At 38.7% G+C, this 144179-nt stretch overlaps 1 protein-coding gene across 1 annotated transcript; it reads right to left on the reverse strand.

Moving 5' to 3' along the window:
* Positions 1–37742: 37742 nt before the first annotated feature.
* SLC7A11 (solute carrier family 7 member 11) lies at positions 37743–110228 on the reverse strand. The gene is made up of 12 exons (XM_060778934.2): positions 109459–110228; positions 105330–105456; positions 100178–100293; positions 87209–87334; positions 82617–82716; positions 80915–80959; positions 50779–50902; positions 49927–50030; positions 48574–48670; positions 45929–46078; positions 44480–44657; positions 37743–40218 (listed from the first exon to the last, which is right to left on the reverse strand). The coding sequence occupies exons 1-12, from the start codon at positions 109733–109735 to the stop codon at positions 40151–40153; spliced, it is 1512 nt and encodes a 503-aa protein (XP_060634917.2). The 5' UTR covers positions 109736–110228; the 3' UTR covers positions 37743–40150.
* Between the last annotated feature and the right edge of the window lie 33951 nt (positions 110229–144179).

A 144179-nucleotide genomic window follows, 5' to 3' on the forward strand; every position in this document is an offset into this window, starting at 1 on the left:
CAGTCCGACACGGCAGCCAAGCACCGATTTAAGGTCTGGACAGCCTCCTTAGTACAGGTGGAAAGGAGTGACAGATCTGGACATCATCTGCATACAGATAACCCCGACTCCGAAACTCCAGATGATCTCCCCCAGTGGCTTCATGTAGATGTTAAATAACATCGGGGACAATCTGAACCCTGAGGAACTCCACAAGACAATGGTTGTGGAGCTGAACCCAGAAACACCCTCTGAGACCGACCCTCCAGGAAGGATTGTAGCCACTGTAGAGCAGTACCACCAAGTCCCATTTCTGCGAGGCATCTCAGAAGGATACCATGGTTGACGGTATCGAAGGCCGCTGAGAGGTCCAGCAGAACCAATAGGGACACACTCCCCCTGTCCAGCTCCCAGCGTAGATCATCTACTGTGGCTACCAAGGCTGTTTCAGTGCCATGTCCCTGCCTAAAGCCAGACTGTGCCGGATCTAGGAAATCAGTGTCTACCAAGAACCCCTGGAGTTGCGAAGCCACCACATGTTTCATGACTTTGCCCAAGTAGGGAAGATTGGAAACTGGCTGAAAGTTGACTAATTGAGTGGGGTCCAGTGAAGGTTTTCTCAACAGCGGTTTTATAACAGCCTGTTTTAAGCTGGCTGGAATCTTGCCCTCCTGTAAGGAGGCATTAACCACCACCTTAACCCACTCTGCCAAACCCCCCTCTGGCTTTTTTGATCATCCAGGATGGGCAGGGGTCTAGGATGCACGTGGTAGGCCTTGCCTCTCCAAGGATCTTGTCCACATCCTCGAGCTGAACCAATTGAAAAGAATCCATTAAAACCGGACAAACAGGTGCTCGTGTTACATCCTCAGAGACTGCTGTAAATGTGGCATCAAAGTCAGAACGGATCAGGGCAACTTTGTCTGCAAAGAACTGAGCAAATGCTTCACAGCGATCTGCCGAGTTGTCAGGGATGTCGCTCTGAGGCGGATTTAACAGTCCTCTGACAACTCGGAACAGCTCAGCCAGACGGTTCTTAGCGGATGCAATATTGGCCGCGTTATAGAGCCTTAGAAGGGGAACTAGACATGTTGCATTGATCCGTTGCGCTTCCGCCACCACAGGTGCTCCAGCCACCTCTTCTTTCGCTTTATTGCTGCCAGCTCCTCAGTAAACCAAGGGACTGGTTTAGCTCGGTTACTTGAGAGGGGGCATTCTGGAGTGATCATGTCTATAGCCTTAGTCATCTCCCTGTCCCAGAGAGAGCCCAGGGTCACTTACCGAGGAGGCGGGAAAATCCCAAAGAGCCACCAGGAAACCATCTGGATCCATAAGTCTCCTGGGGTGGACCATTTTAATCGGTCCACCACCCCTGCAGAGGTAGGAAGGCTTAATAAGTCTAAACCTGATCAGGTGATGGTTGGTCCATGACAAGGGAGCTATGGTCAGTTCGTCCACCCTGCCACATTCTTCCCATCTCTAACAGAAAACCAAATCCAGCATGTGTCTAGCACTGTGGGTGGGACCTGATACTAATTGGGACAGGCCCATGGCAGACATGAAGTCCTGAGCCGCTCCTGACAGAGTGGTCTCAGCATGGACACTGAAGTCCCCCAGCACAATGAGCCATTGAGACTCCAATGCCAAGTGCTGGAACTATCAAAGCCTATGCAGTTGAGACACCTACCTCTCAGCCAGGCTGCAAGGGAGAGAGGGACGGCGGAGGCAGATGGAGCCAAGCCCCCGCCAAGTCTCCAAGGATCGCGAAAGAACTGCAACCCACCGCCTGGAATCAAGGGAAGGCAAAGCGGCAGCAAGTCAGCTCGGGGGGGGGGGGCAAGATCAAAGGGAGAACACACACATGTCCACCTCTCAGCTCAATCGCCACAAACCCCGACAGCCGGGAAACATTTGACTCAGCTACTGATCGCAGCACAAATGACTCAGCTGCCGATCACAGCGGTCGACACAGCTGCCAGACTCCGCAGCCGTCCGGCGCTCATGGAGAGCTGCTAATGGAGAGGCTGTTGATAGAGAGTGCTGATCTAAGACTCTCTGATGGCGCCAGTTCTGCCAATCAGTGCTAAACGCCGAGATGGCAATGGCTATGGCTGTCAACGGTAATTTCTTGGTGGCAAATGTAAAATTGCAACAGTCTGAAACAGTAGAAACCCCTGTGAGACTTCTCACCAGGATACAGGTAGGATCTTAAAGTTGAGGGAGCCGCCCGCGATGCAATGGCAGCGCTCTACCTCACCTTCCCCTCCTCCTCTTCCCCTTCTTTCAAGCTAATCTGGACCACCAGGGCCTTCTTTGAGATCCCTGGTTATTCTGGATCCCCGCTTGAGTCGAGGGAAGAGTCTGGGAAGGAGGATCACCTTAGATTTCCTCTGATTGAAAATCTCAACAAGTGCAGCTCAGAGTCTTGTTGCTTTCCACCATACCGGAACTGGAAATCTGCTCCCTATAGTTTGCTCCAGTAAGGAGCCTGACTGCCGCCCATTGTATCAGTTGTGATTTCCAGGCTATCAAGAAAAAAACTGCTCGAAAAGTGTAACTTGCAACATATTCAAAAATAGATCCCACATAGAGCACATTGCAATTGTCCAATCTGGATGTAACCAAAGTGTGGACCACACTGGCCAAATCAAATTTAGCAAGGTATGGTCATAGCTGGCACACAAACTTGTGTTCCAACTATGACCATACCTTGTGAAGTTTGATTGTGCAAAGTTGTGCAAAGCCCTCCCAGCCACCGCTGACACCTGAGCATGAAGTGACAGTGTTGAATCCAAGAGGACCCCGAAGCTACGGACCTGCACCCTCAGGGGGAGTGTAACCCCATCGAGCACAGATTGCCACTCAATATCCCGATCGGCCCCATGTCTGACCAGGAGGACCTCTGTCTTGTCTGGATTAAGTTTCAACCTGTTAGCCCTCATCCAGTCCATCACATGTTACATATTATATATAAATATATATTAATATATATTAATATATTAATATATATAGAATGCCATGAAGCCATTGCCTTTGTTCATATGTCTTCTAATTCAATTTAGCAGTTTTTGTTTTTAGTCTCCCTTGCAATTTTCTTGTTCAGGGTCTGCAATCTGTAGGTCCCCTACTCTTTGATATATTCTGAAACTGATTTGGGGGTATTGACATTTCTAATGTCAGATCTGTGTCCATTAATCCTCTTGAGTATAGACGGTCCTATTTGTCCAATGTAGAATGTACAGAGGCACTGTTGGCATCGGATGACATGTTTGACATTGGAGGAAAAGCAAATAAATAAACCTCTGGTGTTGTGAGTGATGTTATTGACTCCTGTAATATTGCTTCCAGAGTAGATGTGAGGATAGAGTTTGCATTTAGGTTTGTATCCGGGTCCTTGCCCCTGCATTACCATCCCTATTGTGCATCCTGTTGAAAGTGGCAGAGTTTAGTGGCTAGGTCTGCTGTAGCCTCATTCAGGATTGTATTCTTATGGCTTCTAATCCATCTGGTATAGGATGGATAAGGATTCTATTTCTTTCCTCCTTTTTATGCTATAAGATAGTAACATAGTTACTTCTTTGAAAACTACTTCAATAAAAGGTGATTAAGTTGAAGCCTTTAATACTGGAATGACCTATCTATGTTGTTCAAAATCATAAATGGTTTTCTAGTTTCTGTTGAAGAGTTTCTGTTGCTGATGCATTTACATCACTTTTCATTTCTGAGAAGGGGGGAGCATATTCTGTTATAAGGTTTGTTAGTCTAGCCCCCTGAACATACCATATTAAGTAAATGAAATGTTGTTGTATATTCATTCATTCGCTTCCAACTCTTTGTGACCAGCCCACACCAGAACTCCCTGTCAGTTGCGGCCACCCCCAACTCCTTCAAAGTCAAGCCATTACTTCAAGGATACCATCCATTCATCTTGCCCTTGGTTAGCCCCTCTTCCTTTTTCCTTCCATTTTCCCCAGCATCATTGTCTTCTCCAAGTTTTCTTGTCTTCTCATTATGTGGAGAAAGTACTTCATCTTCCTCTAACATCCAGTGATATTAGAGGCAAAGAGCAGTGAGCAGTTGGGCTTTATTTCCTGAAGTATGGACTGGTTGGATCTTCTTGTGGTCCAAGGCACTCTCAAAATTTTCCTCCATCACCACAGTTCAAAAGGGTCTATCATCCTTCGCTCAGCCTTCCTTATGGTCCAGCAGTCACATCCATAGGTTACTACAGGGAATACCATTGCTTTAACAATGCAGATCTTTGTTGCCAGTGTGATGTCTCTACTCTTCACTATTTTATCAAGATTGGTCATTGTTTTCCTCCCAAGAAGTAAACATCTTCTGATTTCCTGGATACAGTCTGTATCTGCAGTAATCTGTGCACCTGGGAATACAAAGTCTGTCACTGTCTCCACGTTTTCTCTATTTGCCAGTTATCAATCAGTCTGGTTGCCATAATCTTGTTTTTTTATGTTTAACTGCAACCCAGCTTTTGCAATTTTTCTTTCACCTTGGTTAGAAGGCTCCTCAGCGACTCCTCTCTTTCAAAGTGGTATCATCTGCATGTCTAAGGTTGTTAATGCTTCTTCCAGGAATTTTAACTCCAGTCTTGGATTTGTCAAGTCCTGCACATCACATGATGTGTTCTGCATACAAGTTGAATAGGTTGGGTGAGAGTATACAGCCTTGCTGTACTCCTTTCCTAATCTTGTAAGGGAAATAATGTGCAGAAAAGGACTGCATATTTGTGCTTCTGACTAAATGTAAGTTGGTTTAGCTTCCCTTAATTTAATGTTAGGGATGTGAGTGATCTATCAAACAGTGGTGAGTGATAGCTTCCATGTCAATGAGAGCAACAGATTCATTTTAAATACACTTTCCAATGCACTGGATCTATTTGGGAGATAGGATTCTGCACAGTGGACTAAATCTTCCACACATACAATCATAGTAGCGACCAACCATCTGAGATATCCAGTAGGGAAGGAAATACAATTCAAATGTTTTTTAAAAGAAATTGAACAATCATCTTCTTGACTGCTGAAAAGCTTTGTTGAGGGTGTCTGGACCAAAGTCCATGCCACAAGTCTTCAGTTCAGAAGAAGCCATAACTAAAAGGAGGAGCCAATATGGATAAAGGCAAGGTGGAAAATTCCATAAGGTAAGAGAGGAGACAAGGGGGGGGGGGGGGATACAGAGAGAGAAAAGCAAGGAAACAAAGTAACAGAAGGGCAAGAAACTAAGCAAAGTAATGGTTGAGGGAAATAGGGGAAAGATAATGTGAGAAAAATCAGAAGGAAAGTATAAACAGAAAGGAGAATAACAAGAAGGGAAAAGAGCAAATATAAGAAAGGCAGAGGCAGGCCCGTAGCCAGGATTTCGTTTCGGGGGGGCTAAAAAATTGTCAGGGGGGGTTTCGGGGGGGGGCTGAGTTTCGGGGGGGGCTGAGTCTGAGTGAAAGAGGGTCTAGCCTAGCAAACCTTTTATATCATTACCCCAATACCCCCATGCATATGGGATATATTGAGAATGGTGATCAAATCATGATATTAATAAACATAACAGTTTAAATAATGCACCAGTAAGGCCTTTTCGCGAACCACCATGAGAATTTCGGGGGGGGCTGAAGCCCCCCGAGCCCCCCCCCCCCCTGGCTACATGCCTGGGCAGAGGGGTCAGGAAGATGACAGGGAGGCCAACAGTCAGAACTGAAACAAGAAACAGGGAATTGAAGTTAGGATTTTAACAAGGTTAATTGTTGTTTTTTATTGATAAAGTGTAGTTTATTTGATTGATAAAAGTGGAAAGAATGTGAAATTATTGCATTAGACTGGCAAACAGATTTAGATTTTCAACACTGACATCCATGTCATAATCAATAGATATGTCCACCAACTCATTCTGATATTCAGCTTAATCATTTGAGAAATATCCATTAAGACAAAGGCCCCAATCCCACGTCACTTAGAGTACCAGTGGCATGTTGGCTTCTTTCTAAGGAAATTCTGAGAGTAATAGGTTGGCTACAGAGATGAGGAGGATTGCCCCACGTCCATTTCCTTTCAGAGAAGCTGTTTCTCTAATCACAACAACAGCATAATCCAAGAGCTATGGTAACCTTTACACAGGAGCCAAATTGCCAGCTAGTGAATAAACTCAATGATTTAATAGCAGCTATGAGTATAACATCAAATTAAGGGTTTTTATTAATCCTGTTGTGATGTCAAAATTGCATCCATCCATTCCATGGCATAGGAAATGTTTCATTTAACTAATAGAATACATTATATTAATTGCTTACACCCATGAATGATTTACTAAGCAGATGACATATTGTTCGAGGTTCTCTTAATGGAAGATCAAATTCTCTATCAACTGCAGGCATAACAACTATTTCAGAAACCAAGGTACGGGGAGAACAGAAGAGTATGTCAATTTACAATACATTTAAGTAACATACGCATATCAGAAATGAGGAGGAGGAGGAAAAGTTGTAAGAAAACAATAATTTGTCAGTAAAGTAGAACTGTGTAGGTATTGTTAAAGAAGAGTTGTTTCTGCAAAAGTTATATTTGGAAAAAAGAGCTACAAAAAGAGCATTCCTTCAAAGTTCTGTTTCTTTTTATTTTGTGTACCAAATATGAGGGATATCTGGAAAGGAAGGTTACAAGATTGTTTTTAAATACAAAGAATGAATATATTTTAATAAAACTTACATGGATTATAGCATAGGTATTGCATTAGTCTTCCACATAATCACCATTCAGTCCAATACATTTTGTCATCCGTGCAATGAGTTTTTTAATGCTTGTGTCATAGAAGTTACCCTCCACCTTTTTCAGCCAGTTTGTCACTTTGATTTTCACATAATCATCGGAAAAGTGTTTTCCACCCAGGTGTTACTTCAATTTAGTGAACAGATGATAGTCACTGGATGCAAGATCAGGACTGTGAGAGGAGTTGCTTAAAAAATCCCAACCAAATGAAGTCAACAACTCTTGTGTTGCATGAGTGGTGTGTGGATGCACATTGTCATGAAGGAGACAGACAGAAGGGAAATGGAATGAAGATGCTCATCTCTAACCTTCACCAAAATGCCAGTCAATGAGCTACAGATGATTGGCACTGCTCATTTGCTTCCGCTGGCTTCCCACTACACGACAGTGATACCAACTTCCCCCATGAAAATTCCCTGTGAGATATACGTGACTTGAAACCTTACTTTATGGATAACCCTCATATAAATTTGGAAAACAGTAATTTAAAAAGAAGTGTCAGCGGGGGGGGGGGGGGAGATGAAATAGTCTAAGAAATCACATTTGGGCATCCTTCTGCCAATCTGTCTCTGATTTCATCAGTGGTTTTCTCATTCTTAACTATTAATAGGTAAAACCCATCAACAGCTCCCAATCCAGCAAGGTTTCTAATCCATACAACCTGTGCTTCTGCTTCTGTGTGGGCATGTCAGCAGTAAAGTGACATCAGGGGGCGATTCTCTTCTTCTTGCCTCTCCTCTGCTCCTCACTATTCACAAGCTAACTGTTTTCCTTTTATTTTATGCTTTACATTTATATTGGCTTTCTTTGCTTTAAAATGTTGGAATTATGCAATTGTTCTGGAAAGCAATATTACAAGGGTATGTAGAAGTATAAATCCTGAGGCCATGATGAATTGGTGAATTGGTCCAACTATGCTAATGAAAAGAGGTGTGATATCAAGGGTGCTGAACTATGGATCCATTTTTAGTGATAATGAGAGCGTAGCAGAATAGTAAGTTTATATTAAAGTCCTAAATAAATGTGTCTATATGGTATTGCTAAAATAGATGAATAGGCCACACTGGTCATTCCTTGAATGTCTTAGGCCTGAATTTTATCGATATCATCAACAGGAGATTCCTTGGATCATTGGAATTTGCTTATTTGTTGACTCACCATTTGATTCAATGGGTCTAGCTAAGATCAGACTAGCCAATAGAATCCAGACATTAATTTCCTTATTGTTGTATTAGTAAACACCTGCTGTTCACTATTAGGGATGGATGATAATTTCATCCCTATTAGTTCTTATTGCTCTTATTAGATCTTTGTTCTTCTTTTTAAATAATTTATTAACCTTAACAATTTTTTTCACCTTTAGGATGGAATAGATCAGGTCATTGAAATGGTGCAAGATTTTCCATAACCTGCCTCAATCATTAATCAGAATAGAGACTGCAATCAAGAAATCAAAAGACTAGGACTTAGAAGACTATGAAGCAACAATATAAGACTCTGAAATGTAAAGATATGCCACTGGACATTAAAGTTAGGATGGTCAAAGCCATGGTATTTCATTTTTCTATGTATGGTTGTGACCGTTTAATTGTTTTAACTGTTTAATTGCTGCTATACTGTTTTTATTTATTTTTTTAAATGTTATTGAATTTTAGTATTACAATGATAGAAAAAGACAACAATAAACATCCACAAACAATGTAGAAATGACAAGAGCATAAACAGTAATTTACAACAATACATAATAAAAACATTTTAACAACAACAAGACCTACCAAAACACACTTAAAAAGCCTCTGCCCATAAGGGAAGTGGACCTCCTACTCTCTCGTCTACGGTGTTTCTTTATATATATCTCTACTTTAATTCTCCTTTGATCTTAGGACTGTTTCTTGTTTCCTATTATGACCTATCCAGCCATCTACTGTTTCTTCCTTATTATGTTTAACCCGTAATTCTTTACTATGAGAATACCATGCCTTCTTAATTTTTCTAAGCATTTTCTTATCCTGTTCTCTGGGGATTTCCCATCTCTCTCTTGTTTTCTCTTAACAGTCCTTACAGGGAGCCTAGACTGATCTGCTATTCTCGTTCATTCCCCACAGGTATTGGGCTGTTTTTATTGTTGTATTGTATTTTATTGTTGTATTGATGCCGGCATCGAATTGTGCCTTTGTAAGCCCCTCTGAGTCCCCCCCCCCCCGGGATGAGAAGGGCGGGGTAGAAGTGTCTGAAATAAATAATAAATAAAGCTGGAAAGTTAAAAAAAATGATAGGGAGAAAATCAACTCATTTGAGGCAAAGGGTGTGGTGTTGTGTAGAAAAAGCTACTGCAGGGAATATGTCTGCTGGTATTGCTCGTGGTGAGTATGTGTGATACACATCCTGTTGTCATGAAAAAAATTCCCCATGCCTTGGCTGCTACCTTGCTTATCCTCAGCAAGGATTCCCAAGACTTTTGTACAAACACTAACACATATAGAAGGTGTTATACATCAGGAAAGCATTCCTACCCTTTCACTGATCCATGATCCTCTTGCAGCCAGTGATAGAACTGGGTCCCTTCATAACTAATTCAACTCAACCTATCTCTGGCCAGCAATCTAATTCCCAATGGTTGGCTGTAGGAAGACCTGGGCTGGGATTCACCTCACCCCGAGCAAGGGTGGTAGAAGATGGGCTCCCAAGATCTAAATAATACAGAATCTAACAAAGATAAGTGAAGCACATTTGTGTTCACTCTCCCCCTTAACTGTGAGAACTGAACAATAAGCTTGCTAACAAAAAATACATTTCCCAGCCCCAGAAGGGGAAGGGGAAGGGGGGAAGCAAGGAATAGGTAGGTACCTCTTTTTCATAATAGTCCAGATAGCTACCTCTACTTCAAAAATTCTTACTATAGGCCACAGCAACACGTGGCAGGGCACAGCTAGTACAATATAAAACTATAACAATATCAATAAAACATAAATCATTTGCGTCTCCTAGTTAAAACGTTGCCCAATCTCATCATTTAGGGGACACACACACACACCTCATACACACACTATTTTCAGTAAATGCTAGATGATCCAAAAGAAATAAAAACAGATGCATCTAAAAAAAAAATTAACAGGAAGGTTCCATGCACTCTTTCAATTGTCTCTGTTAAAGCAAAAGAATAACTCCACTCTGGTTCTACTTCAGTATGTTTTAGAGAGGTTACTGCTGTAGCAATGATGCCACCTTGTGGTTTATGGGGATCATAAAAATAGTCGTTGAGAAAGACAGCAAAATGCCCATGTTTTTAATAGGGAGGTAATAATTAATTAAGATTTTAACGCAGTATTCTACAACAGAAAACTATAAAGATGTGAAAAACCTTAATATAATTCATTTCCTCGTATTTACTAATAGGAGATACTGTTCTTCAGAGAATGTGCTTAAATGGCAGCTTAAATAACCTAAAGGCACCAGTTCCCATTTGATTTTGAAAGCTCTGGTTGAATGGGAATCTGTCAACAAATAGCAGATGCTGTGGGGTAGATTTCAGAAGCAGAAATTAGAAAAACCAGTATTCTACAAAGTATTGGTCTATGAAAATCCAACAAAATTCACTGGATCATCCTAAACTGACAGCCAACTTGAAGGCAAATGCACACACATATTGGCTAAAATGTGTCTATCATTAATATATCATCAAGAAGGCATTTTTAAATACTGATGATTGAAACAAGATTCCAATTAATCCCATTACTATAGTACTTTATTGACGCTTATTTAAAGGTATATCTTAATTGCTTGGATGATTTAATATGCTGATATAACTAAAAAATCAAATGAAATACCTCCCAATTTTTTTTATTAAGGAAGCTTCCAGACAAGGAATAATACGCTTTGAGTGGAAATTGCTCAGTTTCAGTGGGGGGAGAAAGTCTTCAAGAAAAATCAGCACATTTATATTTTCATGCTTCTCTGGGATTCTAGGAAGTAGGCTTGTGAATGGATTTGGAATGGTTGGTTCCCTTCAGCCAATCTGGCTTGTTCAGCTTGGTCAGGTGGCTGTAACAGCAAGAGCCCAAGTATCATGTTGTTCTGTCTGTAATGGAATGGAAAGGGGGGGGGCTCATAAGTTCCCCATTGCCATCAATAGGATGGATCTAGCCACATTTTTTGGCTGCAGACTAAAAATGGCTATTTGGCTACCTGCCTGGTTTTGGGAGGCACACAAAAACAGATACAGGGGTCTACTAGAATCCAGCCAGCAGAAACGGATCAAGGTTCCACTGAAATGCGCAAGCCTAGTAGTAATCTGTGCAGCCTTACTAGAGAGCAAACACTTTAGAAAACAGTGGGACATACTTCTAAGGAGGAATATATAGAATTGTACAGTTACATGAACTAAATAAAAATGCACCAAATGGAAATGCAACACAAATACATGATGCTAAGTCAAACTGAAGTGTTTCAGTTTGCTTTCTGTCAGATTCTCATTGCTCGTATTGGCTATATACCATGTTTTAGCTATACATTGCCTCAGTTCAGAGACCACTGTCTGATGTTCATAGAAAATAATATTGCAGGCCACATCATCAAAGTTAGAGTTAAGGGCCCATAACTGATTCACACACAAAGCCAACATGTTAATGATCATGGCACTATTTCTATGTTACTATTGTTATGATTGTCATAAAAGTCCCACAATCCTGCCTTACTACACATCAGCCACTATGAGTGACAAAAGTCTGTTCTCCTGTCAATCAGGGCACAGCATATTACCATTTACATGTCATCTGCTCAATTATCTCTAGTGCAGTAGGAATTATAACAGAAATCTTGTTTCTGATTGTCTCACTAGTGTTCACTGGAAGGAGGAGAGAAATGGCAGTATGCTACATATTGATCTACAGAGGAACGAATTTCCATTGCTTGCAGGAGCTACTGACTGATAAATCTGGATTAGGGCAATCAGGGCACAGACCTTACTTAGTTAACTAGCTAATCTATGATCACAACAGGATTTGGTTTTGGTTTTTTGTTCCAGCTGGCACGATATCTAAATGTGAAATCAATTCAACATTAAAAGTTCACCAACCCACAAAATATAATTTAAGATAAATCTGCCAAATATTGGGGGGGGGGGGGGTAGCTTTGACTTGTGAGTGCACATCCTCAACATGCCTCATATTTATTCTTAATCATTTCATTTAATTTTACAGGTCGACATACCAAAGAAAAAAGTACCATATAGCTACTTTGTTCCCTATTTAGAAAATGATATAAGAGTATGAATGGGATCTCTGTAGTACAGTAGTTGGGGTGTTGGGTCCAGCCACTTGAGACACCAGGTTTTGAATCCATGTTTAGCCATGGAAATCCACTGGGTGATCTTGTGCAACTTACATGCTCTCAGTCTCAGGGAAAGCAATTGAAAATCCCCAATAAACAGATCTTGCCAAGAAAATCCTATGATAAGTTTGCTTTAGGGTTGCCAGGGGCTGAAAAATGAAGGTAAACTGCTTAAAGGAGGCCTGAAGTATCTTTGAGTCTAACTTGAAACCAGTTCAATCTCAAAGTGCTAAAAGGTTCCTTTATATCTTTTTATGATGTAACAGATTCATGGCTATGTCTTTGAAAACTATTCCCCAATTTATAAAATGTGAGATTTTGCAAATATATTGTACAAGATATTTTGTAGCTCAGCTGGCACATTTATACAACTCATTCACTTACTTTATACATATATGTACATATTACCCACTTTCATTAGACTGAGGTACTATAATGGCTAGGCTACATCTAACCTAAATGTTCAGATCTGATATATATCCCATTTCAATACAATTTATTTCAGAGTACTCTTACTTGACCTGGGGCAGTGAAATAATAATAATAATGATGATGATGATGATGATGATGATGATGCACGTTATTTATATTCTGCCCTTCTCCCTTAGGGGACTCAGAACAGATTACAGCATTTTGCATACATAGGCAAACATTCAATGCCTTTAGAATTAAAATCAATGGGATACACAAACACAAATCAAGGCAGAGGCTTCTCCTTTTTCATTTCCGGCTTCTGGAGGCAGTGCTCATCTCTGGCTCTGGGAGGTGCTTTTCTCCATTATTAAGCTGAGGAACCTGCTTTGTTATCTCCTGATTCTGTGATCAGCAAGATTACTTGGAGCAGCTCTTTGCCTTTTCCTACCAATGTGGTAGCTATTTATCTATTTGCACATTGCATGTTTTCAAACTGCTTGTTGGCAGGAACCGGAACTGACCAACGGGAGCTCACCCTGTCTTGTGGATTGACCTGCTGACCTTCAGGTCAGCAGTTCAGCATCACAAGGGTTTAATTCATCACACCACCACAGCTCCTTCCATATGTACATTTTTCATAAATGTTTAACTGAACACATAATCTTTAAAACGCCAGTCCTTGGAAGTCTAATACACACTTGCAGGAATTCATGTAGAGACTTCTGTATACAGAAATGTCCTGTATCTTGCATGCCAGAAAGGATTAAACCTGTGCCATACATTGAGTCAAGGAGAAGGCATGGCTGTCATTTCTACTAAAACAAAGTTTCACTTTTCATCACATAAGTGAATGGGTGCTGTTATGCTTATGGAGAAAAGTGACCTGTGACATTTGTGGGCACCATGACACACCAACCACAGAGTGAGATAAATTACAGGGGTCCTTGCAATGTACCAGCCTTTCATAAGGACAAGTATTTTGCTACCCACATAATAAATCTCAGCCTCCACTTTGTGCTGAAGCCAGCTCTCGGGCCTTCCAGATGCATAGTTATTACCCATTCTAAAACTTTAGCACCAATCTTAGTGAAAACTGTGCATCTCTGATTGGAGGCACCATTTATCTTGTCGTTCACCTATCCCTTTTCTGATCTTGTGTGGTTCTCTAAACATAATGCAGTGCAAGTAGATTGGACTATATTTCATGCACATAGATGGCTGGCACTAAGGAACGCTCCATCTGTTTTTTTCTCCTGCCTCGGTTTACTGATAAAAGAGGAAGGACAGCTTGTTGATGAGCTCTTTGAAGCAAACACTTTTCTCCTACAATTAAAGTCTATAAATTATTTCTTTGGGAATATGCATCTCTTACATCAATTCACAAACTCATTTGTGTGAGCTAGAATTAGTTATGCACATTTAAAAATCAAATAATTATAAGAGTGCTATAGCTGGATATGTTATTTTAAAAAATAAAAGGAAGGACAGTAAATATACTGAACTGGAACTTTTCTGTTACAGTAAGTCTTTCTATTACTGGGGTTTAAATCTGTGTATATATCATTCAGATATATTTACCATATAAACAGTGTATGAAGAATGTTAAAGGTTAAATTGTTGCTGTCAGAGCCATGAAGAAATAATGAAAAGTGATCGATGTGCACAAGCTATGATGGCATACTGGAGGCCAGGGGCACTGATACATCCACAGATACATAAATCACAAAGATACCATCATTTCCTACAGTGTTTAATACCAGTGGCATTCTGCTAGTATTAGGCTAACTTCACAAAACATGACATATTTCTGGAGCATCGCTGTTATGAAACCTGAAAATGTGACATGTAGACAAAACCGACAGAACACTCATAGCCAGCATTGTCTATTTCTAGTTCCCGGCCATATGTTTTAAAGTGGGGGGGGGGGGGGGGTTATACATTTCAGGACCTCTGATATAGACCCAAGATTATATCAATTGCAAAGTTGTGACCATGTCATTATTAAGCCAACAAATAAGCTCTTAAAAGAATTGTGTGAGCTTTCAAAGGACACAGGCTTCTTCAACAGTCAAGGATGGTTTTCAAAGCATGCAGGAAAGGGGGAAAGAAAAAAAATATGATATTAGAGTCACATAGGCCCTCTCTATGTTGCCATATAATGCAGTTTAAAGCTTCTTTTTTTCATGTCAGAAGCGACTTGAGAAGCTGCTAGTCGCTCCTGGTGTGCAAGAATTGGCCGTCTGCAAGGACATTGCCCAGGGAATGCCTGGATATTTCACCATCCTGTGGGAGGCTTCTCTCATGTTCCCACATGAGAAGCTGGAGCTGACAGGCGAGAGCTCACCCCGCTCCCCGGATTTGAACCACCGACTTTCCAATCAGCAGTCCTGCCGGCACAAGGTTTTAGCCCATTGTGCCACCAGAGACGCCAGTTTAAAACCGCATTAAGTAGTCAGTGTAGACTCATATAATGCAGTTTAACTGTACTGAACTGTGTCCATGGCAATGTAGATGGTGCCTGAGACAGTAAGGAGACATGCTGGATTATCAGACCTGGGAAAAGGTACTTGTTGAACTACAACTTCCAGAATCCCTTAACAATTAGGTCAGTGGCCCTATTGTCCAGGAGAATTATGGTTGGCATCTGTTGGTGTCTTACATATACAAACATTCCTTTATACACATAGATACTGGTCAAAGGACATTTAATCAACTACCAAACCCACAAATTTTGTATTTTTTTCTGTTTGTTTGCTTTGTTCTGTTAGAAATGTAATATAATTTGACTGGTCGTCCTGACACGACAAATAAATAAATAAATAAATAAATAGGTATAATTTTGCTAACATCCATTGAAAGTTAAGGAAAACATTTACAGATATGATGCAATTTCATATCGCTGTATATTGCATATTGTTTGTTGCACAACAGCATCATTCCACATTGCATAACTAAAGACAGCACAGTGCAACCAAGGAATAACTCAGGGAGTGTAACATTACACTATATTTTATTGATACAAGAGCTATATTTTCCATGTTCTGGACATCATAGACTTTTCAACCAGTTTACCCAGGCTCTCCTTATCTTAATGTAGTTCCGAAGATCATTTTTCTGATTTTTGCTCTTCGTGGTGCTTTTGTTTTATCTTTTGTATTCTGTGGCCAACCTCCTTGTTACCTTTAGGAGACATGGTGCAGTGTTAAAATCAGTAGGGACTACTTAGCAAGTAACAGAACTGAAAGGCAGCTGTTGTGCTGTACCTGTGCCATGTTCCATCTTTCTCCTCACTTATGCTGCTACAGAACAAACAGCACATCTCTCCCATCAACCTACCACTGGGGAGTTATGAGACAGTCTGATCAGCCTCCTGTTATTTCCCTTTTACCGAATGATATTTTATGTTGTTATTGTTTTTCTTTCAAAGAAGCCACATTCGAGGTGGGGGGACAACAGCATAATGGTCTGTGGAAACATGCATGGGAAACATAAAAGCATGTCTGTGAAACAATAGTGGGGAATGTATAGCCCATTGGAGTAGAGAATGTGTGGCATTCAGCAACATCTAAAAGGATACATGTCCTCTGTGTCTGATATAAGTCATCATTTTCACAGATCTTCAGTCAGTGGATGACATGGCATTAAAAAAGACATGATGTTATACTTTAGGATCATATGAAATGCAGGACATTTACACTATAAATGCATCTCTACTCAGAAGTAAGTTCTACTCTGTCCAATGGGACGAAATCCAATACCTATTGCAACATTTATCACTTCAACTTTGGGTTCAGTGGTGAGATCTTCAGAGCAAACTATGTAGTTATCCTCAGACGTGTGTACCTTGAGATCATTGAAATGTACTCACTGTTCAATCTCCACAGACTTGCAGCCTGAAAGAAGGAAGGTCTTGATAAGGCTTAGCAATCTGAACAGTGCAAGAAAACTTTTTAAAATGTTGAATGGACTTTCCCTTTGACACTTATACTGCTTGTGTCTCCACATTTCATGGAACCAATTATAATTCAGCCATCTTACTTTCAAATCAAGAAAATTAGAAAATGTATTTTTTTTTCCAAATGGTTTGAAGCATTTGATATTTATATATTTAAAGGCACATTTCTGATTTTCAGTACACAACCTACTAGTTGAAATCCTCAAATTGAATCATCCTCATGTGACATTCATATAACAGTGAGATTTAAACCTTAGGGGAAATGGTCGATTCTAAAAGTACAGGTCTGAAGAACACATCAGAGAGAACATGTCATTAGAAAATGAGACAGAGAGATAAGCCATTTGGCAGAACTGTAAGAGAGGTGATCTCTTACCAGAACGTCTAATAAAAAAGGGAAAAATCAATTGAAACAGGTATACTCGCCACATATTCCCAATATAGGAAGAAATTATAGATTTAAAGCTACTATCTCTGTCAACTTGCACTCTGTGAGAAAGGTACAATTTTCAGACACGGTGGCCTTCATGCTTCACTCTTCTCATTATTCCTTGAAGCAATGTACTTGGTACAGCAAGGCAATATGCCTTCATCACAGTGTTTAACCCTGAGAGCTCATCCTCTGCCTGTAACAAACTGACATACGAGTTCACACCATGACAAGTTTCATTGGAAATTTAGCACATGCAATCAATTCTTAGGCAAGGGGTGAGGGGTGAGAAATAGCTTCTGGTAAAGGATAATGTGGCAACAGAAAACTACATTTGATGCAAAAGATTATATGTGGTTAGAATCCCGTGTGTGTGTTTAAACTTCAAAGAAATGTTAAGGCTCTGTTAACATTCACAAAAATCTCCTGGGGTTGTGAGACACAGAATACAGAAATCTACAGTTGTTTTATAAATACTTTGTTGAGATCCTGAATTAGGACACATCTCTGGGGCAGAGCTACAAACTTATCTGGGTGTAACCCTCCAATCCACCTTTTCCATACACCCATGTACATGTCAATAAAGAGATACATCTAGTTAATGTAATCATTGCAACCTCCTTGAGGGTGATGTTAGTATTATGTGTCCAGCTTAATAAAAATAACTGGATATCTCATATGGTCATAGAGTCATAGAATCATACAACTGGAAGGGGTCTCATAGGTCATTAGTCCATCTTCTGCTTAATCCAGGATCTCCCATTAAGGTATCCTCAGCAGGTAGCTGTCCAATCTCTTTTTAAAGATGTCCAGAAACCATATCTATTGGGCAGTGGTTCCTAACCTTTGCTCTTTCAAGTGTTTGGGACTTCAACTCCCAGAACTTACCAGCTGTTAAGGATTGTAGGAGCTAAAGCTCAAAACACCTGGAGGACCAAAGGTTGGGAACCACTGCTCTAGGGAATGTGCCAAATAAGTTCCTTCTAATGTTCAGTCAAGAACTAATGTCAGATCATTAGGTGTGGTCCTACCCACTGGGGCAGCAGAACACAGGCCTGTCCCCTACTCTCTGTGGCAGCTGTTGGGATGCTTAAAGAATGGAATCATGTTGCCCCTCAATCTTTTCATCGCCAAGATGAACATACCCAATTCATTCATCCTTTCCTCATCTGTCTTGTTCATCATACCTTGTCATCCTTATTGCCCTTCTGTGAACCTTCTCTAACTTTTTATATCCATAAAAATCACCCAAATAAAAATACACAATACAATACATAACAAATTAATTATTCATCTAACAAGATAGGGAAGGAAATAAAATAAATGCCATTTGTACATTAACAATGAAGAAGATTCAGGAGCAGCAAGATCAGAGTGAATACTTTCAAATTTAGTATTAAAGAAAGTTGCAAAATTATTAGCAGAGAATGATGGAGGGGGAGGGGAGGGCTTTAAAAGAGAACATAAAGAGTACTGTGCGTGATGAATGGATTTAATGACTTGTATGTTTGGGATCTGGCTAGGGCCTATTAAGGCCAATGCTCATGCTAACAGGGGCTGGTGGAGTGTGAGTTTCACAATGCTGGAAGAAATGCCAACACTTTATGTGCAGTTTAGGAATGAAAGGGAAAAAAAGTGCTGACCTACCTTCAGGACTGCTTCCTCAATTAAGTAACCCAAGACAGAGTAGTTAGGGAGAATCTCTCCACTGTCTTTCTACATCATGGTTGATTGGGAGCCTGAGCCAAATCTTACCACAGCCATGAATTTTCAAGGAGGACATGGTTAAAGACAAACCATTATTATTAACATCAGGGTCAAAATAAATGGTTAGGAATAATAAAAGTTGGAGCCCACTGCACTGTAAAACAAACTATTGAGTGAAGTCATTTCCAGGATAATAGCTGACCCAACATTCATTATATGTAATGGGATCCATGCTTTCCTCTACAGATCACGTAAATTCACTCTGAGATGTGGGACCTTTCCATACCCCATTCCATAAGCCCTCTTTCTCAAAAATTATTCTCATTGGGTTTACTTGGACTTGCTACCAGATGAATAGATGAAGGATGACTACCTTACACACTATTTTTTGTCAATGATTTAAAGTCGGTTTCTCAAAATCTTATAATCAATAAACACATATAAACATGTCACAAAATGTTTTAAACACACAATGGAATGCCATAGACTAAAATAAAATGTGAGAATATTGTAAAAACCCTTTCCACACTTGCTGAGAAATCTTTCCTCAGCCTGTAAATTATTCACAGTTTACTGGAGAACTTGTATTAATTTAAATAGTATGATGCATAAGCAATTAATGTTCTGAACTCCCACTAACAATCAAAAGGACAATGCAACATGACAATACAACCCCTGTTTTTAAAACCGGCATTAACCTTGACCCATGGGTATTACCACCTGCTACTTAAAATTTATGGCGACAAAATGAAAAGTAACCCTTATGCTGAATCAGCAAGAGCTCTTGCAGTGTGGGCAGAAGAGTGCTTTGCTATTTCTGAAGGAAGAGCATGTCATCTAAATTAATATAGTCGAATTGCCTCATAAGTCATCTCTACAGCTTCACTGTGCTGTACTAGGGAGAAGACCAGAGTTCAATGCAGTGCTCATTTTGCAGATGTAGTACCTATTCATCTAGCTTGGATCTTCGTATCATTTCAAGCAGTCGAACTATAATGAGAGTCAGATTAAGAACCCTGCTTGAAGAACACCCTAGCCAGGCCATTAAACCAGCTATGAAACTGGAGCAAAGCCATTGATGAAACCTACTTAATTCAGGTAGCACCTCAGGCCACAGAGAACCATGACAAACAAGGCATAACCAGCTTTGCTAGGGAGACTCTACTGAATTCTGTGCTTTTTATTAAAAGAAACATGTGAGACATTTTCTTTGTAAACCTCAAGTGGCAACCTTATTTGCAATAAGAAGATATGTATGTCCTGATCTTTACAGTCAGTTTTACAGGAAAAAAGAGCATTTCCTTTAAAACTCCTTTTTATGTAGAATCAAAAACACATTAGTCAAGCAGATGTGTTTTAGCATTAAGGGTCCAGGTTTCTGTATAAAAGATTATTATGGAAGCGTTGTCTTTCCTGGGAAGTCTATGGCAATGACCCAATTAGAGAGAAGGGAGCAATGGAATCAATCTGTTAAATGAGTGCTTTCTCTCCTCCATTATATTCTTTTAGAAGAGCATCATGGAATGGATGACTATTGACTAACTATGGACCCTTCCATATAACTTCCATGCAGCCATATAACCCTGAATATCAAGGCAGAAAATCCCACAATATCTGCTTTGAACTGGGCTATCTGAGTCCACACTGCCATACATTCCAGTTGAAAGCAATAATAGGATCTAGAAAGGTGCAAATCAGTTTTCTTGACCTAAATTTTCAAAGGACTGGGTGAAGGGATACGGATGCTTCAGATATTTACAGTGTCCAATTAGAGTTGATGTTTGAAATAAATCTTGCCAAGAAACCCTGTGATAGATTCGCCTAATGGTCACCATAAGTTGGAAATGACTTGAAGGCACACAACAACTAATAAGCTGATATAATCATACTAGGAGCTGACAGAAAATTTTCTGGGATAAACAAAATGTATGTGGAGCCAGAAGGAGGAGGAGGGCACACAGGAACAAAATATGTCTTTCTGGTCTTTTTTTTTTTTTTATCAGACTGGATATGCCTTCAGGATGCTAAACTAGCCCAGAACTACTTTGCTTTTGGTAGAAGTGAATAAGAAGGTTGAAATAAAAGTTGTTGAAAGATTTGTAAGAGTACATCTAAGACAGGTTAGAATAGGAGAATAAATGATACAGAGACTTTGTGTCATGGAAATGCTAATTCCTCATTTGCAAAATGGGGAAAAGACAAATTAAAATAGCAATAAATGTCTTGGAATGTCTTTGCCATGAGTGGGGGAGAGGCTTTGTATGTGTGTTGAAAGATGTAGTCAAAGTGCAGAGAATATTTTGTTGAGAATTGCAAGGAATATTTTATAAACAAAGGTCCATTTTCCTACAATTTTCCATTCTCCCCATATAGGGCGACTTTTGGAAACCTGTAGTTACATGCAAAAAGTTTCTTTGCGTGAATGTAGGAAGGTGTGTTACACATTGACATTTCAAAAGTACTGCCGTTTCTACTACCTGTCAGTATGAAGCCAGCCCTCCAAAGTTTGAAACCTGCCGTTCCAGACTATATCATCATTGCAGTGCTGTGATTCTACTTTCACTGCTATAATGGCATCCTATGGGATTCTGCTGTTTGTAATTTGGGAATGCACCAAAATTTACTGACCAGATGTTCAAAATACCCATCTCTAACTGCAAATCCCAGGGTGCTGCAATCCTATAGTGTGGAAGAGCTGCAAGTATTTTGCAGAGTTTCAGGCACAATGAAGACCCTTGCAAAATGAACAAACAACCAAAGTGAAAGGCAGCTTTTCTCCCCAACACATCCACTGTAATTGCTAAAATGGGGAAAAGACAAATAAAAATACTATTTATCTTAGAGAACGCATCTCTAAGAATCTCTGGATCCTCCCGTGCAACTCTACAGTCTACTTTTGTTATTTTTGTTAGACGTTGACCATAGAATCATGTTGGTGGTCCAACAGAAGTTTAATTTGTTTGTGGTGTAACGATATATAAAGTTGGGTAGGTATAGGTACAAATATTTGGAAGAAATATTTCTACCACTGCAAACTAGAAGCCTGTGTTTTAAAAACAAAGGAAACAAGCAACATGAAAATATGTGTGTTTAACATCCAAATTAAAATGATATTATGACAGTAAACCCTCAGAACCATTCTTAAGATTTCAGACATTATTAGCTTGCAAACATGGATATACTGAAGAGCAGGGGAGAAAAATGAAGAAATATCACTAGGTTTCCTGACCCATATCAGGTGAACATGAATTGTTGTTTAGAAAACCTATTAAGTGTGGCACATAGTTATTTATAGCAAAACCAGCTCAAGCAGAGTTGCAGTAATCAATTCCTACAATAACAGACTCATAAATCAAAACAACAGCAATGTCGTGATACCAATCAAGGGTGTGTTTGGTTAACGAAGAGAATGATGCTTTTACAAAACAGGATATTAATGTAAAATCCATAACCTAGCTTACCTCTCAGAACACTGTTACTGGATATATTTTGCTGATCTCCTTATAATTCACCCTCCTATCCAAAAAAGAAAAAAGAAAAGAAAGAGGTTTTATGGGCTGTAGGCCATGTTCTAGAAGCATTCTCTCCTGACATTTCACCTGCATCTATGGCAGGCATCCTCAGAGGTTGAGAGGTTGAGACCATGAAAGCCTTTGACAATACAAACGTGAAAGAATTAAACTTAGCTATATCTGGATACCAAGCCATGTGAAAAACAATTAGAGTAATTGAGCATGTTCAGCCTAGAAAATAACAGGTGATATGACAGCAATCTTCAAGTATCTGAATGGCTATTGCATTATTTATAAAGAAAGCTTATTTTTTTGCTGCTCCACAGGGAAGTACAAGGAAGGTGATTCTGAAGAAACGTTATGAAGGACTCCCTAATAGTAAGAACTTTGGCAGTTGAAAGGTCTACCTCAAAAAAGTGATGGATTCACCTTCATTAGAAAAGAAGTTTGATGTAATATGTTGGCAACTTCTTCTTGTATCATCTAGGTTTAGATTAGATGACCTTTGGAGTCCATCAAATTCTTCCGTTCTAAGATTTTATTATTTTCACACTGATTCTCATTTCTGAAAACATTAATTTAGTAATTTTGTCTCTTGCTTTCTGAAAGGAATGATTTGCAGACACAGTTTTGACAGCAATCATGCAATATCAATTGCCATCCTGATGTTTTACAGTTCAGTTCTCACAATTCGTAGCCAGCATGATAATTGGGAGTTTGTGGGAATAATTGATTATGGGAGTTGGAATCCAAAATATATTGAAAATCAAATATGACCCCTTCCTGCTCTATATCATGGAATCCAGCCAGTAGTGTGAATCAGAAACATGTCATTACTGTTTGCCACAACCATGAAAATTGTTTGATTATCTGGTTCACTTTTGCTTTAGCATTAGGATATAAAAGATATTATTTTGAAACTGGAAATATTTTTTATTATAATATAGCAAAATTGATGCAATATACATGTAAATAAGTGATGTTACAACGGACAAATCTGATTGAAATGAGCACAGTTGAAAAATGAGATTGAACTGTATTAAGAGGCAAATTTAACTATATATAACTACCAGACCATAAATTAGTTGATGTTCCTATGTATAATATTCCTATGTATAATGTATTATATATATATATAATGTTCCTATATATGTATGTATAATGTTGATGTATAAGGTCCAAAACCCTGCTTTAATGTGGCCATCAAATAACGGAACAGATACTGTGATTGTGATCAAGGATATGGACTTGTATGTGAATGTGGAATTGTTTGGTTTTAATTGTAATTGTGTATTGATACATGTATGTTCGGCATCAAATTACTGCCTGTTGTAAGGCCGCCTTGAATCCCTTTGGGCTTTGAAAGGTGGGATGCAAATATAGTAATGTATTTATTTATTTATTTACAGTACTTACATTCTGCCCTTCTGACCCCCAAGGGGACTAGGTGGATCACAGAATCCATATATGACAAACATTCAATGCCAATTATACAATGACAAGACAGACAACAGATAGAGGTATATATAGGCTTTTTCTCTTTGTTCGCCATCTTTGGAGGCTGTGCACAGTTCTGTCCACAGGGAGGTGCTGTCACTCCTTCTCCTTGCCGAAGAGCTTTCTTTTTTGTAAACTTACCTCCAAAACACCGTGCCTAAAATACCCCCCTGCTTAATATGGGTCCTATTCATCTACTCACATTGCTGTTTTCGATCCACTAGGTGGGCAGAGAGCTGGGCTGAAGGTCAGGAACTCACCCTGACCCGGCTTCGAATATAAATGATAATATAAGCATGCAGGTTAAGCATAGGTGAATATTCATGTCTTAAACCAGACCTACACAACATATGTCCTGCAGGCCACATATGCCCCCCTATAGAATTCCATGCAGCCCACGACAGCTGCCAAGCCACTGCCCCACAAGGCTATGAAAGGTCACTCAATGGACTGGGGAGGAGCTCTTCCTGTACTCTCCCTTTTTCCCCAAGACTCCTGAGAGGGCGACAAGGTGCCCCCATTCACCACCTATCTTCTTCCCCAGCCTCACTCTCTATTTCTCGGTCTCCAAGAGATGGGAGCTGAGAAAAGGAACTGCCCTTGAAATAAAAGTGCGGGAGAAAATGTGCCTCCAAGGGAGTGAAAAGAAGAGGAGGAGAGACATTTTACTCTCCAAAAAGGTTGAAAGGAACCAACTACTTGGTGCCAGACACATCAATGGAGAGGGAGAAAGTGCAGGGCTTGAGGGGTTATGTGAGGAGATCATAATAGGATCTGGTTGGGCAGTGCTCCCTATTAAGGTAAGTCTCTGCCTTTCACACAGTTTTAGTCCTATCCATTTTCCTTCTCCGGTTGTGATGTTTGAGAAGCTGGGAGCTCACATACACCAATTCATATCACATCAAATCTGGCTAGTGCTTAAGTGACAAAGACAGGGAGCCTTTTGTTATTGGGAGATGATGGGCACTGCGAATTCCTTCTTTTCAAAATCTCCCTAGCATTCTAAAGCAGCATTTGCAAATGTGTGCACCCACACACATGTACACACATTCCTTCTATGAGCCTGCACAATCTCTTTGATTATCCGGGGAGGCCCTCCTCTCACTCCCACCTCCTTCACAGGCGTAGCTTCTCCGTGGTGGCCCCCTGACTTTGGAACTTGCTACCCAGTGGGATTAGGCAAGCTCCTACCCTGACAGGCTTTAAGAAAGGCCTAAAAACCTGGCTCTTCCAGCATGCCTTTGACAAATGACCACAAATTCCCATACCATATCTGTTCTGGTATAGATCAGCCCTTTTCTTCTCCCTTAGTGAAGGTTTAACCCCATTGGTTGCCCCTCTAAGTCTTCCCTTAGACACATTGTTCCATTTATCCATCTTACCCAGAGTTTTATAAATTTTACCCTTTGCATTTGGCCAGCCCACTGTGTTTTAATTCCTTTACCATTCTATTTTGCCTTTGTTTTATTGTTTATTTGGCTATTGTATGCATGACACTTTGATGTTATTATTTGGTGTTTGTATTTCATTTTTCTTGATTGTAATTCTTGGGCTTGGCCTCATGTTAGCCACCCTGAGTCCCCTCGGGGAGATGGTGACGAAGTATAAATATATTATTATTATTATTATTATTATTATTATTATTATTATTATTATTAAAGACTGCACATAAGTAGAGAAATGGGATGGACTGAAAGGGACTTTTAAATGAATATATGCAAAATTGGTAGAGAAGAAAATAGGCTACTTAACATCTATCTATTCCCACCTATGTAAACTCTGGTGAATTTTGCATGTGAAAAGTAAAGGTAATACAAACCTTTTCAGTCACTGAAAAATATTTAATAGCTTCTATTAAATGCAAACACTCAGAACACACTTGTATAACAAACAGTCTGTAAGCAGTATTACATCCTGGACAGCTATCTTGGTCTATTAGGAAACATTCAAAACTTACAGATGATGGATATGCTTATCAGGACTAATTAATCCCACATAAGGGCCTCTTATTTTGTCTTAAAACAAATGCAATCTGCAAATATCTGCATTTTACATAGGCTCATCCCTGGTCTCTCTTGCAACTTAGCATGCACCCTGATTAATAGTTTTGATGAATTCAAAAGCTTGCTAACTTCTCTGTGACCTTTTCATTAGTGTTGCAGATCAAGTTTCACCTAAGAGTTTATGAATTCAAGCTCTGCTAATTTGACCACTGGGTAAAATATCAGACTTCAGCGATGGCATCTCAAAAACCACAGAATATGTTTAGAAGAAAATTCATTGATATTAGACTTTTAAAATGCGAGAATGAGATGGTGCAGTCCTCCATCGGGATTGCTATTATTCAGAACCAGTAGAGAGTAGCCTTCAATCTAGAATTAGCATTCATGGTGTTGTTTGTTGTACATTTTCTTCCCCACAAAACTGTCTTCTCTCCTCCACCACTGCCACCCACACACATATATTATTAGAGAAATAAGTTTATAATACATCCGAGGATTTTGTTTTATTTTTGAATGTTGCCACTTTTGCTATGAAAATGTCCGTATAATCTAGAAAAAGAGACACTTTAATGCTAAAACATACTTCTTCATCCCTAATAACATCTTCCTTTTCCCTGAAGAAATTCTTTTTATTGATCTAGAATTTTGAAAGCTTATTATTCATAAAAAGAAGTCTAGCAGTTTGTTGTGAAGGGCTAAAGGCCTCGCATTTAGATGGTCATTTAGCACATATTTTACAAGGATACAATCTACCTTCCTCCAATGCTTACACAGAGATATTTTTTTGTACAGTAGATACTTTATTTTTCGTATTTATTGTATCAGGAATGAATAAAGGGTACAGTTGTAATGTATTTAAAAACACAAAGTTTAAAAAACTCGGCATTATACTAAATGTCCTTTTACCAGTAGCTGGCCACTTGGAGTGCCTCTGGTGTTGCTATAAGAAGGTCCTCCATTGTACATGTGGCACGGCTCAGGTTGCATTGTAATAGCTTGTCTGTAGTTTGCTCTTCTCCACAATCACATGTCATAGACTCCACTTTGTGGTCCCATTTCTTAAGGTTGGCTCTGCATTTTGTGGTGCCAGAATACAGTCTGTTTAGCACCTTCCAAGTCAACCAGTCTTCTGTATGCCGAGGGGGAGCCTCATTCGGTATAAGCAATGGCTAGAGGTTTCGCGTTTTAGCCTGCCACTTTTGGACTATCGCTTGCTGAAGTGTTCCTACAAGTATCTCTGTAGATCTTAGAAAACTATTTCTTAATGTAAGGCATTGGCGTCCTGGCTGATATCTGAACAGAGGATGGGTCAGAGATACCACTGCCTGGGTCCTTTCATTATTGGCTGCTACTTCCTGGCAGATGTCAGGTGGTGCAATACCAGTTAAACAGTATAATTTCTCCAGCTGTGTGGGGCACTGTGACAATGTGGCATGTTTCATTAAGAGCCATATCCACTGTTTTAGTACAGTGAAATTTGTTCCACATTGGCATGCGTACTCAGCAGCGGAGTAGCAAAGCACAAGGGCAGATATATTCACTGTATCTGGTTGTAATCCCCATGTTGTGCCAGTCAGCTTTTGTTTAATATTGTTTCTAGTACCCACTTTTTGCTTGATATTCAAGCAGTGCTTCTTGTAGGTCAGAGTATGGCCCAGGGTAACTGAGAGAACCCTCCCTGCAGGATTGGAGCACATTTGGGCATCCCCTGGGCAACAACTTTGTAGACGGCTGATTCCCTCACACCAGAAGCAACCAGAAGCAACTTGCAACATGCAAACAAACAGTAGATACTAATCCGATGACAATCAGACCAAACCAATAGAACATTCCTTCCAGTAAAATAGTATTAGCATACCTTCCATCTTCTCACAGATAAAAACCAGGATGCATGTGACCGAGACACATTAGAATGTGCTGAAGACATCAAACATTATAAATGAGGAAGAACAAACAAATGAGGACCAACCCCCTCAGTTTGATTTTACCTGAGACTACTAGGAAAAGCAAAACTCCACCCCATATTCTCAGTTCCCTCCACTGACTAAATAGCATTGAAACTACTTCTGCACTACTTTTGAAGAAAGCTAGGTGAATGGGGCAAAGCAGAAGGAGGAGCAAGAAACTGATCATTCAGTACTGATCATTCTGAAATAGTTTGAAAAGTGCTGGGATTGTTTCTGCCATATCAGGATTGTTGGAGGGTTTGCTGTAGCTAATAGCAGTTTCCAATTCAAACAGGAGCAATTTTAATCAGGGCCACTAGAGAGGAGGAAAGTGTTAAAGATCCTGTTTGCCAACTACAAGATTTCTAAAGGTCTAGAGAAACCCACAACTTCCACACGCTTCTGTCTGGAAAATAAATCCCACCAGTGTGTTGGATACCATTGCCAAAACCTATTAGTGAGTTTAATATTGCAAAAATGGCCATGTCAATCTTTCCATCCCTCCTCTGTGTCTACCTGTTCTATCACCTTCACCTGACCTTCTCTGGCAGCTAGGAGAAAACAAATGGTTTTAGATAAATAATAAATGAATAACACATTGATATATGACAGTTGGGAAGACTTATTTGTGCATCTGGCATTTATTTCTCCAATTAAATGTACTTCATTCATTTCAGTGTTCACTCATTACATGATGATGAAGGTGCATCCTCTGATTATCAGTTGAATTTTCAGCATGAAATTAAAGTTCCATAAAATTAATGATAACGAAAGTGCTGATAATCCAGTTCTACACAGCTTTCTGGTAGAGCTCTTAACAGAGGTCTGTAGCAGTTTTCTGAAAAACTAAGAAAAGGAAAAGATTAATCTGCAGTCTTGTTTTGGCTTCCTGCAACATTTCGTTAAGATCTCCACTGTGTACATAAGTATTTAAATTTTAAGAGAGATGTAATGTATATGGATATAATGCATTGCCTAGCATTCTCATATTCCTGAACCTAGAAACTCAGGTTTTGATGGTGACCAGGAGGTTATTTTCACAGTTAAAGTTAGTGCAACACCTGTGCCCATTCATGGAGATGCCTGTTCTGTCCACAGTGATGTATCCCTTTTGGATTACTATAATGTGCTCTACATGGGTATGCCTTTGAACAGTGCCCAGAAACTTCAATTGGCCCCCAAAAGCTAGGTCTACATTATCTGTCTGGTCTGAATATAGAGTGAACATATAATTCCCTTGATCCAGCAGCTCCCCTGGCCTCCAATCTGTTTTCTAGGCACAATTCAAAATGCTGGTTGTGACCTACAAACCCCTTATGGCTTGGTACAGAAGAACATTAGAACTGTATATCTCAATTACATACTTCCTTAAGCAATCCCTCGTACCCTGAGGATGATGATCCTCCAAGTCTAGTGTTGGCAGTAGGTTCATAGGTGGCTTTGGAGCCCTATTCCTGATCCGCATGTTCTCCCGCAGTGAGGACATCAGTTTCCAGGTGGAAGGCAGCCCCAGTCAGGGTTGGCTTGATGCACCTTCCTCTTGGCACATTTCTCCCTTTTGTTCTTCGAATACTGGTTACAGCTGACCTCCAGTTAGAATGCTCATGGGCCAGGGCTTCCCAGTTCTCAGTGTTCATACCACAGTTTTTAAGGTTGGCTTTGAGCCCATCTTTAAATAACTTTTCCTGTCCACCAAGTATGAGGAAGAGAACCTTCTCAGTAGCTTCTCTGAATTTGGACTCTTTCCCAAGAGATGCTAGGATAACTCACACTTTGTTCTCCTTCTGCTGTTCCAAAGTATTTTGGAAATTGACTGCAATGGGGTTTTAAATAGTATTATTTCCTGCCTTTTATAGACTCTTTAATTTATGTTCATTCCACATATTATTATTTTTAATTATTTGTTTATATTTCTATGTTTTTGTTCTGGTTTTAATATTTTTCAAGCCACAGCTGAGTGTGGCTATAATCCAGGGAATTACTGCATAAGTTATACTCTACAATTCATTCATGCTTACTATCACTCTTTACACTATACAGCTACCCCCATCCCCAACCTTTTGAACAGCAACTCCATGCCTCTACCACACCTTCCTTCTCTATGTTTTAAAACATGCTTTGAATGCAGTATATATTAAGGATTGTGACATAAGGGACTTTGGGCTCATGCATCTCTTTGAGCTCCATGAGCCCAAAGTCACATCTGGAAACTGTCCATATTGTGAGAGATTATTTGATCCACTGGCTGCTGATAAGTTTCCAGGCTAAATTCAAAGTGCAGGTTATTACTTATAACACCCTAAACTGTTAGGGTCCTGTTTACTTTCATGACCGTATTTCCCTCTATGAACCAGCGCAAGTTATAAGAACTGCCAGGGAGGCTCTTCTCACATTCCCACCTCCTTTGCAAGCATGGTAGTTAGGGACAAGAGAGAGGGCCTTCTTGGTGATGGCCCCCGGCTCTGGCATTCTCTCCCCAGGGAGATTAGATTATCCCCCGCCTTGTCCACTTTCCAGGAAGATCTGTAGACTTGGATGTTCCAATGTCCCTTCGAAGAATAGTTCAGTACTGATCAAGTTGTGCCTAGACCTCTTCTTTTAGTAAGATCTCCAGCACTTTATTCCCAGCCCCCGGCCAAACAGCCTGTGTTTGCACTAGTCCTTGTCCTGCCTTTTAGCCCCAAATCTACACATGCCCAATTTTCATGACTATTGGTTGTTTGTTGCTTGGTTTATGTTTTATGAAGTTTTATATTTATTGCTTTTATAATATATGTGTGTGTTATATGTGTTTAATCGTGTACTTTGTAATCTTGTTTATATTGGGCTTGGTCCCTATGTAAGTCACCCCAAGTCCCTTTGGGGAGATGGAGGCAAGATATAAGTTGTTGTTGTTGTTGTTGTTGTTGTTGTTGTTGTTGTCTACCACTCTACCTCTATCTTTTTCTATCACAACTATGCAATTCCTTTCACCTTTGATATATATCTTTATGTATATTTATTTATTACAGTCAATGACCAGCACCAAAAATGAACAAAAGTTGGAATAGGAACATATACATTTAGGTATTAAGAAATACTGTCAACAGCAAAGTTAAAACCCAGTATTGAATATGATATCTTCATGGATTGATCCTTTTCACATAGAAATTGTTCAGTCATCTTGATATGGTTCTGCTGCACTAAATATATCTCCTTTGAGTGCTGTCTTCAAACATTGATAACAATCAAGAAATAACCCAAATGCTCAGAAGAAGAAAACATCCAATACTATAACTCTTTTCCAATTGCTCTGTGAGGAAGGTAAAAAAAATATCTGTGGGATGTTTAAAGTATTTAATTCTGGTGCAGGCATGAATCTCTGCAATCAAATGGCAATACAATAAAACCTAATTGCTTCTTTATTGCACAGTTATATGCATGAGAATGGGCCCTGTCAGGGTCAGAAAGGGGGCTTTATCCATCTGTTGATCCAGAGAATGATACTATTCAATTCTTTGATTAGAAATTGCACTTGAACATGGGAATTTCATTATAATCTATATATTTACTGTAGAATAATTTCATTTTTTTGTTCACAGTGTCTTTAAAACCTTGTTTGTTGATTAGAAGAAATTTCTTACATGTTCTTATTTAAACTGGGGTTCAAAGGGAGAAAAGAGCTAAAACAGTTTCCTCTTGTGTAATTATGATGAGAAGTTTCCAATAGCAAGTAATACAAGGTGCTTGGTGCATTGGGTTAAAGTGCTGAGCTGCTGAACTTGCAGACCGAAAGGTCGCAGATTCAAATTGGGGGAGCGGCATGAGCTCCCGCTGTTAGCTCCAGCTTTTGCCTACCTAGCAGTTTGAAAATGTGCAAATGTGAATAGATTAATGGATACCACTCCGGCAGGAAGGTAACGACACTTTATGCAGTCATGCTGGCCACATGACTATGGAGGTGTCTACAGATAACACTGGCTTTCTGGCTTAGAAATGGAGATGAGCAACAACCCCCCAAGTCGGACACAACTGGACTTAATGTCAGGGAAAACCTTTACCTTTACCTATCTTACACATTGCAGAAATGAACACTTTGTTGGTCAGTTAAGTAATATGTAGTTTGTAGTGCTACATAGGAAATTAATCTATCAGTATCACTTTGCATACTTTAGGGAGCAAGATGTCTTAATGTTTTATGAATTCTTGTCTTCTGCTACCTAGCGTTGCCACGTGAATATTTCGTGAGATCTAAACTCTGAATCAGACACTCAGCTTTCCACATTCCTTATCATGGACTAAGCTAGCTAGGGCTGCTGGGACTTGTAGGCATGTAACATCTGGAAAGCTGCATTCCTGACATATAGATTGATATTACCACATATGCCAGGCAGTTGTAACCTAGTATCAAAGATGGCGCCTCACCCACATTAGCTAAAACTGCACAGTCTTGGATATGAAAACTTACACCAGTATCTACAGCTAAGCATACACATAAATGAACAAGATCTTAACATGTGGGTGCAGGGAAAAGGAAATTGAGGCAGAATCAAACTGATAATTCCATGGCCAACACTTCTCATCAGTAAATCATACAGGTTCCATGCTCTGAACGCATATCTTTTATTTATTTCTTTATTAGTTTAAAACATTTCTATACCATCCTTCATCCTACTGGGAATTCAGAGTGGTGTACAATCAATTATATTACAAAACAATAAAGCAACATAATAAAACAATAAAGCACAGAAAATCTTTGACAAAAGAATAAAACTGCAAATAAAATGCTTTATAAGAAAGAAAAGGTTCACCGCAAATTAAAACCTCTGGGTGAACATTTTTGCTTGATGCCAGAAACATAGGTAGGTAGGTACCATTCAAGACTCTTTAAGAAGGACATGCCACAGAAGGGGCACAAATGACCAGAAACTCCCTTTTCTTTGTTAAATAATGTAAGGATGAAAGCCAGAGGAAGAAAATCTTCACAAAAAACCTTATGACACTTGGATGCTGATATAGGAAATTGAGATCTTTGAGAGATCTGGCTTGTCAGTGGTTATACGAGTTCCATAATACAGATTTAACCAGACTCAACAATCATCAACCATACTCAACAACCAATAGACACAGAGGTGGGATAACAGAACAATGCTGTGAATTCACAAGTTTTCTACCACATACAGTAAGACGTAGCATATTTGTGGTCAACATGAGTGACATCTGGGTAATCTGGGTAGAACCAGATTGGAAGGATGTTGATTTGATCTATCAATCAATATGTAGCACTAATCTCTACCTTTTATTCTTCGGTGGCATGTGCCATTTATTGAACTGTGCTACCCAGTTGCTTCTGGTGTGAGAGAATTGGTCATCTGCCAGGACATTGCCCAGGGGACACCTGGATGTTTTACCATCCTGTGGGAGGCTTCTCTCGTGCCCCTGCATGAGAAGCTGGACCTGACAGACAGGAGCTTACTGCATTCCCTGGATTCGAACTAACAACCTTTCAGTCAACAGTCCTGCCAGCACAAGGGTTTAACCCATTGCGCCACTGGGGGTCCACAGTTAGAAATCCTCTGTACCAATGATTCCCAAACTCTAGTATTCCAAGTCTTTTGGACTTCCGCATTTAGCAGTCTCAGTTGTCTTGGCCATTGGCCTGGAATTCTGAGAGCTAAAGCCCCAAAATACCTGGAAGATTACAGTTTGGAAGACACTATTCTGTGCTAGGAGGCACTAGAAACACACAGAATGCAACTGATAATGAAATGGTTTGAAAGGGGCAATAAAATGGTTGCTGAGAGTTCATAACATGAATTTTTAAATAGCAGAAACATTGTTAATGAGATGCAGATGTATAAAGTTCACTATTTCTAACATATTGCTCTTGCCTTCAATAATAATATGCCATGTTAATAAGCTGATTAATGTTGGCTTACAATATGGCCTATTAACATTATGTCCAAAAAATGTAAGCATTCTCCTTATAGCACCTTGTCCAGTTACAGGTAAGATCGTTTTTAAAATATGAGTGTATTTCAATACTGTAAGATGGATACTGTTTTAAAAATCATTCTGGTTTGATTGTGGATTTTCCAAGATTGATTTTCTTTAAAAAATTAAAAGGTTTTTTTCCAAAAAAAAAAAAAAAACACCACTTGGTGTTGAGCTTGCTGGTCATATGAAACATGTAGACCATTGATTTTATTTCATAATTAGGTAAGCAAACCTTTCCAAAGTTCACTTTCCACTGTATAATTTCAACACATGACAGTCGGTCAATAATATGATGACCAAGAGCAGATAGTTTACTAACTGATAAAATTCTCTTCCCTGCCTCATTCTCTTAAGCTCCTCTTAATGTGATGGAAATCCAGTAATGGTGAAATATAAACAAACACTATAGAATTGCAAAAAACTAAGTTTTCCATTCCTGATATTAGGGGATTTCAGACTCAACCAGAGCAGAGTCATTGCAATCAATAAAAAAAATGTTGGTGTTGAGAAATATGTTCCATTTCAATAAATTGGCTGCCTTTGTTTGGATTAATACTGAAGTTTAACCCATTCTATTCAAAGTATAATTGATAGGATGCTTACAGTTGGCCCTGCATATCTACATATTATGAACCCACTTATTCAATCATTCACAGTTTGAAAACATTTCTTTTTAAAATTCCCAAAACCATTTTTTTTCCTAATTTATATAAGTGGCACCATTTTACTTACTTACTTCTTACTTACTTAGGCGATCCCTCGTTGGACGAGTAAGATGGTCTTCCATTATGGATTTCCCTGTGGGTCCGTATGTGGCTGTGGAGCCCTATTCTTGCTCTGCATCTTCTTCCGCAGTGAGGGCGTTGGTTTCCAGGTGGAAGGCGGTCCCGGTCGGGGTTGGCTTGACGCGCCTTCCTCCTGGCACGTTTCACTCTTTCACCCTCCACTCGTGCCTCCTCAAATTCTGCAGCACTGCTGGTCACAGCTGTCCTCCAGCTGGAGCGCACCATTTTACTACACCAATGTCTATAGTGCAATTTGAGAATTTTGATATCAACAGAGGGGAAGGGTGATGGAACCAAATTCCAATGGATTCCAAGGACTCACTATCATAGAAAGCCAGACCAGATATTTCCAGAATATGTAAATAATATGCTTTAGATTGGGAATTCAAATGCTAAAAACTAGTTCAAGTCTCAATTTTTAAAAAACAAAAACAAAAAAACATTCTGTCAAAATCACTGGAATTTGCTTCAAAATCCCCTGAATCAAAATGTAAACTGACCTGTTGCTTATTTAAAATACACAAACTTGCCTATGTTTCAATAGCAGTCCTGTGAACTAACTGAGGAGCATGGTTCATTGAACTCAATGAGGCTAACAATATAGGTGTACATCACAAAAGTCAATTAATCATATATATACTCTTGCCGTACATGTACAGCACCACACCAGAACTATATGATCTTGAACAGGATATGTCTTTTGCAAGGATGTTCTGTCCTATGCTAAAGTGGGAAAAGTGCAACACTCCAGATGTGCCAGGACCAAAATCCATTCGAACTAGACAGCTGATACAATTGTGAAGAATGCTGGAAGTTGTAACCTAATCGCATCTGAAAGGCTGCATTTTTCTCACACCTTACCTATGCAAAAAAAGTTAGTTTAATTTGCAGCAATTTAACATACACTTGTCATCATTTTACCAATTCTCATACCATTACACATGAGTAAAGACAAGCATAATATATTGTGTTGCTTACTGTTCGTGACACATAATTTTACATGGCTGAATCAGCAATAGCAAAAGTAGTGACAGCATGAGCTTATTTTAACTGTGCTTAGGACCAACACTACACAATGTGTAAGGCAGCTGCAAATCAATAGATACAGTAGGTGATAAATAGAGATTGATAGAACTTGCAGCATTTGTTTCTCCCATCCCCATTCATGTAAGCATTTCTAGCAGATTGGGCTCTAAGGTCTTGTTGATACAAACAGTAGATACCTCTTCCTGTAGTTCTGCATGAATGTATTTAATTAAGTCTGCACTCACATATATAGCTTTTAACTAGAGATGGACAGCAGAACTATGGGTCTGTCAAAGCTGTTGTAATGTAGAAACAATTTTAAGCAGAGGAATTGCAGGGAGAGAAGGGTATTACCGCCTGACAAGCATTGCCCACACTCAAATCTCTCCCAGGCAGATCTCTGAGATTAACAAGAAGCTCGGCTGAAATAAAAGGAAGATTTGGGGGGGGGGGGGGCAAAAGGGAAGTTTTTTTGTACACAATGCGTAGAAAATAATGTTTTATCCCATGTGGAGACTACATTACGGCTACAGCACAATCCCTAATCTAAAACCTGAGTTGTGTTCACTTCACACCATGTTAGAGCCCTTTGAATTCATCTCTCTGGTACACTGTCCAACAATAACCATTGGTTTTACATAAATCTTTGTTTACTCTCTTTTGGACTTGTTGTCGTAGTTATATCAGATTGTGGGTATCTCATTAATATAGGTTTATATTATTATCATGATGGTAAATATTCATGCCATGGAATAATTAATTAGAATAATAAGTCTCCCATGTGTTTTTCTAAAAGTCGTACTATTACTTTACAAATTTATTCACGGCATACAGAATGTGAAACTGGCACAATTAATGAGGGAGGCAATTTCTCTAAGGGCCCAGTGCCTGCAAGGGGGGCACTAATCTTACTAAAAAGTGATGTCTGAAACATTTTTAAATGTTATGCTTCCAAATGCAAAACAATACAAAAAAAGCATAAAGTAAAACCAAGAAACTTCAGAAAACAAGAAAGAGAAACTTATCACCATGTTGCCAACATTATGAAACATCAGTTGGGATCACTGCCCATTTTAATACTTCGATACTTAGATAAATAGACATACAGGAAGGAAAGTGTTATCAAAGGTATTGTTGAAGTCAACAAAGGAATTTCCCAGGCAGTAACAAGCCACACCTAAAAACTGTCAGGCCATCAAATGCTAATCAAGGTGCCCAATTGAAACATTCAAAACATTCAACCCTAGCTCCAACAGACAAGAGTTCTTCCTCCCACCCTGAACCTTCCACAGATATATATGTAAACCCGATTTTCCTAGTTTCCAACAAACCTCACAACCTCTGAGGATGCTTGCCACATATGCAGGCAAAACGTCAGGAGAGGATGCTTCTAGAACATGGCCATACATCCCAAAAAAACCTACAGCAACCCAGGAAGGAAGGTGTTTGCTTTCTTGAAACTAAAGAAACACATTAAATGGGGAAAATGCCACCTGAAGCACTCAGACATCACTATAAAGCAGAATTCTTGATACGTATTATGCATGCTGCCTTTCTCATTCACTCTTGCTACACACAGGATCAGTTAAATAAACCATTAAGATTCCATTCACAAATAGTCATAACATCTGGAGCAGGCATAAAGCCATGAAATAACTGGTGGCTTTGTTGGTTCCTTTCTCTAGCTTGTCAGGGGAGAAACCAGACAAGAGTATTAGGTTTAGTAAACCATAAATGGATATCTATGCGTTGTTTAGATGCATCAAGAGTGATCAAGTAGCATGTACTAGCACACTGCTTGTAAACAATAAACTTGGATTCCTAAGGAAGCTTGGCTTAGTATAGCATGCAAGCCCAGCCAAGGAAATTCCAAGGAAACTGGAATGAACAGCTTTCTTTTATTCGCAGATCTATCTCCAAACTGTGCTGGTTGGAGAAGGAACTTCGCAAAGAGTATCCTTTTCCATATCCATGCATCCCAATGATGTAAGTATGATCTGTTTTAGGAATGATGATGGCACAAATTTATGACTAGGCAAGATACAAAATTGTAAGGATCAGCAAGTCAAAGTAGCATCTGACTCTCAGCTTTTTTTCTTGTCATGAGGTAGCTACTGAAATAGCAAACTTTATCATATAACAGAGTTAAAAATGCCCTCTGCTTCACACAAACTATCATTTGCCACATAATAATGGCTACTTTCTTTAAAGGTATTTTTTAAAATGTAATATGTAAAACAGAAATATTATATGATACAGGAGAAATTATGGGGACATCTTTTCTTTAGTTGATATAAATAATTTCCTAAAGCAAAACACAAGAGTGCTTCTAAAGCTATAAGAACAGATGCTTATAGCCACCTAATGATTTTTCTTCTTCTTTTTTTTCTTTCTTTTGTTTTTGGCGGGGGAGGGGGGGCTTTTTTCCTTAGGAAAAACAGAATCCCACATCCTAGCACAAATTACTTTTTAAAAGCATACAATTCAAAAGCAATTTACCATGGGGCAATGGCACTTTCAAAGCCACAATAGAAACATACAGTTAATTTGGTGGTTCTTTACATTCTAGTTACAAATTTCAAAAGAACCAACTTTTTAAATTGCCATTCTAAGGATTGGAAAACACTCTGTCTCCATAATGAATGCAGATTCCATAGTAATTTGCTATTAAGATACATTACCACACTTTTAAAAAATCATACTAAGAAAATTAAGATCCCCTATGGTCCAAATCCTACAGGTTTCTACATTTTACGCAATACAGTAATAAAAACCTTGGTGTAGTGCTAGTGACATGAAGTTTGCTCTTAACATGAACTATCTCAGACTGTGGCGCTCATACAGCCTGAATCAATTAAACATAACCACCATACTGTAATCTGGTACAACTGGAAGATCATGGAGATAAACCTAATCTGAAAATGGATATATTGCCTTCAGTTTCAGGGGTACCATGCATCCTCTGTATACCAACTGCTGAAGAATATTGCACTCATTCTACATTCTGGTTTTCCATAATCACTTAGCTGGTTATAATGCAAAAAATAACATTAGACTAGCCAGGTAATTGATCTGACCATCACAGCTCTTCTTATGGTTTTATAACTGCTGTTTTGAAACAATGCAAACCTCGTGTTTAGGCTACAACATGAAGCAGGGCACAAAAGCATGGGAGCAAGGTTTAAAAATATAAATTATTTCAGTCATCAAAATAATATCACCAAACATTCAAGATTTCCAGATTTTTTAAAATTTGTATCAGGAGCGACTTGAGAAATTACAAGTCGCTCTGGTGTGAGAGAATTGGCCGTCTACAAGGACGTTGCCCAGAGGACATCCAAATATTTTGCCATCTTGTGGGAGGCTTCTCTCATGTTCCCGCATGAGAAGCTGGAGCTGACAGACAGGAGTTCACCCTGCTCCCCAGATGGGAACTGCTGACCTTTTGATCAGCAGTCCTGCTGGCACAAGAGTTTAATCCATTGCACCACTAGGGGCTCCATAATTTCCAGATGATTTCCAGATGATTTGCTGATACAAAACAAAAATACTGCATAACTCTTCTGATGTTTTTCTTCTTTGTAGAGTTTTTTTGTGGGAAGAAAAACACAGCACCTCTATGAAAACAGTCGAAGGTTACAGGGAAGATAAGGGTGGGGTGAATTGCTACATTTGACAGCCTCAATAAAAGTAGTTTTTTAATACCTTCTAAGCCTCATTGCATGAAGACACACACCTCAAGGATTCACCAAACTGCAAAGCTTACAGACCATTTCAGAGAAATAAATTGCACACAAAACAATGCACATATTTTTAAATACGAATGGCTAAAATGGAATGCAAATATGCTTTAGCAGTGGGGAAAATGCATACATCAGAAAAAATGTGTAAAATGAAGAAAAAGCAAGGCAGGTTAGATTTGGAAGAATGTGACTAGGGGTGTTTCACATCCCTAGTTACAGGTGGAAGACAATACCTGCCTTCCCACTCCACAATAGCTAAAGCTATATGAATGAGGCAGGGTAAGCTACAAGCATATATAAAAGCACCCTATCAGCACAGTCCAGTACACCTGATACAATGTATGATATTATATCCATATTGCTTTATAACAGAGATGGTACAATGGCACACATTTTTTCAAGTTATATCACATAGGATGCTGCTATAGGTATGTCAGCATTGGTCACAAAGAGCTCTCTGTGCATCTATTGCTACGTTCACCTAAAATATCAGAATGCCCATTCATACATTCAACAGTTGGGGAGCTAAATGAAGTGTAGACATTTTTGTGCCAAAGTGTTCTCAATGAAACAGAAAAGAGTGATAATGAAAAAGGAAGGAGTAGTTTTGTAATGGTATTACATTTTTACTCCTGCCTTCCTTCAGACCCAATAAACAAATGCACACATCACCCACCTTATACTTCTAGTTATCTTGAACATTTTTAAAACAAATGTTCTTTTACAATATAATAAAATTGTCAAAATGGAAGACTAGATCCCTTATATGACATAATATTGTAAATATCACATTGACTCTGGCCTCATAAAAGGAAAAGGTACACTTTGTTCCACAAAGATTTTATAGCTTCTCCATTCAAGACCATTGCCTATATCTAGAGTATCAAATAACCACATATAAAAAAACTTTTGACACCATAAAACAGTTCCATATATAGTTCTTATCAAGTATCTGTTTAAAACCGATGCTCATTATTTTCCATGTTTTCCAGAAAAGTTGAGAGAGCATTTTTCTTAGATGATGAAGAATCTGGATGTTTGCCGAACACTGTTTTTTTTCCATCAGTAAAATATCATGTTCTTGAATTCTCTTCTGTTGGAACAACTTCCAAAATTATTTGCAAAGTTGATGTTATTCGGTCTGTAAAAAGCAAAAATGCAGACTTTTTTCCAACTTTGTATTAAAAGTCACTAATAATTTTTAAAACATTACATTGGCTTACTTTAATTTTTAATAGTGCAATCCTACAAATATCATTTCCAAGGTCCTACTTTTTTCATGTCAGGAGTGACTTGAGAAACTGCAAGTCACTTCTGGTGTAAGAGAACTAGCTATCCCCAAGGACGTTGCCCAGAGGATGCCCAATAGGACTGCATCTTAGGGCTTTTGCTTTGAATTGATTTTTTTCCACTCCAGGAGCAGCAGTTCTAGGTCAAAACAACAATTTTAAAGCTTTTGTGTTTGTGAGCATCTTTGGGAAGCCAGGGATAGACAAAGAAGTTCCCAACACCTCACGTGATACACATTTACTCCATCACTGTATTAGAAGAATGTGTAATCCATTTCCCACTAATAAAATAACTATCCAATGGCTCTCTACCTCCAAGCAGGTAGTTAAAGGGAGGCACTTAAAGTTTCAGGTGGAATAACTGCTTTTTCTGGAACCAGCATGTATGGCCTTTAATACCTGTCTCAGCATCTTCACTAAAGAGTTTGACTTGAAAATAAGTTAACAATGTGTAGAAAAAAAGTTTACGACCTTGTCCTTCCCAGCTATTTATCCTAACAACATAGGAGAGAAAGGATATTTATGTCTCAACTTTTCTATATTCACTTATCTTAAAACAGGAGTAGCCATCTTTCTCAAAAAAAAATTCTCAATTTTTTCAAACTAGCATCCCAGACCCCAGGAAAGGGTAATAACTAGCCATTTCACAACATTTTCATTCTCAATTCCTGAGTATGGTTGCTTCCTGTTTTCGAGTGTTTGACCTGTAGACCATAATGTGCTCCCCCCCCCCCCATCATTGAATCTAAGCAATTGTTGCCAAAACAAAAGGAACAATAGTGATCTATGTAGCATGACCAATTTCCATATTTGCAGTAATTTTGAGGGGATCCTCAAAATTGGCCTTCTATTTCTCCCTTACATTTCTAGACTTAGAAGTACAGTTGCTTTCCCACAGTCTGCTTAATGGGTGATTTGTTTTGTTTTGTTTGTTTGGAAGCATGTAAACTTTGGAAGGAAAAGGTGCAATTTATAAACATTAAGCACTGGATCCTTGGTGCCTCCATCATGAAATGGAGTGGGATCCACTACACACTACACACATATAACGAGATGAGGGTTGGAGAGACACTTTGAGGAGGCTGGGGGGAGGGAGAAAGAAATCACCTGAAAAGGGAGATTTCTTCCTTCCCTCGCTGAGGTGAGGAAAGCATAGTAGAATCTATTCCCCACCTCTTTGCAGCAGCTGCAGGGCAGTTGGAGCTGCCATTCACTGGGTCGCACAACACTTCACTTGTGGCCAGCAGCCCACAAGCTCACATCTCATGACATCAACCTATTTCTGGTGGGGCTCTGTGCCACAAGTGAGGTGGAAGCATGGTAAGGGACTGTGGCAGCAACACAGGAGCTTCCCATGTTGTATGGGAAGCCAGTTGGTGAACACTCCCCCCCCCCATGGGATGGGGTGAGGGGGAAGGTAAGCAATGTGGGGTTCTGGGTGACAGTCTTCTCATGCCCCACACTGGGGGGGGGAGGGCTGGGTTCACCACAATGTATAGCAAATCCCAGTCTTAATGTAATGGGGCCCAAAACCCCCCTTAAATTCATGGTCAAAAGTAGGACAACTTCAATCTATGGTTTCTGTAGAAGAACATTACCCATTTCTATATGCTATTAATAAACTGTCCCATGAACTTGTTGAAGGCTTTCATGGACAGAATCACTGGGTTGTTGTAGTTTTTTTGGGTTGTATGGCATGTTCTAGAAGCATTCTCTCAGGATGTTTCACCTGGATCTATGGCAGGCATCCTCAGAGGTTGGACCTCACAACCTCTGGGGATGCCTGCCATACATGCAGGGGAAACATCAGGAGAGAATGCTTCTAGAACATGGCCATACAACCCAAAAAACCTACAACAACCCTGTCCCATGAACAGTTGTTACATTCCTAAGAAGCCATGTCTCTTTAACTGGATTAGTGCTTTGGAGACTATCTGATGCAGTGGATCAGCAAGTGCTACTAAATTTGTGCCCATAGGTGAGAATTGCTACTTTTTCTTTCTTGAAAATGCATCACAGACCACCACGTTTCATAGCATGAATTCGGCAATCAAAAATAGGATACCACTAAGTTTTACAGTAGGCTGCAAATCTATAAGCACTTGGCTATATGTAAGCTCCCTTGAACATGATGTTCTTTTTCTGAGCAAACTCCTAGGATTGCACTATACTTGCATCACCACTATTGTTCCTAATGAACAAGCTGCTTAACGGCTGCAGTTGTTTTACTCAAGCTGCATTTTAAGAACCAGCAGATAGCAGGTCTCATCAATAATCTTGCAAGGAGTATTCTCTTTTTTTCCCTGAGTAAAATAGTCCAATACTGGCATCCTGTGGCCATACAGATTCATGAGACTCTGAGCTAAGCCCTTTAAAAATTCTGACTTTCATGTGAAAGATGAGATTTTTTTTTCAAATGCTGCAGCTATCACTTTCAACAGGAGATGTAATTCCTATATAGTGTGTTACGCATTTTTATTTCTGATTCCTTTTATTTATGTTATTGTCTTTAAGACATTTCATGATTATTATCAACAAAAGAACGACAGTATTATATATAACATTTATTAACAAGCAGATTTTTTATCATAGTCACTGGAGTATTAAAGCAGTCAAATTTATATTCTTTAATTTGCAAATTTTAGTGCTAATGTGTTTGATTGCTCTCTTTTTTTACCCTACAGTAGTGCTCTATGGTTACATGTGGACCCCTTTATATTAGAAGGGCTGTCCTACTTTTGTTTTATTAATTTTAAAATATCCAGCAGACCTTGATGTAGTCTGATAAAGGGATATTTTCACAGGTAAAATTGTAAGACTTTCCTCAGTTAGCTATAAGCTGTATTAATTAGAGGTTTATCATGAACTCTTATGCTAGTTATATTTTTGCTTAGGTTTTTACAAATCACTTTACAGAACATGGATCAAGTAATATACCCCCTCCTTCCACCTATATACTATAATATATAATATGTGTTGTACCCAATTAATTATTGTTTTGATTTTTGCCAAAGTGTATTAGGTGAGACCATGTAGAGGTCTGGGAAGAAGAAGAAAAAACAGGAAATAGAAGGCAGAAAATGTGGGACCTATTCATTCCAGATTGCAGGAGCTTCTACAGCACATGCATCAAGCTTAAGGCTCACAAGCCGAATCCGCCATGTCATTTTATATGGCCCTAGAATCTGGACTATAACTCTTGTATTTGTCATTATTAGACATCATGACTAGAGCTGGTGGAAGACTGCAGTTTGTTCTGTTTTGTCAGTATAGATACAAGAAATGTGGATGTGACGTCTAATTTAAAAATGTCCATTAACCCTTCCCAACCTCAGAGTCACGGGTGATGTGGAAATTCCCATTATCCTAAGTCCACATGTAAGATAATCAAAAGATTCAATAACATTTGGGTAACTAAAGAACTAAAGAGCACCAATCACTATGTAAAAAAATGTAGTTGGCTCCATGGATTCACCATTCATAGATTCAATTGCCCTTTAAAGGCAAACATAAGGCTATTGTGGCCTTTTATCAAAATGGGTTTGACACCCCTATTCTACAGATTTTGCTATGTTCCCATGTGAAGGGTCTTATCTACTGTATTGGATATTGGAGATCCTTGTTATTCATGAAATATGTTCAGCCTCTTAAATGTTGAACTGTATTTATTTTTTTATCAATATTGTTATATTTTTTCTTCCTAAGAGACTTGCAACAACATCTGACCATCTCATTGACTAGCCTGGTGGAGAAATAAGACTAAGAAGATTCTTGTCCCTTATCCATTACTGGCACTTTGTAGAATTTAAGACTTTTGGCTCTAGAATGACATCAAACAACTTGCAATTTAAAAATGTAAATTGTGTGTGGTGATTTCTACCAGTTCAAGGTTACCTTGGTCTTCATGTATAAAGCTAAGTTATTTTGGCAAAAACAAGCACATTAAATATATTAAATGTAAAAATATTAAAATAATTGAGAAGATGCTTTAATTTTGATAATAGTTGAGAATCATTTTTAAAACCCTCAGTAACAGAGCTATTTGAGTATCTAAAAATAAATAAGCACCAAAAAAAAAAAAAAAGAAATGAGACCCTTTCAATGTTGACTCACCTAAGAGCTGCTTAAACCATGCTGGCTTCTTGTCCCATATGATAAAGAGGTAGTAGGCAGGAACACCAGTCAGTGTGATTGCAAAGCCAATGCCTGTATTGACAGGGTCAGCATAAAGTGACAATGCAACCATGAAGAGGCAGGTGAAGGAAAACAGAGCAGGAATAAAGAGTGGCACCTGGAAAACACATGAAGAGACTTTATTGCTTGACCTTGGCTATTGAACGACACTGGTATTTAATGTTCCATGAAATGTAAATTGGATAAAACACAGTTGCACACCATGGGTCATGCAGAAATGCAGGTGTTCAGGACTGGCATTCCAAATGCAAGAAGCTAAAGAAAGCAAATTAAATGTACTTTTATGCAGCAGGCATCCCAGCAGCTGCTTAATTACCCACAGACACACATTATACTGCTGTACAGGCTTTAAATTTAAAGACTTGTAAATGCATTTTCTTGTACTAAGTCCCTTTCCTGTCCCTCTATTAAATTAGAAGACAGGAAGCAACTCCAACAAGGATGGTGTATTCTGTAAGTGCCCACTGAGATCAATTTTACAATGAAGCAAGGTGCTTAGGTTTACAATGAAGGAAGGTTCTTTTGATTTTCTTCCCTTGGTGCAATAAATAATCTGGCAGTAGTTTAAAAACAAAACAAATTATATTTTCAGTAGGGATAACAGTACCAATGGCATAATATATTTGAAGAAATTTGTACCTGCTAATAGTATCTAAGGAGCTTTTAAATTAAAACAAAACAATAAATGTGGGTGTTTTAACAGCTTCTGATTTTTTAAAAAAAAATGATACTCTTATTTTGCCTTTTGCAATACAATTAACAGTGAAATCCAAATAAACTATCAAGTGGTCTAGAATAAAATTCAGTTGGTACAAACAAGGAGCAAGAGGGGGCGGGGGAAATCATAGCCTGGGAAGTAACATAACTGATTACAATTATAATTCTAACACAGATTTAATTATCAGTATAGCACAGTTTGATAATACCATCAACTTGTTGTAAAGAAGGCAACCTTTCAAGTGCTTCAGAACTTTTCATCAGACTGGGTGTTAAAGTACTTCGGATGGGATAAGAAATAGAAAATTCCAAATATCTAGTGAGATGTTATAGGCTTTGGATCTGTAAATATTTATGTCCCAAGACTATTACTTTAAGTATGATGTACAGATTGTATGTCCTTTGAGGAATTCAGAATCCAATGGCTTTACTGAAGCTCATTACACATCTAGTATGTGGAAGCAGGAATATCTGCAACAAAGTGCCCCAAGGTGAACTCAAAGCAGAGGTTGGGAATATGTGGTCCTTCCGGTGTTGATGAACTGAAAATCCCACCAGTGCTACCTACTCTGGCAAACAGTAAGAGATAAGGAGATATGCAGAGCAGCAACATCTTGATGAAGTAGGAAAATATACAATTACTGATGTTACCTTAAAAGGACGAGGCATATCAGGGCGTTTATATCGGAGATAAATCATCCCAGCAACAGCCAATCCTATAAAAAGCCACCTTGCAAAACTGAGGAAGTTCAAAAGGCTGTAGAGATCACTGGTGAAAAGCATGATCATAGTCAAAGGGTGCTGCAAAAAAAAATTGAAATCAAGTGAGTGTCTGATTGGTCCAGCAGCTGTATGTATCTTATTTTTCCTCAATAACTTAACACACTATGACCTAATTAATATTGGTTAGTCCCCACTAGAGTAGTTTGACTGAATCAACTGCTAAGTGCTGTGTAAACATGTAGGACAATCTCATTTATTTAATGGGACTACACTAAGCAGGACTAACACTAGGATTCAGGTACTGTACCACACCTTTGAACTTCAGCAACAAAACTAGATGATGTGTAGTTGAAGGAACATAATTCAGAACAGGGTGATTGCCATTTTTACACTTCAAAAACTATTATTTTTGAAAGTGTAGAAAAGAAGATGCTTGATCTAATAGTCTATTTGTTTTAAAGATCTGAAACAGTAATAGTCACTGTTGAGTTAGTCCATTAGAAAACATTCTGGTTTGAAGCTGTTAATTATTTATGTTTGAGGGGGTGGAAATGAATTATTTCCTAACATTGTTTCCTGTTTGTTTTTCCCTTTCTTTCTATCCAGCCCTAATCAATTTTGGAAGTTTCACTATAACATTCATTTTTACCCAAGTATCACAGTTACCTGCATTAAAAGTCTCAAATCTCTTTATCTATTATAATTTATTTTATTCAACCACTACATACGTCTCTCTTCTCTAGTTAGCTCAAAGCGGAATTCACAGATCTCCTCTCCTTCACCTATGAAGTAGTTCAAGTTGAAAGAGAGTGACTGACCCAAGATCACCCAGCAAGTTTCCTGGCTCAGTGGGGACCTGAACTTGTATTTCGCAAGTCCCAGTCCAGTACTCTAACCAAATCACTATACTGCCATTAGAATTCATCCACTCTATATAATTTGAATTCTAAGAAATTCTGTAGACAATTGGTGTAATGAACATCAAACATCTATAGGCAAGATTTTCAGTCAATTATAAACATGACATGTAATCTAGAGATAGGTGGTGAGTTCCATATACATGGGATAAATAATTTGCTCAGGATTTTAGACTGAATTTGGAGCTATCCAACTTTGTGAACCTCAAGTTAATGCTACAACCCAGATTTACCATCTCACGGTCGTGATTGTGTTCAGAGAAGGCTGACCAAAAAGATAAAAGATCTGAAAACCATACTTTAGGACAGTGTTTCTCAACCTGAGGGTCCCCAGGTGTTTTGGCCTACAACTCCCAGAAATCCCAGCCAGTTTACCAGCTGTTAGGATTTCTGAGAGTTGAAGGAGAAAACATCTGGGGACTCACAGGCTGAGAACCACTGTTTTAGGATGAATGACTTAGAGAGCTGTGTATGTTTAGCTTGGAGAAGAGTAGGTTAGAGGTACCATGATAGTCATATATAAATATCTGAAAGGATGTCATGCGGAAGATGGAGCAAGCTTGTTTCCTGCTGTTCTAGAGAACAGAACACAAACCAGTATCTTCACATTTCAAGAAGGACAATTCTTGTGAGGAATGTGAGGAATAACTTGTGAGGAATAACTTCTTCACCTTATGAACAGTGAGATAGACTGCCTCGAGAGTGCTGAACTTTCATTCTCAGGAGGGCCTTTAACAGAGGTTGGGTGGGCATCTTTCATGCTGTAACTGTGAATTGCTGTATGTCAGAGGACTATACTAGATGGCCTTTGTGGTTCTTTCTAACTCTAAAATTCTGATTGTATGACACATAATTCCCTATATCTTTACATTGCCTCCCAATGTACAGATATAGAAAATTGCATTATTATTATTGTTGCAGCAATGGTGAAGATGATTTTGGACAAGATGACTGATACAACAAATAGAAGATTATGAATTACAAAGGAATCACACCATAAACGCATAGCTGTGTCATTTCACAGAAGCAGAACAGAAGATATATATGACCCAATCCAAAGTGGGCTTACTTGGGAGAGAGCTTCATGGATTCTAAGGCAATTTCATTCCAAGTAAATATGCCAAGGATGATAACCTTGGATTTCTCCAGCTAATAGATACAGAAAAAGCAGAAAGCCCCAAAAGCAAATATTATTTTATATCTTGGAATCAATGCCCATAAGAGGATGGTAATACCCCTTTATCTGTTACTGCATTTTCTATGCAAACTACCTATAATACTACTTCAGGGTCTTCGCATACAGTGCACTAGTCTGTAGCTTTTATGTAGAATTTTATTACTTTGAAACCAGGAAGATTCATTCCAATGAGAGTAGCTTTGCTAATCACTCTCATTCAACCTTTCAAATAAAAAGTAATGAGGTGTGATTTAGATGCCTGCCTGAGAGAGTTAAACTCAACTAACATCCAGCCAGAGGAGGAGCCTTTCAAATAGATCACTTCTGCAATTACTTTCCACCCCTTTCCAAACACAGCCAACTTATGAAATGGAAATAAATAACTGGGATTTAAGAAGTATTTAAGTTGTGTTTGAATCATGCAGTGTGGCCTCCTGCTATGCAGCCTTGGTACAGGGACATTTGTTTGTATGATTTACCAAAACAATGACAGCTGGTAGAGGAGTGTGCTTGCGAACATGAATCATGGAGAGAATTTCTGGAAGGTGACCCTCGCGGGACGCCACGTAGAACATCCTGGTGGGAAAATAAATTTGGACAGCTTTTAAAGACACTCATTACCAAGATGAATGGAAGCAGTTCAGCAGAGATGTAGAACACATTCAAAGTTATCCTCGGCAGTACTATTTGTTCCTATGTAAGACAAGCATCTGACATCCTGGTCTAAAAGGAGTCAGGATCACAAATTCAGAATATCATAAAACAGGCTTTTTAATCTATCTTCACACCCCACTTTCATCTTTGTGTTAAAAAACTGTTGAAAAGTGCTCACATTCATCTATCACTTTAGCTAAACCATGATTACTCAAGTATTACAGTCAGTGAAAACAATAGCCTAAAGTTTACAGTGCTTTGACTAGCATTGCTGTATCATCATGACAAAACTTGCATCACTTCCTCCCACTCCACATGTCTCAGCATTACCCCCCAAAAAATGTTTTTTTATTTTTTTACAGCATTTTTATCCCACTCTTTTTAGCCCGGAGGCGACTCCGGGCGGCGTACAGATTGACAACAATTAGATGCCATAAACATGCATACATACATACATACATACATACATACATACATATCAATTCAAACATTTAATATAACATAATAAAAATCCATATAAAAACCAATTAAAACTATAGTAATTAATTTCTACCACTTCAACTCCTTATCTATTTGCATCGTCTAAGTCATTCCGTATTCATTATTTTATCATACTGTATTTATCCAATTACACTGTGTTACCAAAAGCTTGCTCGAAGAGCCAGGTTTTTATTCTTTTCCAAAAGGTCAGCAGGGAGGGGGCTGAACTAATATCCCTGGGAAGGGAGTTCCACAGCCAAGGGGGCCACCACTGAGAAGGCCCTGACTCTTATCCCTGTGAGGTGCGCCTGGGAGGAAGGCGGGATCAAAAGCAGGGCCTCACCAGACAATCTTAAATTAAAAACTAACTCCAAAGAGTTTCCTATGACTCCAGAGACACCTGAGTGGTACATGTCTGTGCTGTGGAGAGGAGAAATCACCACTCCATCAATCTTTGACTAGAAACTTCTTATTAAGCCCAATTCAAAATTTCTGCAATATTACATCTGTACTACCAGGCAGTTTCCATTTAATTTGCTGCTGGTTTGTACCCAGTGATGGAAAACTCTGTAAAGTCCTTTGCTCATATGTTATATTCTCAAATAGTAACTGTGGGTTCTCATTGAAGAATTCTAGTTTATTCTTCATTTACAGGGATTGTTTTACATTTGTCCACATTCAGCATTATGTTAACTCACCTGGAGACAGCAAAGATGCCCCCATTCATAGACCCGAAGCAAGAGAGTGCAACAAAAATGGGAACAGCGGAAGAAAAACTTCCCATTAAACGTTCAGCAAATGTCTGGGGGAAAAGAGAGGGAAACATAAGTAGATTTTTTTAGCAAAATGATTTAGAAATAATGTTAAGTATTTTACTAATTGTAACATAATACTTTTTTCATGTCAGGAGCAACTTGAGAAACTGCAAGTCGCTTCTGGTGTGAGAGAATTGGCCATCTGCAAGGACATTGCCCAGGGAAGACCTGGATGTTTTCCCATCCTGTGGGAGGCTTCTCTCATGTTCCTGCATGAGAAACTGGAGCTGACAGAAAGGAGCTCACTTCACTCCCCGGATTTGAACTACTAACCTTTCGGTCAGCAGTCCTGCCAACACAAGGGTTTAAATAATTGCACCACCAGGGGCTCCATAAAATAATACTAAAATAATGTTAAATTTTTTAAATTTTAAATTACATATTTTAAGATTTAATTTTAAATTAAAAAAATAAAAATAAATTTGAGAGCTGACATGGTATAGTGGTTTCAACAATGGGCTAATACTCTGGGCACTGGATGATCTTAGGCAAGTCAGCACCAGAGGAAAACAAAAGAATCTTTCCATGAACAAATCTTGCCCCCCAAAAGTCCTGTGATAGGTTTACCTTAGGTTCACCATACTTAGAAATGACTTGAAGACACAAAACAAAAACAATTTCAAAATATTATCCAAAGCTAATTTCAAGAAATGGGCATCATAAATTCTGTTTTCTATTATGTTTATGAAATTATTAAAAAATCTTTATACAGCCATATTTTCTGTATTGACTTACCACTGCCACTGCCTTGGAAATTAATAGGTCTGCAGGGCTGAGAGTTGTGAAGTAGGCCACATTGGTTAAAACATACCCAACTGTGACAATAACCATTGAAGTGCAAATGGCAAGAGGGACATTTCTGAAAAACAGAAATAAATGTGATATAATCCATATGCAATCTGAAAGTGAAACAATGTGGTTGTGAATGATATATTTTATATCCTATTTGAAGGAAAACGTATCAACAAATATGAAATAACATAGGTCAAATTTGCTCATTTCTAACTATATCTTATGTACATTCCGAACTGGCCTTATTTGGTACGTCATTCTGTTATTACACTATTAATAAACTGCTTTTTATCTAGGTGTAACATCACATTTGTTTGAATCAGTTGGAAACAGTGTATTATTCACAAATGCTCAAAAGAATATTCCCACCACACTGTAGTTTCACATTTATTTAAGAAATGAAAGAGTTTGGACCTGGGAAATGGGAATTCATAGGTTAGCTCAGCCTTGGACTCCTAGGTTGCCTTGGGCAAATCATTAGTAGCTTCAGTTCACCTTTTGAAAAATGTTAATACTCATCTGAAAGAGTTGTCATTAGTGATGAATGAGAGGATGATTCTAAAGCACTTGATACATTTAAAGTGCTTCATATAGATTATTAATAACACTACCACTTCCTGACAACTCAGTCATAAATATTATTGGACAGATATAGAGTAGAAGTTTAAATTTCCAGAATAAGATCTGATTGGAAACTTAAGCCAATGAGAATGAGTGTGAGGTAAATGCACAAGTGGATGGGTGGGTAGAATTAATAATCTAGCTAGTCCCAAAGCGAAAGTTACCATAACAATCTCAATAAGGAACCTGCATTTCTTAGATGTTTTTGTGACATTTATTACAATAATCTGTTGTCACAAAGGTGCTATTGCAACAAATCACACAATAATAAGTGGGAAGATGCAGGCAAGGTGGCTAAGGTATTTAAAGCTTGGCAAATATGACAGTATTCAGTGAACATAATAGAAGCTATTTTCAAAGAAAGTACAATGATCCATTTGAACAAACAGGCATTCTTAGAATTCAAAGTACCCTATTGCAAGGCTGGCATTGCAAGCAATGTTGCTGTTTCAAAAATAGACTGAAATCACTATACGATGGAAACTCTTATTTGAGAACCCATGTGGTATATTATAACAAATCACAAGTCACACCCTCTCAGTTCCAGAAGCAAACCCCCCTCATTAAATCTTGTCAAGAAAAACCCATGATAGATTTGCCTTAGGGTCATCGTAAGTAAAAAATGACACACAACCACAATAGGTTACGTACTCGACTTTAAAAGTATATTCCCAGTTCACAAACCTGGCAGCTGAATAACCTGCTCTCCAAAAAGGATGATTTTGTACCAAGCACGTTTTAACACTCATTCTCAAAAGATATACCTAAAGGTGGTTTGATAGCACTGTAATAGTTCTCTATCAAAGAGATGGCTGAGATTGTTTGGTAAATACTAGTTTCATGTAGTTATGCTACTTTTCCCTTTCATGACTGACTCTCCTGCTGCTTCAGGAATCTTTGGGTTGCAATCTGACAAACATGAGTTGCATAGCTGTTGTGTGCCTCCGAGTCATTTCTGACTTAGGAGAACACTAAGTGAATCTATCATGGGGTTTTCTTGCAGAAATTTGTTCAGAGATTTGTTCTTGCTTCCCTCTGAGATTGAGAAAGTGTGATTTACCCAAGGTCACCCAATGGGTTTCCACAGCTGAGTGAGGATTTAAAAGCCTGGTCTCCAAAGTTACAGTCCAATGATCAAACCTTTACATCACACTATAGAGCAGTGCTTCCCAACCTCTGGCCTTCCAGTTGTTTTGGACTTTAACTTCCAGAAATCCCAGTCAACTTACCAGCTGTTAGGATGGAGGAACCACCTCCATCTCTGGAGGACCAAAGATGGGGAGCCACTGCTATAGAGTATAGCATTTGTAGTATAAAACTTGGTTATACTGTGGTTAGTTCTGTGAAAATCTGTGTATGTATCTGTGGAAAGATTCAGCCTAAATTTGAGCAAAATTGCACTGGAATATAAATAAGTAGTAAGAGTGTGTCTATCTTGTTTGAGGAAGATAAGACAAGACATGTTATAATCCTGGCAGAAATCCCATAATCACATATAACCCACCCAACCAAATCCTGATTACATGACAAGCAACCAAAAGGCTCCTGTGTACACAAGATAGGTGTGGAATATAAACATATTTTTGCTTAATTGGCTAGAGATAAGACAGAGATAATGAGTCTCATTGTTTTGATTGGATAATCTGGCAACCTGAGTGGATTGAAGACAGAAGAAAAGCAGTTAAGATAAAGCTCAAGTCAGACCACATGTCTGGCATGTCTCCCACAGTTGAATGGGGCTGTTTGCTTATGTTCCTCAAAAACTGATAGGCTGATCATTTGTCCCAATATGCTGTCAAAAAAGTTGTTAGAGGTGTATAGCTCCTCAACAGATAAGAATATATACTTGAATAGATGTATAGTTAAGATGGTTATGGATATGATATAGTCATTTGTACTTGATGCTGTGTGAGCATTCAACAAAAGAAACACAAGGACACTTCTTTGTATCTATTTTCTGCTACTGCATTGTTTAAAATCCATTTGTCACTAATGAAGGTACATCTTTGTACTGTCAGTAGCCAAGTTTTACTTCAGCATATTCCTTAATCTTAAACTGAATACAAGTTGTGCATCCCTCATCCAGAATTCCAAAATTTGGATTACTCCCAAATCCAAACATTTCCACATGGTGGCTGACATAATGACACCTTTGCTATCTGAATACTCGATGTACACATACTTAGTTTCATGCACAAAATCATTCTGACTATATGCATAAGGCATATATGAAGCATAAATTAATTTTGTGGTTAGACTTAGGTCCCATCCCAAGACACCTCATTGTGTACATCTATGCAAATACAGGTATTTCAAAATCAAAACTAATCCAAAATCCAAAACACTTCTGGTTCCAAACATTTAAGATAAAGGGTACTCAACCTGGAGTAACTGGATGAATCAGGGCCCTCAGATCATTGCACCTAAGCAAGGTGTCATCTGGCCCTGCTTACCCAGAAATATACAGACAGCTTCCTTCATAGTTACCAAGTAACAGCCATGCTAGATAAGTTATAAGCAGAAAAGAGGGGCCATCTATCCATCTTTCTATATTTTCTGGCACCAGCCATGGCAGGCTTATTTGTTCCATGATGCCACCAAGTGTCACAGAGGTGTCTGACTGGATATTGGAACCTATTCTGATATTGTCAAGGTCAATCAGGAGACTCTTTGAGAGCAGACTCTCTGTCCTGCATTTACAGCATTTACGAACTTTAGGACAAATGCTACAGAGCACAGCTAGTTCAAATATTATCACCTCTATAAATAAAAGTGAATGTACAAACCAACCAAGGAGACCTGTATGCATTTAGAATACAGATTTTGGCTCATTATGCCAAGCAGCACTAACCCCTGCTGGCAGCCCAAAAAACCTCGCAAAAATGTAACTAGTCAGCAAGTGCCATTCATTACTCTGCTGAAAGTTGGGGACTCTCCATGTTCCCAAAAGCCTTGAGCAGAATAAGAGGTTTTGTGACCTCTGAGGTCTGAATGCTTTAATGTAAAAGCACTGCTTCATCTGACTTCTCTCACCCTCCCAATACAATTGGGCCCTTAGGTGTCTATAGTCCATTAGCATGTAACACCAGCAAGTGTTACTTGTTAGCTGTCGGCTTGCAGTGACAAACTCTGGGAAAAAATAATAACATAAAAAACGAGTTTCATGGTTTCAGCAATGAGCCATTCAACCTACACTCAACTAAAAAGTTTTAACATTTATTTATTTTTTTGGTCTCAATCATTGTGCGGTGCATTAGCCCACATTTCAGTTCTTGTGCTAAAATACTGTCTGGCAACTTTAAAAGATACATTTTCTGATTCCAAAGTAGTAAACAGAGTGTTTTGCAAAAAGATGTTTTAGCACATGCATACTTCATGAAGTACCACAACAACTGATCTTGAAATCCTCTTTCCTAATGTCCAAATCACTAATTCATTGCTGGTAAATTTCTTTGTGGGAATGGAGAGTCATCTTTATGGCAGGCAGGACTTAACTTCAAGGGAAGTCAGAATTTTCTAATATGAAAAGTGTACATATCTTTTCTAATCCAAAACAAGTAAAGAGTGGAGTGAGAAAAAAAAACATCTACCCAACAAAAGAAAACTATTAAGAGTGTTCCTAAGACATGAGTCAAACATAATGAAAGAGAAGGATCCTCACACAAAGTAAATATGCAATCTAGACAATGATAGTATGTTTCACTGACAATCAGAATCTAACTGATGCGCAATGTTCATGTTGTGACCTTTCACAGGAGAAGCAGCACGCTGGTTTTCAGAGAGACCCACTCAAGCCCACTTGCTCTGTGAAAGATGGCTTAGAAAATCAGCTGTGTTATCAGGCAGACATTACTACAAGCTCTTGGCTCTGAGGACCTCTTCCCCAAAAACTTGCTATCAAAAGAATGTGCTACTTGGAGTTGGCAGCAGGCATCTTTTTATTATTGCTGCTGCCTTGTCTTTATTCTTTTGCTGATCAGCAAAGATGCTAGGCCCAATCTACAGTTATATAATGCAGTTCAATACAGTTAACTATTATGAAACAGAACTATATAGTAATGCAGATGGAGTCTTACACCATTTTTCTTCCTGGTGCCCTCACCTTTGCCTCCATAGTTATGCTGGCATATGACTCCACAAGACTCTTGGCCTTAAGGTTAATTGGTCATGGAAATTCAAAGGGTCCTTAAGATTTGAATATTTTGGGGATTACGTTGTGATGGTTTAGTCTATTTTGTTCATCATTCATTATGTATAGGTCAACAATAAATTCTTCAGTTTTATGGGTCATTTCCCATGGCAAGCAAGGCTGAAAATTCTTGGGTGGCTGCAAGAAGAGAGGGATGTGTGCAAATCACTGGCTCTATTAGTAGCCTGCTACAATTTGCAAGCATAACTGATTTGTTGTGCTACCTTGCAAAACCCTGGAGGGGAGTGTCTATATATATTTATTTAGCTGCTTCCTTGGCTCCCTGTTGTAATACCAAGGCTTTCCTTCACATCCACATTATGGCTAGAAACAAGTAAATGTTTCTTATCCTGTCTCTCTAAGTAAATGAGAAGGAATAATCCTCTCATTTCTCAGTGATGTGAGAATAGCCCTTTTAATCATCATTAGCATCTTAATATTTTAACAGGAAATAGGGGAAGAGAGTTTGAACAATAAGCTAAGAACTAAAGGCACAGTGCTTAGCATCATCATCAGAGGTTATTATCAGGACCCAAACATATCTGGACATGTGAAAATCCTGAAATAGCACCCTATTTCCAAAGCTAGTCTTACTCCCTTACTTAACGTTCAATACATAGGGTTTAGGACAGTGGTTCTCAACCTGTGGGTCCCCAGGTGTTTTGGCCTACAACTCCCAGAAATCCTAGCCAGTTTAGCAGCTGTTAAGGTTTCTGGAAGTTGAAGGCCAAAACACCTGGGGATCCACAGGTTGGGAACCACTGTCCTAAACCCTATGTATTGAACGTTAAGCCACTTAGTATTCATTTCAACATCTTGGTATGAAAACTGTGAAAGTCTGAAAAATATGCCTCTGAAATGTAATCACCGTCTCATACAGACAGAATAAGTAATAACGTACTCCTCCTTCTCCCCTGCAACATAAAATCACTAGTATGCTTTTGGGGAAACTTTAAAGTCTTTAGAAAATATTTAGGGAGAGAAAACAAACTGCAAAATGCCTGAAAATTCACTCAACCACTTTTATGGGAAAATGCTCTGTGCAGCCATAATCCTAATACTGGAACAAGTCAAGATGAGACACTGCAAAAGAAGCAAAACTATTATAAAAGAATAGGATAGGAACTATACCTGCAGATGGTAAGATGGTAAGTTTCCAGACTGTACACCAAATGGCCCTTTCATCATCAAGAGCACCCAAGAGATCGACTAAATTCACTTAACGTTCACACATTAACCCAGTCTGGGACAAACTTGAGTTAATACAAAGAAGTAGACCTCCACCCTCTTCTCACTTTTCACGTTTTGCTGAGAAAACCAGTGTTTTAAATGTACATTTGCTGCTCGCAATGAGTTCCAAAGTAATCGTCTTTTGTAATCCAATGTTTATCCTAGGGCCAATGTAAATTAAGTCTCCATTCAACCCGCCTGGCCCTGCTTCTCCTCCTAGCTATTGCCTATTTACCTGCTCACTCTACCATACTTGGAGTAGGAAGACCAAGCAACAGAGCAGCATTTTCTTTGGCCTGCTCCTCGTACTGAAAACAAAACATCTTGGGGGGGGGGGGAGAGAGAAATCAACAATACTGGACAATTTCCACCCCCTTTCCTGGAGAAATTTGATAAAATCATCCTCCCAATTTCTTTCCCCACATGTAGCATGGAAAAGTGTTCTGCATATAGTTCTAGAACATATGTTAAAAGGCAGACGTGTGGTTAACTTACCAGCAGCACTCCGTCTCCCACCTCACCTGCTTGTAATAACTTCTCTTTTATTACTAGCAAAAAGCAATTCGACAGTCAGAATTAAGTACTGGGAATTTAGTTCCTGTTTTCAAATTGAGCAGGTTTGGACTGATTACCCACTTAAAAAATTATTGAATCAATCCAACCTGTCAAAATAAAACAGCCTCCAATATACATTGGGCCAGCGTCATTTGAGCTTTGCAGTAATGACCAGAAGTTAATGTCACAGCTGAGTAAACCTTAATCAGGAAGAGTCTTACATCCTTTCACAAAGCTATAGTGAAAGCAAACAAAGTCAGCTAGTTTTCCTTGTTCTTCCAGACTATTTTCAACTGGAGAATTCTTAACCTTAGTCAAGATCCAGTAGGCCCAGCTGAATCATCAGTGAATGGTAAATCAACAAATCTTATTGATTTGTTGTGACTACTCTAGTCAGGATTTCAACCAATATTTTAGTTCAATCTGCTCTCTGTGCCACAGAAGAACTCGAACTCTAAAGATGTAAAGAAGCAATATCTATATTTTGGGTGGGCAAAATGTGCCTCTTCAGATTTTGTTGGACTGCAAATCTCTGTTTCCCTTATTATCAGATACAATGTAATGAGCAGAAGACAGCTTCAGTTCACAACATTTTGCATTGTGATGATAACGGAAATAAATTTTTAAAAAAACAATACAGAATGTTCTGACCTCTTCAACAAGGCATAAACCATATCTACCATGTGGTTTTTTCCCCAATTAGTAACAGATTACAGCATTACTATCAATAGATTGAATTTCCATGGCCACAGACTTGAAAGTGCTTATAGAGCCAATATTTCAAAGGTGCATGGTAGTGCATCTACAAGCCACTCCAAACACCTTTGCAGAAGCATACGAGAAGCTCAGCCTGTCACTGAACATCAAAAAAACCAAAGTGCTCTTCCAGCAGTCACCAGCCAGTCCCTCTCCAATGCCAGAAATACAGCTTAATGGTGTAACATTAGAAAATGTTGACCATTTCCGCTACCTTGCCAGCCGCCTCTCCACAAAAGTCAACATTGACACCGAAATACAACACCACCTTTTTCTGAATGAAGCAGAGAATGTTTGAGGACTGGGACATTCGTAGGGATACCAAGGTGCTTGTTTATAAAACTATTGTCCTCCCAACCCTGCTATATGCCTACAAATGTGGTCTGTCTACAGACATCACATGCAACTCCTGAAATGATTCCATCAGCACTGCCTCCAGAAAATCCTGCAAATCTCTTGGGTAAACAAGCGGACAAATGTCAGCATGCTAGAAGAAGCAAAGACCACCAGCACTGAAGTGATGGTCCTCTGCCATCAACTCCGCTGGACCAGCAACGTTGTCTGGATGCCTGACCACCGTCTCCCAAAGCAGTTGCTCTACTCCAAAAACAAGAACAGAAAACAGAATGTTGGTGCAAAGGAAAAGAGATTTAAAGATGGGCTCAAAGCCAACCTTAAAAACTCTGGCATAGACACTGAGAAATGGGAAGCCCTGGCCCTTGAGAGCTCCAGCTGGAGATCGGCTGTGACCAGCAGTGCTGCAGAATTTGAAGAGGCACAAATGGAGGGTGAAAGAGAGAAATGTGCCAAGAGGAAGGCGCATCAAGCCAACCCCAACTGGGACCGCCTTCCACCTGGAAACCAATGCCCTCACTGTGGGAGAACATGCAGATCAAGAATAGGGCTCCACAGTCACCTACAGACCCACCGCCAGTACACTGATCCTGGAAGACTATCCTACTCGGATAACAAGGGATCACCCAAGTTAAGTTAAGTTTAAGGTGTATGGTATGAACAAACATCTACTAAGGGAAATACTCTATATTAGCAACTCACCATTTCTTAAAAGATGAATGAAAATACAAGGAAATACAAATAATTTATCCAAACCAGGTTAATCGCCTCTATCACTCTACCTCCACCATCACCACAATGAATCTCCTCAAGATACATCTTCAAGCAAAGATTCCCCAGGTGTTCAAAACAAATAAAAGCACAGTGGCACAATTACAGAAAGGGTGAAGGAAAGAATGAAGAGAAGGGGAAAATATTTTATTGCACTAGATTCTCATGTGGATTTGGAATGATTACATCTCTGTGCACCTGATTTATGAGCAAGAATTACAGTGCCTCAAGCCAAAATCATTTTAGGAAAGGGGAGGGGGAAAATAGAATCTCACTTGAAGTTTAATATCAAACTTACCAGGAGCCCTCATATGATCAGCACTAGGCAATGAACTGGCATTCACTCTATGGACCTTAGAGATCGAAATAAGGGCACCTGAACTAAGAAAGAACAGATTGGGTTCTTGCACCACTGAAAAACTGAGCAAAGAGGGATTGAATGCTGCATATCAATAATACTGCAGCCAGGCAAAAGAGATGGAAGAGCACACAGTGGAGAGATGATGGTCTCATTTACAGGGAAATGACATGGAAAGTAGAGGGCCTAGCTTGTCAGATTTCAATTCCTTGCCATTGCAATTGATGCAGCCTCTTGGCTGCAAATGGATTTGTGGCATAGATTTGTTCTGTCAGATAGGTTTATCAGGGAATTGTGCTTCCAATGCTTGCAAAGAGCAATAACCACCACCCCAATCAAGTTCAGATGAGGATTGCTGATTACTGATTAGATCTAACATACTTTAGTTCAAGTGATACCAAATAAAGTGTCAAAATGATTTCTTGCAGGATAATGTTTAACTATTTAAAAAAATCATATAGACAATTATGTAGATTCATATAAGTAAAAACAAAAGAAACTACTGCATCCCTATTTGCTACATTACTTTGTTGAGGGAGGTTCTACACAAGCTAGGATAATAATGGGCCAATGTTTAAAACTGTGACACTCAAAGGCTGTCAGAGTATTAAACAGTAATATCAGTTGTCTGTTCCAAAAATGAATTTTAACTTTGGCATTTAAAAAGGACCAACCTTTCTGCCACAAAGTAGTAAGAAGGAATGAAATCAAGACATGCATGCTGAGAACTAAACTGTAAACCAAACTGAACAATCTTTTTGAAACATGCAGAAACTAGTCCTTTTAATTTAAAAAAACATTGTTAACTTGTGTCAGGAGCTACTAGAGAAACTGCAAGTTGCTTCTGATGTGAGAGAATTCACCATCTGCAAGGACGTTGCCCAGGGGATGCCCAGATGTTTTACCATCCTGTGGGAGGCTTCTCTCATGTTTCTTCATGAGAAGCTGGAGCTGACAGACAGGAGCTCACCCCACTCCCATGGCCCAAGGGTTTAACCCATTACACCACTGGGGGCTCCTAACATTGAAAATGAGTTACAAAATAGGATTTGGGTTTTTGGAGTATGGCGATTTTCAGTAGCATAACCAACCTGAGAGGCATTGATTGTCCCAAAGACCCACTAATGTTGTCCATCTCTGCTTAATAGTATATCTTAAAACAGCTCAAAACAACTATTATTAATAAAACAGATTGAAATTAGACTATTTAAGTATAATAACAAAACATCGAGCAATATTTTGGCCTCAATCCAGAATCTAGTCTAAACTACAGTAGAATCAATTGTCATTTTATAGTTCTTGCAATCCCATTCAGCAGTTGCTTCAATGGGTCACCTCCACTTGAGGTCAGTAATGGGAGTTTTGTCTCACATTGAGAACAGTTTAGTAGTGAACATGTTTACACAAGTTTGGAGCAAGTATATTCCCTGTTGCACAAGCCAAACCTGGGTTTGAAGGGAAAGACTGCCACCTAGAGGGCACGTGCACGTAATAGCATACATTTTATCCAGCGTTCAAGTGACAATTTTCACATAATGGCACATATTACAGTAGACCAGTATAAATAAGATTTCAAAGGGGATTAAGAAATCCTTTACAGGGTAGTAATGTTCATTAAAGAAATGGAAGAGGGCCATTGGAAAAGCAAAGATAAGTAGGTATTCTTCCTATCAAACATTGTGAACAGATGCACAAGGAAAGCAGGTTCCTGTATAACTTATCAGTGTGTTGTTGTTGTTGTGTGTTTTTTTTTGGGGGGGGGGAGTGGAGACTTGAGCATTACTGAGGTGTATCTAGGGGGGAGCAAAATAAGCACAGTTCCCCCTAAATAAAAATTATGCCTCTTCCTTCAGCCTTTCTAGCATTGCAGTAAATTAAAGCTTCAGTAGATACAAGCCTTCTAGTTGAATATTTTAACTTTCACTCTGCAATGGTAGAAATTTTGGGAATGAAGTAAAGTTTCATTGGTAAGCAGAATTCTTAAGGGGGGGGCAGCTTCATTTTAGTGCTGACACTCAAAATGAGTCCTCAAAGCCTATATCTGGGCAAGAAATGTGTATTTCTTTTGAGTTGTATCTATGCTTTTGGGATACTCTGGGGAAAATGGAAACATGAGCACTGTGAAGGCTATCTGCTGTTCATAGGGCCAAAACAGATACCCATTCTTGCCAAATGTTGGAACCATTTCAATTCAGCAGATGCAGATTTTCTCATGTTTCATATGAAAAGGCATATGAACCATAATCTCATTTGCAATTACACTTTTAAAAGTACAAAAGGTAGGTCCTCCCTTGCAACCAATCAGACAACTATTTGAAGATCAGCAGCACGACATTAAAATTTATAGCTTTCAACAGTATATCAAACTTGTCAAAAACAGTCAAGTCCTGTCTTCTTAGAAAGAAAACAATACAATGTTTTCAAAATAATTGGAAGCTTTTCACAGAATATATAAGTAGAACATTTAAATACTGGTCTGTAATAGTGTTGAGTGATTTAAAAATACATTGTCAAAAAAGAGCAAGATTATGATAAATGTTGTACAATCAGGTCACTCCTGAATATTTTATGTAAAATTTGCATATAGATTATATATATATATATATATATATATATATATATATATATATATGCACGCGCGCACACACACATACATTGGGTTGCTGTGAATTTTCTGGGCTGTATGGCCATGTTTCAGAAGCATTCTCTCCTGACCTTTCACCCACATCTATGAGAGGCATCCTCAGAGGTTGAGAACAAGTTTCTGACCTCTGAGGATGCCTGCTGTAGTGAACTCATACCTTTGCTTCGTAGGCCGCAGCCTGGGAGTCAGCGAGCAGGCCTCCATGTTGGGAGGGTGCTCAGGATAGCTGACATGTTGGGAAGGGCAGAGAGGCAAGGAGAGGAGTCAGCTAACTCCTGATTGGCTCAGACCCCTAGGGGAGGAGTTGAAGGAGTGTGTAAAGAGGCTGTACTTTCTGTCAGAGAGGAAGAAGAATGATTTGATCTTGGAGAGATATGGTTTTGATCTGAGAAAGAGAAGAGGGATTTGATCTGAAAGAGATAGGATTAGGATTTTCAGGCAGGGAGAAGAGAGTTGCTGAGTGAGTTAAGAATTAGATTGATAGGGAATAATAGAGGACAAGTGCTTCAGGGTACTTTGGCTTGGGTAGTCAAAGTGAAGGCTTGTTGACTTGTATTAAGAGAGAATACAAGTGGGTTTATTTCCCTACAGTGCAGAGTAGTCTAGAAGGAACCTAGTTACTCTTGCAGGCGGCCAGGGTGGCTGGTCTAAGAAACACACTGTTACTTGTTATAGGGATAGTGTGAGGAAAGTAACTCACGTCAAAGAAAAGTTACTACTTCTATAGAAACCTTTTGTTTTATAAGTCTGTGCCTCAGAAACCAACTACGCATATGTACCACTCAGTAATGAGTTGTCTGTTTCAAATATTTCAATAAACCTGTTCTCTAGTTTACTTTTAATCTGCCTCAGCCTTGTTTTGTCATATAAAGCTAGTTCCAGTTGGTAATTTGGGGTGGTGGCAGCATACCTACCATATACACACACCTTTCTCTCTCATCACCTGTGTGTAACACCCTCGCATATTCCTGTCACACAGGAGCAATAAGAGACCCTGATCTCTTAACCCTCGTTACACCTGCCATAGATGTGGGCGAAATGTTGTCGAAAGCTTTCATGGCAACCCAGTGATTTCGGCCATGAAAGCTTTCAACAACACATTAAATATACATTGTTTAATAGGACAAATTATTGTAAGACTCTATCTCGGTGTAAGGTTGGAAATTTTTCTTGGAAATAAGACATATGTGTTGTTGAAGGCTTTTGTGGCTGTATGGTCATGTTCCAAAAGTATTCTCTCCTGACATTTCACCCACATCTATGGCAGTCATACTCAGATCCTCTGAGGATGCCTACCATAGATGTGGGTGGAACATCAGGAGAGAATGCTTCTGAAACATGACCATACAACCTGGAAAACTCACAGCAAGACACATATGTTTTACTATTATTAAAAATGTAAAATTACTGATGAAAATAATAATCATCATCATCATCCAACTGGGAAAAAAACAGTCAACTCTTTAAATTTAATGAGAACCACATTTTTACCACTTCGGTAGTTCTATTTCTATTTTGTTTCCCATAGAAAACAGACATGATGGTAGTGATATTTGTTCCAATTACTTTCCTAGCCTTCTAGGCTGAATCTACACTGCCCTATATCCCAGGATCTGATCCCAGATTATCTTTCTTGGACTGGATTATATGAGGGCCCTTCCACACAGTCATATAACACAGAGTATCAAGGCAGAAAATTCCACAATATCTGCTTTGAACTGAGTTATCTGAGTCCACACTGCCATATATTCCAGTTCAAAGCAGATAATGTGGGATTTTAATCCTCTGTGTGGAAGGGCCCTGAGTCTTCACTGCCAGATAATCTAGTATAAGTATAATCTGGAATCAGATCCTGAGATAAAAGGCAGTGTAGATAGAGCCCTAGACTTTATACATCATCTATCTAAAAGAAAATGTAATAGATATACTTCTAAAATCATCAGTTGGAATTAACCAAAAGATTTTACCTCCCAATTTGTACTAAAATTGTCCTGCATAGTTGAAACCCTCCTCCCCATTTTCCCACTTATATTTCTGTAAACCACACAGATAAAATTCTCCCAAAGTATCAATTCGAATAATATTTCACTCAGAATTACTATTAATACTAAGCCCCCTTCTACACTGCCATATAATCCAATTCAAAACAGATAATCTGGATTTTATATGGAAATGTAGAATGGGCCTCTTTACCAGTTGTGATCTTTTTAATTTAATTTAATTTGGTTTTGGGATTCTTTTCCTCATTTTGTTTTGAACTTCTCTATTTTTCTCTGTCAGGAAATCCCTTACTTCGTGGTCAGTCAAGTCCTGCATTAGAGAATCAAGGGATTCCACAATTTTAGGAATAATCAGGAAAAGAAAGGTTCCAGAGGAGTTTCACAGCAGCCAAGGCAAAAACTATTTATCTTCAATTGGCTCAGCATAGCTGAAAGTGGGAATTTAGCCTTCACTATTTACGTGAAAGAGATCAGTATGGCCATGGACACTCAGGTGATAAAATATGAAGCCACTGTACTGCAGGAATTTAGTGCAACGTATAAAATTCAAGACTTAATACTAAGTTCTCTTCTTAAAATTGATAGTTTTCAGCTCTAGCACTTTTTTTGCCTGCTAGATTTACCACATAAAAAACCGATCAGATATGTGTGCTATAGCAAATGAAATAGGTGACAATACAAAACAGAATAGGCTTATGTGGCATTGCAGTAAGCTGTCTACTACTTCAGCCTCTCAAAGTTCATGCCAAGCAACAGATCAGGCATATAGGGAGAAACTGCTCCTGGCCAAAGGGTAGGGGTCAAAACTTTTGGTTATACGGATCTTTAAATACAAAAGGTCAATAGAGCACATTCTTTCATAGAGATTGTCCTAGATTAGAAGGAGATCAACTATAGAGAGAAATGCTATCTTTTGAGATCTCTTCTATGATGCTTGGCTTCCATCCTTAGTCTGTGGAGCCCTTGAGGAGAGGCCTGTTTTGGAATGTAAGCTATATGATTAAATTTGTCACAGAACCTGGTTTCTCCCAAGGTGGTTGAGGGGAAAATAAGCGCTGGCAATTTCTATTAATGTGAACGATTCTTGGCCTGGAACCTTTCGATGTCCAAGATGTAGTTAAAAAAATAAATAAAGTAGCCAGAAGTATTGGAAAACAGATTAAAGAGAGCCCAGGGCAGACATTAGCGTAGATTCATCCAAAGCTGTATGAACACAATTTCCCAAATATGACGCCTGCTGACCCTCAGCTTGAGTACAAAGTTATGACTCTACCCTGAATTATAACATTGTATTAAAATGTAGATTTTCTCCTTTATTTGCCTGCTTGCAAATGAAAATAATAATGTGATCAGTCAAAAAGGGAGCATTTTTGCATTTGCATTAGGCAAAGCACAGCAAATTGTAAAGATGCCCAAACGTTTGACTGTTATTTGGATAAATGAACACCATGAAACACAATCCAATAATTTTCTACTGGCCAAATTGCATGCTTCTAATTATCATGTTTCCAAAAAGTTCTAATCTTATATTGACTTTGGCTGGAACAAATAAATCTGGACTGCAAAATTCAGACATCCAGCAGTTCACACTCTGAATAGGGGCTGGGAATTGGCGTGGTGACATTATGCCCCTGACAGGCATATCAACTCAGCCTGTGTCACTGATAGCTATACAAAAGAAAACTATCTGTCAGAGAGAGCCTACACTTCTGTAATTTTTACATTAAAATACAGAGACAATGCTGTCGAAGCTGCAAACAGAAGGTTAGGAAGTCATCTGATTTTAAAATGCTTTTGGGCTCTTTTCTCAAAAAATCAATTCAAAAAAAATCAGATAGGTTTTTCAGAAAGTACCCTCCAGTGACTGAGATTACTAACGCCTTGAAGCTGCAGTTGAGATAATTCCTATTTCCCATGGTATGATATTACAGCAAATGACTCTCTGCACAGACATGGTGTTTTCCACAACATGTGCAGAAAAGAAATGCTAAAATCAAGAAAGAAGAGGCGGAAAGAAAAGATATAAAGTTGTGAGTCACCTATCATTCCCACAAATACCATAGTTCCAGCTAACAAAGATTGGCATTAGGCAGACCTTTTTATAAGTGTAACCCAGTAAAGAAGGGATGGGAAACATGTATTTTCCTGTTTGTTTGCCATTTCTCACTATTAGCTATGCTGATGGTATCCTTTAGCAACATCTGTAGGACCACATACACTTCACCCCTCTACGAAGGGCCATGCACCACATTCACTATAATCTATCTACCTCCAAGCTGTGCGTTCTTCCATTCTAAGAAAGCAGATAGGTTGCTAGGTAGACTTACATCGAAGCTGGGAATTATGTGGCCCTCCAGATGTTGTTGAACTATAATTGCCACCAACCTTAGCCAATGGCACAAAGTTTAGCCAGTAGTTAGTTACAGTTCAATGACATCTTGAAGGCTACACAATTTTCTGTGAATAGCTACTTTTTCACGCCTGTATAATTAAATTCTGATTTGCATTACTTTGGCTTCCTGTGTGCTTGTTTTACTACATCTTTCTTGCAGACATTTTCTCATCTTTCTTGTTCTTCCATTAGAATTTGATTTTATTATCAATTCTTGTAAGTCAAGTTAGTGTTACATGTTTTAGAAAAAACTAAACCTTTTTATTTAACTTCTAGACCTGGTGGGTAGACATGAGGTCGATGGTTGTTTAACTTCTGCCTTTGCAACTGATGCCTTTATTTCAACGCTCTCACATTTCACAGCATTCTTGTTGACATCGTGAGTAGTTCATGGATAACTTAACACAATCTCTGCAAATCTTACAAGACTTTTTGGGATTGACAGACGTGTCAATTTCAGTTTCTCTTGGTTTCTTTTTTTCCAATGCAAAATCCTACAGGCACCAGATCCTGTCTGATCTTGGCAACTAAGCAGAGTTTTAGCTGGGAGACTGCCAACAAAAATTCAGTAGGCAATTTTTCAGAGGAAAGAACTTGCAAAAACAATCCTGACTATTTCCTCTCTAAGAAAACCTTACGGGATCATCCTAAGTCTATAGGCAACTTGGTGGCATTTAAACACACACTCAAACTTAATTCATTTCAAACTTTTTAGAATTTTAAATTTAACATTAAATTTAAATGCATACACATTTTTGTACATGTTACACTTAATGCATGCATTTATGTAAGCAGTTTTGACTAATATACAAAAACTTTCAAGTAATGTTCCTAACAGAATGCTGTTTGGCATTATTGAGGCAATACATGCATTGATCTATTCCTGTTTGGCTGGAGTGCATAGATTAATTGCAAAGTTCATTTCCAAGTTTGCTGAAGAACAAATTTTGGAAAGTAGATATTTCCGTTCATATATTGGTCAGAATGTGCAAAATGATGGTGCTGGTGGTGGTGATAAATATTATTTGTTACTCATCTCTCCTTGTGGTTCAAGGAAGTGTATAACACAGTTAAAACACTCATATAAAACATAATGCCATTAAAATACATATATTAAATACATAAAAGAAAGATTAAAGCACAATACAAACAGAATGGATGTATTAAAATGCATAGTTTAAAATTGACCTGGTAGGCCTGCTGGAAGAAATAGGTCTTTAATTGTATCTTAAATTTTGATAGCTCGTTCAGCTGTTGGATCTCTTCTGGCAGGTCATTACCAATTTCTTACCATCTCTAAAATCTATAACTTTTATGATGTGCCTAACACACACTGGCAATTCAACACTGCCATGGGAAAACCCTTGAAATCAGCATGTGTTGCTTGAGTGACACAATCATACAAGAATAACAGAACATGCAAGACTTTCCTAGATCAGTGAAACTTTGTCCTGAGCCATAGCTCCCATTGAGTTGCTTCCATGAAGTGAATGAAATCTCTGTCTTCTCCAGACACATACAAAGCATGAAATGAAATCACTTGCTCATGTAGGTTGGATGTACTTCTGATTCATATCTAAACTCCTTCAAAATTTGCAGGCAGATGCACCCTCCCTCAACATTCACATGCTGGTCAAAATGGGCAGCCGTTTTGTGCACACACACTGATATGTACACACACACTACTTTCCCCCTAATTTGGGTTTCCTTGTTTTGTAACGCTAATTGCCCCATTCAGCTTTCCCATCTGGTTTAGACAATCTGCTGTAATTACTGTTGCTGCCATTGGCACCTAGTTCTTACCACTTCCATCTGTGCTTTCACATAAACTACCAGTGGTGCCTTCTTTGCAACTGCCTGAGCAGTACCCAAAGTTTAAAACAAAAAAACCTGCTAATATTCCAAAGCCAACTGTACAATTCTCTTCTTTTTTTTCTACTATGCATATCTGTTTAAAACAAAACAGATACATGGTTATGTGTCTTTACTAGTCTTTTGTTCTCTCTGGTCTCCTAAAATAAAAATGAACACAAGAACAAAAACATTTTTAAAACTGTAAGGCAAGAATTCTCAACTTCCCCAAAAACAGGATATTAGAGATTGGATGAACATTAATCCATACATTGGGATCCAGGGAGTCCTTTTTAACAAGGACCTTATAAGCATCTTCTTTAGGCAGGTGGAGATTAAGGACCTCATCACATAAAATCGCCTAATGTGAGTGACCGCAGGAGATTTGCTGGGCTTTCCAATGCTTTCCTGGTGTGGCTTCCCTTGCCCCACTCTTCCTACGCAATCCTTTAGCCTTCACACCTCTCCAGGCTACATAGACCCCATCACTTATTTCTGTCCATGTTCCCTAGCTGCATGGACTGTCTCCAGTCTGCTACTCTACCTAACCCTGCTCCTTCTACCTTCCATCTCTCAACAACCTGTAAGTTCCTTTTTCCATCTTCCTTCATTCTCATGGTCCCAGCACTTTTCTCATTCCCTCCATTTTCTTCACAAGCCTCTCATTCTTTCCTTCTTTTGAAACAGAAATACCAATTCTTCTATTAATTCAGGATTTATTCTGCATAAAATGGTTGATTTGATTGGAAATTAATATTTATACATAGAAATATTATCTTCTAAGCATAGAATGCCATTTTCAATGTGGAAAATGGCTATTTTTATGCAAAACGACCACATGCAATTTTTTTGCAAAATAAGACTCAAATTGCCAGTTTTCAAAAATTGTGTGGTTTTCAAGAACTTGGTCACAGCAGGAAGAAAACTGCTGATATTACTTGTCGCTGCCTTCTATTACATAATTACATTCCTACTCTCCACTGCTCTTTTGCTGGGCACATCTTCTTTTACAAGTTCCTTCTAAAAGCCTTCGAAAATCCTATCTCCATCTTCCACATATTCTGAGACCCTTTCCTCTGAGTCTTGCTCAGTGACAAGACACTCTGTTTTCCTCTATGCACTCATTGTCACTTGTTCACACTGCCCTTTCAAAACCTTCAGTATGCTATTAAATAGATGAGGTGGGCCATCGCAATGGAGGACACCCTGCTCTTTCACTCATCTATCCAATCCCATCCCATCCCCAGACACTTTTTCTGTGCAATTTTTTTTTGGTCATCTATCTCTAATTCATTTTCAGTAGCTCTTGTTTTTATGGGTTCAGCCTCTGAACTGTTGACTCATACGGATGGATTCCTTGTATATAATTAACTATGTATTGATTTTGATTATGCTGAATGAGTCTCTCCCGTGCCACATCCTGACATTGATCATCTATGCATCAACACAGACTATCAGTAGTGTTCATTCATGTAGGGACTACTTTGTAAGAATAATTTATAATGCTGTGTTTTTGTTACCATTAAAAAAACTTTCTTGAATTGTTTAATGCCAAAAGTGGCCTATGGTTTGCATCCCTTTCAATGCTGCATTAAACTGAGTGAAAGCATAAACATTCCAAAATAACTTTGAAATCGGTTTTTCTCAAACCGATTACCTTTTTAAAAGTCAATTAAATCTCAGGTGCCAACTTGCAGATGGAATTTACTGGTAAATTATAAAGTTTTAAAGATAAAGTTCTTTATGAAAATGAAAACAGAACATTAATACTTGCAGTGTTAGGACACCTGCCAAATTTGTAAGGCAAAAAGATTTTATCTGTTCCTTTGGGGGGGGGATTATTACTTTAGCAAGTTACACCTATAAAATATACTCTTGCTGTGTTTCTATTTGCACAACTACATCGATGTGAGTCCACAATGATCAATAAGAATGAGCATGCTGCTTGGACTGAAATGCACTTGTCAGAAAAATCTGTTTTGTTTATCATTGTGAATCATTCCTGTTCATGTTAATATATTATAGATATATGAAAACTGAATTGTGAAACTTTAGCTAAAATCCCCTTGAGTTTTATGATGAGTAGATCTATTGTTCACTTTTAGAGGTCAAGCAAATAAAATTATATTAAACTACCTATGGGCTGTGTCCAGACTGTTAGTCACGCATCCATAGAAATAATTTTTAAAGTGTATTGTAACTTATATAAATTGATTTCAGTGGGACCTGAATGCAAATTACTTAAATATAGCCATTTTGCTTTCAATTTCATCAATGATAATGTTTACTAGGAAATAATAATGGATTAATGATAATGTTTACTGGGGGGGGGGGGGAGTCTGTTTATACAGAACCCTGTTTTAGTGGGGAAATGCACCTTTGTGCCCAACCTCTACTAGACCTGCAATGATTCCTATCTGTTTTCTAGATGGAGAAGGATAAGAGTAGACAAACTTCCATGCAACAGGAGGCCAGATGCAATTGAATGTATACTATGCATACTTTATCCCTTTACTGGATGCTACATGGAGATAGATAGATAGATAGATAGATAGATAGATAGATAGATATGATCCCATCTTTCAAATGCCATCAGACATTTGGATTAAGATCGTACATCAAGATCCTAAAAGTTTATACTACATCTGCCACTCAAGAATGGTACTCCAAATGTTGAATTACAGAATCAGTTATGTTTTATCATTAGTCTGCTTTGCCAGGATTGAAGGATATTGGACCCCACAATATCTGGAAGGCAACTGGTTCTCAAGATCTGTGCTATATAAGACCCCTTGCTCATTAACCCATCCATGATAATATTATGCACTATGTAAATTTGACTCATTGGGAAATTGGGAGTATCATAAAGATGTTCACACAGCACCACATTCAATCTCCTGTTGTGAAGAGTTCTACAACTATTTTAATGTAAAATTTATCTAGAGTTATTTAATTTTCTAATATGTGGTGCAGGGAAGATTATTTGTCCATTATAGGTGTCTGACATGCTTGACATACTAACATTTATGACTGCTCCTATATTGCTTCTAGGTAATGGCAGAATTCTAATATTGTTATGTGGAAAACTCTATATAGAGAAATATAGATGCAAATATAGATAGACAGATTCAAAACTGATATATTGGTAGTGATCCCAAAATGCAAAAGTATTTTTAGACCATAATCTGCGTTAAATAAAAGTGAAAGGAAAAGGTTATAGAGTTGCCCTTCAATTTTATTTTAGGGTAGCTGGACACCTTTTACATTTACATGAGCAAATGAGGTTTAGAAAGCATTTGTGGAATTAATATATGTCACCTTTGATTACCTCGAGATAAAATATTACAATATAATCCTACTATTTCTGCATCACTTGCTTGGCACTGTGGCCTTAGAGAAACGAACAAATTGACTTTGAGCCAAATGTATTTTTTATGCATATGTGAAGTAGAATAATAAAATAAACCCGTTAATCACAATATAGTCAAAGTGTTCCATAGGACAAGACAGAATGCAGTCTCAACAAGAGGTTAAAAAAGACTAAAATATAATTTGCAATAGTTCATGGGTAGCATGAATATTTAACACATCATGCATCGAAATGCCCTTTTTATTATAGTGTTAAGAGAGAAAAAGCTTCTTCCTTTAGCCAAATAATTATGTTTATGATTGAAGAATGAAAAAAAAAATGCTTGTTAAGGAGTAGTTCATAATCTATGTTAAATTCAGCAAATATTTTACTTTAAAAAAATCATACGCCAAACTTTTATTTATAAGATTTATCTATACCCACTTAACTGTTGTTACAGAAATCAATAGCACTCAGATTGGGACATTAAATCACAAATTTACAACTATAATTTTCATCATAGTGCATTTAGTGAAAAATGGAAATGACAAAAGCAACAGGATAATGTAGAAACTGATTAACTGTTAAGAGTCAGTGAATGGGTTTTACTCATCTGCAAAGTTAGGACAAATAATATATTTGAAGCTGGGAAGGTTAAATTGGTTAGTATAACACTGGGTCTTTTGAAGAGGTACAGACATCTTGGTCCACAAGCTCAAACCATTTAGAAATACTGTATTTCTTCCATTCTAAGTCACACTTTTTAATACATAAACATCTCTAAAAATGGGATGTGTCTCAGAACTGCAAGTATATCTTATATGTTTGGTGGTGTTGTTACTGAAATTAGGGTGTGGCTTATAATCAGTGGCATCTTACAATTAAAGAAATGGAGTATATACTTTAAAACAGTATGCCTAATTTCTTGCTAGGGTTTGCCATGAATCCATGTGGTGGGAAGGACCTTCGTAAAAGAAACATACTATTTCTCAGTTATATATTTCTTTGACTTTGCTACCAAATATATTTACTTCCTCCTACAAAAGAGTTGTCATCACAGATCAGCTACATCTGTGAATGATAGGCCTCCATGAAGAAATCAATGACTCAAGGTTAATGTACTGTTTACATAATCCTTATGAATGCAAATGCAGTTGTCTATTTTGTTCAGAATCCTAACAGTTGTCCAAGATGTCTGTGGGAAGCCACCATAAAGGATACAAGACTGGAGGCAATACCTTTCTCCCTCTGGTGGGGCATTCAAAAACATATTTGGTTACAAATCAATTAAAGTTGTCCTTGTTTCTCTGACTGGCCTCATTTTATGGTTGGTCATCAAAATAGAATTACTGTAGTTTTTATTACATTAGAATGACAATCTCAATGAAATGATGATGATCCAACCACAACAAGATATCAGACAGTTAAAAACATACTGCAGTACTATTCCAGGATATTTGTTTAAACAAAATTTATTTACAGTATACACCACTGCCAAAAGTAAACTTAATGCCCAATCTTCCACTCTGCACCTTGCCAGGATAAGCACATTAGAAATTGCTGAAGCACTGGGAGCAATTCCTGCCTTCATCTATCTCCCTTTCATGGCACTGTAGGAAGCAGGCCATTTCACAATGCTGCACTGCAGGGGTAGAGTTGCTTTTTTCATCTCTTTAATCCAGGCCCAATTTTCAAAAGAAGTCACAACAAGACTTCTCAGGACTTCAAGTTCCAAGATTTCCAAAGGTTATTGCTTACCATTCAAGCTCCAAAGTAAATCCTCTATGTAAAACTGTTAAACACCCAAGAGTTTCCACTCTTATCCATCTATCAAGAGTGCTCAGTACAGGTAAGCAGAGGTAGACCTATCAGGCTTGATATTTAAAGGATCATCTGACTTATTGATTCAAGTAAGAAAGATTGCGCATCAAAATGCAGCACACCAAAAACTTTAAAGAACTGGAATTCACCAACATGTTGGAAGTGCTGTGACATTTGGGATGCCGCGCGTCTCTCATTTATCTGTGTCAACATTGCTTTCCTTAAGTCTGGAAATACCATCAGTGTTATGCTTCATCTTTCCATTTCTCATTGACTCAAGATATTCTGACTTTCAGCCATTAATTAATATAAATCGAAAGCAGACAGTATATTAATTAAACATGACACCCAGATTATTTAAACCTGATATTTAAAAAAAACCACAGAGATTGTTCAGGCCATTCTGCGACTTTGCTTTCCAAAAATGACTGATGATATCAAGCCCTGGCAACTTGCTCCAAGTCTGCTGCAGCTTGGCTCTCAAGAACAGAAGGAATAAATGAAGTGAGAAGAACACTGGAGAAGTCTAATAGACAAACTGACTAATCTCAGACCCCAAGGTCATAGCAAAGCAATTCATTCTCTGTATTCCAACTGGCACTAGACATGATTTATCAATCTGCGAGTAGGCTTACAAACACTATACATCTCAATAATACATTCTTTGCACAGTGTAACTTTTTAAACAATGATAGATTGCCTGGATGGCCTCAAACTTATTTAACAAATGGAAACAGAACATTTGCAAACTTTCAAAAGCCCATCTCATGTTTAAACAAAGAATTACACTGCACACATTTTACCACAAATGCTAGCAGGGTTTTCTGACATCAAAGGCTTTTTTGAGAATACATTTCGAAAGGTTTAACTGCTCTGAGTATCAAAGGATTTTGCTGTTGGGTCTTATCATTTTCTTTCTTTAACCTTCCTACTTTTCCAGTCAACAACATTAAAGGCCACTCACTAATACTAACTATTTACAGCACTGTGTCAAAATTACCATATTTATAGTCTCATATCTCAATAGAATGTTACCTTGCTCTTTAAAAATGCTTTTAAATATGTGAGAGATGGATGCTTTCATTGCGTTTCTACTTCACTGTGTGAATATAAAATTTTAATTATTGTCTGAAAGTCTGTTCATCATTCACTTCATTTAATTATTTCATTACTATATTCTTCATTAATTCCTGCTTTGCAAAGCTTTGGGCAATCATAGCTATCCTGTATTACATATGAAAAGAGGAATCAACAAATGCTGGTGTACAAAAATGAGAGATTATTTATGTGATTTCCATTTATTAAATTTATGAAATCTTAAATATATTTGAGATTAGTTTAGTTTGTGAAATGAAAGCAACCACTATTTTTCATCCTTTTACAGAAAAATGTTTTAGGGAAAAGACTGAATGAATATAGTTCCAGTCCTAACTAGAACAGACCCATTGAACCAATAGCAAAGTAACATACAAATCCCAGTGAATCTTCTCTACTTGGGACTAGCAACTTGATTTAGATCAATGCCTTTCTATTTGCCACCATTCCTGAATATGCAATGTTTACTTCAGGAAAAATGCTCATTTCTGGTAACTACCTGGCAAAAGGTTCAGGACAATTGCTTTTTTCAATGCCAGCATCCCTCTGTAACTTAAGAAGGTTGAAGGTGCAAGACATAAGTTAAGAGGAAATATGGTAGCAAATAGTTGGGGCTAGCTCAGGTATGGGAAAACCCAGGCCTGCAGGTTGGATTCAGCCCCTTGGGTTCTTTTCTCAGGCCCTTCTTTCTCTCAGCATCCTATCCTTCCTTACTTCTCTCTTTCCTTCCTCCTTCCCTTCCTTCTTTACCTCCCTCTTTCTCCTTCCCTCTCTCCCTTCTTCCCTTCTTCCCTTCCACCCTTTCGTCCTTCCTTCCTTCCCTCTTTCCTCTCTCCTTCCCCTTCTCTTGTTCTCCTTCCTTCCTTCCTTCATTCATTCATTCATTCATTCCTTTTGCCTTTCCTTCCTTCTCCCTTCCCTCCCTCCATTCCCATCCACCCTTTCTCTTCCTTCCTCCCTCCCTCCCTTTCTTCTCTTTTTCCTTCCTCCTTTCCTTCTGGGGGATCTTTATCTGGGAGGAGAGAAGGTAGAGAGGGAACATGAGAACCATATTTCAAGATTTAAAAGTGTGTTCCATTGAGGAGGAGGGGATGGACTGACTTTCTGCTGCTCTAGAGGCTAGGGCACAAGGGAGCAATGGTTTCAAATGCCAGGGAAAGAGATTTGGCTGAAAAGATTAGGAAGAACTTCCTGAGAGTAAGAACTCTTGGAGAGTGGCATAGGCTGCCTGGGAATGTGATGGAGTCTCGTTCTCTGGAGACTTTTCAGTAGAAGCTGTCTAGAGAGAGAGAGAGAGAGAGAGGAGACAATAGAGTGTCTAGTGGATACACTTTTTCTCTCCCATCCATCATCTCATCCTGTCCAAAGCCAACTTTATTGGGATCCAAACATTTCCCATCTTTGCTTCACTTTATGAGTAGTGAAGCAAAGAGTAGAGGGAGGGGAGGAAATGGCATGAAGAGGAGGAAAGGGCAGGGAGGGGACTTGGGAAGAACCCCCTTCCTCCCAGCCCACCCACCCCGCTATGGTCCACCATGCAGGCCCTCAAGTTAGAAAGTTTGCCCATGCCTGGGCTATCTTAACTTACGTCTTTACTCATAGCATTCCTGTTGGAACAAGACACTCTGATTGCTTGACATGTAAAAGTGAAAATTGTATCTGCTTTATACAGTATAGGACTTAGCTGTAACTGAACACTAATAACACTTTACATTTACAAATCAGATTTCTAATCATGGATTGGAGAGGTTTGAAACATTGGTCTCATTTCTTCACCCAAAGATAGGAAAAGGGGAGAAAACTAACATGTTCACTTGCTCCTACATTTTCAAAAGTAGAAAATGAAGGGAAACATGACAGTTAAAAAATATTGAAATCATTCTTTAAATAATTCAGTGCTTCCTTATGCCAACCCCCGATTCAACACATCCATAGAGATTTACTATTTTGAGGTGCAAATAGCTGTGCTTGCCACATCATTCTTTTCAGGCACACTGTCACCCTCCCTGTTGCAGAAGGTTAATTATCACTGTTTGAGCATGAACTGATTATAGAAATACCAGCTGCCAGTTATTCTACATGGTGAAGTGCACCTGGAAACATACAACTGTGACTGAATTTGAAGCAAACATTTACTTTGGCAAGGCACAAGACAGAAGGAATCATTATGCATTTCCTTGTTCCAGGCAGTAATTTGCATGCATAGCTCTTTACAAAACATTACAGATTACACCTCTGCAAGAATTACAAACCCGACCCCGTTCATGGCAATAGCAACAATTCACAGTTTGAAATTCCACTGTACAAAAAAAGAAAGCTGTAGCAGTCTGACACTGTGAACTTCTACAGAAGATTTAAATATAGCACCTACAGGAAAGCAAACAAGATTGTTATACAACAAATGCTTGTTTAGTGCCTGGGAGACTCAAAACAAGCCTGTTCAAATAATCAAGTTGTACATCTCTAGTTACTGAACATTAATGGTTTCGTTCAAAACTGAATGACATTCATAAGCAGGTTACCTTTGAATTAGTGGAATTTGAGCAGAACTGGTATAATAACCGATATGCTTGGTATTCAAGTTGGAATAATCAAACGGGAAGCATATGATTATTCCATTTCCAGAGGTCTTGGAAGGGGCCTAAATACCCTAAGGGCACCAGGTCCTAACTGATCTTGAAAACTAAACAGAGTCAGCTCTAGTTAGTATTTGAGTGGGAGACTGGCAATGGATAATAGGTGTGCAGGCTATACTTCAAAAGAAGGAACTGGTATTCCTTGCCTCTGAGTATGCCAATATTTAAGTATATTGGCAAATAGGAACATGTTCAGAGGAGGGCGGCCAAGATGGTAAATAATCTGGAGTCCAAGTCCTATGAGAAACAACTCATGAGAAACAGCTCAACTAAATGGGGTGTTTAGTTTGAAAAAAAGAAGAGGTTCTCGACACAGAAGGAACATGTTCGACACCATTAAAAATATATATATTTGACTATTCCTTCCATTCCTAACTAAGAAGATTGACATAGTTAAATCTTCCAACATAGTTTATGGCATTCCAAAGTACCATGGATATACCATGATGGAGACAATAGCTCACCCTTAGGTGATATCCCAGTGCTTTGTGCAGAACTTTGGGTTGACAGTAAGAGTCAAAGAGAATGGCTCACACTCAACATTGAACAATGCAGCTCAGCATATCTTAAACAAAAACAATGTTATCAACTAAAATAGATGATATCAATCAGTTTTATTTCATATTCAATATGATAATGCAATTTCATTCCATTGGGGAGAACTGGATTGCTTTTCACTTCTATATTCTCCTACAAAGAATATGTATGCTTCTCTATCCATGTACTTCTGAAACATTGTGTGCATGAGGCAATCTCTATCCAAAATGGTGGGGAAATGTAACCAACAGCTCTCTGTATAGTGAAATATTAGTTGCATTTCCATTCTGCCTGAGGAAGAGTTCTATATATTTCAAGTGTTGCATTTATCCTGCCTATTTTGTGTTTCATATTTACTTCTTTTGAGTGTGAGGGGGACAAAACATAGTGACAATAGTATAAAATTATAGGGAGATGCAGAAATTCAAGTATCATATTATTATTATTTTTAAAACACAGAAAACATACAATTCTACCCAGGTACATTCATGAAAAAAAGGTTTGAGAGGAGGGAAACAGAGAAGTGAAAACACCTTCACAAAATTTGGGTTGCTTTAGGACTGGCCCTGAACTCAGGTGTCCATGTAGATAGGCTTAAAGTGATAAACATTTAGAAACATTGCTTTGACTTGGTTTAAATGTCATTATATAGTGTGACAATCATATTTCTATATGTACTTACTGTGTTCTGACTACACTAACAGCACAATTCTATACAACAGGGGCTGATATGTATAGAGAAGGCATGGAGAAAGTGTGCTGCCTAACTCCATTTCTGGAGATCCAAAGCCCCTTGCCAATCCCATACCACACCTGACATGTTATTTTTGGTATTATTTCAGGTGAATTTTTTTGTCTGAGAAAATGCACAAAAACATAATGCCTCTATCTTCAGTTATATATCTGTGACCATTTCCCTAAATTTACATTTCACCAGAAATTCTTTGAAAGAACCCAGCAACAACAGCAACAACCTGGTTCAAAAAGCTGACAGGAAATGAAATGGCATAACATCCAGTTGGCATATTGGTTGGTATTTAGCAAAAATAGAGATAGCTTTGACTTTTGTTCCCAAATGTCCATCTTGCTACTAAGGACATCAAGAGATCCATCTACCTTAAACTTTCTTTTACTCTCTTCATCTGAGCATGGACCAACTTGCCAGAGATCTCACTGGACTACACTTGTCTTGCCTATCTGTTTATTTTCTGGGACACAAATTCCATTTAATAATGTGTTTACAAGCCTTGCACATCCCCTGCATATTATTTAACTACTCTTGCCAAGGCAGGAACAGCATTAATCTCTATCCAACCCAGTTTAAATTAAAAAGACTATTCAGGGCAGGAATAGTAGGGAGCAAAGTATGTACAAGTCCCATATAGTTGCCATCACATTTAAAAAGGCACTTTCTACATAAACTGGGTAATTTATCTGTAATATTAGTGCTAAGTGCTGAGAACTAATTTAGCCCAGTGAAAGCAGAATCGTAAAGGAAATAGCTGTGTTTGTAATGTTTGGTTAAGAATGAAAAATAACCAGTAAAAACTGAGTTATTGTTCCTCAGTGAGCAGGAATTTCAGCCCTTACATCATCTTGATTTGGGTTTTTAGAATTTCACCCGTTTAAAATTTCTAAGGGAGCAGGAGAATGTTAGAATGTAGAACAGAAAAATCTGGGAGCAAGAAATGTCTTGAGACTTTTTCAATTATATGTTTTATTTCCATCTTTCTATGCTAAACTCAAGGCACTCTTTCAAGATACAAGCAACCTCCAAGTTATGAACAAGATAGAAGTGGGATGTTTGTAATTCACTGCCCGAGATAAATGTAGCGATATAATGGAGCCATGGTTATGCTTGCGTTGATTTCAATTGTCTGTTTTACAAGGCAATATTTGCATAGGTTAGAACTGTGTTTAAAATACTTGCTTAAAGACTTATCAGCTAAACAGAACCTGACAGAGAGGACAACATCTTCTTCTGGTTCCATATCGTCAATTTGATATCCCACAAATGGTCAGTGGACATGGTAACTTTTAAATGAAGGAGAAGCTCCCTGGAACATTATGCAGAGTTCTTCCTCCTGGCCTTATCTAACTAGGCTTTTATTATAGTGAAGTCACATGATGATTAAGCTGACCTATAAACAAGCTAAGAGCCAGCGCAGTGTAGTGGTTTGAATGATGGACGTTGTCTGTAGAAGACCAGAGTTCAGAGTTTGATTTCTCACCTAGCCATGTGACTTTGGCCAAGCCACACTCTTTCAGATCCCTTCCACACAGCCCTATATCCCAGAATATCAATATCTGCTTTGAACTGGGGTATATGAATTCACACTCAGATAATGTGGGATTTTCTGCCTTGATATTCTGGAATATAGGGCTGTGTGGAAGAGCCCTCAGCTTCAGAAGGCAAAAGCAAATCCTTTCTGAATGAAGCTTAGCTAGAACATCCTGTGATAGGTTCACCTTAGGTTCTCGATAAATCAGAAATTATTTGAATGTAAATGGCACATACATGAGGCACAATTAGCAATTTGTGTTTAATTTAAATTGTTTAAAAGGCAGGGAAAATTTTGCATTCACTGCAGGATTATTTCTCAGATACTTGTCAGTGAAAGATTCCCCGAGAAAATTACTCATTTACTGATGGGGAACATCAAACCAGAATTGCCTTTCTTTCTATTGTCCGTGCACAAGAAAGTTATGCCACACCGCTGGTCAATTTCTAGCAAAAAATAGCAAAACTTTAAACAGACACATATTCAAATATATTTTGTCTGCAAGAGGGACTCGATTTCAACACTAGTATTATTGTAATAAATCATATATTTTTGGTTGTCTTTTCTGAAGCATCAGGAATCTTAAACTCATTTTTATTTTTTAAAAAATAAAATAAAAAATAACACATGCTACTTACCTTTCAGGGTTTTCTACTTCTTCAGTGACAAAATTGAGATAAAACCTATAAAACCACAATGTTTATAAATATGTTGTTGTTGTTCATATAATATTTCTCAGACAGCAAAATAATTGCTTACTTTGTTTTCACAATAACTTTGTACCGAGCAAGTTAGCCTTCAAACAGGATTTATAGAACAGAGAAAGTGATGGTCTTTAGCCATCTTGTCTTGGCTAAAAATAATAATTTTCTTTCTTTTCTTTTTTGTATAAATTTTTATTGTGGTATATGGAGGGAAAAACACAGTCTTCAAAATTCAAACATATTAATTCCCCAGTTCCACCACCTCCCCATTCTCACCTTATGAACCACCATGTATAACTTCTGACACCATGCCATATGGAACTAGTATCTAACAAAACTCTATCCTTATCATTGCATTACTAAATTCCCCGTGCGGCCATTTCAAAATCTATTTTTATCTTCTTTTTTAAATACCAAAAGGCAAATCCCCATTTTCTAACAAACTCTTCATTGTTTCTTCCCCTTAAGACATTGGAGAGCTTGGCCATTTGGGTATACTCAACTAATTTTCTTCTCCAATTCTTAATGAGGAGTTCTTTTTTCCCCCTTCCAAGACTTTGCTATTGTAATTCTCGCAGCCACAAAACTATATCTTTACTATTTCTCTCTTGAAACAAGCCCAATAGACATCTTTCTGGGTTTTTCTTGATCTTTTTAGAAATTGATTTATTAGTTTGTTTCATCACCATTTTCCAAAAAGATTTTTACCTCCTTACATATCCACCAAACATGGAGGAAGGTGCCTTTCTGCACGTTACATCTCCAGCATTCCCCCCTTTGGGTTTTATCAATTTTTGCCATTCATTCAGGTGTTATGTAACTTCTATAGAACATTTTATACATGTTTTTCTAAATCTTCTGGACAAGGGCACAGACAGCAAAACAAACACCACAGTGGTGTTAACCCTTCCCTAAGCTATCCAAAGCATATATATATTTAATTTAAAAATGTACCTGTTCTGACTTACATACAAATTAAACTTAAGAACAAACCTATAGAACCTATCTTGTTCTTGATTTAGGGACTGCCTGTACATGTGTATCTATTATTCGATCACAGGTGCCTGTTGTACTCCGTCAGTTTGTGTGGGTTTTGTTTGATGGATAGCAGAGCTATCCGAAATGGGAAAGGAGCATTTAAGTAATAAATGAGTTTCAAAGTCCTATCACCTTGCACTAGCCAAGGTGGGAGATGGAGTGTTTTTTTCAATGTGGAATAATAATAATTATAACAACAACAACAACAACAACAACAACAACAACAACTTCTTTATTTTTATATCCCGCCACCATCTCCTCAAATGGTCTTGAGGCAGCTTACAAGTGGGACTGACCCCAGGACATACAACAAAAAGAAATTACTTGTCCTAGCCTGGGACTTGTATCATTAATTCAGGTAACAGATTTGTAATAACTTTAGATTTAGAAGATCCAATATCTCTTCTGACATGCACTTGTTTTCTTCCTATAACTCACAGAAAATTTATGGCTGCCTAAGTTTCCCTAGATTTACCAGAAGCAGCCCTGCCCATCTGTAATATTTCCATGAGGAAACCTTGAGGGGCATTTATGTCCATGCCATGGTCACTGGATTTCCAATAAGACTTCAAAAAGCCCAGCCCACCAAACAACTTACCATCCTGAGTAGGCATACATTCCAGAATAAAAAGCAAGAGGCAGTCCTTTGACGCTAGCTGCATTTCCCACAAATGCATCTTTAAAGTGCTGAGTTTCTCCTGAAAAGTAATATTTGGGAGGAGGAGAGATTATGTTTTCAAATTAAATGTTAATTACACAAATCCATCTACATTTCAAGCTTATTAATCATTCCCTTATACTTTTAGTAAAGCAGATAGTTAAATTAGAATAGGAAAAACAAATGCAAACAATATATATTACGCATGGGGAACCTTTATCCCTTCAAATGTTTTAAAATCCCTTAACATTAGCCATGTTAGATTGACTTTATAGGAATTATAAGTCAAAACAGGCGAAATATTTGCCACTGCTGATATATATGCCAGCTATCCTTGTGCCTATAGGATCTGATTGATTGTGTCCATTCAATTCTATTGAGCTAAATGTCTCAGACTGGCTATCACATGCTATGTAAATAATAAATAAGGAGCACATATTGAAATACAATTCATAATATATCTTTTACCCTGTCCTAATTCTATATATGTTGCTGTGTATTGCCATCAAATCAATTTCCCTATGAATGAGAGACTTTCAAGAAGACCTGATACTAACAGCCCTAAGACTTTGCAAACTCAGGGCTGTGGCTTCTTTGAATCCATCCATCAATAGTGGGGTTTTCTTCTCCTCATGCTCCTTTACACTTATCAAGCAATATTACCTAAATATCATGGAGCCCCTGGTGGCAAAATGGGTTAAACCCTTGTGCCAGCAAGACTGGAGACTGGAGATAGGTCAGAGGTTCAAATCCAGGGAGAGAGTGGATAAGCTCTCTCTGTCAGCTCCAGCTCCCCATGCAAGGACATGAGAAAAGCCTCTGAGAAGGATGGTAAAACATCAAAACATCCGGGTGTCCCCGGGGCAATGTCCTTGCAGACAGCCAATTCTCTCACACCAGAAGTGACTTGGAGTTTCTCAAGTTGCTCCTTGCACAAAAAAATCTAAATATCTAGATTATATATAAATATCTAGTTATATGGCTGTGTGCCCTTCTACACAGCCATATAACCTAGAATATCAGGGAAGATAATCCACAATAGCTACTTTGAACTGGATTATCCGAGTCCACACTGCCATATAATCCAGTTCAATGTGGATTTTATACATCTGTGTGGAAGGGGCTTCAGTTAATCACTTTTGGCTTCCAGGAGAGTGCAGGTTTAATTTTGGCATAATACATATTTATTAATCTTCTTGGCAGGGTTAAACCCCTGTGCCGGCAGGACTGAAGACCGACAGGTCGCAGGTACGAATCCAAGGAGAGGTGGATGAGCTCCCTCTATCAGCTCCAGCTTCTCATACGGGGACATGAGAGAAGCCTCCCACAAGGATGGTAAAAAACATCAAATCATCCAGGCGTCCCCTGGGCAATGTCCTTGCAGACAGCCAATTCTCTCATACCAGGAGTCACTCCTGACACGACAAAAAAAAAAAACCTTCTTGACAGTCCATGCTATCGGTAGAATTCTCCTCCAGTTGATTTTTTCCTGTCTCTATTCTATACATACTAGGAAATCAACTAACACTCCTAAACTAGGATTTCTAGTATTTTCCTACCTAGTAGAATTATTTTTGCAGGACAGTATAATAGATGAGATCTTTCAAGTTTCTCACACATCACACTATCATCAGGACTAGGAGCTACTTTATATTTAAGCAAACATCAGGGATATTAGAACAAACACATAGGAGTAAATAAATTGGAAATGGTGCCCAGGAGGCAAAGAGCTACATATAATAATAGATTAGATGCCCAGGTTTACCTGCCATTGTTTGGAATATTTACCTTCCAGCTGCAATTTCTTGTGGAGATAGTTTTGAAAGCATTTCTGCTAATTTTAAGAAAAGATGGCAGGAAAACCTAGTGCCCAAATAATTCCTTCCCTCTAGGCATATGTCAAGAATACAGTTTTCCTTCTTTCCACATCACAAATATACACATTCAAAAGTTTCAGTTTTAAGAAATCTTCATAAAGAAACACAACTATATCTATCCATCATAACTTCTAAAATAAGACTGTCAGAAACTTTACTATGGGGATTTGATGCTACATGCATTTTGTCATATTTGATCAACATACTTTTCATATGACATTATTTTGCTTTCCTTGTTATTAGCGAATATAAGGTGCTAAAAATATATTAGCAAAAGGTACCAATTTCCAAAGATTATCATGTTGTTGATTTCATACCTACATTATTTGAATATTACACAGATTGGCTTCAGCAGTAACATAACAATTTAATGATGCTAATTTGTCATTCTGCCACAAATTCTGAGGTTTCTTTACTCTATTTTTATGTTACTGCTGAATCTGTGTTGTACTCAAATAATATAGGTATGCAAAGAGATCTCATAACACTTTAGAAGCTGAGAGAATGAAGTTGGGAATATAAGCTTGTGTAAACTAAGCCTACTTTTTCAAATGCCTTGGTCTGTGAATTCAAGTAATATATTAAGCCCAAACTCATCCTGTTTAAACAACTAGTCTGCCCTTGAGCATCCCTTCTGTAGAATTCCAAAATCCTAACTAATCCAAAATTCAACATTGTCCACATGGGTGGCTGGGATAGTGATGCCTTTGCTTGCTCATGACTCAATGTATACAAGCTTTGCTTCATGCGCAAAAATATTAGAAATATTGTAAATGACCTTTAGGTTATGTGTATAGGATTAGACTTGAATCTCATCTCTAAACTATCTCAATGTGTATGTATATACAAATACATGTATTCCAAAATCCCCCTAGAATCCAAAAGCCCAAAGCCTTCTGGCCCCAAGCATTTTGGATAAGGAATGCTCCGCCTTATTATTTCAGACCCCACAATTCATTCTGAACATAAGTTTAGGACAGAAATTCAGTGACAAATGCTGAATGAATGTCCCCTGATTTATTTATTTTTTACATCCGCCAGGAAGTAGCAGCCAATAATGAAAGGACCAAAGCAGTGACATCTCCAGCCCATCCTCTGTTCAGATATCAGCCAGCACACCAATGCCTTAAATCGAGAAATAGTTTTCTAAGATCTATAGAAATACTCGCAGGGACACCTCAGCAAGCGAAGAGACCAAAAGTAGCAGGCTAAAATCCAGAACCTCAAGCCATGGCTTATACCAAATAAGAGACTCCCCCCTGGGTACACAGAAGATTGGACGACTTGGAAGGTGCTAAAGAGACTGTGTTCTGGCACCACAAGATGCAGAGCCAACTTTAAGAAATGGCGCCACAACATGCGAGTGTGGAGAAGAGCAAACCACAGACCACCTATTACACTGCAGTCTGGGCCCTGCCACATGCACAATTGAGGACCTTCTTATAGCAACACCAGAGACACTCCAAGTGGCCAGATTCTGATCAAAGGACATTTAATTATAATGCCAAGTTTCTAACTTTGTGTTTTTAAATATATTATAACTGCACCAGACCAGTAGCCAGGATTTTGATTTGGGGGGGGGGGCTGAATTGATGGGGGGGCTGAGTCTGAGTGAGAGAGGATCTACCCTAGCAAACCTTTTGTATAGTTATCCCAATACCCCCATGCATGTGGGATATATTGAGCACGGTGATCAGATCATTATATGTATAAACATAGCAGCTTAAATAATGTACCAGTAAGGCCTTCTCGCAAACCACCCTGAGAATTTCGGGGGGGGGGGGGCTGAAGCCCATCATGCACCCTTAGTTTGCTTCTGATACAACAAATAAATAGCCCATGTAGACATGCCCTAAAAAGGCTCTCTTCCATGTTCAAATGAGGCAACCCTATGATGGTGACTGGATTTTACAATATGCAGTACATTAAGTAAGATGGGTACAGAACTGGGATAAGTAGACAGATAATCCTGTATCCAGTAATGCTGGTGCTGACCACTTCTTCTTGCTAAGCCCTAGTACAAGAATACCTGCTGCCTTTCTGTGCTAAAGAACCATATCTTTGAAAGATTCCTGGACCATCTTAAAGCTTTAAATATGTATTACAGCATGAGCTTCTGTGTACCATGTATTTGTTAGTCTTTAAGATGTTACAGAACCTCATTCTTGCTTCTGCAGCAACAACCTAACATGGCAATGGCTTTGTTGCACTGCAGAGAAAGAGGTTGGCCACATTTGGACATAATACTAAATCACACACAACTGAATGTAATGCTGATGAACAAAAGTGCTTGAGAATTTGATTATCACAACTGTCTTAAAGTGTCCTTCAGAAGTGTTTATTCTTCTAATGCTCTGTGTGTGTGTGTGTGTGTGTGTGTGTACGTATTTTCCTTTTTCTTGGCTAGGAGGAGGAACTCATTGGCCGTTCATTTAAAAAGCTTTCTTCAGTATGCTCCCATCAGCATACTGCTGTAAATATAAGTTTTCCCAGCATAGTTCTACTTCCAGTTATTTACATGACAGTATGGAGTTTATGTTGAACAAGCAGAGACTAATTAAGAGATGTTGCTGGCATAAGCATTATTTGGTTGGGGCAAGGGTGGGAAGGGGGAGATAAAAGCACTTAAAATAGCATTTACTTTTCAGTTCATACCTTTAATTAGCTGCATAACTCCAGGGACTATAATTATCAAAATTGCTGCGAGCTTGCAGAAGGTTAAGAAAATCTGGATGCGGGCACTCCAGCTGACACTCATGCTATTCAGGACCATGACAATTGCTGGAGGGAGAGGGAAGGAGAGAAAGAATAGTTAAGGAAATGCTGCTCATCCATGCAAAAGCATCATACAGGAAAATTTCTGCCAGCATGTATTTTGGACATTTGCTAAAGAACATTTGCCCCTATAAAGAGTACCCTCCCAGCTTTTGACATGCTCTCCTCAACATGTTTCCACTAAACCATCCACCTGGCATTGTACCAGCCATAGCTCTTTTTACCACCTTTCAACAAAAGATATTTACACTTGCTCCTTGCTGGTAGAACTGCCTGGCCTGGCATTGATAATTTATAGACTGGTATAACTCAGCCTTAGCACTGAAGATTATTTTTATGTTCCCTGTCTCCTGAAATCTTTGATTTAACTGCAGATTTGTATGTTCTTAGTGGGTGGGTAAAGTCAAAGAAAGAACCAAACAAAGCTTCAAGAGCTCCCAATTATGGTCTTTGTAAAACATAGTGCTTAAACTGAGTGTTCATATTAATTTCAAATTATGACATTCTCCTTTATTTCCTAGAGGTTATTTGTAGTTACTTCTAAAGCTATACCTTAAGGCAACAGTGAAGAGCATTTATAGGGATCAGTACAAGAAACCTCCCAGCTTATTACGAAATCCCATTATTTAGGATACTTCCATTATATAAAAAAACACAGTAGGAGACTATGGTTCATGTGTAAGCAAAGACCTCCATTTCAAAGAAGAATTATCACCTACATTAAAAGCTTATATCAATTTTATAAATGCTACTATAATGACATCTATCCAAGTCCGCTCCACAAATGTAGGCACCGAGAGAATTCCCTATTGCAGGAATGACTGTTCAAATACATATTCAATCTCTAATGAAAATAAACCTAAGCCATCTCTTAAGTCTAAATCAAACAGTCCCAACTAGAACAGACTCACTGTATCAACTGCAGGTTCACAATTCATGTACATGTCAATCAGTCTGTTTTAGTTGAAACTAACAATTAGGTCTCAGCCCTTCTAGTCAAATACTGTTACTAGACAAATAATATTTGTGCAGTGAACTTGCATGTTAAAGTACATTGAAATAGTCAAAAGCTGCATATTGCCAACTTCCTGTTACAGGAGTTGCAGATCTCAATCTCATCTAGGAACACAAACCAAGCTTTTAAAGAAATACATCTTAATGTTTAAAGAGATGGTGTGTGCTATTGTTGTTTGACTACTTCTCACCATCTAGGTTCTTCAATATGAAAACAAAGTTTATCGTTCAAAGGAAAATATAATCTTCTGTTGACAATTTCAGGCAGTACTCAAGTTACAACAACTCATAGTTAAGAACAGGGGTGAGACAACAGGAAATGAGATAAATCTACCCTAGGAAGAGAAATTGACTCCTGAAAGAATTATCATGGGGAAAAGATGTCTCAACTGAAGCTTTATCACCAATCTCTGTTTCCACAGCAAGCCAAATTTTTCAAAATTCAAATTATCATGAGAAAAAGAGATGAAATGTTCTGAACAGGGGCACAGATAGCAAAACAAACACCACATGGGTGTTCAACTTAAGAACAAATCTACAGACCCTGTCTTCTTCGTAACATGGAGACTGCCTGTACTTAATTTTCTTCACAGTGTGTGTATCTGTGCATTCATGATGAAGGCAGTGCAGATAGAGGTGGAAAACAAACTATGATTAACCCACTACAGGTCCTCAGTAGATAACATACACAACATTCTGAAGAAAAAGACATTAGCTATCTGTTAGCAGCATGTTCATATGAGAGATCATATATAGGCTGACAAGAAGCCATTTCAAAATATACTACTGTAGGACGTTGGCCAAGATCATTATTCTTCTACCTGTGCCATTCATTAAGATTTCTAAATGTGTGGCCCCTTGGCATGATGGCTAACCAAGAACAACTGATAGTACTCATAGTCTGATTATATATTCAATGAGACTTAAAGAAGCCTGGGAAAGAGTAGGTGATGGGCAGAATTAATCATATTTCTTTGGTCCACTAGGCAAGAGGAAGAAAGATAGTCAACTGTGGATGCAATAGAGCAAAATTCCCCTGAGCATGAAATCCTAGACCACTATGTACTCCCCTAAAAACAGACAACAGGAATCCTATGGGTGTTAATGTTGGAAAATCCCATGTTGTATTCAACCTGTATATGTATAAAAAACCAAATCTCATGGTAATTCCTGCTACCATTCCAATCAATAAAATATACGTTACTTGGGAATAGCAGCCCCAATATTTTTCAATAAGGCAAATCGAGCTGGAACTAGCCTTGGATTTATCCATAAATTCCTATTTGCATCTTGTACATAAATTGAGCCCTGGTTAGGACTGAACCCTTGAAACCTTTCACCATTTAGAAGTGAACTTCACATATGTATCACATGCAAAGAAAAAAAATGATAAACATCAAGTAAACATCTAAGTAAGAAGACTTCAGATATTCTGCCTTGAAGAAACTATGCAACTTAAGAATAAAAAGGGACCTTGAGCATCTTTTCTTCTACTATGTACTAGCAACAACATTTTTATTATACTTCTGGAAGGCAGGTCACTGTTATATGCTACATTTCCTGTAAAATAATGGCCACAGAGACTGAATTATGTGAACGACAAAGTTCACGCAGCATCTCATGGCCTTCTTCCTGTGGAATCTAAGAAATGAATCATAAATCACTCTTCTTAAGTGAGTCATACTTATTTCAATGAAAGAAAACCAGCATTTGTTTGAGCATCATTTATCAGTATTTATAGCAAGGTTTCATTATAAGTTCTACTATGTTCAGACCAGTTGGAAGCCAGTCAGCCTTTTTTGTGGCTGTTCTGTTGTGGCTTTGTAGTTTGACATAAAGAGAGAGGAAAGGATAAAGGTGTGATTTAATATTACCACATACGGGTTCTCTTTTATAACTACATCTGTGTGGTCAGCCACCTGGGCAGACTGTACAATCCTCCTAGCTTTAATGGTAGCTTTGTTGAAAACTAAAGCCCAAAGGCAGAGGTGGGCAGCATCACACTAGGAAAGGCAGGCATTGCATAGAGTTGTCAGACATCGCAAGGTTACTTTTAAAAACTAACTTGTTACAGTTATTTTTCCAAGACCTCCTCACAATAGATGAATGCAGTTGATATTTTAAAATGTAACTATTTCATTGATTTCTTGGAAAATCTCAATGCTACAAGCCACTACCTGTAATGCAGAAAAGATAGGGGCATTAGATTACACACACGCTATACAGATAGTTCCCAAGTTATGAACAAGATAGGTTCTGTAGGTTTGTTCTTAAACTGAATTTCTATGTAAGTCAGAACATGTACAGTATATTTTTGAAGTGTAACTCCAGAAATAGATATATAGAGGGGGGGGGGAGTTTTGAATAGCATAGGGAAGGGTTAACCCACCTGCAGTGTTTGTTTTGCTGTCTATGCTCCTTTTCAGACAATTTCACCTAACTTTCTGTCCCTGTGATAGTGGATTTTGAAAAAAAAATCGCTTGTTGTGGAAACAAGAATGTTTGTGTGTGTGTGTGTGTGCCTGTGTGTGTCAGGAGCTACTTGAGAAACTGCAAGTCGCTTCTGGTGTGAGAGAATTGACCATCTGCAAGGACATTGCCCAGGGGACACCCAGATGTTTGATGTTGTATCAACCTTGTGGGAGGCTTCTCTCATGTGCCTGCATGGGGAGCTGGAGCTGACAGAGGGAGCCCATCCGTGCTCTCCCCTGATTCAAACCTTCGATCTGTATATCTTCAGTCCTATTGGCACAAGAGTTTCACCCATTGTACCACCTGGGGCTCCAGTGGGTGATAAAGCTTCATTGGAAGACACCATTCCTTCATGATAACTCTTTCAGGAATGAATTTCCCTTCCTAAGGGTAGATTTCTTTTCCCTGTTCTTCACTATGAGTCATTTGTAAGTTGGATGTTTGTAACTCGGGGACTGCCTGCAATTACACAAATAACTGAAATAGTGACTATTGTGCTACAAAAGTGGTCGTCCTTCATTGCAATTTCAAATAAGAAATTAGTTTTCATGCTCTGAGAATTTTACAGATAGCCATGAAATCTCGGAAGAATGGAATGCATATGAAATCACATATGATAGGAATATTTGCTTAGTTACATGCTGCAGGCTAGCTTTACAATCCATTATGAGATATTGCAGGAGAAATAACAACAGTACTGATTTTCGATAAGCATCCAACACTGTAACTGGACAGAATACAAAGAATTCACATATAAATCACTTAGAAATCTAAATCAATAAAGCTAAGGAAAATGTAGTTATGATCTAGAAAACTAGACATGCTCCCTTTATAAAGCCAACCATTCATTGTCACAAATCAAACTATTCTTATTAGCTCTGGAATGAAGAATCAAAAGCCAGCAAGATACATTTCAAAGTGATATTACTAGATCTGACCACAAACCACCCAAATCAAGCTTCATAGCACCCAAAGGCAGCCAAATTAATTTGGTAGATAAGGAAAAAATCCCTGAAGTATCCCTTTTCATTTATGGCATAAAAATAGAAAAAACAAAGTAAATATATTGCAATTTGTTGAACTGTCATGGCATCTAAAATCTGCTGTCTGAGACACATATTATATTCTTTTACCTAATGCTAGGACTGGCACCGAGTGTCTTACCATTGTTATTAATATTCTGTAAGCTTTCAAGATTGTATAGATCAGTGCTGGAAGTATGGTTTGCAAAGAGACTTCATGCATTCTTGATTACCATGTATTATTATAAAGAATGATTGGGTTTAGATTTATACTCACAGTCCCTTGGTTATTACAAGTCAGCATGTCATTAGAGCATCAAGTATTTTATTGACATTTTAAATAGTAATCTCTGTAAGACATTTTTCCATTCCATGTTAGTCAAGCAGCTAAATTGTACTATGTGGTCTGCTTGAAAGATTAAAAATATTTCACGCCTATTAAACCCTTGGATCTTATTGTCATCAATAAGCATACATGATAAAGTAATGTTAAAATGTGGAGAATGGTAAAATATGTAAGCCTAGGATAGATAGATAGATGATAGATAGATAGATAGATAGATAGATATTATTTATATTGAAAGATCTATCCTGTTTAAATCTTCAAATCAATTAGCTTGAAGCAACCAGCAATGTGAAATTACCATCAGTAATAAATACGTCAAGAATAGGAATCAAATAAATCAATTCAGCAATCAACTCAACACCGCAAAAGCATTTGAAATTCTTGGAATTACATGCAAAATCTGAGTGGGAAAAGTGGTACCCATTCAGTCCTACATACTCAATGTGCTTTCACTCTCGAGGCAGGGGAGCAATTTAACCATGCTCTCATCCCATAAACCCCTATCACCCTCACCTGTTAATAAGGTGGAGCATTGCCAAAATCAGATTTGATCAGAAATTGCTTATGAATTACATTTTGTTATCCTGGCATACATGTTTGTGAGTGTATCCATGTTAAGTTTCTTACAGTATGTACTGGGGCCCCATCATAAAAGGCAGGCGAAGCATCCTGCTTTGCTGGGCATCTGGGAGAAAAGAGATAGGAAGTGGGAAGATTCTGTTGCCCCGTGCACACCTCCCTCTCATCACATGGGGAAAGTGTCAACCTCCCAACAAGGCCTTCTGCTGGCTCCATTAGAGCTAGCACAACATGAGAAGCCTCCTGACTTGGGGAGGAAAGTGTCCGATGAAACTTCACCCCATTTGGGGGGGGGGAGTCTCCACCAGAAGTCACATGACACCGTGTGATGGCCTGCACGGGGCTCTGTCCTAAAGATAGCATGGAAGCATCTTAGAATGCTGATTTCAGTAAGCATGATGAAGTGGTAGGTGTGGAAATTGTAATCAAAATATCGACCACAAAAACCTAGATTGAATATAAGGTTAATGTAAGTACTATTCCTTAACTCTTATTTAAAAAGGAAGCTCCCATTTCTCTGAGTAGAATGGAAAAATATGAGATCTTAATCCATCCCAGAAAAACGTAAAAAAATACTGGAGTAGGAACATGCCAGAACCAGTTCTTTGGCATTGTGTTCCTTTGCTTTATCCCTTACATCTGTTACATGCTCCTATTTTACCTTCACCTTATCCACATGTCATATCAGAACCCATCATTTTGGCTTCCAAACCTGCCCTCTTATATATAAGTATATATAGTATGTTTCAATTTATGCATTTGTGGAACGTTGAAAGCAGTTGATATAAATCTAAAGAAGGCTTGTCTGGATTTGGATTTGAATCAAGAACATTAGTAACTGTCAGCCAGTTGCAAATTATTGCCTAGTGTTGGCATAGAAACTGATGGATGACATATCAATGCAGCAGAACAACCCTGCTTGTTTTCCTTCAACAACTGTATATATTGATTGTGATGCCTTTTATAAAAGGTTCTCCAGATGGAAGATTGGAGGTGCTGTGTTGTTAAAAGTTTGCTTACACCTAGAAGCCAATTCTAGAAGAGAATAATTATGTACGGCCATTTGTGCTCTGGAGTCCTGGAGAGTTTTATCTTGTCCTGTATGGACCATCTGAAGATTGATCAGCCATCAATATACTGATAACATCAGACTACTTTTTCAGCTAAATCAGATGATGCCATAGAAGTAGAATCATTTACCAGGGTTAGTGAGAGACTGGATAAGGGTAAAAAAAAAACCTTAATATCCATCCTAACAAGACAGAAGTGTTTTTGGTGGAAGTTTGTCTATGCATGCAAAAAGTGCTCTACCAGTTCTAGATAGGATTGAATTCTGCTGGTGTTGTTCAGGCTGATTATTGGAGACCCAGCAGTATCTGTGATACATAGCCCAATTTTTCAATAAATGCTGATGCCCACTTGCAAATGACCTTAGATAAAGATACAATGGCCATAACTATTCAAGCTTTCATGATAGGCAAGTAATGTTATGTGCAATACTACCTTTGGAGATGTCTCAAAAGCTTAGGTAAATGTAAAGTACAACTGCTAGCCTCTTACTATAAAATACATAGCAGTTTTTTAAAAACACTTCCACTTATTGTTTCAGAACACAGTTCATAGTTCCGGTGCACATTCTTAAAGCCTGATATGGTTCTGAACCTGCATACCCAAGAGCCACATTTTCCCACATGCACAAGCATATGCATTAAAATCTTCATATGAGTGCCCGCTTTATATATTGTTAAGCTAGTTCTTAACAGGGCACATGTTTTCCTAGCTCCAATAGTCATTTACTGAAGCATTCATCCCAGAGCATCCATTCCCATTGCTTCCTAGAGCCAAGCAAATCCTTTTTTAAAGATGTTCTCAGGGCCTTTTAAAATGCCATTAATTTATTTTAGCTTCCTGCTCTACTGTGTTTTCCTGTTGTTTCATTTCTTGTACTTTTTATTGATTGGTTGTTATACTGTTCTATTGTTTAAATTATTTTTAAGTTAATTTAATACCATTCTGGAAGTTTTTTAAAATGGTCCAGGTATGATATGCATTTAAAAATAACATACAAGCCTTTCATTGAAATAAATAAGTTCTAGTGTTTGCATTCTTGCAAATTAAATATAATATCATTACATGAGTTGCATATTTCCTTTGCTGCTAACTCCTATAGCTGCAAAGAGAGGCAGAAAGTTGGCACACTGCTTCCATAAGTTCCTGTTATTGTGTCCTCTTCTATTATTTATTTATTTATTTATTTATTTATTTATTTATTTATTTATTTAAAACATTTAGACCTTGTCCTTCTTGACTTCCATGGAGGGACTCAGAACAGCTTCCAAACAGGCAACAATTCGATGCCAAACATAATATAAAACACATAAGAAATACATCCTCAAAATTAAAATAATTCTAAATATGCATTATGAACCTGCTCGCCAGATTAAAATCACCAGAATTAAAATCGCCATTCAAAGCAGTCCAAGTCCAGTCCAATAAATCTTGTCTTTCCCAGTAAACAAACTATTCTGTGAATGCCAGATCCCATAACCAGGATTTAAGCTTCTTCCAGAAGGTCAGGAGGGAGGGGTCAGATCTAACCTCATTGGGGAGGGAGTTCCACAGCCGAGGGGCTACCCTTGGTATTGACCTAGGTTAAGAGTGGGTAAAGCCTGGTTCTCCAATGCATGAAAATATGGCTACCTACTTTGAAACCCATTGGGTTGTTTCAGGCATTGTCAACTTCATTCAACATGCTTTTTGCACCATGGCTGAAGAGTTCACCGGCACCTAGAAAATCATGTTTTTCATCACCAGAGAGATACATTTTGTTAATCCTGATTTGATCCAAAATATCATCCTATTTAGGGACAGTGCTGGTAATGTATGTTTAGTCAATATCTTAGTGAGACTGTCCCTGCCATTTTCTAGGATCCATTGTAGGGTCGTGCCAAATAAGTGTGATGGTGGGCAGATTGTGGAGAACTTTTTCCTTATTACTAGACTTCTTGCTTCTTTTCAGCATATGGGATGGAGAGATTAGAATAAGCCCTGAGTTGCAGTCCAGCAACCTCTGGCTCACCATTGCCTGAAATATTCTCCTCTTCATCTAGAGAAATAATTACACTTTTTTTCATTCAGTGATCAGATAGTTTTATCACAGTCCCTCCCTCTGTGTGCATACACACTCATATTACAAAACATCATACACTTTGGAATAAGAATTATTTTCTTTCCCCCTATAATATATGTCTGAAATACTGGCACCATGTTAGAATAATTGCAATCTGGCAGAGTCCAAATGACTTTGGCAACAGAGGAAGTCATCTCATTTCATTTGGCCATTTTTGAATCAGATTTATTTACTACACACTTTGCATTTATTGGGGAGATTTGGATCCATGACATTTATATGCCTGATTATAAGTAACCCAAAATTGCTATATGAGCTACATACGAGCAACCCTTATCTTTGAGGGAAAAATATCTTTCAATCGCACTGCCTTCACAGGTACAGTCACTAAAAATGTAGAAGAGGTCTTCTTTTTTTATTTCTCCTGTACTCTGGAACTCCCCTCAACCAGATGGTTCCTTGTTGTCCTTTGACTGACAAATAAGGACTTTTCTATTCTAGCATGTGTTCAGAAACCAATTGTTTTATTTTAAAAAAGAGGGGATTTTGTGATGTACTGTATCTAATCCATGCCTAAGTTTATATTTTTAATAGTTTAATTTTATAGACAGTTAATACCATTTTATTCTTAACATTTTGCACATTTTAGCTTTTTTGTGTGTGTCAGGAGTGACTTGAGAAACTGCAAGTTACTTCTGGTATGAGAGAATTGGCCAGCTGCAAGGACGTTGCCCAGGGGATGTCCAGATGTTTGATGATTTACCATCCTTGTGGGAGGCTTCTCTCATGTCTCTGCATGGCGAGCTGGAGCTAACAGAGGGAGCTCAATGCACTCCTCCCAGATTCAAACTGCTAACCTGTTAGTCAGCAGTACTACTGGCATAAGGGTTTAACCTATTGCACCACTAGGGGCTCTGCTCTCATATTAATATATATATAATGCCATAAAGCCATTGCCTTTGTTTATGCATGAAGTTTGCTCTTGGTGTGTGCCTTCAGGTCATTTCTGACTTATGGGAACCCTAAGGCAAACCATCATGGAATTTTGTGGGGCTGGGATGGTCTGAATTGCCCAAGGTCCCATGGCTGAATAAGGAATCGAACTCTGTCCTCCAGAATCATAGCCGAACATTCAAATCATTACACCATGCTAACTATATATATGTGTGCGTGTGTGTGTTTTATTTCTTCTTATTCTGTAAGCCTCCTTGAGTGTGTGTGTGTGTTTTAGGGAATGTGGGACATAAAATGATTGATTGGTTGACTGACTGACACTATCATTTCACTAAACGTGACATCCGATTTGGCTATTCTCAAACTATTACCCTACTTTGGGAAATGATCTGTAGATCATTCTCTTTCTCCAAGATCATTACAGGTATCAGCATTGGCGTCCCAAGAGAGTCAGATACTGGGTCTTTCTTGTACCCTCTGGGCACAACTGACAGAGTAACCCCAGAGGCAATAAGTTCTTTCCCTCTCCTCTTCCTCTCTCCCTCTCTCTCCTCCCTTTTCTTCCCTGTCCTCTCTAAGAATAAACTGGCTTCTTTGGCAGTTTTTAGTATGCCTTGTACTTGTGTCATCCTGGTTCACCTTACTATAATTACTCCTTCACGCGTGCCTTTCAGTGTCTCTCCTGACAGCATTATGGCTTGCACTCAAAGGCCTTCCTAAAAGAGAAGTCTAGTTTCATTGAACCAGCAACTCCTCGGTCCAACTTGCTTGGCGCAACCGCTCATTCGGTCCCCATGGCAACAATTTGCTGCTAACTCCTATCTCTCACTGCAGGTGTCATTATTTCAAGAGAACTCCACCCTGCTGTCACACTGATTCTTTCTTTTTAATTACAGCATAAAATCCTGGCTTATCTCAAAGCTTTTCCCATTAAATTAATCACGATGAGATCCCATTCCAAATTATGCACTCATTGTGGTCAAATTAAAGACACTTAGGAAAATATTTATAATGGAATTTCCTCCCCACCTCCTCGTCCCCCTCACACCATCAATTCTGCCTTGGGGACCGTTGCCGTTTTTAGACATCTGCTTTACCGTTATCTTCCCATGAAATATTTTCACATTAACCTCTAAAACGCATAACCTTAATTCAATTTCCTACTTAGAGTTCTGGGTGTTAAAATAATGAAGAGAGAGGAAAATGTAGGCAAGTATCAGTTGTATTTCCGCTTAGCTGAAAAGCACAATGGCAAATAACTTGTTTGGATATTTGGAGAGATGGAAGTTCAAAGATGACCTAACTAAAAGAAATGGCAGATGAGTGCATTTTCTTGTATAATGAGGGAGGTCTTGCATGGTTTCACACATTTATGATGCTTCAGTTTACTTTCTAATATTTGGCCTCCCTGTTCCTTTCTAATATCTGTTTATATAAAAAGAACATATTATTTTAGCATTTTACTAGCACTAAGGAAGTTGCAGTAGGTACAGTATATCTGCAGAAACCGAGAAGAGGAATGTATTGTTACATCCTTTTTCTGACTCTTTCCCCCAAAATTAGTCATTTATATCTTCCCTGCTCTTATATCCCATACCAAGAAATATACTTAGGTTCAGCTTTTCTTGAAGTAGAGTCCTAAAAATATTTCTTTTTAATTTGCTCCCCCTTTTTTCCCTTCTGCAATGCCACTGAATCAAGGCAAGCTGAGATAGTGATAATAGGATACAGAAAGTGACAGGGTTTCAGAAATGTACTCTTCATCAAAAGAGGAAGCCACAGGCAGACTTTGGAACATTTGTGTAACATTATTTCCTGTGGCAAGTCCATAAAGAGGCCAAATCTGGTCAAATGTGTATGTTCTCTCTATGACCCAAGACCTGAATCCATTAATATTTCAGACCTTGCTAGATTCAGTTACAGTCAGCTGTTTCATACTCAGTATCATGCCTGTATCAAATCTCTGTCTAGTTGCAGAGACTGCAGTTTGGAGTTAAAATGCATAGAGGAAAGAAGAGAAAGAAACCCAGAGGACATGTTGAAGTGCCTGTCAACTCCCAGACTGGTGTAAAAAATAAAAAGGTGATGCAGAATATCAAAGTTCAAGAAAAGGACTCAGTATCTGCAGTCCACAAGTAACATTGTGGATCTTGTGTGTAGAACCATGACAAGTGTCATAGGCAACATCACAATAACATATTGATGGAAGAAACCAATCCATTAACGTTCCTGGAAAACAGTTTTGTCCAGGTGCATCTGAAACTGCAAATTAACCAAAAAGGAAGCACAGGGGGCTCTAGTGCAATTCTATGGTCAACCTCCACCAGAAGTTGCCCATAGAATCACACTAGATGATCTAGGCATGTCTAGAGAAGTGTTCTGTCCAAGCAATTCTTGGTCCTCCTTTGTGATTCTATGGTCAACATCCAGCAGATTGAATTATGCTAGAGGATTCAGAAATAGCTAGAAATATTTTTTTAAATCTGTATATAGGGCAGATGCGTCGACAAATACAGTAATCTGTAAATAGTCAAATCAGTAAAGACTTAAAAAACAAGAGTGGAGGGACAACTGTATTTCTATATTATTTTTCATCTGTATGGGATTCTAGATTATTATTATTATTATTATTATTATTATTAATAATAATACCACACTTTATCTCTCCCAAAGGAAACTCAAAGCAGCTTACAATTTACAATATGACCACGTAATTTATCCAGATCCTACTGTCATTTTTGTTCAGCCAGGTCCTAAAATCCTGGTTGGAAGGATGAGGGTACATCATATTGCCCCTTGGAACCTGCCACACCAGCCTTCAAGTGCAGACTTCATTCTATAGTTTGTTAATCTGTCCCTCATCCCCTACACACTATGCAAACACACCACTCATTTACGGTTATTGCTGCTGCTATATACCTTCACATTTGCTAACCTAACATAGATATTTTCTTTGTAAGATTTTTTTCAGAGCGGATTTGCTCTTGCCTTCCTCAGAAGCTGAGAAAGTATGACATGACCAAGGTCACCCAATGGATTTCCATGGCTAAACAGAAATCTAAACCCTGCTATTCCGGAATCATAATCCAACATTCAAACTATTACATCATGGTCGCTTTCAAATTCATTCACACATCCTATAATGTTGGATCACAAGGAAATATCTTCAAGAACAATGTATTCTTAACCATTTTTTTAAAAAAAAATACATTTCAGCCTCCTTTAAATTGGATTTTAAGCATAACAGGTCATGTGATTTACATTGTGGATGTCCTGAGTGCAAAGGGCTTTTTTTCTGCTTTGTCATGTTTCTGCTAAAATCAAGTACTTACTGATTCCCACAGCTGTAATCAATTTAACTGCAAGGTCTGGGATTTCACACTGCATAAAAAATGGTTCCAGCAGATAGCGTCCAAATGCCAATGATATGACTGCTGTGGCGGCAGGTCTAGAAAGAAAGAGACAAAGGGAGACTGATTACTTTTAAATATATGCCCATATGTTTCCCAGCGTGTCAAAAACACTGTGTGCTGAATTGCCCATTAGCCTTTACACGTGTGCACACACACAAACATACACAAGCTACCCAGATAATTATTACTTTGGCCAAGCTAGCAAGCTAACCAATGCAATTAGCAAAACAGTCTGCAGTTTAACATGTGTTAAAGACTTTTCACTTTTATTAATTCCCCTAAGTGCTGGAGGATTGCCATTGTTTAGGGACACACCCTTATCAAGTTACTATTTAAGCAATAGAAATGTATTATAGTATTCTATGTGATCATTTATTCTAGTTTTGCTACATCCTTGGTGCTGGATGGCCTTCAGTGGTCCCATATTTACTGTTCACTAGAATGGACTCTATAGATGAAGCTATCATTCTACTTCTCAAGTACACCACTAGAACAGTTCTCGTATTTTCAATTTGTTTCTTGCCCATTTTTCAGCCAGCCACAGCAGCACATTTGAGCAGGAGTGGGGATAGATAATAATAACTTAATCATCATTATTGTGGGGCAGGGTTGGGCAATTTATGACTTGCATGTTCTAGTTGGACTCTTGATCTTATAGAATTGCAACACTATCATCCCAAATCATTTCTAGGGCTGATAGAAATTGCAATCAAACAAGAAGCAGAGAGTCACAGGTTAATAACACCTGTTATAGGAGATGGGGAAGATTACTCTGCTATCACCACAATTTTGTTACAGGCAGAATATGACACAATATGGACATCCAAGAATTATTGCTCACTTCTTCACATGCAATATGAGTTCTAGATATTATTCTTAATACTGCCTTTTCAGAAATTATTGGTACAGTTCTGATAGTTCCCCAAACAATGGACAAAGTAGTGGAATTGTGTTTTGGTGTAATGTTTTAATTCATAAACTATTTTTGTTGCTGTTAGGCAGTAAACTAAAACAAGGAACCATCTCAAAGGTGGCTTTGAAAACTTTGATTTGAGCTAACTATTCTGGAACCCCCAGTGGTGCAGTGGGTTAAACCACTGAGCTGCTGAACTTGCTGACCAAAAGGTCACTGGTTCAAATTCAGGGAGCGGCATGAGCTTCCGCTGTTAGCCCCAGTTTCTACCAACCTAGCAGTTTAAAAACATGCAAATGTGAGTAGATCAATAGGTACTGCTCCGGCGGGAAGGTAACGGCACTCCACACAATCATGCCACCCACATGACCTTGGAGGTGTCTACAGACAACTCGGCTCTTCAGCTTAGAAATCGAGATGAGCACCAACCCACAGAGTTGGGCACGACTGGACTTAATGTCAGGGGAAAATCTTTAGATTTACTGTGGTTGAATCTAACTTTTGAATTATCAAATTACAGTTAAAGCTATTCCTTCCCTTTTTGTATAGTGATATAAGCCCTGAACATCTGGAATAGAAGCTTTTAAAAGGGGTTTTCCTGTTTGAATGGTAGCTCAGTCCATAGTTTAGGTTCTATAAACCACAAACCATTGTTTTCTATGATGCCTTTGATTGCTCCCACCATTATCAGCATACAGTTTCTCCATAGATTTGTGGTGCTTCACTATTTGAAAAATCAGCACACAATATTCAATATGTGCATCTTTATTTTATTTATGTAAATTGGTTTACATATTCTTGAGTTTTGTAATTATAGCTTGGAATATCAGTAAATGAATTACCCATGACTGCGGATGTTCTGTTCAGTTGATTTACAGCACAATGTTATGCACAATGGTTACCAGGAAAGACCTGCAAGCAGGCTTTCTGAAGGCATTTAGTTGGTCATTGTGTGAGCAGAATCCTGGACTAGATAAACCTTTCATCTGATCCAGCCTGGTTCTTTTTATGTTCTTAATTCTATTCTATTGTGTTCAGTGGGGATTTGCTCAGGTAACGTGTGTGTAGGACTGCAACCTCGAAAATGGAACAAGCCAAGAGGGAAGGATGAACAAGTGAGCCAAAACAGCTTGGTGTGCTTTTTGATCATCAAAAGAACCTAGCTTTAAATTTAAAATGAGACCACTGTACCATAATGGAATTTGTTACTGTTTCAAGCATTTCATCTATGGGTGTGCTATATTGCCATCTTCCTATTGTAACTGAGCGCCTACTTCAGTCAGGCCATGGCATGAGTGAACCATCTTTGAACAGGAAACTAAGTTAAAGTGGTGTCAAAATTCATTCATTCTACAATGTAGTTGCACCTCCTGAGTTGACTTGGAAGGGCATGTAGCTACATACACACACACACACAGGAAAAATGCAGGGTTTGGAGGAGATGTAGGGAGTAATCCCAGATGGCACTGGGATCTAAATGTCCCAGTTCCTCCTGACATTTCACCCTGTCTGGAAGGGCCCTATGTTTTTGAGGCAATTTGGAGTGGGGAATTTAGAACTAAAAGGCAGGGAACTGATTTAATCACCTAATTTCCTACCCTTTGCTTCTCTGCTTTGAATTCCAACCTCATAAAGCAGCTTTCCTTTATGAAAACATAGCCAGCATCTGAGGTATTTTATGCATATTTGCATATCATGTTCATTATCCTCTGAATATTTGCACTGTATTTTTATAGAAAAGTTCTAGGAACATGAGGCTATAAAACTTAATGAAATGGTACCTGTCCATTGATAGCAGCCACAGAAACATATAATTTCAACAGAGACTGTGCTTGACACAGCTACAGGTCTGAACAAGCATGTCTACCAACTCATGGGCCACTTTTAACCATTCCGTAGTGTTCTGCCTTTATTTGTTTTGTGTGCTAAGTGTGGGCCAGATAAGGTTGGGTTATTAATTCCGGGCTCTTACGAGTTTGCAAGAAGAATGACGTGTTTGAAACAAACCCCAAGCTCACAGTGACTTTGCATTGTTGTATTTAATGAAATCCTTTGTTGTTTGCTACAGCTTGTTACGTAGGTGTTTGTGGCAATAGAAATGAGCTGTCTGGATTAAACGAAAAGAGGAAATGAGCAGGAATGTTCATTTCACAGGCCTAAATTACTTTTGGTAACATGTCACTATAAATGCAGAACCGGGTAAATAGATCAAGAGGCTAGACTAGATACAGATAAACTGATAACCAATCATTCTGTTTGCTGTGTTAGGAAACCTGTTTAAATGACCCACAACAAAGTGAATTTCAAGTAATCCACATAGCCATTATGCTATCTGTTATTGTAACTAACAGGCTATACAATTGTAGGTTTCCAATGGGTAGCTGAGAGACAGAATTGAAGGGCTCAATAGAACTAAACCAGTTTAGCCAGCTGTGTTACTTAGACACCCAGGCAACACAGTGTAACATACATTTTCATATTGTATTGAAGGCACCTACCAGGAAGTTTCCAATTAGTTCTGAACCACAGGAGCCCTTTCACATTACACAGCTATAGCATTATAATTCTACTTTAACTTCTATGCCTATAGAATCCTAGAATTTGTAATGTGGTGAGAACTAGGTATCTCTGGCTGCAAATCCTAAATAGAAAGATAACTCAACAGACTCACACTCTTAACCTTTCTTATATTTATAATGCCTTTGTTGCTATGTGCCTTCAAGTCATTTCTGACTTATGGGCCCCATATATTTAATACAGTTAAACTGCATTATATATGAGTCTACACCAAGCATGGACAAACTTTTTTGCCTTGGAGCTACATTGTAGCCTGACTGAGAGGGCCAGACCAGCTGGGAGGGTAGCCGGGCACACGCTAGGTGGGACAGGACCAGGAGGGAGAGGGTCTGTCTGGGAGAGGGTGGGGCTGGGAAGGGACAGTTCAGGGCCCTGGTCATCCTCAGGTCCTCCTGGCATAAGGATGGGACTGCTCGCCTCATCCATATGCCAGGAGGAAAATGAGACAAGTAGTGACTACCGTGATCCTCCTCTCCGATCCTCCTTCCCTGATCTTCAGGCTGTCATCTAGGCATTATACTGAGAGGAGGGCAAGACAGGCAATGGCTCAGAGCGCACCAGAAGGCTCTCAGCCACTGTGTGCCTTCCTTGGGCTGTCCTCTTGGCATAAGGATGGGGCCGCTCTCACTGTCCTTATGCCAGGAGGAGGGCGAAACATGTACTGGCTGAGAACACTTCAGAGATCTCTCCACCGCTGCATGTCTTCTTTAGGCTGTCCTCTCAGCACAACGATGGGGCTACTTGCACTATCCTTATGATGAGAGGAGGGTGAGATATGCGGTTGCTGAGAGTGCTCCAGAGAGCTCTCCGCTGCCGTGTGCCTTCTTCCCATGTCCTTTCTGCATAAGGATGCGGCAGGCCACTGTGTCCTTATGCTGAGAAGACAGGGGAAATGAGGAAGGCCTGAGGTAAACACTCAGAGGGCCATATTCAGCCCGACACCTTAGTTTGCCCATGCCTGGTCTACACTGACTATACAATGGAATTTTAAATTGCATTATATGACAGTGTAGATGGGGTCATGGTAATCTTAATGCAATCCTATAATGAGTTTTTCTTGATAAGGTTTGTTCAGAAAAGGTTAGTCTTTGCTTTTCTCTGAGGTTGCATATGAGAGTTTTGGGGGTATTTGAATATCCCCTATCTATGAAAATACTCCAGAAAAAAATAAGTTTTTATGCAGCTTTATTTCAGAGTCTCTGGAGATTTGTTTAAATATAATATGACTCTTATTGTATGTAAATGAACCTCATTACAAAAACACCATACAAAGCATTTAAGATTATGAAATTACAAGTCTTACTTCCTTTCAAGCAGTTAATTACATATTGACAATGTATGGGTATAGTTGGTATTCCGTATAACTAAAGATGCATAAACTGTGTAAAACTGTAGAATTAATGCAGTTTGACACCATGCTATAGAATCATGGTAGTTGTAGTTGTACAAGGTCTTTAGCCTTCTCTGCTGTGCTGGTTAAAGAACAGGATGAAAAGATCTATGTGTATCTATAACAAATTTAAAGCTGTTCTTTGACATTCAAAAGCACACGAAGAACAGAAAAAGGAAGCAAAAATGTACCGTATAACCAGCAGTTCAACCCAAACTCTTACAAATGCAGGCAATGGGCCAAAGGCTTCAAGGATATAAGTGTAGTGTCCACCAGACTTCTTGATGCTTGTGCCTAGTTCAGCATAACAGAGAGCACCTATGAAAATAGGAGTTAATATTAAACCACAGCTCAGGAAAGAAAGATTAATCACATTTAGCTAATACTTCACATTCTAAAGCACTTTTTCATTAGCTGACATTTCTTTTTAACATGAAGAAGGCAATAGTAAAACTGCCAATGGAAAAGTATACTGTATTTTACTGTATGATTTGTTACCACCAATAAACCATTTTTAATATTGTAGATTTTCAATAGGTGTTTTTTTTCTGTGTCAGGAGCGACTTTCTGGTGCAAGTCATTTCTGGTGTGAGAAAATTGGCTGTCTGCAAAGGCATTGCCCAGGGAATGCCTGGATGTTTTACCATTCTGTGGGAGGATTCTCTCATGTCTCCACTTGGGAAGCTGGAGCTGACAGATGGGAGCTCCCCCAGCTCCCCATATTCAAATTGTCGACCTTTCAGTCAGCAGTCCTGCCAGCACAAAGGTTTAACCCATTGCACCACCAGGGGTTGTTTTAAGGTTCACTTTCCAGGTTTATTAACCTGTTTTACCTAAGGGTCAAAAAACATGTTTAAATAGGCTAGGGCAAGTTGGTATCCTAGGTTATTTTTCTAAGCAACTAACCCATATTAGGAGTTAGTACACTGTTAATATAGTAGCATAAATCCAATTGCTAATCCCAACCAGAGTAAAACTATTGATTCTATTGCTACGTTGTTGTTTTTTATCTGATGTGTCTACTCCAGTTTGAACTAACATTTGGATTTAGGCTTAAAAAAACCTAATTTATATTTATGCTAATAAAATTAATTCATTTCTAGGAAAAATGCAGTATAAACTTAAATGAATATCTCAAATTAGTTTCAGAGCATTTAGTCTAACCGTTCGTTGGCTTCCTACTTTTTATTTAAGTCTAAGAATTCTGAAACTGGATCACTTCTTGCAGAATCCATGAGGCATGAAAATGGAACAATCTGATGGGTGCAGTATCTGTAGTCAAAGCTGTACAGCAGGCATTGAGGGCACCTTTATAGGCCAATTTTTCCAATGCAAAATATACATTTACATGTTGCAAAAGGCCGGAATACTACATCTGAACTCACATTATCTTATTCACTCCACACCTCCATGAGCAAGCACACTTAACAAGCAGCTTAAACAGAAACACATTCCATATGCTGTACTATTTATAATGAAAATGTACCCGTAGATAATTGTTTGCTCAAGTACTATATGTTCTGTTTTCGATCAAAAGCCAGTTTGACTTCATCTGGCTGGATGTTTAGCAAGGGTGGTTTCTGAGCTGTGTTCTTTACTTTGCATAATGCATAGGAAGTTCCTACAAGGGAAGAACCACCTATTTCACTGCCTGAATGAAGAACTGACATTCCTTTGTAATGGTGATTGTTCCTAGTACCAAAACATAAGAAGGTTGGTCTGATAGTAATGCTATGGGCTTATGACTTCTCCTAGACTAACTTGCTAAAGCAGTCAAGGAACTCATGCAGCAGATTTAAGGATCGGGTGATATGTCTTATTTCAATATCAGTCTTTGTAGAAACAAAAAACAACAACTGTGAGCATTGGCTCCCTAGCAATGTAAACATGTACATGTCTACACAGAAGTCAATCCAATCCCATTGAGCATGATAGAGCTTTCTAAAGCCAAATAGGTGTGGAATTATACCATCAGCCTTATTTTGAGAGCTTCAGAACCTGTTTTAAATGTCAGTATTCACTGCTAGAATTACAGGTTTAATACTGATAGAACTATGTTGTGGCTTCTTGGTTACCATTCTGGAAACCCCAGTTCCAATTTGCACTGAGCCAATCAATTCACTTGGGTTCAGATACATTTCATGGACTGCCTTCAGCTTTCTTAGACAGACCTACCACACAGAGTTGTTGTGACAATGCATTAGAGACAGAGAAGAGTATTGAGCTCATTAGATGAAATATGCTTATTAGGCCTGGGTAACAACGCAAAAATTTGTTTCTAAAATCAATTTGTATTTGGGGGGTTTTTTTGTTTCGATATTTAAAATAATTACAAAATTTTCCCTTAAAAAAGTTCGGTATTTACGAAATTTCGTTAATATTTACAAAACATTTTGTAAAGATGGCGCCCTTTTTTTTCAATATTTTTTCAATATTTTTTAATTTAATTATTAATTTAGTAGAATAGGGAGGAGAAATTATTATTAAGGAGGGAAGGCAGGCACTCACTCTGGCGGGCCCTCAAGCGCTGCCGCCGAGTCGGGCCCGGCTCCTCCAAAGCAATGCGAAATTGGGAGAAGGGCTCCCCAAAGGCCATCTAGCCCAGCCCTCCGCTAAGGAATTGGGAGAACGAAGCACAGCCCTCCACTAAGGAATTGGGAGAATGAAGCACACCCACCGCAAAGGTGAGGAAGGAGGGACGGGCCGCCTTCCCGCTGAGGGTCGCTCGCCCTCTCGCTCGCCCTCTCGCTCGCCCTCTCGCTCGCTTGCTCAGCCGGTGCCTTCCCCGCCCTCTCCTCCTCCTCCTCCTCCTCCTCTTTCAGACTCTGCCTCTGACTGGCTAAGAGAGGAGAGAGAGGAGAGCTCCCAGCAAGCATCGCCAGGCCATCTTACGTATTTCCGAAATGGACGGAAATACAAATTTTTTTGGCGCCTGCCGTTTCAATATTTAAAAACACTTCCGGGTTTAAAAATAAGTTTTGTAATCGTTTTGTAATTGCTAAAATTAGCGAATATTTAACGAATTACAATATTAACGAATGAAACCGCCCAGGCCTAATGCTTATGTGTTAACTAATAAAGGCAGCCCTCTGCATCCATAGGAGTTAGGGACACAAGACCCTCGCAAAAATGAAAAACACAAATAAAAAAAGATTATGTTGTTGAAGGCTTTCATGGCCAGAATCACTGGGTTGCTGTGAGTTTTCTGGGCTACATGGCCAACTTCCAGAAGAATTTTCTCTTGATGTTTCACCCATATCAATGGCAGGCATCCTCAGAGGCTGAGGGGACCCAGCCAATGCCCTAAATCAAGAAATAGTTTTCTAAGATCTACAGAGATACTCGCAGGAACACCTCAGCAAGCGAGAGTCTAGAAGTGGCAAGCTAAAACCCAGAACCTCAAGCCATAGCTGATACCGATTGAGAGACTTCCCCCTCGGCACACAGAAGACTGGACGACTTGGAAGGCACTCAATATAAAAGCCCGGAAAACTCACAGCAACGCAAAAAACATTATATTTTTCCCCAAGAGTATACTTCCCTAAGATTCTAAAGTTCCTACAATATGACTCTATGGTAACGGTTGACCATAGACTTTTTCTGGAAGACCTAAAGATTCCTAGAGAGAACATATTAATCAAATCCATGAATAATGAAACCTGCAAAAATGACACCTGCTAGACAACTGAACAGAATAAAATAAATAAGTGTAGGCAAGGGGCCTATCTTTCATGAAAGAAGTCTCTCTGACATTTAAGGATAAGTGGTGAGGCGTTCCAATTCCACATGCATAAATTCCAAATGGATTTGAAAATGTAAACTCTTTATTTTAAAAAAAAGCAGTTTAATTATTCCCTCATCCACACCACTGCTTTCCTGCTAGAAAATAGTTCAGCAGACGTTTACCCCATTGCATTTTGTATAGCCAATGACGCGCATATTCGCAGGTGTTCTTCAGACTAAGCAGTTCATTTCCCTTGCTGTCAACCCTCCACCAGCATGCTACAACTCATTCTCAACAGAAAGTCAATACAGACTGCAAACTTTATGATATGCTAAAGGAGACTAGCCTCTCCGCTTACTACAGGGAATTGTAAGGAATATCGCTTGGTGTTAAAAGTTCTGATAAAAGTATTCCTCGGAGTTTTGTGTGAGTATCTGAATGCTTGCCAAGCAGCAAAAGACCTTCTTCCCTCCCACCAAAAAATAAAATAAAATACTGAAGCAGTACAAGTAAGTCTCAAACCAGGCTTTTAATCCCCAGAATCAAATATCTTATATCTACCCCAGTGGATCAATTATGAATGCTCACAAACTTACCAAAGAGTGACAGGATGCCACAGACAGTCCAGACCGTCAAAGATAAGCCCACACTGCCTGTGTGCTCGAGGATTCCTTTGGGAGATATAAAGATCCCTGCTCCAATGATAGTGCCAATTATAATAGATATCCCTCTCAGCAAAGTCACTTTCTTCTTCAGCACCACTTTCTCTCTCTGGGCCGCCTTGGTGTGTAAGCCAGAGGGCAATGTGCCATTTGAATGCCCCTGCAGGTAGCTGCCATTAGAGATTGTCGGCACAGGAGACTTCCTAAACATGTTTTGGTGCTGCCCACACACCAAGCTGAGAACTTTGAAAAGCTCTCTGAACAGAAAGCCACCTCGGGTCTTTCTTTCCTCTCTCCCTCCTTTTGTCTAACTAGCTAACTCCTTTAAAAACACACATACACGAACACACACCGCCTGCAGCCTTTCAACCCACTTGTGCCAACAAGTATCAAACTCTTCAAGTGTCTTTTACTTTGGACGGCTGTCTAAACACTACTCAGGAACACCTGCCCTTTCTCCCAGCCACCTTTATGCCGCTCTGTCATTGGAAGCCGGCTCAGCTTCCGCATGGTCTTGTATTTAAGCTCGCCTGTCATACCAAGTTACTCTTGCTGAATGATGATGCAAATTCTCCAGGTTTGCATCAGCCATAGGAGCAGGATCCAAATCTAGCATTACTCAGCACTTTTCCCCTTTACTACAGTAGCAGGATGTTGCACAACTTGAGAAAGGGGGAAATAAATTCCCCGTAAGCAATCCCTCGTGGCAAGGTTTACTATATTGCCACACTCCCAAACAATGATAGAATCTCAGTGAGAAACAAAACTCTCTTTTCCAACATGGGGTGGGAGCAGTGCACCTTATAAATGCTGAAATACAAAGAGGAGAAAACAGAGCAAATAAATAGTGCCATGTCTGTTTATTTTTTGTTTATTGTTATTTTAAAAATCTGCCTACACTTCAGAAAGTGCAGAAAGAAATTCAATTCCCTTAACTGTAGGGAGGTGTTATAGGTTATGTGCATTCTTTTGTTGTTGTTGTTGATAATTTGATTTGGACCACATATATTTTCACAAGAGTACATGTCAACCTTGTTGCTTTCTGTTGTTTCCTAGCAACTCAGTCAGTCTAGGCTAATAATGGCTAATTTTACATAATTTGATAATTCTTTCATGTATTTGGTGTCTATCTTTATTACTTTTTTTCTAATGGCTCCCTGAAACATGGCCCAGGTCACATCAAAATAGCTCTTAACAGTGGTATCTTACTTTAAACATTGCTAGAATTGATGCATAGGGCACAAAGCTACTGGTGAGATTATTTGCCTCATAGAATCATAGACTTGAGAAGGATAGTTTTGTCGTGCAGGCATGAGCGAACTTTAGCCCTCGGTATTTTGAACTTCAACTCCCACAATTCCTAACAGCCAGTTAAACTGGCTGGGATTTCTGAGAGTTGAAGTCCAAAACACCTGGAGGGCCAAAGTTTGCCCATGCCTGGACTCTATTGCAAAGCCCCGTCATGCAGGAATACACAACTAAAACACTACTGTAAACTGGCTATTCAACTTCTATTTAAAGATCACCAAAGTCAACTGATCTCCCTGGAAATCTATTCCAGTGTCCAACAGCTGTTAACAAAGTTCTTCCTAATGTTCTCTTTTCTTATAATTTCAATTCATTGGTTTGTATCCTAGTCTGTGAAGCAAACTAAATTAATTTTCTTTTATCTTCAATATGACATTATTTCATATATTTAAATATATTCATATATCATATATATTCATATATCATGTTACCTCTCCTCTTCTCCAAGCTAAACATACCCAGCTCCTCAAGCTGATTTTCATGGGTCTTTGTTTCCAGGTCTTTTACCTTTTGGTCATGTTTTAGCTTGTCAATATTCTCCTTGAACTTTGATACCCAGAATATATGTGGCAAAATAATTTGGCTATCTTTAGGATCTATATGCCCTGTAGGCATGGCAGAGAGCAATATTTGCTGTTCCGCATCAGGCAGTCAAAATAGAGGACACTCAAGGTGATCATTAGAAAACCGTGAGGTGCCTCCCCTGGCCTGCATTTGACCATATCTTGATCAGGAGGAGAGACAATTTGTATTGTATCCAGAAATCAGAACACTCCCAAAGTTCAATTACCATAGTTTAATTTCCTGTGCTTAAGTTGCATCATTTGGTGCATTCTCTAATAGGTCATTGTGAGCTCTTATGAGTCATATATGCTTAAAGGCAAGTATGAATGTCAGCCTTCTTGACAGTGTTCCTTAGAGATATGCATATTAGTGCAATACAATGCATACTCTGCATTTCAGCCTGTATGTGAAGGCTATTCACAGTTGCTGGGTGAAAGAATAAAAAGAAATATTCCCAAAGTAGTTGCCTAAAGTGGCTAATCTATACAGAAGAACAAACAGTCCCCAAAATATTGATGTCTGGAACATGAAGCTATCACAAGGTCTGCAGAGGAACAGGAAGAACAAGAAGGAGGTCTCCCTCCCCCTCCTCTCTCTCTCTCTCTCCTGGCTTGTTCCACGCAGGAGTCCTTCATTGGAAATTCTGCAGAAAGACTTCTACGTGTAAAGAAATATCTATTAAAATGGTGGTTTTCGACCGTGTTACTCCATTTAAATTAATCCTGTCTAGGAGAGTGAAAGAAATCCTCATTAACCAGGGAAATGTTTTTCTTTTCTTTCTATAGAAACACTAAGTTGCCAATCAGGATTAACCTGGAATACTAAGTACTGATCATTAAAGAGAACGCAGGCACTGTGCCTACTGACTTTAGGCTGAAATTCCTTCAAAGAATCTCTCTTTCTGCAAGTGTATCTTGTTAATGTCAAAGAAATGCCAGGCCCTGTAAAGGGTATTAACATTAGAGTACTAATTAATTCATTATACTGGCAGATTACTTAATTCACCACAATAATCAAGCATAATGTTTAGCCATACTCTGCTTTGATAGTACATTTCAGCAGGAGAAATGATAGAGATGAAAATGGAATGGAGGGAAAGGAATGAAGGACTCCACATAATAATTTGGAAGTAAGTGATCTTGTGTAAATCCAGTTTGCTAATGTTTACATGTTTTGAGTTTCATATTTCATTATCTTTCTTTCTCCCTTGTTTATTTACATTTTAGGGCTCTTTCAGATGTATCAGAAGCTGGAGTTTTTGTTGCTCTACTTCTAGGACTCTTGGACTATTTTCTGACACATTTGTCACCAGCTGTGGTATTTTAATCCCCATCTTCAAACCTCAGTTAACTCATCTTTTGCTATTGATGTGCAAACCCCATCAATAGCTCCCAATCCCAGGACATTCTCATCACCTAGCTTGGTGCAATGGGTCCACCTGACTTCTATGCCAACATGGCAGCAGTAAAATGATGACAGGGGAGTAATTTTCCCCCTCTCCCTTCACTATTCTCAGGCTGTCTGTTTTCTATGTACAGTATTTGATATTTTACAGCTATGTTTGCAAAATTCCCTCATTTTTTAAAAAAAATACAGAACAGGAGAAAGGAGAAAGGCAGCATTACAAGGGTAATGGTACCTTTACAAAGGTAAAGGTTTCCCCTTGACATTAAGTTGAGTTGAGCCCAAATCGGAGTGGTGGTGCTCATCTCCATTTCTAACTGTCGTTAAATAAATAAATAAATAAATAAGCCGAAGAGCCAGCATTGTCTGTAGACACCTCCAAGGTCATGCGGCTGGCATGACTGCATGGAGCAATGTTATCTTCCTGCTGAAGTGGTACCTATAGATCTACTCACATTTGCATGTTTTTGAACTGCAAGGTTGGCAGAAGCTTGAGTTAACAACGGGAGCTCACCCCGTACACGGATTTATATGGCCAACCTTCCAATCAGCAAGTTCTGCAGTTTAACGGTTTAAGAGCTGAAAAAAGCGGTATAGAAATAAAGTAAATAAATAAATAAATAACACACTGCGCCACCACAGCTCCTACAAGAGTGTGTAGAAGTTGTCAAATTGGTGCAATTCCACAAATGAAAAGAAGTGTAATGTAGAAGGTATCTATCCCAGTATGTATCTATCATCAATGTCAGTGTAACTGCTATGGAATAGCAACTTTGTACAACCAAGTCCCATATTCCCTTCTTGTTTTTATGTATTGTGTGTAGAATTATATTACTATAGTTCATTTATGAAATACAATTTAGAACTATTACTTTATAACTTAAAATTATTTTAATTTCAAAGAGGAGAAAATTTGCCCTTGAAACCCCACAGAATCACATCATTAAATTGTACCCTGATTTTTAAAAAAAACCTTGGAATCATTATAATAACGTGCTACAAGCAGTTCCTTGAAAATAATGTAGTGAATGGACATAGAACTAAAATCTTAAAAACTATGTCACAAGAACTCAAGCTCCTATAGAGCTTTCCAGATGGTCCCTCCATTTCAATTCAGAGTGGGAAAATATCAAAACCAGTTAACAAGTAAACCAACTTCACTTTATATCATCATCATCATTGTCATCTTATACTACAATTAAAAGCAGCTTTACAAGCATCTGGAGGTGAGGGCTGGTTTGGAAATGTCTTGCAATATGCTCGGGGATACTTTGGAGTACAGGTGTCTTTCCTTCTGTAGTGGTTTGATGCTAGCAATTTCACTGTTATGTTGCCTTATAATTCACACCACAAATTAAAGATCAGCCTCATAGTAAATCTTTCCCATTAGATTGTGCATGGATAATATTTTTTGCTTAGAGCATTCCCATCATTTCTTCCCATGTATGTTTGGAAAGAGGGAAAGACTAGAGATGGCAGAGGAAAGTCACTGACTAGAGGTGGAAAGAAATGAATTAAAAATAACATTGTCGTTGTTACTGTTGTTTGCCATCAAGCAAGTCCATCTTGTGGCAATCCTATGTGTGAGCACTTCCCAAGATCAACTATCCAGCTCAAGTCTTAGAAACTCAGGATATGGCTTAACCAAATTAATTCAATTTGTAGTGTGGTGTACCTCAGTTTCTACTGCTTTCCACTTTACTAAGCATTGCTGCCTTTTCCAATGAGTCATGACATCTTATGATATGTCCAAATTATGATTGCCCCGATTTAGTCAGTTTGAGCTGTCTTTCTTTTTCAATGTTTTTTAAAAAGTTTTTTTATCATGTCAGGAACGACTTGAGAAACTGCAAGTCACTTCTGGTATGAGAGAATTGGCCGTCTGCAAGGACCTTGCCCAGGGAACGCCCGGATGATTTGATGTTTTCATTATCCTTGTGGGAGGCTTCTCTCTTGACCCCGCATGAGGAGCTGGAGCTGATAGAGGGAGGTCATCCGCCTCTCCCCAGATTTGAGCCTGCGACCTGTCGGTCTTCAGTCCTGCCGGCACAGGGATTTAACCCACTGCGCCACCGGGGGCTCCCGGTGGCACAGTTAAAAAGTTAAAAAGCATTATATGCATAAACAGATTAAAATTAGGAATAAGTAAATAATTTGTCATTACAGCAAAGAGCTGGCAAATATAGGGAGAAAAAGCAGAGGCAGTGACATACTTTATATTTTTAGGTGCGAAGATTACTGCAGACGCAGACTGCAGCCAGGAAATCAGAAGATGCTTAATTCTTGGGAGGACAACAATGACTGATCTCGATAAAATATTGAAGAGTAAACACATCACACTGGCAACAAAGATCTGCACAGTTAAAGTAATGGTATTCCACATAGCAACCTATGGATTTGAGAGTTGGACCATAAGGAAGGCTGAGCAACGGAAGATAGACACTTTTGAACTGTGGTGTTGGAGGAAAATTCTGAGAGTGCCTTGGACCGTCCATCCTCCAGGAAATAAAGTCAGCTGCTGACTGGAGGGAAGAATATTGGAGGTGAAGTACTTTGGCCATATAATGAGAAGACAGGAAAGATTGGAGAAGATGATGATGCTGGGGAAAAGGGAAGGAAAAGGGGAGAGGGGTCAACCAAGGGCAAGATGGATGGATGTTATCCTTGAAGTGACTAGCTTGACCTTGAAGGGGTGGCGATGGCCGACAGGGAGCTCTGATGTAGGCTGGTCCTTGAGGTTATGAAGAGTCGTAAGCGACTGAACGAATAAACAACAACAAAACAATTCATCCAGTTATTTCAACAATATGTGAATAGTCTGGATCCTATCTTCCATAAACATCAAAAGAAAATGCAGGTGCTAAAGGGGGGCAAGAAGGAAAAAGGCAAAGCACTGCATAGTACTGATTCAATAATTTCTTATACTAAAATATATGAAGGCTTTCAATGTCAAAGAATATCATTCCATACCATAGAATATAAAGCTATGAGAAAGGACAGTGGTGTCAAAAATTAGAAATATAGCATTTTAATGCTTCATAGCTTTTCTCTGCAAGAGAGTTCACTATAAAATATAGCAAAAGTCACCAATCTTTAACAAAATCTACTTTAACACATTTGGATGAAAAGATATATTTAATCTTTTAGGGTGTTGACCTCGTGAAAAATAATTATCTTGAGAAAACTTCTCAGTATGCAGTCATTATGCTATACAATAATAGCTCTTGGCAAGTGGATACATAGATCAGATAAAAGGTTCGCTTGTTAACTGGATAAATCAGACTAGACTAGATAAACTTGATTGATATGGCACTTCATAAATAATTGACATGTCCATACTAGAAACCTATTCCATGACTCTACCTGTGGGATTCCTACAGCTTTGTTCAACTTAGATGTTCCTCAGATTGTGAGGAAAACATCCTATACTTTTACCAAGGAAAGACTAAAACTTGGGAAAACTTGCTTCCCTATATGTATAGCTAAAACATCTCATCCTTCTAAACAAGCCAGTTTTTACTGGTTGGGGAGGGCACCTTTCTTTTGGTCCCACTACTATCACAGACCTGACTAATAGGGGCAAGAAATAATTTTTCTCTATAGATGCTTTAATACTGGAGTTCCTGTTGAAGGAGTCCTGATGCATTGTCTCCTTGTTCTTTACCAAAATATTTCAACTCAGCCACTTGTTTCGCAAATAACCTAGTGGTAAATAACCATTGCTCTTTTATGGTTGCATTTTAATTGTGTTTTAGTATGTGTGTTAAGCTAATTCGAGTTTTCTATATTACGTTACAACAGCAGCAACATAGTTGTTTTAGGTACTATTTTAATTAAGGGGTTGTTTTTGATCTGCATTTTATTATCATTGGTCACCTTGAACACATTTTGATGGAGAGACTGGGTATAAGACAAATATTGCCAGGATTCTTTAAACAGTGTTATCAGCATGCATATGCGGACACTGTGTGTGTACATAATAAATGTCCTCCAAGTGTCAACTGCTATGAAGGCACCTTTATAGGAACCATCACATACATATGCACAGTGGCAGGAAAGGGTTTTAACTGATATTGAGACCGTTGTTGGAGTGACAGTAAGTAAGACTATGGCAAATATATAGCAGAAACAGTTTTGGTTGTGCCCTTGCAGAGCAGGAACTAAGCAAGTGTCTCCCCCATTGAACCTCCCAGGAATAGTTCTTATGCTTCAGTTACATGTTTTATGCAGTCTTTAAGAAATTTTCAGCCCATTGATATTCTGAATACAATGCTTGATATGTCAATAAGAGTGCATGCAGGGAAATTAATTTTTTGCATGACAATGTGTCATGCAAGCAGCTAGTAAGAAAGGATTCCTATGGGCTAAAGTCTTGAAAAGTACATCAGGTTTAAGAAGTTACTTAGCACTATCTCTACAAAATATGTATTATTATTGCATATACGTTTGTAAGGAACAGGTGTGTCTCAGAAGGGAGCATGCCAACTTTACTAAAACTATTATTAGTAGTAGTCTGTTGGGATATGGGTTTTGGAAACTGTTGGGATATGGGTTTTGGTGCAATGGGTTAAACCACTGAGCTGCAGATCACAGGTTCAAATCTGGGGAACGATGTGAGCTCCCACTGTCAGCCCCGGCTTTTGCCAGCCTAACAGTTTGAAAACATGCAAATGTGAGTAGATCAATAGGTACCATCCAGCGGGAATGTAATGGTGCTCCATGCAGTCATGCTGGCCACATGACCTTGGAGGTGTCTACGGACAACGGCAGCTCTTCAGCTTGGAAATGAAGATGAGCACCAACCCCAGAGTGGGACACAACTTGACATAATGTCAGGGAAAAACCTTTACCTTTACTATGTGTAGACGACTACATTTAAGCTTGACTCCTTCACTGAAGTCACTTTCTTCTTCTCCCAACTAGACAGAAGCTGGTGGTATATATAATCTCCAGAACGAGCACCTGTGCAAACTTGCCCGTGTGGAAGGCAACTTTATCTATACCCACCTTTCCCCCTCAAAGCCAGGAGAGAAAACAGCTTACAGTTTTAAACATCCAAAAGTTGATATCAAAATTGAATTAAGCTACATACAGGAATGTCTACATATCAACAAAGGGAGACTGTTTAATACAATAATGGCATCTTATGCCTATTTATCTAGGAGCAAGTCCAACTGAGAGCAACTGGACTCAGGATGCATCTACAATGCAGTTTGACACCACCTTACTGTCCTGGTTGAATGCTATGGAATCATGAGAGTTGTCGTTTTACAAGTTGTTTAGCATTTGCTGCCAAAACTACTGTTTCCTCACCAAACTGCAAATCCTAAGATTCCATAACATTGAACTACAACAGATAAAAAATTAATAATTCTACAGTGTAGGTGCATCCTCGGAAAAGACCTAAATAGGATTGTACAGATAATTCTTTGAATCATATTCTACAAAACTGATCTGTTGATTACTTTCTCTGAAATTTTGTGCTTCTAATTTCAGCTTCTGCGTGAACCACTCATTTCCAGGAGGGGTGGAGGATAAGCATAATTATTATTCTTTCTTCCAGGCCAGTCTCATAAAAGAATTTACCTATGAACAAAGCATTAGGGGTGAAAGGATATCTGTAGAAGAAGGTAACTTCAATCATTTGATTGCAAGAGCCCTGAGCCAACTGCATAATTCAGAAGATGAATCTCAAAAATGTCAAGAAATGATTTTTAAAAACTTTAAGAGGGTCAGGTGATTATACTCATTTCACTCTCCAGCTGAAAATGTGAGAAGATTGCTTAGTAGCATTGCGTATGTGATTGTAAAGAGGATTGATATGAACAACCTGGTAGTGAAACATTGGGGTGTTTACTCATCTATTTCTCTGGAAGTCTGTTCTATGCTAATTTTATTCTTGAATGTGTTATGCATAAAGAAGGCTAATTTGTTTTATAGTAACTATTCAAAGTGTTGGAAAGTGTATTCTTCAAAAAGAGAGATGAACAGACTGGGGAGTGCAAGTGAGCAGGAAGGAGGAGGGTAAGCAAGCAGGGTTGGGCGAGTTGGGAAGTGGGCAATAGCATGCATGCCAGGAGAAAGGATGCTGTGTCCCCCTTCTGGCACGCATGCCATAGGTTCCCCACCACTGGCTTAGAACAACATTGTAATGACAATTAGAAAATAAAAACAAATGATGACTTACAATAATTATTTATCAAGTCATAGTACCAGCAGTATATTAAACACTAATACATATATCCAAAAGAACCCATATTTCTCAGTACAATGTCACCTCTCTTCTATATTGGCTTGTAATTCCCATTATCCTCAGTCTGCATGGTGAATGATCAAAAGTTTTGATCATTCATTTGTCATTGAATTGTCATGACACAAATTGAGGGAATAATAATTAAAATGAAGAACAATTTTAACAAATATAAACATTAGTATTTTAATGGGAAGTGTGGGCCTGCTTTTGGCTGATGAGATAGAATTGTTGTTGTTGTTGTTGTTGTTGTTGTTGCTGTTGTTGTTTTGTGCTTTCAAATTGTTTCAGACTTAGGTTGACCCTGAGCAAGGGCCAGGTAAATGACCTTGGAGGGCCATATCCAGCCCTTGGGCCTTAGTTTGAGGACCCCTGCTGTAAAGTCTTGCCACCTATGGCACCCTAGCCCAGATAAGGCCTCATCCACAGGACACTATAATTCAGCTGGAAGTTGGTTTGAGGTTGGGCAGTCTACAAACCATTCACCCCTAATGTGACCTCCAATCTGCATCCAGCCATAAACTGCTTGTAAAAAACACTCATCAGAAATGTCGGATCAAGACATAAATTGTGCTAAAGTCAGTCACTGTACACACTGTTCACTTCTTTTCCCCAGTTTTCCCCAACTTTGTCCAGATAGCTTCTACTTTCCTAGGGCAAAATGCTGTGAAAAAAATAAAATGTTCTTTCTACTTTTGCCTATTCTTTTGTTTCAATTTAAGATCAATATGTCTTTCAAAAACTCATTCTGTCACGGAATGCCTTTTTTAACATGTATTTTACCACCATTAGTTAAATGCAGGTCAATGTGAGCTGCTCTAGATGTGAAAAATATAATACTTAAATGGGACCCGGGAGAGACTATTAATGGCCCATTATCATTACTACATAATATTATTCTCAAGCTGGATATATAACCCAGGGAAAATGAGACCCAAGGGCCTAAAAGACCACTCTGGGCTGTCGGTGTGACATTTATGCACTTTCGGCAGTGCCATTTGAAAATAAGCTTTCACTTACTTCATTAATTAAAGCCTACAACAGACTCTCACTTTTCAGGACAGGGAATATCCAACCAGCCCAGTATGATAGCAATTGAATATGGATGAAGTCCTGAACACAAACCCCACAGACACCCAACCAGTGTTTTATTCCAGCAGTGTTATTTCCTCTTTTGAAGTATTTCAATAATCAACCCTAGTCTGCTGAGACAATCTGCCAAGGTGCAGCTCTACTCAGACTTTTTAATAGTGTCTCTCCTCTTCTATCAGAAACAGCCTTCCTACATAACCGTTACCTTATGTCACCTAGTCGTTTGCATGTTCCAACTATCAGAAAATGAAAGAGTATTCTAGATGTAGACTTGTATCACACTAGGTAAACAAACCAGCCTTGAAGGGCATTCCTTTAAAACTTATACCAAAATATGGAGCATATTCACCACTTCTCCATGCAGTGGAGCCATCGGCTTCCTTCTCCAGGACTCCCTGCAGGCTGCATCTTATTCTCAAATGTATGTTTGCATTTTTCCCAAAAAACTGAGAGTGACCAGACTTTAGATTGGCAAGGGAACAATGTCAGAAACAGTATTCTCTCATCAAAACACAACCCTGTACTTTCCTTTAGAGAGGGGCTGCTGTAAACTGGGAGCTTCCAGGAATGGTGATGCTACTTTGTGGACAAATGCCAAAATCATTTTACCCCATCCTTCCCATAAAAGGTCTTTCAAGCCCATTTAAGATTGCATAGTTAAAGCTCCCCAATCCCACTTCCTATTCACACTACACAATTATAGCATTTTGATATCAGTTTTAACTGCCAAAATCCTAAGACAAAGTTTGGGGAGGGACTAGAGCTCCCTCACTAAACAATCTAAATACCCTTTTGAATACTGCAGATTCCATAGGTTACCACAAGAGTTAAAACTGAATCAGAGCACTATAATTGTGCAATGAGAAAGAACCCTAAATGACATGATTCCATTCCAAGGAATTTGGGGATTTGCAGCTTTGCAATACTGGGAATTCTCTGCCAGACAGGTGTAGGGCCTCTCCAAACAACAAGTCACAAGACTCTGTAATGTGCATGAATGACAGTTAAAGTGGTATCAAAGTGCTATAATTGTGCTTAGTAGACAGACCTCAGAATTCCAATCTAAAAGACACAACAAATAAAGAGGAAGGGAAAAGGAGAATGCTGAGATACCCACTCTTAAAGTTAAACTGGTAGTACATTTTGGATTGTTCATAACCATAAAGCAACCATTTTAATGGCCAAACATAATTTAACCCAACAATACAAAACAGTTGTTGGAAGACATTTACTGTTACACATACTCTTAACATAAATATATTTTCACAAACAAGGCTTTTTATCTTCATTGGTGCTATTTAATCAAGAGGTCTTCCAGGACTATATAATCTTTACTGTGTTTTCATCTAGACACAATCTTGTTAGCCTATTCACTCAAATTTTAATTAAAGGACAAAAGCTTGAAAAATTCCCTGGTGGTAATTCAGTCAGTCCTATGTTTCGGATATGAATGTGCAGCCCAGAAGGAATTCCAGTCCCATAGAAAATTAAAGCCTTTGTTTGAAAATGCATCTGCCTGTGAATGAAAAAAATACAAGATTGGCAATTAATAGCACTGAACTTTTCTAGTGAAGTTGGCAACGTTTTTTAAAAGCATAGCAGATACATTCCATGTGACTAAATATTTCCCAGTTAGATGCATAATACAGACAGAGTTCCACAGGGAACGTCCAGAAGTAGTTTTGTGTCGTATGCTGGGCTCCATGGGGCTCCATCTTTAAACTGTTTTTAAAGTGTGTAGAAATGGGAGGGGGGAATCCTGTGTCTGATGAGGTCCATAATATATTGTCAAAACATGAAAAGTATGATGTTACAGGCAGTATTATTAAGATACTTGTAACTGGTACTGTATGAATTCTCATAGTTCTAGTGACAAAGGAGCTGCACAGCATTTTAAAAAGGCAATTACTAACTGCCATAATGAGTGCCTTAGCGACTTCATTTGGTAAACGTATTTGTGCGGGTACCTATGCCTCTGAATGAAATGACTGAATCAAAATAAATGAACAAAATAAGCAAGGATTTAAGACAAATGAGCACCACCGATGCCACTAGGCCAGCCAACCACCACTTAATTAGCAACACAGAACTATTTCAGAACAGTATAAAAATAAGCAAAAAGAACACAGGTTTTAAAGAAAAGCTGCTTTTAAATAAGAGTGAATTAATAGATCAAGGTGCTTCCAACAGTGAAATCCAGAATCATTGGGAAGTAAATACTTTTGAATAATATTCCCAAGGTCACTGATGAAAGTGTAGGGAAAAGATCTCAACTCAACTCAACTAAAATAATAAAGAGACTCCATGCTTGAGCTCTTTTTCACACTCTTGCTTGTCCTTCTGACCCTTTCCTTCGTTTTAAAAAAGATAGTAGCACACATCCCTTCTGGGACACAGAAATCTCTAACAAAAAAATAGGATTTGGAGTTTCTCTGCTCAGCCAGAATCACACATCCCTACTTCAAACACAGCCAGATGGAGAGTCAAGAGGCCATTGTAGGATATTGATTATCTTTAAGCTCCATCTTTATTGTTTGACTCAAGTGCCATGATAGATTCCAATGGCTCCAGTGCCTTAAAGCTGATTAACTGGCTCTCTCTGAAGGGTGGCCTGTGGATATGTACTTATGGTGATTAGCATCACTGATATGAAAAAAGGATAGTACACTGCTAGCCAGGCCACTCTTTAAAAGAAACCTTTCCTTGTGTTGATTGTTCAGGCAAGAACTTTGCAGATTGGAAACACTGGCCTCTGCATTGTTGGTGCTTCCCCAACTGCAGAGACTGGAGACTACAATGTGGATCAATGGATTCAAATTGCAGAAGGCAAGAATCCACTTAAACATTAGAAAGAACTTCCTGATGATAGAAGTTGTGCAACAGTGGAATATGCTGCCTCAGATCATGGTGGAGTCTCCTTCTTTGGAGGTTTTAAAGCTTTGTGTATTCCTGCATGGTAAGGGGTTGGACTAAATGGCTGTTATAGTCTCTTCCAACTCTATGATTCTATGATTTTACAGAGTCAGAGGATTTATCCAGTTCCAAATGTTGTTTTCTGCACTCTAAATAAATAAATTAATAAATAAATAAATAATGTCCAGAATGTCCATTTTGGATTGTCTAGGGGTTTTTTGCCAGAATTTCCCAAACCACAAGAAACACGTTCTTTGACCAATGCATATACATATAATTCGGTTATGTTGCTGATTTTTTTTCCAAAAGAAAAAGAACATCTAGAGAGGTTCAAAAAATACTTTCCTCTCAAAAGGATTTACATCTGAGCAACCTAGCTCCACAGACAACTCACCAGACACCAAAAGACCCTAGAACAAGGTGCAGCAACACTGCCCTTCCTTACCTGAAATAACATATCCGCTTGCACTGAAAAAGCAGGTATGTTATTTCAGGTAAGGCAAAATTGAGCACAGTCTTCTCACACTATGGAATGATAGTTTTAATGTTGGAACTCAACCACATCCTGCACAAGTTTATAGTTTGTAGTCCTCAAGCAAGGACTTAGAAAGACAGATGAATTAGCTGGCAGTGAAAGCCCCCATTGTTCGCTTTGTCTGCCTGTCACTCTATTCTCTCCTCTTATCCCCTGCTTGTTAGAGAAACACATCTTTTTACACATGGAAAGTACCTGAGTCCTCCATTTTTTTCTTCTCCTATGAGCATGAAAAGAGACAAGAAGTCTCCAGAGAATTATAGTTAGGCTCTAACCTTCCTATATAGAAATGCAGTTCTTTGAATAGAGTCTTGTAACTTTTAAAGCTTGACACTTTTTCTTATTACTGAAGCTCATTTGCTTTACTGCTATGCTCAAGAAGCTTCTTATCTGCTAAACTGCTGCTATTGCTGTTGTTGCTGCTTTAGAATTAGACAGCTAAATTTTTATTGTATGAAGGGGCCCATGATACTTGAGCCAACCAAGGAAATTCTTTTCTCTCTGTGAAAGGTGTTACAAAGCTACAGTGACTCCAAGTTGGAGCTTGCCTGGGACAATTTTCATGTGCCACAATGATTAGATGCTGATAAATTGACTTGAAATTTACAAAAAGGAGGAAAGTGGCCAGGACTGCAGAAGAACTGAAGCAGGAGTCAGTGGCAAGTGTCATTGAGGAGGCAACTATTACTTTGAATGAAAGAAAAATAAGGCAAGAACAAACTCAGTCTCCAGCTTTTACCATCAACATGAGGAGTAACTCTACATCTGTAGCTTTGTCTCATTTTATTGGTGGCTCTGGACCTATTCAGTAGGTGCCCCCCCCCCCTCCAAAAAAAATCAAGGCAGTAGTCCTTCAGTGGACCAAAATCTTTCCTTTGAAAGAAGAACAAGGTAGGCCAAGCTGGGGCCAAGTGACCCCATTCTAGAAGTCCTTGCATCAAAGAAAGGGTATATTTACAGGCTTATTTTCCAAGTTCTCTGCATCTAATTAATCCTGCAAAAATGATATGTGGTCTTGACAATACTTCCACTAATTTGGAGTCCTAGATATTGGAAAGCAAATTCTAAATAAAACATAGCAATATTGCTTCTCCCAACCATATCCCAGTCTTAAATGAGCACGTTTCAAAGGTAAGGAGCACTAGTACCTACAGTTAATTTAAATTTTCGACCCTTATATAAACCACCTCACATCCACCAGTTAAAGAGTCTTGGGAATCTGGAGGAGAGAGATAAAGTCCTATCATAGATTTTTAAAACTGAAGAGGCCAATGTTAAATAAAGATAACGCTGAAGCAGTAATGTGCCCAAGGGAAATATAATGTAAGCAGTGCTGCTCATTGTTTTTATTAATGACTTAAGAAAAACACATTCATAATCAAATCCAACTAGCACAATTTGCTTATAGAAGGAGCAATATAAGAACTAATAGAGCACTGGGGTTTATATCAAAATCTCCATGGACTTATGAAAACCAAGGAAAGAGAAGAATAATATGACTAGAAAAGTCTATATAAACACAACTCAGGGAAAACAGACAGAAGGTATAAACTAATCTAGCAAGTTGTCATGATCCTTGCTCATAAATTGAGATAGATGACAGACCAGAACAATTCTATAAATGGTATTGTTGGAACCTAGACAGCCAGAGCCTCCTCTTAATTCTCATTGTTCTCAGGGCAAAACACTATGCCTGCAGATCTCTTTAGAAAGGTGGCTTCCCTTAAAGAGAAAAGGATAGTGGCTGATACCAGCATGGTATTTCCTGGATTCACATTAATTTGACAACTTGGCAACATATTCAAATTTTAGAGTTGTCATCCATTCCTCTGTATGTATCAATTTGCTCCTACACTTCTCCCATTTTCCCCTATTGTTGTGAATCAAAAAGAAATGCTTTACCATTGTAAACAAAGGCCAGTGTAAGGCTGAGGACCTGCAGCTAAGAGGACACCTTTGAATTTGAGCCTCTAGTCAATTCCATATGTTTGCTATTTTCACTTTTGATTCTACATAATGAGGATCTACACAGACAATTTATTTTAGGATGAATGAGACTAATCTGAAATTGATGTGTAAGGAATATACACATATGGAAGAACAAGCCACAATTTATTTAATGAAAGCAAGAGGTTCTATGACTAAGGAGTGAGGCAAAAGATGAAAAAAGAAGGAACCCTTCTTTATAACAGGAACTTTATTTTATACTTATTTATTTATTTATTTATTTATGCAATGCTTTTGACATGAAATAAAAAAGAACAGGAACTCAGAAAGAGATGGAAATACTCACAAGATGTAAAGAAGGGGTCCTGAGAAGATTATGGGGAAGTCTTCATTGGGATGGATGAACAAGCTGGCAAGAGTTCAATCCAAATGAAATAGAAGAAATAATGTTTGGTTGAAATCAAGTTATGATATTTGGGTAGCGATAGTAGACAACAAGAACTGGATATAGATGTGATTTCGAAAAGGATTTTATCAGATAAAATTAGATAGAAACACTGAAATTCAAATATAAGGGAAATTTTAGAGCAACAAGGTAGTTTAAAGTCAGAATGGACTTAGGGCACATCCAGAAAGTCCTTTAAAAGCAGGAGCTCCTGATTTTTCAACCGGGGCGTCCAAACGATGGCCCCACGTAAAAATGAATTCATTCACCACAAAGCAGGAAAACCCTGCTTTGTAGCGAATTAATTTGATAGCAGGTTTGATCCATGCCTTCTTGCAAAGTGTGGGTTGAACCCACTATGGCAGCTGTCTGGACTGCCAGCTCAGAAGTCCTGGAGTTCTAAGGGAGCAGTCCAGACAAAAGTCTTACATTTTTCCAGGTTAAATCAGCCCGGAAAATGACAAGGACACCAACCTCCTCCCTAGGAATGATGTACCAGGAGAAGGGGGCAGGAGCAATTTTCGTTCTCCCTCTCCCCCTTCTCCTGTGTGTCATTCCTAACCACCAGGAGAGGGCCAGCAGCAGGGAAATGTCAGCCCCCTAAGTTATTTTCTCTTTAAAAGGTTTTTAAAGGTTTTTGGGAAGGGGTTAGGGTGTCTGGGTGTTCTCCCAGAAGGTTCCGCAAGTGCATCTGGACACCCAGCACTGAAAGCCTGTGCTTTTGGGCTGGTGTGGGGACAGAAGGCTGTTCTAACATGGATTTTTTTAAACCCAGGTTGGTGCGGACTTCTTCTCTGTCTGGAATCGCTCTAGTGATGCTACATAAAATGTAAGAGATGTACAGTTTTCATTGTTATGCATTAATACCACATACCACATACAAATCAAATATGATGTAACGGCTTACTGTATATGCCTGGTCAGAATATAGAATGAAAATGACTGGTTGATTGATTTATTGATATGAGAATATTTTTCATGTTGGAAAATATTTTTGGTTGTTGAGAAATAATGCAATAGGAAATGGGGAGGTGATTACTGTTGGGTTTTTATGTTGAGAAATTTTTTGAGAATTATGTCTTGAAATTAATAATGGAAGTAATCTTTCCTTTGTTCTGAAAAACTTTATCTATTATGCTTTATTTTTAATGACTTTTCATTCTCTTTTCTTTTTGTTATTTGCAGAATTTAATGTTCTTGAAAACTTTCAATAAACAATATTTTAAAAATCTCTAGACTCAAAGCCATATGGAAGTGTGTGGTGTACGTTTGACGGAACAGTTGTTAACACTTTTCTTTAGGCACCCATTTTCTTACTGTGTGCGACCTCATGTCACTGTGGCGGTAGTTCTTATAGCATTAGGAAACTCTATTGTGCTCAAATATGGAATGTGTCTGTAATGCAGACAGCTGACGCCAGCAACAATCTCATCAAAGCTAAATAATTATGCCTGGCCTTCTGTATTCAGTGCATGGTTCACACAACCATGAATGAGCTGTTACTATAGAAAGATCACAATCTAGCACAATGGGTAGGAGCACAATTAACCCCATTAAAATCAAAATTTAACAACACACATAGAGATCAAAAAGCCCATCATAATGTGTAACAAAGGAAATGAATATTTTTAAACCCCAACAGTTTTTGGTCATGGATTGTAAAACTGCAAGCAAGACTTTTAAAAATCTAAATAAAATCTTGCCTGTAGTACACCCATGAAAAATTCTGGGAAAGAAAACTTAATTTAAGGCCCTTCTACACAACCACACAACCCAGAATATCAAGATAAGCCACAATGTCTGCTTTGAACTGGATTATCTGAGTTCACACTTCCATATACTCCAGTTCAATGTTGATTTTATACAACTGTGCGGAAACAGTCTTAGGGCACTTTCAGACAGGACCTATATCCCAATATCTGATCCCAGGTTTTCCATTTATCCCAGATTATCTGGCAGTGTGGACTCATATAATTTGATTTTAAGCAGAAAACCTGGGATCGGATCCTGCGACATTAGGGTCTGCTGGAAGGGCCCTCAAATGACATTTTTCTCTTAAAGACTATTTTTCTCTTTCTTTTCTCACTTGCCTTAGGCAACCAGGTTGTCCTCCTTTACTTCCTTTTCCTTTTTCCCTTTATCCTTTAAAAGAAAATCAGGTTGTATTGATTTGTGATTGTGTTTCTGCCATTTGTGTGTGCATATACACTGTAGAATCAATGCAGTTTGGCATCTCTTTAAGTGCTATAGCTTATTGCTATGGGGTTGTGGGAATTGTAGTTTGATAAGGTACCATCACTGTTGGGCAGAGAAAACTAAGGCCTCTTCCGCACAGCTGTATAAAATCTGATTTTATCTCCTTTGAATTGGATTTATATGGAGTGTGGACTCAGAGCCCATCCAAACAGTATCTTTATCCCAGGAGCTCCACAGCAAGGTGGCTAGGCGCTGTTCCATGTAAACGCGGAAACAATCACTACAAAAGGCAAAAAAATTGTGAGATTTCCAGGTGCAGGAATATTGCAGTTTTGAGCCGAATATGCAGCTGTTCACATGCCTGTATGTCCCTGCACTCAGAAATCATCAGATTTTTTAAATCTAGGTTTGTTCTTGAGTTTTTGATGTTTGTTCCTGATGGGTTGGTTCCTAAAAAGAAGGTGACACTTCTTTTGTGTGCCAGAAACATCATGAAATGTGTGGAGGACACAGTTTCTCTGGCCAGGACAAAGTTATGACCCCCCCCGGTCAATGTTGTAGATTTTTTTCACAAGAAGAGCAATCAGGAACAGTCATGTATAACCCAGGAACAGTACCCTGTTGTTTGATGCCACAAGTACACAACCAAATCTGTTTTTTAGTAGCCAGGCTCTAAAAAGTATCAATAATGACAAAGTTCTGTTCCTGGCTTGAAAATGTGTGTTCCTGTTTGATTGTGCAGTGTTGGCTTGGGCAAAAGTAGTCCTACCTTGTAAATTTTGTTTGTGTGTCAGATGCTTCATGAAACACCTGGAGGGCACTATTTCCCTGACCAGGACAAAGAGTGGGACTTTTGCAGTGATTGACAGATCCAAATCTCTGCATATCCACATCTCAAGGTTTTTAAAAAATGCTGAAGATTCCGGCAGAAGTCCCGTGGCGGTCTTCTTGGGAGCCTCTAAATCTCACAAGGCATCAAGCCTGGACAACTGAGGCAGACATCCCAAGACCAACAGATCTGTATGTGGACTTTTTCTGAAGTCTCAGGATTTTTGCCCCTGTTTAAAACCCATGATTTAGTACTCTCTGGGAGCACCCTCAGATAACCCAGTTCAAAACAGATATTGTGGATGATCTGCCTTGATATTCTTGGTTGTATGGCTGTGTAGAAGGGCCCTATGGTTCTTGCAAACTACAACTCACCTGATTCCATACCATTGAGTCATGGCAGTTCACTTAAGACAAATCTTGGAGTAAAATTTGGTGAAATGAAAGAAACTGAATGCATCCAATAAAATTCACAGAAGAAACAAATGACATATCACGATATATTTAAAAGATTATATTTAAAAGGATAAAATCATTAGTGCATTGCCTATGGCCTGCACACACCTATTTTGAATCCGGATCAGGAATTCCTGAACCTGAAACTCTCAAAAAAATTGCTGGAAAAGGGAAAACATGTAAGCAAAGCCTGGAGGTGTGTTTGCAAGTATACTCTATACCATTGAGCTGTGTCAGTTAGATTATGCATATCTTACAAAGAGATTGTATAAAAATGCGTAGATAACATTTAACTTTCAAAAAATCTTTGAGTTATGAATAAACCATAACTCAGATTGACAGATTAGGGTAATCAAAGACCAAGAGTGAGAGAATCAAGGAATAGATCTGCTGCAAACAGCACAGTTCAGTCAAAATGTTCAAACTGAGAGCTAAGATAATCAAGCATTTTTATCTTTCTTCTGGCTTGAAATAACTAGCACCTCCCCAATGTTAGGGGTGGCTTTTTTCCATTAAGATGTTACATATGAGAAGGTCCGGCATTCCTGTGCTCCAAAAAATCCTCAGAATTTACAATCCCTGACCTCTTCCTTTTCCCATGCCACCATAGCACTTTTATTCCCGTGCTTTAACATTCTTTGACATTTGTATTTGGGAGAAGAAATTAAGTTTAATTGACATTTACCAGTGGTAATGTAGCTCAGCTTTTACAAGCAAATTGTGCCTCTAATGAGTAGGTTTTATCTTTTAAAGCTAAACCATGCGCCGTAAAGCAGCTAACGAACATGCCTGCACTGGGTGATAGGTGTTTGAACTATGAAAATTATAGGTTGGCTGAAAGACTGTTAAAATCTATGGCCTTGCACACAAATCACATGCACACATAAAAACGCAAATGGAAATCATAATAATTATAAATGGAGACTTATTTATTTATTTAAAACATTTTAACAGTATTGTTTCTACAGCTTAGGATGGCTTATAAGCAAGCAGAATTGGATCAAGTGGTGGAGAGCTTGTTGGAATTGTGTGGAATTGGGATGACAAATTTGTTAGGCATTTTGAGGAGCCACTTGCATATATTTATTCAGACTATGATGCCCACGTTTATGGTGAAGTCTGGGAAAGTATCCAGAGCACCACCTGAATTATTTTCAATTGCTACAGCTTGATGACATGGTTGAAATATTTGTATCAATACATCTCACTCTCCTGCACTCAAAGATATGTAAGTACTTGTACCCTGTTGCAAAAACAGATAGCAAATTGGGAAAAGGGTGCATAAGCATGCAGAACCTACACAGACTTCCTGGAGAAAACTAATGATCTGGGCTCCTTTCAGTCCACAGTTCCAGATAAAAAGAGACTCAGTGACCTGACTAACTACAGTAGAGTCTCGCTTATGCAGCATAAACAGGCTGGCAAAATGTTGGATAAGCGAAAATGTTGGATAATAAGGAGAGATGAAGGAAAATACTATCAAATATCAAATTACATTATGATTTTACAAATTAAGCACCAAAAGATCATGTTTTACAACAAATCAGCAGAAAAAGCAGTTCAATACACAGTGACGTTATGTGGTAATTACTGTATTTATGAATTTATAACCAAAACATCACAATGTATTGAAACAGCTGTGGATTCGGGCAGGAGGCAGATTGTGTTCGATAATAGAGAACATTGGATGAGTGAAGCTTGGATAATCAAGACTCTACCGTATTCCAGAAGAGACACAGGGAAAGCACAACCCTGTGGATTCCCTGAGTCTTTTCAGCTGCTTTTTACCCTGGTGATGGTATCCTATTGATTCAGCTATAAGGAGTAGGCATAGCAAGCATAATGCTTTAGTGGTTTAGCTTCATCCTGGAGTTCTGACTACAAACAATGGCATTAACACATTGCTGTTCAGTCCTATGGATTTTAGGGTTCCATTATATATACCCCATGCTTTAATATCTATAGCAGTGGTTCCTGGCCTTTTTTTTTTTTTTTGACCAGGGACCACTTGACCAGGGATCACTTTGACCAGGCACCACTCTCCAACATTAGTACCAAAAGGGTTACAAATCGGTTTTTGGTCAACTTTAGATTTGGTTTGGCTATTTGGGGTGCTGATTCAGAAAAATACATTGGATAGGCCACATCAGCTCTAGTTTCTGATACAGAACATATGCCATCCAGTGGTCACCTTCTGTTTGCCCACAAAAAATCATATTTAATTATCTAGAGCCGCAGACCTTATTTCAGGTCTCGTGGCCCATGGCACACAGGTTGGGAACCACTGATCTATAAGAAGCCACCCAGCAAGCTCACCAGGTATTCTGGAGTTTTGTGGTTGTTATCTGCCTTCAAGGCAACTTTGATTTATGGTGACTCTATGAATGAGAGAGCTCCGCATCACCGCATCCTTAAGAGGCCTGCTCAGATATTGCAGCTTCAGGACCTAACTGAGTATGACTACAGCAATGAAAATAATCGATGCTCAAAGATGGAAAGAACCAACTACTCAGTGCAAGAAGATTGGCTTATGAAGATGTGGGAACTAGTAGAAATGGACAAATTTACGGTGTAGGTTAAAGACAGATCTAATCAATTTCAAGAAAGGCTGGGACTTATTTATTATCTTTTTTCAGCAAAGATGAGTTCAAATCTCTATTTTAATTAGAAGAGGATGTATTAATGGTTTTTCTTCTTTTATTGGGCATGGAAAATTGAGAAAATAAAACCACCAGGCAGAGAGTGTAAAGCCCTTAGAGTAGGTACTGTAGATTAATGTTTAGTGGTGACAGGCTGGTGAACATAGTAGTAGTATGTTATATTAAATTAAGAAAATATATCTTTACTGCTCTTGATTTTTTATGGTTTATAGTCTTGCCTCTTTTTTTAAGTTTGATATTAGCTTTTCTGAATAAAAATTATTAATTAAAAATGCATACCTGGGCAATGCCAAGTACATAAGCTAGTACTATCCTAAAAATAAAAAAACAGGCCAAAATAAAGGATAGGAATCATATAGCCTTCCTAATGCTTTTGAATCCCACAAGCTATAACCAGAATAGCCAATGAAAATGTATGCAGATCAATCACATTTGGAGGACCACACAATGCCCTCACAGCTAGAGAAGACATATTTATTTAATGCAGTGGTTCCCAACGTTTGCTCCTCCAGGTGTTTTGGACTTCAACCCCCAGAAATCCCAGTCAGATCACCAGATGTTAGGAATTGTGAGAGCTGAAGTCCAAAACACCAGGAGAACCAAAGACTGGAAAACAATGCAGCGAAAATCTTTTTTTCACAGAAATTAAAATTGGTATTAAACAAACAGCTCTGTTTTTAAAATGCACATAGCTAAAGCATTTTAAGTGCAGACAGTCTCCAAGTTACAAACAAGATTCAGTAGGTTTGTTCTTAAGTTGAACTTGCATGTAAGTCGGAACAAGTACATTTATAATGTGTAGCACTCTCTATTGAATAAGACCCATCTGATACATGATTTAAGAATCAAACTCCTGCCTAAATAAAGCAGTAATTGTTTGCCAGTGATAACACAGTAGAAAAGGGGCCAATTGAACTTCCCACGAGAAAGCATTCTACTGCCTGGAACCAGTCACTGAGAAGACTCTTTTGCGTGTCTTTTCCAAACGTGCCAATGATGAGAAAGCTGTCCCCGACGATCTCAAAATTAGAGCAGAATCATATGGGAGCATATGGTGCCTAAGATAATATCCTAAGACCCAAAACATGAGGAGCCTTTAAAGACATGATCAGCACTTTGGATTCAACAGCAGCTTAAATGAGCTTACTTTAACTGATTTAGCAATTGATTGAAAGTTATTATTATTATTTATTTACATAGAAAAGCTCTGTTGAAGCACATGAAATGCCTATTTGATCTAGGACCCTATCTTCTAACTTGACCAGACATTTGCCAGAAGCCATGACTTCTTCCTATTCCTGTGGGCATTACTATCCAGCAATATAGAAAATTAAATAATCAGTTAAATAAATAAATGCAGAGGGATGGCACCATTTTTGCCAACAGTCCTAAATAGAAAACACTTTTGTTGTCAATTTCATGCTGGGACTTTGCTTCCAGGAATTTACAAGTTTTAGATTACAATATAATTGTTTCAACATGCTTTTTTGGCCTAATTTGCAGCTTTCCTTAGGAGCGGCTAGAAGCATAGTGTTCTCTTTTGTATACTTTAATAGTAATTCATCATGGCAAGTTCACAACAAGAAAGAAAAGCACGAAATTCCCACAGTGAACATACTCTTAAAATCGTTTGATTTACTTTTCTAGGAGAGGAACACTGAAACGCTGATTGCCGTAATAAGGCAAAACTAGTAGGAAGGCTTTGATTTCTCACTTTCTAAAGTCTGGAATGTGCCACTAGTTTCAAATGCTCAAAATCCTTGATTAGCAGAGTTTTATTTAATGCTGTATAATAATTGTATTTCACAAAAGACATTGTTTAAGAAAAATGGCTGAAATTAACTAATGCATATTATAAGTCCCTATATATTCCCTAGTTTAGTAAAGGTAAAGGTTTTCCCCTGACATTAAGTGCAGTCGTGTCTGACTCTGGGGATTGGTGCTCATCTCAATTTCTAAGCTGAATAGCTGGTATTGTCCATGCACACCTTCATGACTAGATAGAGTGCCGACATCTTCCTGCAGAAGCAGTACCTACTGATCTACTCACATTTGCATGTTTCTGAACTGCTGAGTTGGCAGAAGCTGGGGCTAATAGCGGGGAGCTCACACCACTCCTGGATTCAAACCTGCAACCTTTCGGTAAGCAAATTCAGCAGCTCAGTGGTTTAACCCACTATTGAAGGCTCCATTCCCTAGTTTAGGGGATAAATAATGAGTGAAAAATTGGCATTGGGAATTGGAGGATTTTCAGTCTTTATTTATTCCCTAGTTTAGGGATAAATAAAGACTGAAAGTCCCCCAAATCCCATTAATTGGACAACAGCCACTGCAAGTGATGGGGGCTTGTTCCCTGGCCAATCAAAAAGTAGCTAATTGACTGCTCCCATCCCCATCATGTAAGCAATCTCTGAGGTGAGGGGGAAATGCAAGAGAGACCCCTCTTTTAGCTGTGGCACTAGAAATCACTCACAAAAGGGGATAAGAACATCAGGCAACTGCTTCCATGTCTACAGAGAAAGACACCCCTGCTAACTGCAGCAACAGCTGTCTGCTGAGGACTGGGAGCAGGATAGACTGGAGACAGTATATTAGGTATACAGTATTAAGGTGGTTATACATTCATATCCACCTTGTTGAATTCCAACCAGTCTCTTTTTCTATGGAATATATTGCAATGTTCTGATTTTTGATAAAGAGAAATGAGAGGTTTGTTGCTGCTGTTTTTTGTTTGTTTGTTTTTTTGTTTTGGAGAAATTTCTCAGAATAGCTTTATCTCTTCTTACAAAATTTCAAATGGATTGTTCCCCGCAATGGAATGGAATATTTTGCATTGCTAATCCAGGACCTAAAGCTGCTTCAGGAAGAAGCTACCACCTGCAGCTCAGTCATTCACACCAGAAGCATGCTGATATAGCTCCATATTGCTATCACAACTGTCCATTGTAACTGCCCCTGGATCTACTGTGCACTTCTGCACCAAAGATGAAAATAAGTTGTTCCTCTCAGTCCCCTCACTGTACATCAATGTGTATGAGCAGATTGTGACAACAAGGAAGATAGCAAGAATGAGGACAGCAGGTTCAGAATAACAATAGTAGTAGTAGTAGTAGTAATACATTTTATTTGTTATCTGCCTCTCCTAATGACGCGGGATGCAGCACGACACAGTCAAAATACAACAACATAAAATATCTACAACAAAATGCATATGTCAAAACACAGCCCTACAAAATACACCAAAACTCATGGTATGAAGTTGACTGGGCAGGCCTACTGGAAGAGATGGGCCTTCAGCAGTATCTTAAATTCTGACAGCTCATTTATTTGTCAGATCTCTTCTTGCAGGTCATTGGGGCAGCCAATGAAAAGGTCCTCTGGGTAATGGTTGCCAATTGGGTTCTGGCTGGTTAGAATAAGTATCCCCCAGAGAGCCTCAGGGAACTAAGGGTGAATTATATGGGAGAAGGCAATCCTATAGGTAACCTGGATTCAAACAATAAAGACTTTAAAGGTTATAACCAACGTTGAACTTTACCTGGAAACTAATTGGCAACCAATGGAGTCACTTTAGTATGGGTGTGATATGCTTGCTCCTAAATGTTCCTGTAACCAATTTGGCTGACATTGTTTGAACTAATTGGAGTTTCTGAACTTGGTGCAAAGCTAGCCCAACATATAGTGCATTTTAAAAGTCAATTACAGAAAATTACCATTGTGTGCACTGCCATCTTTAGGTATCCTGACTCTAGGAAGAAGTGCATCTTCAGATTGGTAGTGAGACCTCAACTGGAATATGGGCCTTTTGTTAATGATGCTGACCTCTAACAATGTTCTGATCATTTTTGCCTTCATGGTGTTGTGTGTTTTCCTAGCCTAGAAATCAACTAAATATGGTTGTGGGACCACATATGGCAACAAGCTGGTGGATTTGTAGTCAAAGTTGGAGAAATAAGGTTGGAAGCTATTTGAGAAAGATGACCTCATCACAAAGGCCACCGGAATTGACACTGATGACAATTGTGGTGGTGCCCATCAGGGGGGCATGGGGAACCCATTACCCCACACACTGCATCGCCTGACTGACCCAAATCCCCATTTCATGGGGGAAAGGGTGAACCACCCAACTTCTGCCCCATTGTTCCTGGTGCAACATGGGAAGCCTCCTGTATTACTGCCATGTTGGCATACTCCACTTTGCTTTCCCTTAAAGCACGGAGCTCCGCCGGAAGTAGTTGTATGTTGTAGAATGGGAGCCAGTGGGCTCCTTGTTTAAAGGAAAGGCAAAGTGGAGCATGCTGCTGAATTCACCCCAATCTGATGAGGTCACGAGACAGAGTTGGAGTCAGAGTTGGTAGAAATGTACCAATTCCATCTAACTTCAAAATAAAAGCTTATCATATTAAATGCCATGTTTCCTTTCATAGGAATTTAGAAAAGAAGGTCTTGTTCAAAAACTTTAATCAAATAAATATCTTTTATGGTCTATCAATTTAAGTAGCCTGTTAATTCATGAAATTGTGATAGCCTTCTGCTACCACTTTACTATTATAAAGTAGTTATTCCTAACAGATGCACATTTGCCATTTACGAAAGCGTAAGTGTCAAAAGTTTGTGTACCAGTTCCACAGCCCTGCCTCCAAGGCTATTTTTGAAGCCATCAACCTCTTTAGATTGCACTGTCCTTTTTTAGCCCAAAAACGGGGAAATTGTTTCTCTTAGAGCCTGCAGCTTGTACTGTCTTTCCTGGAAATGTACATGTATGGAAATTTGTTACAATATATTGATCCCACAGCAACAAGAATGAAAAATGTGTGTTTCTGTTAATAACAGAGATGCAATGATTACATTTTCATCATTATGCCTAAGTGTTAAACCTCATACATATTCAACTTCTCTCCTTATAAATAAAAATTCCATGAAGATTGGCTTGAAGCACTCTACATAATTAACAAATTTTTCAAAAAGTCAAAAATCCTTCTGTTAATTGGGTAAATGTTATAATGAAAGCTAAGAAGGCTCTAGTGTGGGATTTACTTCTTGGTCTTCTGATAGCTAAGCTTACTAACATTTGTGTATGTGTGTGTGGCATTGACCAAATTATAACAATTTTTGAATTATTCTTAGAAGGTCACATTCAGCCAATGTTTATTTACATGTAGTAGCCTTTTGTGTATCAACAACAACAATACCTTTTCTGTTACTTCAATTGTGGAAACCACTCATCTTCACTAATTCGGATTACTGATCAGATTAGCCAGTGGGATTAACCTATGTGCCACTGTCCTTCCCTATTGAGAGGTAGTGTACTTTGCTAAGCCAAATACTCTCAGTTGTTATCTGCAGACTGAGCCAAGCCCCAAAACCTACTGCAAAGAGCTCAACCTTGAGACCCAGAAGAAAGGGGGAGGCAGGCTATATGGATGCCATACAATGTTTAGTTTGTTCAAAAAGAAAACAAAGAGACATAAAATGCTATACCTGACAGGCAGGAAGCTTGCAGACACAAGTTTTTATGACAGTGTAGACTGTTGACCACATAGGAGCATTAGAAGCTACAAAATAAGTGATCTGAATTTCATGCTTTCTACTCATCACCCAATTCTTTGGCTGCAAATGTTGGCTTCCTTGCTGATTAATGTATATACCTTTGAGTCATAACACCTGATAGTATATACCTTATAATCTTGCTATTTGGATGACTTAGGTCAGGGTGAAAAAAGCCAATGGCACACATTCGTGAAGGATGATATTCAATCCGACAACAACATATGGAAATGTATGAGCCGTAACCTCAAACTTGGCAGAGGGATTACTACAACAGCAACACAAGTATTTGTCTCAATTTTTGTCTGCCGAAGAACAACGCAGGAAAGGTTTCAAAGCAGACTCAGGGGAAATACTGGGGAAAAACAAAGCCATCAGAATCCTCAAATTATTATTCTGATCTTGATTCCAAGCAAGCTGGCAGAAGCCTTTAAGCATCACCATCAAGCATTTAAATGTCTATTTAAAAGGAGCAAATTTAACAAGCAGTGAAGCTTTCAGGATGCTGTTAACTGCATCCTAGTTGGTTTCAGAGGAAATGGTTTAATGGTTAGTTGTGTTTCTTTTGTTTCTTACACACATACTTTTCCTGTTAGGACTGTTTTGCTCCTTCTACTACTGGATCTTCCTCATTTGAAATTCCAGTTCAAGTCAGAGCTATGACCTCGCTCAGCATTGCAAGGATTTGCCTCTGGCCATAATTATCCCCACCTTTTTGCTCTCTCCACTTTGCTAAGCAACACTAGCTATAAATTATCATGGGTAGGTGGGAAGAAATCAACAGCATTTTTAAGGGTCAACAAAACAGGTTAGCAGTTTGTCCATTGACATTTCCCTCCTGGAAAAGTCAGGGCAGGAGGTCAAAAACATGGTTGACTAACAAGGCAGAATGCAGGGAAAAGGTTAGGCAGACAGTGACATCAGCTGTTAATAATGCAACGAAAAAAGCTTTTGGTGGACAAGTAATGGAAGGAAACCTTAGCAGGAAAGCTGAGAAGACACAAGGGTCATGCAAAAAGCAAAAAATTACTACTTAATTTTCAAGAGAAAGTGATTATCATTCAAAAGCTGTAGCCCTATTAGTTATATACAAGGCTAAGGTTCCATAGTTTATAGGGAACCCCTTTTATTCAGAGATGATCAGGATTTTAATATCACATTCCAAGTTCCATTGCTAAATCTCACAACTTTTTTTGTGGTCAGGCTTGCCCTGGACCACTAACAGTGTTGATAGATGTATTCCACAGTGTCTAGATTGGATCACATGTAGATCCGGCATTATGGTCCACACGTGCATGTAGAAGGGAATTTGAAGATTAGGGAAAGAGAGTTAGCAGGAAAGAGTTCAGACCTCTTTACATGGGTTTTTTTGGCCCTGTTTTTCCAGTTGTTGGCAGGGCCTGCTGAGCATCATCACATGAAGCTGGCTTGGCACTGTCCACATTCCTTCTGAAGTGAAGAAGTGCTTCCTTCTTCTTGACGCAAAGCTACCTCCACTTTCCTCTCCTTTTCCCCATATAAGGGGGAAAGGGTGACTGGGCAATGCACATTGTTACCCTTTCTCCCATCTGATGGGACAGGGACAGAGCTCCACAAGGCACCCTACATGCCTTGCCTTTCACCTGAGACTGTTGATGAAATGGCACAGCCCCAGGGGCTGTGTGGAGAGGTCCCAAGACATGGTGTACATAAGAAACCAGATAGTGGGTATGCCAAGATAAAACAATGATTGCTTGATGTGGTTTTTTAAAAAAATAATCCATTATTTTTATTATTTTTAAAGTAATGGCTTGCTTAGTCATTGACCAAGATCTGTTTCCGTTTCCAATCCTTGAAACTTAATAGCTAATTGATCATCCTGAGCAATGATGGTTCTGCAGAACTGATGAGCAAGTAATTGTGATGTGACTTAAGTCCACATAAGTATCTGTATGATGATATGGTTCCATTGCCATGATCATAAATGCCCATGCAACCCACCTTAAAAGGCAGTCAGCCATCTTTAGTAATGGAGTTCTGTAGCACTGCAGCATGATGTGATCATCCTCCTGCCAACAAGAAATACACGAGGAATAGACCTTTGGCTTCTTTTCCTTTTGTCTTATTCAAAGCAACAAAAATGTAACTATCAGCTTATTACCAGTCATGTTTGTTGATGTTTGTCCAGGGATCCTTGGCACAAGGCATAGTTGAGATCATAAAGTTGGATGGAAATATAACCCTGACAGGCTATTGCTGGGCTTTGGGGAGTTATTGCTGACCATTATTTGCAAACCACGTATAAAAATACATATGTCTTAAAAATCAGAATCAAGCAATGACTTGTTTCATGTTTCCTTGCCTATCAAAAGAAAATATTAAGTACCATGTAAGTACCACAACTGGCTCTAAAGAATTAAGTTGCCACTAATGGACTAGAGTACTACAACTATTGAAAAAGTGGATCTTTTACATTTCAAACCAAAATTGAATTTGTAGTGTTAGAAAATACTGATCTCCTAAAAAAGAAAAAAAAGAAAACAGTAACAGGACAACATCAAATGTCTACTCAGAAGAACCATTAATTCAATGGGGCTTGCTGCCAGGTAAGTGAATGTAGGAGTTCATTTTAAATGTTTGTTTTTAACTGAATCTGAGGTAAACTAGACTCCCTAGGTCTATTCTGGATAAAATATTGTGAAAGGAAGGGCTTTTTCTTTACCAGAATTATATTTGAGCCATACTTGCTCTCTAAAGGTGAAATCCTAAACCCACTTATTAGGAAGTAAATCTCATTGAACACAATGGGGCTGGAATATCATGCTTAAAACTGCAGAGCAAATATCTACAAAATAAATGCAATGTTTATTTTTCTAAGGGCTGCGAAACTCTCTCAGATTCAATTTCATCCAATTTCTCTGAATCCCACCTGCATTTTCTTCTCTGTCTTTTCATATCAAGACTATTTGTTTTCATCCCAGACTAAAATCAGTTCAATTTTTAATGCAGTGGTGCATGTATTCCAGCAATTTGTCTTATTTAAACCACTTTGGTTAAAGCAGGGTGATGGAGGTATTTCCAATGATATACTGTACATTTTAGTCCTTCGCATTTCAAAATATGCATGCTGTGCTGTGTGCACCTTTCAACTTGGAAAGATACTGTAAGCTTGGTAAATGTGTAAATGCTCAAGATGCTGTGTAGCTGCATTTTCTCATAACAAGTCCTGAGATGTGAAAATGCTACTTACACCAAAAATGCTATCCAATGACTATATTTCCCTTTTCAAATATCTGAAGAGATACCTGGAATGCCAATAAACTTGGGAAGTCTGACTTGGCCACGGTAGTCCACGCTCTGGTTACATCCCGCCTAGACTACTGCAACACTCTCTACGTGGGGTTGCTCTTGAAGACGACCCGGAAGTTTCAATTAGTCCAACGTGCGGCAGTCATGATTCTAACAGGAGCGGAGTGCAGGGAGCATACGACCCCCCTGTTGCGCCAGCTCCATTGGCTGCCAATCTGCTACCGAGCTCAATTCAAGGTGCTGGCACTGGCCTTTAAAGCCCTAAACGGTTCCGGCCCAAGATACCTATCTGACCGCATCTCGGCCTATGAACCCACCAGGACTTTGAGATCTTCCGGGGAGGCCCTGCTCTCGATCCCGCTGGCTTCTCAAGCACGGTTGGCGGGGATGAGAGATAGGGCCTTCTCGGTGGTGGCCCCTCGGCTGTGGAATGCCCTTCCTACGGACATTAGGCTGGCACCATCTCTCATGGCATTCCGAAAAAAGTTGAAAACCTGGATGTTTGTGCAGGCGTTCGAGTAATCTAGTGCAATATTGGTAATTGAACATAGGAATGGAGCAATGGACGACGAACCTGGACTACGCTTTGATGATGAGACGATTGGGCTGGTTATTGTAATAATTGTTTAGTGTGATTGCTTGTTGTTTATAAAGTGGATAATGTGTTAAGTGGTCAATTGTTATATGTGCATTGAATTATTGCTGTTTTTATTGTGTGTAAACTGCTGTGAGTCGCCTTTGGGCTGAGAACAGCAGTATATAAGCAAAGTAAATAAATAAATAAATAAAATAAACTCAGAATTCTGTTGGTGACCCTCAATCCATTTTCATTCTGCCATGTCCCTCTATGGATAGAATACCATCTATGGGTATGAGATCCATATGTCCCAAACATGTTTCATAGATACAAATACAGCCACATTTCTTGGCATTGACACTATAGATAAAAGCAGGGACATCACAAATACCTTTTCTTTAAGTAAAGATAAAGGTTTCCCCTAGACATTAAGTCTAGTCGAGTTTGACTCTGGGAAGTGGTGCTCATCTCCATGACTGCATGGAGCACCGTTATCTTCCTGCCAAAGCAGTACCTATTGATCTACTCACATTTGCAAGTTTTTGAACTGCTAGGTTGGCAGAAGCTGGGGCTAACAATGGGAGCACACTCCATCCATTGATTTGAGCCACCGACCTTCCGATCAGCAAGTCCTGTAGCTTAGTGGTTTAGCCTGCTGCACCACCACCACCCCAACCTTTGCTATATTTAATGCAAATTAAGGTGTATGACTGCAGTCAGTCCAAGCAGCAATTTTGTGTCCTGGGATTTCCTGAGGGTCACACAGATGAACAGAAATCCCCCCAAAGAAAAAGAAAAATTAAAAAAGAATATCAAATATCTACTTCTCAATTTTAAAAAGATGGGAATAAACATTAGAATGGGCACTGAAACCTATTGAATAGTTGGATTGCTTATCTCTAAACCTTCAAAAAAACAGTTTGTCTTCTTTTTTTTAACCCAAAGAAGGATGCTCTGGGGCCTATGAAGGTGCCAAGAACAAGTTTGGGCCCTGCAGGTTGCCCAAGGAGTACCCCATCCCTTACTTAAATCATCCTTTCCAATCACTTCAGCTAATGAAGAATGGTCTGGCAGTTCTCAAACGGCACATTCCTGTTTATTATTGAACTAAATTTAGAAGCTGTTCACCAAAGAAGTGAAATACTACCCATGCCAACCTGCTAAGATATTTTATTGTGCAATTTGCCCTTTTTATGCAGCATGATGAATATTTTAAAACATCAGAAACTGCATAACATAAACAAACCAGCAACAAAGTGGAAAGATGCTAATTATGCCTTCTGTCATTTATTGCTTCTGTGATTCCACTCGCACTACTAGATGTTGATTTAAAAATGTAAAAACACTCAACAACCACCATACTCAGTTCTGCACAACTGAAGACTTTAAGCTGTAAGTTCAAAATGTGATAGGGAAGGGTGGCTGAAGACAAATGGCAGAGAAATCTGCTTCACGTGGCAATAATCTATCAGGTGCCACAGTAAGGGCTATTGCAGGTAATGGAGAGCCTTGGTCCCCGTTCAGATCCTCCTAGCTGTATTTGCTTTAAGTCTCCATCTGGACTGTAGTAAAATGGAACTGGCACCAGCCATTGCTGAACCTATAGCAGCCTCAAGAATGATTGAAGGAAACCTGACAAGAGAACAAATGGCTTTGCAGCTAGTGCTGTTGCTACATGCGCTATCAGTCTGATCCCAGAATCACTCGAGTAAAAATGAACTTCCTTTCATCTGGGCACAAGGAAAAAGGAGAAAGGCCCTAGTGAAGAAATGATGGTGATGCTAATCAAAGTAATTTAGGGCTGGGAGAGAAGTAGGAGGAAAGTAGGAGTTCATCCAAAATAAATGTATATCAAATGAAGAGATTCACTCACTGTCACAAAGGAAAAGGCTCTATGTGTCTGCCTCTGTACATGTTTTTAGCCAAATCTGTGAGACTGAAAGAGACAAAACAAGAAAGAAGCAACAGAAGGACAGAGGTCCCTAAAGACTTTCTTTTTCCAGCCTGGAAGACTTTAGATTGTAGGCATTTACCTCATAATTGTGTGTATTCTCCATGGGTGGCAGGAGCCAAGCCTTGAGTAAGGTCTGCATCAGACAACTGACAGATTGTCTCTGCAAGAGAAGGAAATGATGGGTCTTATCAGAGATGTCCAGGCACTGAACAATTTCAATCTCCTCCTCCATGCCATCCTTCCACCTACCTCTGTCTGTCTTGAATGTGGCAGGGTGAGCCAGGGGTGGGTGAGCTGGAATAAGAAAAGAAAGAAGCTTAATACAAAGCTGTAGAAGGGGGAATCAGCCTTTCTGCCTTCGCAAGTGTGAGAAACACTCAAGAGAACGTTAAGAGCTAAGTCAGGATGGATTGTGTTTGCAAAAATAGCTCTCTGTCAACAATAAAAGGAGAGACATAGAAGCATAGAATCACTGAATCATAGAGTCTGAAGGGACCACATGGACCACTTAGTCCAGCCCCCTGCCATGCAGGAATGCACAACTAAAGCACTCCTGAAAGATGACTGATCAACTTCTCTTTAGTTTTCCAAATAAATCCACCATTTTCCAAGGCAATTATTACTGATCCGTTTTTACCACCAAGAAATTCCTTCTAAGGTTCAGGTGGAATCCTTTTTTCTTTTGAATAGA

Source organism: Anolis sagrei, chromosome 5 (assembly GCF_037176765.1).
Source record: "Anolis sagrei isolate rAnoSag1 chromosome 5, rAnoSag1.mat, whole genome shotgun sequence".
In the NCBI taxonomy this organism is placed as follows: Eukaryota; Metazoa; Chordata; class Lepidosauria; order Squamata; family Dactyloidae; genus Anolis; species Anolis sagrei.

Coding starts and splice junctions, on each gene's coding strand:
- SLC7A11 (XM_060778934.2), bottom strand. CDS start 109,735: ATGTTTAGGAAGTCTCCTGTGCCGACAATCTCTAATGGCAGCTACCTG. Junction 105,457..109,458: donor TGGCATCCTGTCACTCTTTG/GTAAGTTTGTGA, acceptor CTATTTTCATAG/GTGCTCTCTGTTATGCTGAA. Junction 100,294..105,329: donor GTTGAACTGCTGGTTATACG/GTACATTTTTGC, acceptor CTTTCTTTCTAG/ACCTGCCGCCACAGCAGTCA.